At 39.4% G+C, this 129,341-nt stretch overlaps 3 protein-coding genes across 5 annotated transcripts; 2 read left to right on the top strand and 1 right to left on the bottom strand.

The window, feature by feature from the left end:
• Positions 1-12,328: 12,328 nt before the first annotated feature.
• NUDT9 (nudix hydrolase 9) lies at positions 12,329-36,778 on the bottom strand. 2 transcript variants are annotated; one of them, XM_080797660.1, is made up of 8 exons: positions 36,368-36,778; positions 30,852-31,091; positions 28,289-28,384; positions 25,576-25,662; positions 20,129-20,240; positions 16,127-16,273; positions 14,217-14,301; positions 12,329-13,385 (listed from the first exon to the last, which is right to left on the bottom strand). In XM_080797660.1, exons 1-8 carry the CDS (start codon positions 36,472-36,474, stop codon positions 13,201-13,203), a joined length of 1,059 nt encoding a protein of 352 aa, XP_080653786.1. In that variant the 5' UTR covers positions 36,475-36,778; the 3' UTR covers positions 12,329-13,200. The 2 variants fall into 2 exon arrangements, with proteins under 2 accessions (XP_080653786.1, XP_080653787.1); XM_080797661.1 differs by lacking the exon at positions 28,289-28,384.
• Positions 36,779-45,751: 8,973 nt separating this feature from the next.
• On the top strand, positions 45,752-86,695 carry HSD17B11 (hydroxysteroid 17-beta dehydrogenase 11). 2 transcript variants are annotated; one of them, XR_013966387.1, is made up of 9 exons: positions 45,752-46,138; positions 53,132-53,239; positions 55,775-55,906; positions 57,861-57,967; positions 66,196-66,333; positions 78,068-78,184; positions 83,200-83,250; positions 84,160-84,294; positions 85,411-86,695. XR_013966387.1 is itself a non-coding variant. In XM_080796166.1 (7 exons), exons 1-7 carry the CDS (start codon positions 45,914-45,916, stop codon positions 83,288-83,290), a joined length of 918 nt encoding a protein of 305 aa, XP_080652292.1. In that variant the 5' UTR covers positions 45,752-45,913; the 3' UTR covers positions 83,291-84,073. The 2 variants fall into 2 exon arrangements, 1 of the variants encoding a protein (XP_080652292.1); XM_080796166.1 differs by lacking the exons at positions 84,160-84,294; positions 85,411-86,695 and having other exon boundaries at positions 83,200-84,073.
• A 5,249-nt stretch (positions 86,696-91,944) lies between these two features.
• On the top strand, positions 91,945-111,011 carry HSD17B13 (hydroxysteroid 17-beta dehydrogenase 13). Its single transcript, XM_080796473.1, has 7 exons — positions 91,945-92,290; positions 95,985-96,092; positions 97,224-97,355; positions 99,580-99,686; positions 101,349-101,486; positions 104,281-104,397; positions 109,919-111,011. Exons 1-7 carry the CDS (start codon positions 92,081-92,083, stop codon positions 110,007-110,009), a joined length of 903 nt encoding a protein of 300 aa, XP_080652599.1. The 5' UTR covers positions 91,945-92,080; the 3' UTR covers positions 110,010-111,011.
• Positions 111,012-129,341: the final 18,330 nt, after the last annotated feature.

Raw genomic sequence — 129,341 nt, 5'->3', positions numbered from 1 at the left:
GAGTCTCCCTTGTATATTGCTGCCCTACATGATATATTGTAGACATACTTTAATATTCTTGGTGGTCACAATTTTTTTTAAAGATTTTATTTATTTATTTGACACAGAGAGAGATCACAAGCTGGCAGAGAGGCAGGCAGAGAGAGAGAGGAAAGCAGGCTCCCTGCCGAGCAGAGAGCCTGATACGGGGCTCGATCTCAGGACCCCGAGACCATGACCCGAGCCGAAGGCAGAGGCTCAACCCACTGAGCCACCCAGGTGCCCCACTGTGGTCACAATTTTTAATTGTGGTTTGTTTGTGATAAAGACATTGCTCTAATCCCAACCAAGGAGATGAAGTTATTTTCTCAGTCATCAGTCTTTAAGCCCTATCTCTGTGTGAGATACTTTAGAAGTTGGACTTCTAGTCTGAAACTAGTTATTCAGTTTAGCTTTAAATCTTGTGACTCACATTACCCGTGACCATAAAGGCATTAGTAATATGACTTAAATACTAGACGGGGATACAGATTCTAGAAGATCACACTGCTCCTTGACTTCGTTGCTCCGAGGGCCATTTGAAGCAAAGGTAATTACAAAGATACACGGTATATTCTGGGCTGTTGCTATTGCACTAGGTAAAAGAAGGTAAAATTTTCTCGTGTCGGGTAACTTATGATTTCTAACAAGCCCACTTATCAGAGAAGAAAATTCAAGGGTTTAGATCCCGAAGGAAGAAAGATCCGAAGGAGAAACCTGAAAAAGACGAGAAAGGTAAATAAGTTGCCTAATTCAGGCAAAGTAAATTAGCATGAAGATAAGTCATAGTTGAGTTTAAAATAAATATATATAAAATAGTTGAAGAGTGACTTTTATAAAGAGATATACTCGCTTCAGATGCTGGTGAAGTCTTAATAAGAGTGTGATGAATTTGATTTTTCTTTCAAAATTCAATTCCAGAGCAGTGTTTTTTGGTTTGAAACTCACATGGTAAGTCGATTTGAATTAAATGTGATTTAAGACAGTAAAAATGCTTGCTTTCTGAATCTGCTGGCCAGTAAAGACCACACTGATTTGCTTTTTTGAATTACTCATATTTACTCATATTGTACTATTGTCTATCAACCCACTATGCCTTATAAGATTTTCCTCCTATCGTTTTCTTCTTGAGAAATTATAATTGTCAGTAACAGCATCCAGCCTATGTAAAGGTCTAGTAAGTCTCATATGGGCAGAAGCTCAAAGTGGATTTATTTGTATATTATATAAGAAATCTCATTTGAGGAGTACTTCGGTTAAGTGTCTGCCTTCAGCTCGGGTCATGATCCCAGGGTCCTGGGATTGAAACCCACATCTGGCTTTCTGCTCAGCAGGGAATCTGCTTCTCTCTCTCTCTCCCTCCCATTCTTCTTCCTTCCTCACTGCTTGTTCTCTCTCTCTCTCTCTCTCTCTCTCTCAAATAAATAAATAAAATCTAAAAAAAAGGAAAAAAAAGAAAATCTCATTTGAGCCAGTGATATGTCCCCAATACTAAGCATGATGAAATGCTGGTGTTTAAAGATTGGTGGGTAGAGGTTACAAATTCAAAGAAGTTCAGGGAATAGGTTAAACTGTGAGATTATAGGGAAGAGTAGGAATTGTATGCAATGTTATCAGCCAGAGAATGCATGTCTTCTCTAAAGGCATTCGAAGTTTTTTAAAGCATTAGTCCAAGCTTGACAAAACCTCAATCTGGAGGCAGACTTTAGCTTGACCACTGTTTCAACCCCTTTAACTAAACAGCCTATTTACAACAGGAATAGGACTTAGAAAAAAACTAAAATGATTTTCTAACCCTTCAATTCCAGACTCTTCCTTCAGAATGCAATTTCTTCTCTTGGCTGGCCTTTTGAGCGCTGCCACTGCTCTGCCCATCCCCGTGAGTACACCTCCTCCATTGTCCACTCCATTTCCAGTCTAGAGAGAGTATTTCTGGGCTAGTATTTCTGGCTAGTATTTCTCAGCCTTTCCTGTATCTTTCATTTCATGAAAGAGAAAGGTAGAATCCAGGAAAACTGTAGAGTCAGGAATTTATCACTCATCTTCAGCCCAGTGGTCTTCTCAGGACAAATCTCAGTCCCATGTGCCATCTGCTAACTGGGTGACCTTGAGCAAGGGGCTGACCCATGGCTTCCCAGTCTGTAAAATGAGTCATAAGAATGACCTCAGAGTAGTGTGAAGATAACAAAAATGCATAGGAAGCCAGATTTCCTCTGGCTCATCCAGTTAGGACTGAAAAATAGGCAGCTCTCAAATAAACTTAGCAAGATAGAACTCCTATTCCACAGTGACCTAAGTCTTAATTACGCAGTTTGATTAGAGTTTCATTTACAGTATCTTTACCCCAAACCGTCTCATGTTGACTATAGCCATGCCTTCCACATCTATACAAATGACTTCTACAAGCGTCATCTGTGTCAGCTGTAGTCTGAACATGTAGGACACCAAGTAGACAAGAAATTCTCTTTCCTGCACTCTTTATAACCAAGGAGCTTTCAAAGTGAGGGAGCATTCAAAATTTGTGTTTGGGGATACAAAATTTAAATTTACAGTACTACACTCCCTTTGCTTTGAACTTCTGAATGTTAAGAAGGAGATTGAGAGCACTGTTGATTTGAAGATAAAGAGACATGCAACATGTAATGACTCTTAAGAAATGTAAATAAAAATATTTGGAAGTAAGTTTAAAGGCAAAAAGTACACCTTCTAAATCACTGGACAAAATTAATTCGACCTTTCTCCATTAGATAGGCAACTGCTTTTCATTTCGGAAGCGAAGGGGCACCACTGGTGGGCATACTGCCAAATAGTGGCCTGTTACTGATCTCATAAAATCTCTTTATAACGAACACTGTATTACCACATGTTGCTTCACCTTGTTGCTGTTGTTGTTTTACAAGCTTGAACAATTTGGAGGAAGTACCAGTGAACAGGTAAACTTCTCACTGTATTTTCAAATGCCGTGTTCATCATTTTTAAAGTTGACAGTTGTCTGAAATGACTGACATCATGTTTCTTTTTACAGAGATTTGGCTTTTACCCACTGCCAGGAACGCCATTTTTTCCTCCGATCCTGTTTCCCCCACCTCTACCTCCACAACTGCCCTTGGTAAACATGGGTTTGAAGAATCTCAAATTCCAAAAAAAAAATTATTACTTAGATGATGGTTGTTAAATTTCCCCAATTTTCATACACTAATATGAGGCTTAATTTCAGGTTGCCAGGCATCATCAGCTCTTTACACCCCTCCCCCCACCACCCCCCCCCCACACAGCATAGCCTGTGGCAGAATGTGACAGGAGCCGGCAGATTTCCCCCTCTGAATATTCAGTGACTTCTTCCAATGGCTCTCTCTACACTTGCCATCAAAAAGGTGTTCATACTGAATTCCTTTGACTATGGAGAGCCTAGTTGCTCTTCATGAAGAAAATACCTCTTTTAATATTTTTTTCTAAATCATCTTGCTTTTTTTCTCAAAAGTTTTTTTTTTTTTTTTGAGCTCTTTGTAACTTCCTCTCCACAGGTCAAACAATATAATTATTTTGCTCTTCCTGTTAATTCCTCTCCAATCTCTCCTAATATCTGGATTCTTGTAACATTTTTAAATAAAGGCCAGAGAGTGCTAAATACATACTAGAAATTCCTTCACTCTCTGTGGAATAGTTACACTGGTACAGATAGGTAACGTTCATTTGATTAATATTTACTGCGTGTCTACTGCATGATAGAGTCTCTAGAGGACAGGAAATACAAAAACTATGAGATAAGTTCACAGTACGATGAGAGAGATGCATCAGTGTAAAAATGTATGTTGATAAGTGCTTCTAGATGTAAATACAGAGTTGATTTGGGCTGTGGGTCAAAGACTTGATTCACAGAAGAGACGTGATCTGAGCCAGGTCGCAAGGGCTGAGGAGTGGCTGGGATGCTGCAGGCAGAGGGAACAGTAAGTGTGCCCGACGGACCTGAGAGCGACAGGACAATCTGGGCAAATGACCAGTACGATGAGGCTTTTGAAAAGTTAACACACATTTTAAAATAGCATCTTGCTCAACTTCTTGTCTACGAACTATTTTGAAAACAAACATGATTTTGTATAATTTTGGTTTTATATCTAAATGAAATAAACACCTTCCTTTTGCTTGTATTTAATTTCAAACTGTTTATTTTGCAACTTTAAGTAGGCTTTTGGAAATTTGTCACTGAAGTTACAGTCCTCAATGAAACAGTCTTTCCCTTTAATGTTTTCGCATATCCTAAATTTCTAAGTACTCGCATTTATCATTAGTTGCTAATTAATTGCTAATTTTGGTTCAGTCAAAGCTAGAGCATTGTTTCCCTTTTCGTTTTTTGGCTGAAATTCAATAAGATTTAAGTAATGCAAAATCCTGAGGTTTTGGGTTATAATCAGAATGTAGGAATCTCTGTTAACATGTAGAATCTCTGTTAACATCTTACGGAAATCTGTGCAGCAACAAATCACTAGTATTTGAAATGAAAACTTCCTTCCACCAGATGGCAGAGTGGTATTAAAAAGCAAAGGAAAAACTACTCCAGAAAAACTGGTAAATTTGCAAGCACTATCAAATGTGTAAGATTCCTTGGCTTTCGATTTAACTAAGCAAAAAACAAAACAAAACAAAACAAAACAAAAAACACATACCTCTTGAGAGAAAAAAATAATTTAAAATCCATTAGACTCTAAGCTCCACCAAGTTGAAAGTGGGCTCCTTGAGAGCGTAATTGCTCAGTAAGTACTGGATGGAGGATGGATGGATGGATGGATGGAGGATGGATGGATAAATGAGTTAATGAGAAAAAAAGCTAAAACAAAATTTTGTTTTATTCACAGTTCACTTTCTTCCCCCTCTTTTTTTGTAGATTCCAATTCCTCTTCCTTTTCCTCTTCCTTTTCCTTTTGATCCAAATCAGGTAAGTATACTTAAAATTTCCTTTAAGAAAGTATTTTAATGAATGAAACAAATGAAACAAAACAATAACTTGAAAATTCTTTAGATTTAATTGGAGAGAAATCTGATACCAAGGATTAATAGTCATCATTCTCTTTTGGACCTTCAGTTATTGGTATTTTATCAAGTTTGGGTTATTTTATATACAAATCTCATATACCCTTGTAGACTGAACTACCTAAGACCTGAAACTTTTCCTTGATCATGTGGAAGGAACCCAGGAAACTAGTAGAAAAAGCATTTGAAGTCAAATAATCTAGGGATGCAAACTCTGTCATTTCATACTTTGGAGTGATCTTGAATTCCTTTGAGTCTTACTTTCTTCTAGAGTATAAAATAATGAAAATGAATGACTTACAAAGTCCATTTCCCCTCTAAAATCTTATGCTTCTATCTACCATTAATGAGAGGAAAATGCATTCTTTTGAAATGAAATCCTTTAAACTGGATTTAAGATTTTGGCCATGTTATAAAAGGATTATTTAAATTTCACTTTTGACAGAATTTTGCTGGATGGGAGGACAATTACATATGATAAGATTGATTCAGTCACAAACCAAAAAATAAGTTATCTAAATTATAGCATATTAAAACTAAATGTGTTAATGATACTCCTATTACAATGATGGGAAATGACATTCAGTAAAGTTTTCTCTCATAAAAAAGTGATCCTAAAATATAGTCTTTTTCCCAACCTAGTAAGCATGAGTTTAATGACTTTTTCAAGAAGTCCCTGCTATGTTTGGAGACCACAAAAGAAAATGTGGACTATATGCTTCCAGAGACAGCAGGTTTGGGGGGAGAGAGTAGGGGGGGTACTTAAAATATTAATGAATATGATTCTTAATGACATAATTTTTAGAAATGTAAGAATTCTAAAAAGCATGTTTTCATTAATCAAATATAAAATGATTAACATAGACAAGATAGACAAAATGCTAAATTACAACTCCTTCATTATTTGATTGTTTCCTTTATTCTAGGTCCTGACACTTACTGATCTTATAACGGTAAATATATCTGCCCTATTAATGTATAAAGTTCCAAAAATGCTACATGCAACTCCTTATATAAGGTGAAAATTACTATCTTTATTAGTCTGATTCATTTGGAAACAAAATAAAGCCCAGCTGTTAAATTCAAAGTGAAAAAACAATCTCAATGCATATGGACAGTTCTACAGTCATTCATTCTTCAATTCATCCAGACTATAAACTGACAAAACCACTTCTTTGATCACTGATGAGGGTGAAATTGAAGAGTCAAAAGACTTAGACCTACAGGGTAAATTGCCTTAGAGAAATTAAATAGACTTGATTAATTTCTTCATTAACAATGCATTAGCATAAGCACATAATACATTAAAAATGATCAAATCTAAATCCAACAGATACTTTTTTTAACTGAAATGCACAAATTCAACTTTTTAATAATGCCCTTTATTGATACAATAAGTTATTCAGAATCTTAGTTTATGAAAACTCAGGAGAAATACTTGAGTGGATTTTATAAAAGAGAACACTAAAACGTTCCATTTCCTCTAAAAACATACTTTTCGTATTTAACCATTTTCTGAAATCAAGACAAACCTTGCAATAGATACATACATTTATTCTAAGATCTTTTTCTTTAAAATGCCATCATTAACTAAAGTGTACATTATACAATCGGTGGTATCTTAGAATCAAGGACATGCATGTTTTGTAAAAATGTCAAAAACTTGGGCCTAAATCATTTGTGTGCCTGAGAGAAAAATTTTCCAAGTTGAGACTATTTAAAGCCAGCCATCTTGAGGAATATTTAAGTGTCCCAGAAACTTGAGTTCAAACAGCTTCTGAGTCTAACCAATAAGAACTTTAGTCTCTTTAAAGTGCTAGTGCTCTCCCCACAATCCACTCTGTTTAAGCAACATTATAGTCCATTTCCAAATGGCAAACAATAAAAATTCTTGCATATTTCTAACTAAAAATGTTTTAGGAAACTATCTTCCATGATGTAACTGATGATTACAAAAATAGCAAGTACACCTCTACATCAAACGTGGCTGAAAGACCACTGGCCTGTGGTTAGAAAGCTTCTAAGCCCACCTTTGCAATTAAATTATGTGTGACCATGGGTAAAAGTATAGTTTACCTCCAAAGTCTCTCCCAGTGAAAACACTGACTCCTCAGACACATGACTCATTCAGATGACCGGATCTGAACACTTAGTACCTATTTATACTTTCCTTTACTGAACTTCTTGAAAGTATTATTGGCTGGGGCATCTGGCTGGCTTAGTCAGTAGGGTTTGTGATTCATGATCTCAGGGTCATGAGCTTGAATCCCATTTTGAGTGACTACTTGAAAATTAAATCTTTAAAAAAAAAAAGAAAAGTGCTGTTGGTCACTACTCATCCTGTGAAGAATTCTGACAGAATAACTTATAGAATTGCCTTATCTTCATAGCCATAAGAATTTTTTTTCTCCCAGTGTTCCTAGTTAAGTCAGAAAGCAGGAAGAGGCCCCCTAAGAGAGCAAACACTACCTCAGGTATTACTCTTGCCTAAGAGAAAATTGGGATGGTTTTTAGCTTACATGTGCTTGCGTATGTGCTGGGATGGACAGCTCTGCAAATAGAGGGATTAGCTTTCTTTCAGTGGCCAATTCCTTCAGCAAGCTGCCGGTCTATTAAAACAGAAGGACCTGTGGAAGCTACAAAGCAGTACTTTTCCAGTGAAACTGCTTGTCTAAGGAGACCCTCAAAGCAAAGTATTCATAGTTGTCCTAAAATTTTGGTTCAAGTATCATTCACATAGGGAGCTTGCATAATTTAAGAAAAGTAGCACTTGCCTGGATGTGTACACAGCGAGTTTTTTTTTTTTTAAGATTTTATTTATTTGAGAGAGAGAGAGAGAGTGTGTGTGTGAGAGAGAGAGAGGAGAGAGGTCCGTGGGAGAAGCAGACTCCCACTAAGCAGGTAGCCTGATGTGAGACTCGATGCCGGGACTCCAGGATCATGACCTGAGCTGAAGGCAGACGCTTAACCAACTGAGCCAACCAGGCACCCACACAGCAAGTTTCTTAACCATTCACATCAATTCTATCTTTTAGATATAGTGAATACAGTTACAAGAAAATAGTTTTTTTAATTAAGGAAATTTAAATACAGATTTTGTATATTTATTTTGAAATTTACATCATATAAATAAAGCACTAAAAATGGAATTTTTCAACAAAACAAAGATTTTTCATATGGAAAATATTTTAGCTTACATGTGGACCAAGTTAAAAATAAACCCACTGACAGCTCTAGCACTGATCATTGACTTTTCTTCTTTCAGTTAATCACTTCTATTTTGAACCAACTTGGGGTAAGTTCATATTAACTTTTAAGCTATTGTAAACTACAAACCTATTTAATGGACTGAGGAAGTCTTTTTTTTTTTTTTTTTTTAGGGTTTCATTGGGGTAAGACTTTATTTCTATGATTTCATTGATAAAAGTAAGTGACATTTAATCTCAGAAAAGGTAAGAATAATTCTCCTGAATTATAAAAACATATGGCATAGTCAAACCCAACTGACTTACCCAAATTAGAACTTCTGAATTATAAACTCTGGGCTCTTTAGATCACAATTTCTGTAGGTCTAAAAATGTATTATTTTCATAATGTCCATGGTACGTGACAAAATTTCAGCTTATGGAAATATATGCAATAATAGGTTAATAAATTTCAAACAGTAAATTTTACCTCAATCTCATTGTTTTATGGACAATTCATGGTAAGCAGTGAGAAAGGTCTGCTGTGAAACTACCACATCTAGAAATGGCCTGATTTCAAGGCAAGGCAACACATCTCTGTAACACAAAAGCATCACCTTGCTGGATGGCAAGGCTACAAACCTTGAAACTTCCCACTTTGATTCTCATCCAAGTTTGCTTTCATTTAAAATACATAGAAAAAGTAGGTATGTTCCTTTTTTAAATATCTGAATTAATGTCAATGAAGTCTATACAGTATTTATTTATTTTAATCTACTTTGAGTGAAGCTGAGTCAAAATAGTCCCAATCCCAATTTTGAGAAAGAAATTGGATTTCACCCAAGTTTTCCTTCTGACAAGTTTCACTGCCCTAAAACATTTATTTAGTATTTCTTACCATTTCAAATGCTCTTATCAGGGCATCGGAAGACCAGATGGGAGAAGTTAAGACCTTTGTTGCAGAAAACCCAGTTGAGGGTTCAATTTATCAGCACTTCCGGTGTAACAGACCACATTATTTTCTACCTCCCAGTACACGTGATTACACCAATACTAACCCAACAACAATAAAATAACTGTAGGATGGGAGACATGAGTGGAAGCAAAGAAAAAATTATGGCAAAAATACCTTCATATAATAACTATAGTCTTACTGTTTATTTTGGCAGAAATAATTCTCTATATCAGAATTTATATACGGTAAGTACAATCTCCAAATATGTTTCAAGCACTATTACACATTTAAAAAATATTTTTACCTTATGAGTTTAATAGTCTCAGGTCATGTCCATATTGATAAATTAATAGTTTGAGGAAAGGTGTACTGATGAAAGCAGGTAATTAACCTATTCAAATTCATTACAAATGCTTTCTTCAAAGGATGCATTTTTAAATCAGTTTATTAAAACTTCACAAATATGTTAGAGTGTAATACCACCCACCATTTCTTATAAGAAAATATAGCATTTAGCCTCTAAAGGTGGTTAGAATTTTCAAGTGCCCTCTTTAGCTACCAAATATTTAGATTTTAGGTAATTATGATCTTACTATGTAAGTCCAGCATATTGCTTCCATTTGAGTTTGAAATGCTTTCAAAAGCTTCAGAACATCTGCTAGCAAGACAAATATTGGTTGCTGCCACTAATCCTTAAGATACTAACAAATAAAATGTCTCTGAGCCAAAATTTCAATTTCAACAATGCTAGCTAAACCACACATGGCCCTAAAGTCAAGTCATAAACTCTAACTATATCAATATGGATAATGTGAGTAGTCCTTAAGTAATGTACAATCTTCCAAACTGCATGCTTAAAGTAACAAAGCTTCTTCTCCTTAGTAAGGAATACAATACAGAAGAGGTTTATGAACAAGGCAGACCTCGATTCAAATCCCAGCTCTGTCCCTTTCTGAATTAAGCTTGGGACAATTTTTCTAAATATCATTTTCATCTGTGAAATGGAAATAATACCACCTAACATCATGATTGTTGTGGAGGACTGAGTGATATAAGTGATATACTCAGTAAGTGGTATCTGTTAATACTATTTTGCTAAATATCTCTTTTAGACAAAAGTATTTCAACAGTATTCCTTATACCTAAAATATAAGAAAAGCAAATATGGAGGTAATATCACCTAGTAATATAGGAGCAGATATTCCTCCATAAATGTCTTAAACTAAAATTTTCATCTGGTTTTTCTTGTTATAGATGATGCTGGATATTTAAAACACTTATCAGAAGATTATCTGCTTCTATCCTATCTATAGTTTATAGGAGTTTTATAATTCTGCATACTTTGTATGTCCCAGAGAAAACTCCAAAATGCCATGAAGAATTTATCTACAGACCATGTGCTTTAGTATTTCTTCAAATAAAGTGTTGTATTATCTAGTATCTTTTCTAATGTCAATGTAAATGTTTCAACACTATTACACATAAGTAAATGTTGACCTTCAGAGAATTGCTCAAACTTTCTCAAGAGCCTTAGTAAGCAGCTTCAATTTAAAGAATTCCATTTAGTGCCAGGAAAAAGCAATCTCTTACTGCCAAAGAGTAAAAGTAGAATCCAAACTGTTCATTCTAGAAGAAGGTCATCCTACATATCACCTAATGAGCAGGTCATCCTAGTCAGCACAAGTCCCTTATTACATAACCAGGGACCAGGATTTTATGGATTTTAGAAAATTAATGTCATATTGAAACCTTATAATGCTTCCAGAACGGTCTGAAACAACACCCTGAAATCAAACATTCTAATGTTTCTCAGCAAAACTTACAGTCACAGGAATGGGGAGAAAGCTTCCTGTCAGTTCAGCTCAGGTTTACCACCAAAGTAGTTTTGACACTAAATTGGGGGGAAAAAAACCTTTTGTGTTTTTTTTGTTTGTTTGTTTTTTAAAGATTTTATTTATTTATTCGACAGACAGAGATCACAAGCAGGCAGAGAAGCAGGCAGAGAGAAAGGAGGAAGCACTCTCCCTGCGGAGCAGAGAGCCCGATGTGGGGCTCGATCCCAGGACCCTGGGATCATGACCCGAGCTGAAGGCAGAGGCTTTAACCCACTGAGCCACCCAGGCGCCCCGGAAAAAACCTTTTGATTTACCTTAGCCCAGTTTTGTCCTCAAGCTACTATAATACTTTTTCCAAATATGTGAAGAAAGGGAAATAACCATGTCTTTATCCCCTAAACCTCCTTTTCTTCAGATCCCCCAGCTGTAGTCCAGCTGGAATAAAGGAATTATGAGGGTCCCCACTTTAGGTTGAAAGGACTAAATACCACAGGACTTTCCCAATGGACATCGTATAGCCAGAATGTGACACACCTGCCCACTCAGACAAGTATTCTTTACCTTCCTCTTGCCTGCCTCCACGAGCACCCAGACCATCAACAACTCTTTCCTTTCCTCAAATCATGTTAACAGTAGGCCCCTCAAAAACCTATTCAAATCCTTATCATTCCCTTCCAAAAAAAAAAAAAATTTAACTCTTAAAAGACCTCCATCTGTCTCATTCCAATTCCTTTCTGAACATTTATTTATTAACATATAATGTACTTTTTCAGGGATACAGGTCTGTGATTCATCAGTGTTATACAATTCACAGCACTCACCACAACACATACCCTCCCCAGTGTCCATCGCCCAGCCACCCATTCCTCCCACTCCCCTCCAGAAACCCTCAGTTTGTTTCCTGAGATTAAGAGTCTCTTATGGTTTGTTTCCCTCTCTGGTTTTGTCTTGTTTCATTTTTCCCTCCCTTCCCCTATGATCCTCTGTCTTGTTTCTCAGATTCCTCGTATCAGTGAGATCATATGATAATTATCTTTCTGCGTGTCATCCTTGCACAGGGGCCATGCTAATCTTCTCTGTATCGTTCCAATTTTAGTATATGTGCTGCCGAAGCGAGCACGATAATTATCTTTCTGATTGACTTATTTTGCTCACCATAATACCCTCAAGTTCTAGCCACGTCATTGTAATGGCAAGATTGTCTTTTTGATGGCTGCATAATATTCCATTGGATGACCATCTATTCTTAATTCACTTATGATACATGCAGTTATAGTAGAGTGAAATAAACATATCATTTTACGATTCTCTGAACATATCTTTTAATTCAGAATTTTTGGGGTTTTTTTATTTATAAAGATTTTATTTATTTATTTGGCAGGGAAAGAAAAAGAGCACAAACAGAGGGAGCAGCAGGCAGAGGGAGAGGAAGATGCAGGATCCCCACTGAGCAGGGAGCCCAATTCGGGACTCGATCCCAGGAACATGGGATCATGACCCGAGCTGCAGGCAGGCGCTTAATCGACTCAGCCACTCAGGCATCCCTAATTGAGAATTTTTGAAAAGTGAGAATGTGAGCTCTTGTTCACTGACTTTGATCTTTATTGCCTGAAAGAGTGACTGAAATTTCCTCAAAACACTGATGATTCTAAAGTCAAGAAGAATATATAAGGTTTCCATTTTGAAAATTCCAAGATTACATAAAACAAAATATGAGGCAAATTTAAAGATAGATTAGACAATAGTGGTGCTCCTCCTAAAGGAGCCTGATGTGGCAGGAACATCCTTCAGACACCAGAAGATCAAAAGAAAAAAAAAAAAACTGATAAATAAGAACTAGATGGAAAACAGAAGTTATGGCTGACCATAAATTTATCTTTATTCAGATTATGATTCTTGAACGAGCATCAGTTGTTTAGACTTGGTTTAAGCCATGCTTAATTAGAACACATACAAAATGATTATTTCTTTTGATTAGAAAGCAGAAAATTCTGCATTGCATTTCACCATATTTACTAATTATATTCTGATACGAACTTCTAAATGCAAATAGCTTTGAAAGTGAATAAAATAAATTCCAAGTGACCAGCCCTGCCCTCTTGTAGGACAAGCTCTGTGATGCCGCCTTCTTTTCAGCACATGCCCCTTTGCTGGCTCATGGCTCCCACAGTGATGCGGGCTACAACCCGCGGCACTCAGTTTCAGTTTCAGAGTCCTCACTCCAGTGTGCATCTCGCTTCTCGGCCACCAGTTTGATGAATTGAGAGTGACTGGCATAAAGCTGGAGTTGATCACTAATGTCCACCCATTTCACTTTTCCAGCATCATCGCCAGCTTCTAGGGTAAGGTTATCCATTACCTCACCTGTTACCAAAGAAAAAAAATATCACCAAGAAAAAGTAATTCATTTATTTATTTATTTTCAACATAATTCTGTAGCTTCAAGCAAATGTGGCCTAGTCCATTAAAAACTAGAATGTTCCAAATCTTCGAAATGCCCCAATTTTAATCAAGTTTCTAAATTTTTTAAAGAAAGATTTTATTTACTATTTACGAGAGAGAGAGAGAGCACAAGCAGGGGGAAGGGCAGAGGGACAAGCAGACTCTGCACTGAGTGCGAAGCCCAAAGTCAGACTCGATCCCAGGACCCTGAAATCATGACCTGAGCTGAAGCCACTTAAATGAGCCACCCAGGCACCGCTCCCCAAGTTCCTAAATTTTAAGTAGAGGCACAAATAAGAAAGCTTTTCTCTTTAAAAAGTAAGAATATCAGCCTTTAAAAAAAGAGTTCTATTAAATAAGTATGAAAACTTATGTCAAAATAAATTCTAGAGGGATTAGAGATTTAAATGTATAAAAAATAAAACAATTATTGGCAATTCATTTTACACTATTAAGGTAAGTGGGCCTTTCTAAGCATGACCCCAAACCAGAAATCATAAATGAAAATATTTATAATTGTATTTACAAATAAATATAAATATATTAAAATAATATACTTATCAAAAAATTAAAAGTAATGCTGCTCTTTCACTATTGTACATTCATTACATATGAATGTAAATGGCATATTTCTGTAAGAAAATCTGCCAATGCTATCAAGAGCTTTGAAAAAGCAAATGTTCTTTGATGAGCATTTATTCCCCAAGTATCAGGGTGTCTCTTACCCAGTTTAATAAACATAAGTCAGTTTACCTGTTTCATCATGGTAGTTCACAGCTTCTGTCTCCATCCATGCATTATCAGTGTTTCGAGGATCATCAACATATCCCTTATATATCTATTTTTAAAAGGAGGCAGAAAAAAAGTATAGAATGAAACACAAATGGGGTGAGATGTGTGTTACCTTCATTAGAATCAGAAATGTAAATATCCTGTTGCAAAACAGTGTGCATAAATAGGAGGCAATAATTACGCATTTATTTAGGATCAAAGAACAGCAACTAAGGGTACACAGATTTGGGTAGCAACCCACTGTCGCACTAGGGAGCAAAGTCAGGGTTTTTTATTTTTTTACTTTTATTTTTTTTAAGATTTTATTTATTTTGACAGAGAGAGAGCACAAGCAGGAGGAGCGGCAGAGGGAGAAGAAACAGGATCCCCGCTGAGCAGGGAGCCCAACAGGGGGCTCGATCCCAGGACTCTGGGATCATGACCTAAGCCAAAGGCAGACGCTTAAATGACTAAGCCACCCAGGTGCCCCGATTCAGGCTTTTTTAAAGCTGGAAAGAAAATGCTTGAGAAGTTGTTTACAAGGAATTCTGACTGGCGTTGGTACAGAAAACCAATCGTGGCTGAATATAATCGGTTGTTGAGGCTATCACTAAGCAAGTCTGTTCTTTAGCAAGTTGCAGGTGTTTGTGTAGTCTTTGGAGTATTTGTGGTTTGGCCCAGTTTAAAAGTTCAGGGCTCCACCTGGTGAAGTGCATAAGGCCCACCTCCCTAAAGGCCTCTTAGCTCCATTTTAAAAGCCCTTGACATCACTGACTCCATTATTTCACCTTTCATAAAGAAATGTAAATATCACAGAACCTTTCATGTAGCATTCTATATGCTTGTTTTAAATTTCCCAGGAAACAATATTGTCTAGAACCATTTGAGTCAGCTTTAAAATTCACAAAACCCTCAGGGCATCTTAGGTGCCTCAGTTGGTTAAGGATTTCACTCTTGATTTCAGCTCAGGTCATGACCTCAGGGTTGTGGGACTAAGCCTGGCATTCTGTCTCCCTCTGTCCCTTCTCCCACATCCCACTCCCTCATGCGAAAATAAAAAATTCACAAAACCCTTAACTCCACAGACTTTAATTTCATAATTTGGGAATTATGAAATTCCCAGTCACATTTGGGCCATATGACTTTTTTAAAGGCTCTATAAGTATTTTTCTGTTTTAGTAATTTCTATAATTTTCAGTTTCAGACATACAAAGATTCTTTTAGTTATAAAGAGATCTATGAATAAATTTGGTAAAGACTAATATTTAAGCTCTTAATACATGAAAAGATTTGGATCTAGCCATCTAACACAAATGTGACCAAAAACCTGAACATAAATAAGAAATCCCAATTCTAGAAAGGAAACATAGCAAGTGGAACAAAAGCCAGCATAAAACAGAAGAAACTCTGTAGTACTTTTTCTTATCATTGGTACACATATATTGATGTGTACTTTTTTTTAAATTACAAAGCGTATGTAGCCAAAACAGAGATAAGACTTAAATGGTTATCCACCAAAGAAACTCTGAATAACATAACTTAGAATGTAAATGTCTTTGTAAACAGCCAAATTCATATAATTTTTTTTTAAAGGTTCTCTGATAGATGGGTGAGCTCAGGGTCACATTAGCTCACATGTAGTCCAAAGAAAAACTCAGAGGAGAAAAATGTATTCTAATGTAATTGACTAACATTGGGCTATAAAACTTTAAGCAGAACTGTATTTCGGTGAAGATCTACTGAATTTAAGTTGTGTTTAGGAATATGTATTTCAAATACACAGGTAATTCACTTTATTCAGAGAATAAACTACCGGATTTCCAGGTGAACTTTTAAATAATTTTCACTCATCCATGGGGCTAAGTCCCTTCAGAGGAACCACCTTTTCTTACCACTAGATGTTCCTGGCTGAAGAGCTTGTGCAACTGTTCCTCTAATTCTCTCTTTTCCGCTCCAGATTTCTGTAAGGAGTTGAGAGCTTCTTCGCCAAACTCTCTTTTAAGTGTAGCACTAATCTTCTCTCCAGGATCCACCATCCCCTAAGAGTCACATTTTAAGGGGAAAAAAAGTAATACACTTTAACTCATGCAACAAATATTTACTGGGTGATACAGTAAACATTGTTCTAGCTGCCCATAATCATGATCCCCATTCTCCTGTGCTATGTTCTTCTATAAACCATTTGATTCTAGGAGAAGCAGCCAGTCAGCGTATCCCATTTATTTGACCACAGTAATTGGTTCAAGGTTAGCCTATGGTAAACTGAGCCAAACAGACCTCTTTCCTGGTACCTTCCAAACTCAAGCTAAGGGGGAAGGCCTGGAGGCAAGGAAGAATACATCAAGCTAATATTTCCCCATTGTTCATTCCAATCCATTTTTGTCCTACAATGGAAAAAACCATTCTTGCAGATAGCAGTATATGTATAAAGAGTCGTCCTCTTACCAAACTATCTCCATTTCATAATATGGCATAAAATATAAAATCCTCTACTGCTAAAAAAAATTTTTTAATGTAAAAAAAAAAAAAAAAAACTGCTGGCAGCACCTGGGTGGCTCAGTTGGCTAAGCCACTGCCTTCAGCTCAGGTCATGATACTCGGGTCATGGGATGGAGCACTGTGTTGGGCTCCCTACTCAGCGGGGAGTCTGCTTCTCCCTCTGCCCCTGTCTAACTGTCTTTCTCTCTCTCTCTCAAATAAGTAAACCTTAAAAACAAAACAAAACAAGGGGCGCCTGGGTGGCTCAGTGGGTTAAAGCCTCTGCCTTCGGCTTCGGTCATGATCCCAGGATCCTGGGATCGAGCCCCACATTGGGCTCTCTGCTCAGCAGGGAGCCTGCTTCCTCCTCTCTCTCTCTGCCTGCTTCTCTGCCTACTTGTGATCTCTGTCAAATAAATAAAATCTTAAAAAAACAAAAAATTAAAATTAAAATTAAAAATTAAAAAAATACCTCTGTTGCACAAACACTCGTTTTACTTTTTTAATAATTTTTTTAATTAACATATAATGTAATATTAGCCCTAGGGGTAAGCTCTGTGAATCACCAGGTTTACACACTTCACAGCACTCACCATAGCACATACCTTCCCCAACGTCCATAACCCAACCGCCCTCTCCCTAACCCCCTCCCCCCCGCAACCTTCGGTTTGTTTTGTGAGATTAAGAGTCTCTTATGGTTTGTCTCCCTCCTGATCCCATCTTGTTTCATTTTTTCCTTCCTTACCCCCTAAGCCTCTAACTTTGCCTCTCAACTTCCTCATATCAGGGAGATCATATGACAATTGTCTTTCTCTGATTGACTTATTTCACTCAGCATAATACCCTCTAGTTCCATCCACGTTGTCACAAATGGCAAGATTTCATTTCTTTTGATGGCTGCACAGTATTCCATGTATATATATACCACACCTTCTTTATCCATTCATCTGTTGATGGACATCTAGGTTTTTTCCATAGTTTGGCTATTGTGGACATTGCTGCTATAAACATTCAGGTGCACGTGCCCCTTCAGATCACTGCATTTGTATCTTTAGGGTAAATACCCAGTACCATGATTGCCAGGTCGTAGGATAGCTCTATTTTTAACTTTTTGAGGAAACTCCATGCTGTTTTCCAGAGTGGTTGCAACAGCTTGCATTCCCACCAACAGTGTAGGAGGGTTCTCCTTTCTCCGCATCCTCACCAGCATCTGTAGTTTCCTGACTTGTTAATTTTAGTCATTCTGACTGGCTGAGGCGGTATCTCATTGTGGTTTTGATTTGTATTTCCCTGATGCCAAGTGATATGGAGCACTTTTTCATGTGTCGGTTGGCCATTTGGATGTCTTCTTTGCAGAAATGTCTGTTGATGTCTTCTGCCCATTTCTTGATTGGATTATCTGTTCTTTGGGTGTTGGATTTGGTAAGTTCTTTTATAGATTTCGGATACTAGTCCTTTATCTGATATGTCATTTGCAAATATCTTCTCCCATTCTGTTGGCTGTCTTTTGGTTTTGTTGACTGTTTCCTTTGCTGTGCAAAAGATTTTAATCTTGATGAAGTCCCAACAGTTCATTTTTGCCCTTGCTTCCCTTGCCTTTGGTGATGTTTCTATGAAGAAGTTGCTGCGGCTGAGGTTGAAGAGGTTGCTGCTGTGTTCTTCTCAAGGATTTTGATGGATTCCTTTCTCACACTGTGTGGTGTAAGGAAATGGTCCAGTTTCATTTTTCTGCATGTGGCTGTCCAATTTTCCCAACACCATTTGTGGAAAAGACTGTCTTTTTTCCATTGGACATTCTTTCCTGCTTTGTTGAAGATTAGTTGACCATAGAGTTGAGGGTCTATTTCTGGGCTCTCTATTCTGTTCCACTGATCTGTGTCTGTTTTTGTGCCAGTACCATACTGTCTTGGTGATGACAGCTTTGTAATAGAGCTTGAAGTCTGGAATTGTGATGCCACCAACTTCGGTTTTCTTTGTCAACATTCCTCTGGCTATTCGAGGTCTTTTCTGGTTCCATACAAATTTTAGGATTATTTGTTCCATTTCTTTGAAAAACATGGATGGGATTTTGATAGGGATTGCATTAAACATGTATATTGCTTTAGGTAGCATAGACATTTTCACAATATTTGTTCCTCCAATCCATGAGTATGGAACATTTTTCCATTTCATTGTGTCTTCCTCCATTTCTTTCATGAGTACTTTCTAGTTTTCTGAGTACAGAATTCTTTGCCTCTTTGGTTAGGTTTATTCCTAGGTATCTTATGGTTTTGGGTGCGATTGTAAATGGGACTGACTCCTTAATTTCTCCTTCTTCTGTCTTGCTGTTGGTGTATAGAAATGCAACTGATTTCTGTGCATTGATTCTATATCCTGACACTTTACTGAATTCCTATACAAGTTCTAGCAGATTCGGAGAGCAGTCTTTTGGGTTTTCCACATAAAGTATCATATCATCTGCAAAGAGCGAGAGTTTGACTTCTTCTCTGCCAATTTGGATGCCTTTAATTTCTTTTTGTTGTCTGATTGCTGAGGCTAGGACTTCTAGTACTATGCTGAATAGCAGTGGTGATAATGGACATCCCTGCCGTGTTCCTGACCTTAGCTGCAAAGCTCTCAGTTTTTCTCCATTGAGAATGATACTCGCTGTGGGTTTTTCATAGATGGCTTGAAGATATTAAGGTATGTACCCTCTATCCCTAGTTAAGAGTTTTGATCAGGAAAGGATGCTGTACTTTGTCAAATGCTTTTTCAGCATCTACTGAGAGTATCATATGGCTCTTGTACTTTCTTTTATTAATACAAACACCCATTTTAAAATACCACTTCAAATATACACTGACATGAACGTAAAAATATACACTATTCCTGATGATATTATAGAACTTCTTTAAAACTACAAGAAACAGTAAGTAATAAAAGTTATCTTTTTTTAATGTCTAAAGTTATCAGAATTCAACAAAAGAATGCTCTCAGTTTTACTCGGACTTGGAGTAGAGGTTAAATTCTGAAAAGGGATCCACCATTTATGAATACCTACTTTATGTCAGATGCTTTATCACTAGTAATCCCATGAAGTAGATGTAATTATCTTTATTTTAAAGAAAAGGGTTTGAACTCCAAATATTCAGCTCAGAGTGGAAAGACCAGGATACAAGCCTATGTCTAACTCCAAAGTCCATGTTCTTTTCCAAAGGTTTTATAATTAGACTCAAATTCTAACAACTTTGATGCATCATCTTACACTTGCTGTTGACAGTGAGACTTCACTGCAGTGAGGAATGACGAAAGAATTCCTGAAGTGGGGAGGGAGGGAAGATAAATGAAGGGTAAAGATCCACACACAATAACCTTGCAGCAAATGAAGCAACTAAGAAGGACTTAAAACATTAATTTGATTTAATTTTAATTCTTACCCCTGGGATTGCCCATTCTCCACAGTCTTTCCTTTTTATTGCCACAAACTGTAAGATGTTTTTCCCAGAAACGGGGTGGGTGATTTTATTTCCACTACTATCCCTTTTCCACCTATAAATAGTAATAGAAAATCATAACTGATTTAGAGCAAAGAAAAGGACCTGTCTCAAGCTTAAAACAAAGTTATAAAGATATATTTTTCTTTATAACAAGACATATATAAGTTTACCTCAAATCAGCTAGTTTTACCAAAAAATTATTTTGTAATAGAAACACTCTGTATTTATGAACCAAGCCGGGTATCTACTTTCCATAAAAGATACTGTATTGTCTGGAATAAAAATTCAGAATATAAATATTTTTTACTACTTAAGTACTGTCAAAAAAAGAAGTTTAAAAGCTGAACAGAATTTAGAGACGGGGCATAAACTTAAAAAATAGTCCAAGGACATTTTTTAAGAATCACAAGTAGTATATGGGCAACTAGGTGGCTCAGTCAGTTAAGTGTCCGACTCTTGATTTCAGGTCAGGTCATGATCTCAGGGTCATGGGATTGAGCCCCACATTGGGCCCTGCGCTCACTGCAGAGTCTCCTTATCCCTCACCCTTTGCCCCTCCCCCTGACTCTTGCTCACTCTCTCAAATGAATAAAATCTTTTTAAAAAAAATTTTAAATAGATAATTCCTTTCAGAATGCACTTCTTCTAACCATATCTTCTTTGCCAGAAATGCTGATACATCTCCCCTTTCCCTTCTCTACCCCCACCACAGCCACCCTTAACACCCAATTTTAAGAATTATTCTAATACGAACTTAGGCAAAGATAAAGACTTTGAACTTCCAGTACTAAACCAAAAAAGAAAGCCTAGTATCTAATCACTGCATGGCATTAGATTCGATGAAATAAATGAGGTGGGTTTTTTTTTTTTTAAGATTTACTTATTTATTTATTTTTTAAAGATTGTATTTATTTATTTGACAGAGAGATCGCAAGTAGGCGGAGAGGCAGGCAGAGAGAAGAGGAAGCAGGCTCCCCAATGAGCAGAGAGCCCAATGCAGGGCTGGATCCCAGGACCCCAGGATCATGACCTGGGCCGAAGGCAGAGGCTTTAACCCACTGAGCCACCCAGGCGCCCTACTTATTTATTTATTTAAGACAGAGAGACAGACAGGGACAGAGGCAGTGGGAGAGAGCACAGGCAGGGAGGAGAGGGAGAAGCAGCCTCCCACTGAGCAGGGAGCGCGACATGGGGCTGGATCCCAGGACCCTGAGATCATGACCTGAGCTGAAGGCAGACGCTTAACTGACTGAGCCGCCCAGGTGCCCCTAAAAAAATGAGTTCAAATACGAGTTTCCAAATTTTTTAATATAGTTGGCTGACTACCAATTCCATCCCATAATTCCTGCCTTGAATGAGCTCATAGTCTAGCAGCAGAGCTAGACATGTAGGTGAATAAATTATAAGACAGAATGACAGTTTGAGGAGTAAATAGAAATGAAAGAACAATTAGTACAAGACAGCATCAATTTTTAAGGATGCCAGACACAGGCATAACATGAGGAAGAAACAAAGGTGTAAAATAGTATGTAGGTAGAGTCTGGCTGTATGGCCATCAGTAGGGGCAAGAGGTGTGATGAGGCTGGAGGAGTAGGCAAAGAATTAAACAAGGTCAGCTGCTTAGAGAGCCAGAGAATATTTTTATGTAGAGTAAAGCCATAAGCAGCTGGTATTTTAGAAAGTTCACTCACTCTGACAAAAGTATGGAGGCTGGTTTGGAGGGAAGCAAGACTGGAGGCTAGAAAAGTGCTAACCATGATCCAGGTACATGATGATGAGGATAGGACTGAAGGCAGACATGGTAAGAACAGAGAGAGCATGGGTTTTACTTTTATCTCTTAAAACCCATTTATATACCACTTATTATATACCTGATATTGTTTTAAGTCTTTAATGTATTTATTCATTTAGACCTCAAAACAACCCTATAAAGTAGCTGATTACCTTTACTTTACAGACAGATGTGGAAAATGAGGTACAGAGAAGTAGATTAAACTTGTCCAAGATTGCAGGGCTCATAAGTGCTATAAACCAAGATTTGAACCCAAACAATCTGCTTCCAGAATCTGCTCTGTCAATCACTACACTATTTACTTCAATCAAACAAACACAATGTTTACACTAATTAGATAAGAGGAGGTGGTAAGAAGGTGAGTGATGAGCTCTCCACTCCTGAACATTTACTAGCACCTACCATACAGCACATTCAAGGAGCTGGGAAAACAAAGACCAACACAGTCCCCTGCTGCTAAGCCAACCAGCCAGTCCTGGCTGCAGCACAGGGAAGAGAAGCAGAACAGACGGAGAGATGCTGCCTCCCAGGCCAAGACAGGACCAGCCAGATGATGACCAGCATGCACGGCACACTTACATTCTGATTTTATCCTGAAGGCGCTCACTTAAGGATTTTAAGCAGAATAGATTCTTACTTTGTTCTTTTATTACCGAATACACTATTACCAAATTTAAAACAAAATTTCTTGATACAATGGAAATAATGTATCATTTTCCTTAATGAACCTCATTAACATTTCTTAAATACCAATGATATTTCTACATACTATTGATATTCCCTCCCCACTTCTGATAGCCTATACCTTCCTGTCTCACCAAAACTAGAAAGAAAATGTTAACACCATTAACTTTTGATCTGATTTTATTCACAATAATATATTAAAGCTTCCCATCACATTTTCATTTTAAAGGATCTAAAGGAATGTCGGATAGTTGTACACGCAGAATCCCAGGAGAGGCACCTGGGAAGAGAAAAATTTAACACTTGCACTGGAGAGTATGGACAAGAACATTTGTGAAATTCTATACTATACAATGCTGTTCTGAACCATGACGTACTTGAAAAAAAAGGGAATGGAATCTTTAAAAGTGACCAGGTGACTCTTAGGATTACTCATTAGTGAAAAACTGGTATAAAAGAGAACACGCACAATATCCGAAAACAAATATCCCTGATTCAAATTTCAGATCTACAAGATTTAGGTGAGTCACTTAACCTCAGTGAGTCTTCATTTTCAGATTTACCAAACAGATAGGTTAATACCTACTTTGAGGAGTTTTGTGAAAAACAAATGGACAAACTAACTTCCTACATTCTTCTCTTCCCTCCATTTCTACTGCCCCTCCTCAATTTAAAGGGACTCATTGGTTAACAGATCCATTACCGAGGCAGCAAAGAGCATCAACCTAACAGCACACCTGAAAGCTAGACTCTGCCACCTGTGGGCTCTTTCACAGCCGTGGACCATCTCAAAGCCTTCAGGCGTCTCATTTGTGTAAGGACAGAATTAAGCTCAAAATGTCTATTATTTTGAAACAGTGCAACACAATCATCACATACACTCCCGTATATTTGTTCCACCAAAGATAAAAATAAGCTAATGAGAAGCTAACTTTCAAGTCTCTAGATTCCCTCTTCTTCCGAGCCCCTTATTAGCATTCCTGCTTCAAATGTTTCACACCTTCCTCATTTTAGCTAGTCTCAGCAAAACTGGAAAGAAACTGATACTGTCATTAATATTTTTTACTTACATTCATTCATTAATAAAAATGTATTAACTCTTCCCATTTCATTTGAACCATAAAGCTTCTAAAGGAATTTGAAACTGATAGGTAGGTTGGCAGGTAGATACGTAGGTAAGCAGATAGGGAGGGAGGTGGACTGGCAGGTGGGTAGGTGGATAGATGGATGAAAGATAAGTATGGGGTGGGGTGGGGTGTGGGGTAAGTATCTCTTTTGACAGGAGAACTGAAAGGGCAAGCAGGCAAATAAGATGGGACAAATATCGGTGCCTCTTCCAGTAACTTGAAAATAAGGGAAATAAGCTACTTTCCTAGAGTTAAACTATGAAATCATATTCTTAGATCAGAGAAAAAGTCTCCTGAAAGAAAGAAAGGCCCTCAAAATATCAAAACTAAAGAAGTAAAAATATTGAGGGTATTTGCATTATTTAAAGGGAAGTAACAGGGGCACCTGGGTGGCTCAGTGGGTTAAGCCTCTGCCTTCGGCTCACGTCATGATTCCAGGATCCTGGGACTGAGCCCCATGTTGGGCTCTCTGCTCAGCAGGGAGCCTGCTTCCTCCTCTCTCTCTCTGCCTGCCTCTCTGCCTACTTGTGATCTCTGTCTGTCAAATAAATACATAAAATCTTGAAAAATATAAAATAAAGTAAAAAAAATAAGGGAAAGTAACAATTACATGTGAGAAGGGAATTGGTAAGTGAAGACATCCTAAAAATAAAGACATTAAAAGAATGACAGAGATGATACAATATTCCAGATGTGCTGGAAAGATGATCCCTACGGAGACAGTCAAGTACATATAAACACTGGATTCACCTACCTTCTTTATTCTGATTCATGCTCACCAAGGGGCCTTCTGAATATAATCTGGCTTACCAGACAGACCTCCCTCAGGAAGAGAATGCCTGTCCCCTGTTCTGAAATCTTCACTGGCTCCAGTTCACACTCCTTAACTCTGGCATTTAATATTCTCCACAGTAAAATTGCACAAAAATTAAAAAAGCTTAATTACCCACTATTCTACAAAAATCTGCTTCAACCAAGCTGGTCTTTTCACTGGCCCTCAGTACTCAGATACTACTACAAGCCTTCTTCTTGGCCCTCCTGCTGTCCCCCTATCCAAGCTTCAAGCTCAGCTCAAGTCCGCCTCCTTAACAATGCCTTTCTTGGGTGCTCCAGTTTACCATCGTCATGACCCACATCTAATCTAACGGGGGAGGGGGGCATAGGAGGAGAAGGAGAGAGAAGAATTTAAGCAGGCTCCATGCCCAACACAGAGCCCAATGCAGGGCTTGAGCTCAGGACCTGAGATCATGACCCGAGCCAAAATCAAGAGTCAGACACTTAACCTACTGAGCTACCCAGGCACCCCTCACCTAATTTTCTAAAGCATCCTGTTATCACCCACATTACCTGACATGTTTTCTTTTTTTTTTTAAACCTTGACATGTTTTATTTCATATTTTTCATCTTGCAAATGAAGCCACAGCTCTTCCGTGACAGGGAGTGAAACTTAAGATTCTTTTACTTTTTTATATCCTCCAAAACACCTACTCAATTCTATGAACAAAGAGATGTTCAGTAAATACCAGGTGAGTTAACTTTGTTCAGATAATGCCTAAAACTATAGCTTTACACTTCTATCAGTATGATTTCACATGAAGTTCTTTTAAAATACAGATTTCACAAGTATACCTATATACACAGATGTATATATACAATCACACATACTTATGCAAGTATACATTATATATACACAAGCATACATACATGCGTATATGTAAACACGTGGTTACAGTCCGTATTTCTCCAATCACTTGGCTCTGCTACTGAAATGTTTTCATTCTTACCTGGTTATGATGGGATCTGCAGCATGATTTGGGCCCCATCGCCCCAAAAGCCCCCGGCCAACCAGTCCTGTCCGTCCTGCAGGATTTCTGGGACAAAAAATGTAAAGTCAATTGAATGTGTCCATCTTTTTTAACGTAACTTGATATGGCCCAGAAGAAGGCAGTAAGTACAGTAAGAGGGAAATAATATCTCATCTCAAATCCACTAGCATTATCACATATCTGGCACTAAAATTACATATTTCCTTACACTGTTATTTAACTTTTTTGTGTGCATGTCTGAGCTCTAAGCTTGAACCAGGAGGAAGATCTCATTTTCAAAGTTGTTCTCAATATGAGAACTTTTTCAGTTTTCATCTATATTCCTAAATTTAAGCCAGCACTTTTCTGGACTCGTACAACAGGGCAAACGAATGGTCTGTACCTAGTCATCATCTATCTCTACAATAGTGATGATTTATCTTTCAAGATATCCACCCTCATCTTCACTTTCTCACCACTCCCTTTTCTTAACTCCCATCTCATACAATCCTTCTCACAAAATAGTTTTGTTACTTTTTTTAAATTCATTTTTTTAAGTAATCCCTATGCCCAATGTGAGGCTCAAACCCATAACCCCAAGATCAAGAGTCACACATTCTTCCACCCCTATTTTTGTTACTTTTAAAAGTCCATTTATTCTCAGTGGGTTCTGGATGTTTATTACCAATAATATATATTTTGTAGCATATAATGAGGTAGTAGTATTATTAAGGGTTTCAATATTTTTAAAGAAAACAATTTTATAAAAATGCCAACTTACTGTTTAACCAAATAACACAACCCAATGTTAAAAAATCTATCAGGTAGGGGCGCCTGGGTGGCTCAGTGGGTTAAGCCCCTGCCTTCGGCTCAGGTCACAATCTCAGGGTCCTGGGATCGAGCCCCACATCGGGGGGTCTCTGCTCAGCAGGGAGCCTGCTTCCTCCTCTCTCTCTACCTGCCTCTCTATCTACTTGTGATCTCTCTCTCTATATCAAATAAATAAAATCTTTAAAAAATAAAAATAAAAATGAAAAACCTATCAGGTAAACATGGCAACACTCATGCGTAATTTTATTCCAGTCATTATTCCTTAAATGTTCAACTTTCATTATGTACCAGTAAAACACTGTAACCTACAGTCTTACCTTATTATGATTTTATCTTTTGTTCTCCCAATACATGAAGGTAAATAAACAAAGGGGCCAAATTTTCCCTACCGTCCGTCTCTTTTTATTCTGGTCTTCCCTGTGACTATTATTCCAGCTGAATGAGTTTTGCTATTGTTTTTGTACTACGTTCTGAAATATTTCAGCAAGACTTACAAATAAAGACAAGACACCTGGCCAGGTGACAACAGTTTTACTTTTCAGGCTCACAGGGGGAGGGACAAGGCGGCCAACAACTATGTTTTATTCCATGTAACCAGACACCCCTGAATAAAAATGATCAAAACCACTATTAAGAGAGAGAATGTTAGATTTGTAGATGGCCAAGCCTCTAACTTGTACATCAGAAACTATGGAAAAGACACATAGACTATCCTGTGGCCTGAGAAGCAGAAAAAGTTGTTTGCAGTGAAAGAGAAATAAATGCAACATGTAAAGAAAGCAGAGATGGATTTTCAATTCCACCCTTTCCTAAAGTTAGCTGCATTTATGCTTCAGGCTCCTTGAGATGATCCTATCAACCTAAAGTTCTCAGGCAAGCTAAAATTGTTTCTATTAGTCAGACTCTTGGCTAAAACAATATGCTATCTTGCCTTTGCTGCCTTTCCTTTTACATGGGTATGTATCTTTTAACATATATCTTTTAATATATTTTACCCAGAAAAAGAACCCAAGGAATAAGTCAAATGCAATATTAAATTAAATATTATTAAATATTAAAATGCAATATTAAAAAGATCCAATAAGAGGCGCCTGGGTGGCTCAGTGGGTTAAAGCCTCTGCCTTCAGCTCAGGTCATGATCCTGGGATCGAGCCCAGCGTCGGGCTCTCTGCTCAGCAGGGAGCCTGCTTCTCTGCCTACTTGTGATCTCTGTCAAATGAATAAATAAAATCTTAATAAATAAATAAATAATCAAAAGATCCAATAACACAGAAAAGTGAAGCTATGACCAAAGACTGAATTTAGCAAAACGGAAGGACCAGGTTATGGTAAGAGGAGCACTATCACTGCCTTGTCCTTGAGGAACTAAGAATACAAATCACACTTTTTCAAAGTAAGAAGGGTGACTACAGATCTCTGCTCTTTTTTTGTTTTATTTGAGGCATGCTAATTTTCACAGTTCTTCCTAACTTTTTTAAAGTAATACCTACACCTAATGTGGGTCTCCAACTCACAACCCCCAAATCAAGAGTCACATGCTTTACTGACTGAGCCAGCCAGGCACCCCTCCATTCTCTGTTCATTAACTCAATTATTTCCACCTTCAAAGTGGAATTACAAAAAAGTGCATTCAAATCCTGCTTCTCCCACTTACTGTATGCAAACTACTTACATTCTCTCTCCTTATCTATAAATGGAACTAAAAATATCCACCCACAGGGTTATTGTAGTGTTTTAATTAGATCACACATATAAATTCTTCTGTACATTGTCTGGCACATACAAGCACTCAATAAATGTTAATTGGGTTTTCTACCCTTTGAAGACCCATTATTGTAAGATATCCATCCCCAGTACCTACCTGGGTCTTCCATTTTCAATTTCATACAAACCATTCTGGCTCTTTCTCTCAACATGCCCATCTTTTTCATTAAACTTGGGAGAGAAGTTACTTTCACTGGAATGAGAATACCAAAGCAAAATAAGAAATAATGGCCTAATACTACCAAGAGCTCACTAATGCCAGTCAATCTGTTATTTATAATAAAGTATGCCTGAAACTTAATTTTTTAAGAGCCAGTTTTCATTTACAAATCCATCCTTCAAAATAGGTTCTTAAAAAGTGTTTACCGAAACACCTTATAATACAAGGATGTGTATTATAACCCCTCTAGGAAGGACTATGCAGAAAATCTGCAGCTCCTCCCACATGCTACAAAAAAAAAAAAGTCTACGTTACTATTAGCAAAGAGGAATTGTCTGTGGGCACAATACAGCAACTGGTGGTTCCTATGTGGTCCCCAAAATAAGACCCTTTCTGATATCTTGATGTTTTTACTGTCTCAAAGTAATTTTAATTTCCTCAAATATATACTAGCTAATATTTTCATCAAAGTAAACCCACAAAACAGTGAATTTACCCTAAAACTTCATAACAACTATAATGTTGACTAAAATAGATATATGATGGAAATGTTCTAAATCCCGATCTCCATGGTAGAGCCGTATAAACATAAAATCATTCTGAGCTATAGAAGCATACATAAGAAATGTGCACTCTACTGTATCCATCATTCCTCAATAAAAATATATATATATATTTTTTAAAGATTTTATTTATTTATTTGACAGACAGAGATCACAAATAGGCAGAGCAGCAGGCAGAGAGAGAGGAGGAAGCAGGCCCCCTGCTGAGCAGAGAGCCCGATGTGGGGCTCGATCCCAGGACCCTGAGATCATGACCTGAGCTGAAGGCAGAGGCTTTAACCCACTGAGCCACCCAGGTGCCCCAATAAAAATATTTTTAATGTAAATGTAAATAAACTACTTCCCTCACCATTAGGAAACCAGTGACATAATTGCATTGATAGTGAATAGTTGTACAGCACTACATTGTTCATAGGCAGTTCTGACCTAAGTTTTGGGTTTTTTCTTGCTTTAATTTCAGTAAGTGAACAAAGAAGTATTTGTGCTCTATTATGGAAATAAGTTCCAATTTGAATGATCAGACATTTTTTCAAGACTTCTAACCAATCTTCCATCTAAGAGAAAAATAAAACGAATTAAATGGTAAAATCATGAAATTATAAAACCAGTGTTACAATGCTTTTGGGACTCCAGAAACTCACCATTGGGGGAAAAAAGCATGAAACTAATCATAATTGAAATATTAATGTTAGTAATAAAGCTTGGCTTAGATGGTGATATAAATTCAACTCTTAAAAAATAAACTGAATGAAAATGTAAGAAAATGTATTCAGTCTTCCTCTGTTTACACTATATAGCACCCTTGCTGACACCATTAATTTCAATTGTATATGATGTATATGTAAAATACTCTAAAATGGGGGAAGTAGAATTCCCTGAAGCTACTGATATCTCCACAAGTTGGCTTCATGATTAATAATCCAAGTACTATCACGAAGTTACAAGTACATCTTCAGATAAAATTAAAAAATTGTAGGTCAAAATCAAGTCACAGCAGTAAGACCATGGTAAAGTTCAACCTAATGAACTAACTAGCAACAATAATTTTTTACTTATCTGGTTAATAATCCCTTGAGAAGCATTTATAATAAATTGGCCCATTAAATCAAATTCATAAAACTGTTCTAAAACCAGGGTAGCAGTTTAGCAGAGTGGTTAAAAGCATGAATCCTAGGAGTCACGTAGAGTTCAAGTCCAAGCTTCACCATCTTCTGGCTCTGTGACCAGAGCCAGTAAAGGGCAACCTTTCTGTGCTTCCATTCTTTGTGTGTTTTTTCTACAAAGCAGAAATAACAACCCTGTCTTCCAGAATAATTATAAGAATAAAATAATGCTTATAAAACACTTAGTGCAATACTTAGTTCATAGTTAGTACATTAAAAAGCTCTATCATTATATTCATTAAAAGAACATAAACATAAAATGTGAATTGATGTACTTCCATGAATTTAGTCAAAGGATTTTTGCTTGAGTGTTTGTTTTCTTCTCTATCCTTTATCTATCCCTTTTTTATTTTTGTCCCACTGCTCTAATTTTATCATCCTCCTGTTCTTAGTAATCTGAAAAAATTCTGAAAAATATTTTCACTACTTCAAATACGAGTCTAGCTATGGTGGAAAATAACCACAAAAGATATTCTACTGATAACCTAAACAGAACAAATGAAAATAAGTACCACCACTTGCCATTCTATAAAACTCCACAGTAAAACAGATTTACTTTTTTGGAAGAATCATCATAAAACCCCCAAAAGAACAGCAAACATGGATTGTCTTGCTTTAGTAAGAATTCAAGTCAATGTGGAAACTGAGTTCTGCAAAGTCAAACACTAGGTAAAAATAATTTTTCAACTCTGTCAAAATGGTAACTTACAAATACAACCATTCTCTTCACCATCTTACACCCAGCTACCAGCTAATGCCAGCAAATCTGCTCACCTGATCTGAGGATCTGCCCACCTCGGTCCTGCCAAGACAGAAACTGCAGTGTACTCCACGGGATTATAGTCTTGCCACTCAACAAACCAGCCTACTTTCTCATTAGGAACCAGGCTGCGTTGGACTTTTGAACCTGGGTAAGGAGATGTCCGAGCCTTGTTGTGGAAATTCTCTTTGGCACCATTAGAAGTAGACATGATGTTTGAGCTAAGATGAAACCCACAGGATAAAAATGTGTTTCTGAAAAGAAAAAAAAATGTTTTACATAAATACCAAAAAAAAAATTACAAATAAAGAACCTAACTCAAAGACCCAAAAACATACTTTTCAATTTCAAAGTATACAAGTCTAACATCTATGAGAAAATTATTTTCAAATATGAAAATTTTTAAAATATTGCCGAATTTTATTAATTGGAACCAACTCACTGTATTTCTTTTAGCTGAGAAAAAGGGACAGAAGCTTACTTTTTTTAGCACAAAAGTTGGGGAAGTTTGTTATGAAAATTCAACCATAAAAACAAATGTGAAAGACTTTTTTTGAAAATAGTCTGTAGTCTAACACATGTGTAAAATGTATGGCAAAAATGGCACAAAAAAGAACAAGAAAATGGAAATACCTGTTTTAAGTTCTTACATCGTACAAGAAGTAACGTAATACTACGGAAAGTCAGACTATGATAAATATACGAATTCCAAACTGATGACAGCATCCCTGCCCTGTTCTCACAATATCAATGATCAGACAAACACCAGCTGGTTAGGGTGGTGAAATAAGTCAATATGCTGTGTCTTCTTGTATCATACACTGGTAAGTACACAGTCATCATTTCTGAGGTATTCCTTACCAGAATGTATGACCAGAATCGAAAGCATGCGGAAATAATAGAACAGAACCAGGTCAAGGGACAGCTTGCAAAATAAATATGTGTACTCTTTCAACCGGTGACAACATCATGAAAGACAGAGGAACTCTTCCAGATAGATGCAGACTAAAGAGACATGAAAACTAAATGCAATCAATGATCTGGGATTGTTTCTTGAACCAAAAAAGGAAAAAAAAATTTTTTTGCAAGACAGTCGTGAAATTTGAATGGGGTTATATAAATACTATTATTTTTTAAAGAATTTTATTTATTTGTCAGAGAGAGAGAGAGCACAAGCAGGGGGAGCAGCAGGCAGAGGGAGAAGCAGGCTCCATTGTGGGGCTCAATCCCAGGACCTAAGGATCATAACCTAGGCCAAAATAACAGATGCTTAACCGACTGAGCCACTCAGGCATCCCTATAAATAATTTTAAAAGGTGATGCAAAAACCGTATTTATTTACTCCTGACAAAAAAACACTTGGGAGACAATGGCTTTGTTGGTGAATTCTATGAAACATGTAAAGAATTAACACCAATCCTCCTCAGATTCTTCCAAAAAAACTGAATATATCCAAATTTTTTCTGTGATGCCACCATTATTATCCCGATATCAAAGCTAGACAGAGACACTACTAGAAAACTATAGACCAATATCCCTGATGCATATCGATGCAAAAATCCTCAACAAAATAAGAGCAAACAAAATTCAAGAGCACATTTAAAGGATAAGATATGATGACCAAGTGAGATTTATGGGAATGCAAGGATGTTGAAACATACAAAAATCAGGGACACCTGGGTGGCTCAGTCAGTTAGACCGCTGCCTTCAGCTCGAGTCATGATCCCAGGGTCCTGGGATGGAGTCCCGTATCAGGCTCCTTGCTCGGCAGGGAGCCTGCTTCTCTCTCTGCCTCTGCCTGCCACTCTGTTTTGCACTCGCACAACTCTGCTGCGCACTCTGACAAATAAATAAATAAATAAAATCTTTAAAAAAAAATACAAAAATCAATCAACACAATACACATTAACAGAACAAAGGAAAAAAACACATGATCATCCCAACTTATACAGTAAAAGTCTGCCATAATCCAACACCCTTTCACAATAAAAACATTCAAAAAACTAGGAATAGAAGAAAACTACCTCGAATAAAAAGCAAAAAAAAAAAAAAGAAGAAGAAGAAGAAAAAGAAGAAAACTACCTCAACATATTAAAGGCCATATACAAAAAGCCCATTTTTTGGTGTGATAGTGAAAGACTGAAAACTTCCCAAGATCACAAAGAAGGGACCCCAAACAGTTCCTTGAAAACAATCTTGAAAACAAAAAAGTTGACGTGTCATACTTCCTAATTCCAAAGCTTACTACAAAGCTATAGTAATCATAACAGTGTAATACTGGCATAAAGACTGACACACAGATCAATGGGATAGAATGGACAGCCCACATATAAACCCTCACATAAACAGTCAAATGATTTTTGACAAGGGTGCTAAGACTATTGAACAGGAAAGGACAGTCTTTTCAACAAATGGGACTGGGAAAATTAGATATCCACATGCAAATGAAGATGGTCCCTTACTTTATAGCATATGCAAACCCTAATGCAAAACGGATCAGAGACCCAAACATAGACCTAAAACTATAAAACTCTTAAAAGAAAACATAGAGGGAAAATTTCATGTCACTAAACTTGACAATGATTTCTTGGATATAACCAAAAGCACAGGCAACAAAGAAAAATAGATAAATTGGACTATAACAAAATTAAACACTTCTGGGCATCAATAAGCAGTCACTGGTTTTAGATATACCCTCACTTCACCTGGGGTTCCAAGTATTATAAAAATGAAGAGTAACTGGGGTGTATGGTCGGTTAAGTGTCAGACTCTTGATTTCAGCTCAGGTCATGATCTCAGGGTCCTGTGATGGAGCCCCTCCTTAGTGCTGTGCTCAGTGGGGAGTCTGTTTGAAGACTGTTCTTTCTCCTTCTCCCTCTGCCCTCTCCCCCCATTCACACACAATCTCTAAAATAAATCTAAAATAAAATAAGTAAATCTTTAAAAAAAAAAAAGAGAGAGAGAGTAACTGGTAAGCAATTTTACATTGTTCTAGTGACATCTATCAAAAATAGCACTTGTAACTTCCAAAGAATATAGTTTGGTTTTTTAACTTTGAATATTTATTAATTTTTTTTAATTTTTACTTTAATTGGAGTTTGGTTGACACATGATGTTATATTATAAAAAGCACAGATGTGAATCTTCCCTCCCAAATCCCACTAAAAAGAGATAAAGATGTACAAAAGGCAATAAAATCCACAGCAGGGGAGAGAATAGAACACCACCACTGAATAAGAGATTGTAACCAACTCTGAAACACTGAAAAGAAATTTAAAAATTAAATAAAAATTTAAAAAAAAAGAGATTGTAACCAATTTCAGGTAGAAAGTGGATGGGTTCATACTGACCTACAAACCAAAATACAACAAATTATATTTGAGAATATGCACAAAAAGCTGGGTGAGAGATGCCATTCCTAAAAGAGGTGGCCTGGGGCGCCTGGGTGGCTCAGTGGATTAAAGCCTCTGCCTTCGGCTCAGGTCGTGATCTCAGGGTCCTGGGATCGAGCCCCACATCGGGCTCTCTGCTCAGTGGGGAACCTGCTTCCCTTCCTTTCTTTCTGCCTGCCTCTCTGCCTACCTGTGATCTCTGTCTGTCAAATAAATAAATAAAATCTTTAATAAATAAATAAATAAATAAATAAAAGAGGTGGCCTGAGTGGTTTCAAGCTTGAACTAATGGGCCCAACTGTCCTAAGTGGGCAGTGGGGCAATAACTATGGAAATCAGTCACCTTCCTTCCCCAAATAAAAAGTTGGCATTAGTTATATCTGCCCCTGGAATAAAGCCATAAAGTTAAAATGGAAGACTAGAACCCCTATTGTCAAATATTGGTGTTATAGAATACAGCAGCAATTTAGGCTTAAAATCACCACAGTTCACATAAGGATATACAGTTAAGGCAGCTATGCTCAGCAGAGAATTCGCTCCACTAGTGTAAAGCCTGGAAGGGGAAGGTGAGCATTCCCAGCCTGTGCACTGGCCACCTGCTCACACACACTCACCTGAAACCTTCCAGTCTATGTGCCAATGTTCTATCCCATTTAGAGAAAAAAATGTCTATTACCTACATTAATCAAAATATAAACCAATAACTGGTGTCCACCAGATGTTTAAGAAAAACAGAAGGAAAAAGGACTGAAAAGTAACAGGACCATTGACACCTAACAGTTAATTCATGAAATAGAAGATAATTTATTTTAATTATCATTTTTACAGATTCAGAAGTTTTCATATCCATAAAATACGAAAAGGCCGCTATTAAGAAGAGCAATTAGACTGTGAAGTGTGTAAACCTGGCGATTCACAGACCTGTACCCCTGGGGATAAAAATACATTATATGATTATTAAAAAATTATAAAATTTAAGGGGCGCCTGGGTGGCTCAGTGGGTTAAAGCCTCTGCCCTCGGCTCAGGTCATGATCTCAGGGTCCTGGGATCAAGCCCTGCATCCAGCTCTCTGCTCGGCGGGAAGCCTGCTCCCTCCTCTCTCTCTCTGCCTGCCTTTCTGCCTACTTGTGATCTCTCTCTGTCAAGTAAATAAATAAAATCTTAAAAAAAAAAGTTTAAAAAAAATTAAAAAATTAAAAAAAAAAAGAAGAGCAATCAGAGAAAAAGAAGTTCTTGTCAAAATTGGCAACTCAATAGAACAGATGACACAATAGATGAAGTCTGAATTAGTAATCTGGAAGATAAATTTGAGTAAAATCTCTAAGAACACCATACAAAAAAGACAAACGAATAGAAAATGAGAGAAAAAAGAACCAAGAGGTTCAATCCAGAAGGTCCAACAGTTATCACAAGAGTCCCAGGGTGGGGGGAGGAGGGAGACAGGACAAAAATGGGGGGAGAGGGGGAACAGAAGAAAATTTCCTTTTGCTCAAAGTAAACATGACATGCCAAACGAGAAGAATTTCCTGAAAACCATTCCTAGAGACATAAAACTCGTTCGTTACTCTGTACCTAGCGTAGTATCTAGGACCTCGTGTTTACTGAACAATGAATTAAGAGGGGGGAAAAGAACAATATAAAAGTAGGAGGCAGTATGCGATACCATAAATCCCTAAATTTATCCACGGGTAAAGAGGTAGAAGGTAAATATATTTTTAAAACTAGACGTGGTAGGGAGGAATGACGACTTATACTTTTCATTTTACACCATTTATACTGTTCACATCTTTAAACTATATGCATGTATTAATTTTAATCACAATGTTTTAAGTACCAACCGGGGCGGGGCGGGTGGCACGGGACACCACCACAACCGAACAAGTGCTATTTAAACCCTCGGAAAACAGTAATACTTGTGACTTATGGAGGATGGCATATTTCAGCATCAGAGACGAAGAAAAATTATTACCACCATTTTTCCTCAAAAGGTAAATAAAACATTTTGGAGCCTTTGTGAAAACATGAATACCGCGATAAAAACTCAGGATGCAAGCGAAGCCTACAGAATCCGCAGGACTGGACGCTGGCTCCACCCACAACCCAAAGACTCAGAAGGCAGCACTACGAGAGAAAATACCTGCACACCGGAATGCTGCAACAGCCCGAGGACTTGACAGTCACAGAGGCCAAGGCCACAGAAAGAGACACTGTGGCTAAAGTCTTTCCCAGGATGCGTTCAGCCATCAGCTGCCCGCGGGCGGCTTCGCGGAGCGAGGTCACGCTTAGCTGGGGCCACAGCCTCGGTCCGCCCCACGGCCCCAGGTATCTAGCGGGCACTAGGACCGGGCCGCCCTTCGGGGAAGGAGTATCTACTCCTTTCACAAAAACACACAAGACCGGGAGCTCTCCCCAGATAATCTCCCGCTGGCACCGGTGAGACAAAAGGAACCAGATCCACCGGCGACGCGGACGGTACCAGCGCCGGCGGCCGCGGAACTGCGACGCGGGTCCCGTGACTTTCCGCGTCCGTAACAGCGCTTTACAGCCGCGCCGTAAAGCAAGAACAGCGCCGGCTTCGCGGTGCTCTGCTTTTTCGACCTCCCAGTGTGCGCAGGCGTACTTGGGGTGGAATGGGGGAACTGTACCGAAAAAGCGCCCGAAAAAGGAGAAAGTGAAAGAAGAAGGGGAGCTGGAACGGGAGAAATGGGGAAGGAAAGAAAAGTGATTGAGAGAAGGTTGTTTACCTATTTTTATTTCTGTTTATCGGCAGGAAGGAGTTACAGGCCCCTCACGTAGTGAACAACGGGTGTCCTAATCCTATCTGAAGAAGTTGGTGGCAAAAGAGGTACTTAAGAGGTTTGCAATCCACTTAAGGCTTTTCTCTTCCTCTTTTGCCAAGTCGCTAAATTTGATAGAGCTTTGCTGGATATGGCCCTGGCAAACCTTTGGAGGAGCAAACCAGCTGTGAGCCGGCTGCTCAGCTTGGAGCAGGAATACAGAGCAACACCCAAGACAAACAAGGGGCAAAAATTAACCAAACCTCCAGACTGAAGATTAATTCATATCTGTACAAAAACAGTTTGTAATCTGGCTTTTTATTTTTTATATTAATTATCTTCTTAAGTGGCAAATATTTAACTTTTAAGTACATAATCCACTTTTTCAAGCATGTGGTATAGACAGACATTATAAAACTTTGACTATCTCAAAAGCCAGATTAATCAAACTTTGGGAAGAATTGTTCTGAAGACTGAAGAATGCAGAACTTTTGGCATATAACAGCTCCATCACAACCTCTACACTAAGAGACTTGACAAAACTAATAGGACTTCAGCACTTTGAAGCCTTGTCCCTACGCTTGTCCCAGAATAACCCTTAAAATGCCTGCGTGGAAAAGCTAACTGCAGGAGAATTGACTGTTCCAGGAAAAACCTCCTGATAGGCAGACAGTACCTACACCTCTCTCTTAGAGCAGTTTCTTTCAAAAGCTTGCAATTTTAAATCCTTTCTCTGCCCTTTGTGTTAAAAATCTGCTATCCAGAACTATTTCCTCAAGGACCTGAGAGCCCCTCACTTTAAAATGCAATCACTCAGAGAGAGAACTCAGTTCTATCTCCCAGTCCCTGTGGGAGAATAAGGGCTTAACTTTAATGGACATCTTTCTTCATCCTGGACTGCTGCCTCTTGTCATAAAAATAGAGGTTTTTTCTCTGACAGGCACCAGCTAACAAACCAGATGGCCTCCTCATGTGAATCAGCAACTCGCCCCCTTAACACCCCTCAGTGCCTTTCCCTTAGCACACTCCAGGCTTTAAAAGTCTCCAGCCTTCTGTTTTAGGGAGGTTTTTATTCACACAATAGTTATTACTGAATAAAATGTGTCCTTAGCTAGTATCTAGGTTTGTTTATTTTTGACAGTTCTTTCAGATAGTAGAATACTATTATTAAAATGAGTTTGCTTTTTAAAAAATAAATTTCTGAATTTGGCTTCCTCTGGTCAGATACACTTTGCCCTCATTGTTGACAGCCATTAGCCTCTGCTTAAACTGGAAATTGAATTAGGCGGGCTCTGTTTAAAATGTTCAGCTCTGGGGCGCCTGGGTGGCTCAGAGGGTTAAGCCTCAGCCTTCAGCTCAGGTCATGGTCCCAGGGTCCTGGGATCGAGCCCCACATCAGGCTCCCTGCTTAGCAGGGAGCCTGCTTCCCCCTCTCTCTCTGCCTGCCTCTCTGCCTACTTGTGATCTCTGTCTGTCAAATAAATAAAATCTTTTAAAAAAATGTTTAGCTCCCCTGAAGTATGCTGACAAATGAGTCAATAGGAAGAAGAGAAATAAGGCAGTGAGCCACAAAACGTTTGACTAGAAACAGAAGAGAGACAGTTATTTCCACAGAACTTTCCTCAAGATCTAGTTTTCTAACCACATTCTGTAAGGAGAGATTGGAATGGACTTAGCTTAAAGAACTAATGCAACTGTGCAAACAAAACCAGCTCCTCGGTACTAGGATATACCACAATTAGCTCAGACAGCAGGTCTGGGGGGGTGTGTGGTTTCCACCCTTTGGGAACATCTACTAGAGTGTGCTAGAGTGTAGTGAGCATGGCTGTTGCCCACTCTTGGGCAGAACCGAAATGCCATCTCTAATATTTACTGTTTTATACTACCTTCCATTTATCTAAATCCCAAAGAAAGTGGGTATCATTAGAATATAAGTAGAGAGAAGTGAGGGCTTTTGTATTTTATTTAATTTTCTTATTTAGTAACCACAAACCATCTTTAAGGGCTTCTTGCAATAGTTGGTGAGATAGGCAAAAGATGCTGCCTAATGAATGTTTTTAAATAGGAAAGCAATGTATGTGATTACCGGAATTGATTTCAGGCATACTAAAATTAAAAGTGATTAATAATTTCAACTGTTTCTCCCTTGTCCTGTTCATTTCATTATATAACAATATTTATGGATTGCTATTTACCAAGCAGTGGTCTATGTTCCAGGAATAAAGTTGTGAAAAGACAGACAAGGTCCTGCTCTCATGAAACTTACTGTCTAGGGGAGGTAAATGAACTATAAATAACTAAACAAACTAGGAATTGCCTATTAGGAAAAGTGTTATGAAGGGAGTAGACACCTTGCTGCATAAAAGAATAATAGAAACTGGAGTAACTATATTATAGGAGAAGAGTGTCAGCAAAGACTTCTCTGAGGAGATCACTCCTTTTTTTAATTTTTTAATTTTTTAATTAACATATAATGTATTATTAGCCCCGGAGGTGCAGGTCTGTGAATTGCCAGGCTTACACACTTCACAGCACTCACCATAGCACATACCCTCCCCAATGTCCATAACCCAACCACCCTCTCCCTACCCCCTTCCCCCCAGCAACCCTCAGTTTGTTTTGTGAGATTAAGAGTCTGATATGGTTTCTCTCCCTCCCGATCCCATCTTGTTTCATTTATTCTTTTCCTACCCCCAAACTCCCACGTTGCTTCTCAACTTCCTCATATCAGGGAGATCATATGATAGTTGTCTTTCTGAGGAGATCACTCGAGAAATATTTAAGGATATGAAGCCGCCAGCCACTGGAAAACCTGGGGGAAAAGTATTCCAAGCACAGAGGACTGTAAGTGCAAAATCTCTAAGGTAGAAAAGAACTTGGCCATAATCAAGGAACAGACAGGTCAGTGTGCTAAAGCATAGTAGTAAACCAGAAAGTGTGATCTGCAATGAAGCCAGCGAGGTAGCCAGGATGATGGATGCAGCAGTCTGTTTCCCAATACCTATTTATTCATTCTTCTTTCTTCCATGTCATATGTAGAAATGTGTCCAGTTGGGGCACCTGCATGGTTCAGTCAGTTAAACATCTGCCTTTGGCTCACGTCATGATTCCAGGATCCTGGGATGGATGGAGCACCATGTCTGGTTCACTGTTCAGTGGGGAGCCTGCTTCACCCTCTCTCTCAACCTTCCCCCCCCCGACTTTCTCTCTCTGTGTTGAATAAATAAATAAAATCGGTGTTTGGGTTTTTTTTAAATCTTAAAAAAAAAAAAAAAAACCTTCCCCCTATGGCAGCTAAGGGGGCCACATGACCCTTTCCTGGCCAATGAGATGAATGTGGTAGCCTACCGTGTGGGTTTTCTGGGAAGGCCATTATTTTCCTGGCCAAAAGAGACTGGTGATATATTAACTTTGCAATTTCCCCTCCCTCCTTTATTCCACTTGAAGGGAGGGCACATTTCCTAGAGAAGGAGCAGCCGTCTTGAGATTCTAATGACAAAAGCCATACACATGGATGGCAGAATAGGGCTCAAGAAAGAACCTGAGGTTTTGGGGGGTTTTTTGGTTTTTTTTTTTTTCTTGTTGTTGTTGTTATTGTTGTTACTTCCTCAAGTAGTTGCACCAGTCCCACATTGGCTGCTTCTGGGCTGATAAGGAAAATAGACCCCTTTATGACTAAGCTACTATAGGTTTATTTTCTGTAAAAATCTTGACCCAAGAACCAAATCATATAAGGTCTTATAGGCTATGGTAAGGAATTAGCAGTATATCGCAAGTGCAATGGAAAGGCATTAACACTGCACAAAACTTTATTCCTCAAAACCTAGAGAAGAAGGCATTATAGAAGTTGGAACTGGATAAACAGAAACATAGCAATAAAGGTTGGAATGAGAAGTCTTGTTACTAGACTGTTAATACTTGCCTCTATTGCTGTCCTCTCTCCTTTTCCATAATCCCCTGGGTCAGAAGTAGCCTACTTTCCTCTTTCCCTTATGGTAAGGCTTTTCTTAGTATCTTTTGTGTTCTTTCAATCAGCCACCAGTCCTGTCTCTTAATAAGTTAATGCATGTTGAAGGAAATTTAAACAAAGAATTTAAATGACTTGTTGAAAATCACACAACTAGAGAGTGACAGCTGGAATTCCAACCTAACTTTAGAGTTTTTGCTTTGACATTATGCTGCCTCGGTCTTCATAAAGGCCAAGGATGAATAGTTTTGAGATGACTCTGATTTCTTCTAGTCCAGTCTGTCCCAGTTGGTCTAATAGCAGCCTCCTGCTGAGGAAGGCCACTATTTAGTCATAAGAATGTAAATGCTATTTGTTGACTTTTGCTTTCAGAATCAACATAGACCAAGCACTGAAAATGTTACAGTTACAAAATACAGATATGATCAGTCCTGAAAATATGAAAGTAAACCAGATATGACGAGATAGGAATGGACAGCTGAGGAAAACAATAGGGCTTACCCTACTTTAACAGAATGGGAAGCCAGAAGTTTCATCATACAGGGGCAGGAATAAGACATAAACAGTGTACAAGTTTTAAATATAAACAGGGAAGGCTGGTGGCTTAGTCAGTTAATCCTCTGCCTCTGGCTCAGTTCAGGATCCCAGGTGCTTTTCCCTCTCTGGCTCCCCCTGCATGTGCACTCTCTCTCTCTCTCTTTCTCTCTGCTAAATAAATAAATAAAATCTTTAAAAAAATAATTTAAAAAATTTTAAAATATGACCAAACAAAAGTAGTGAGAATAGTGACATAATTGTATTGGGAGTATATAGGGAAAAGGGTGTTAGGAGTGGAATAAGTGAACTACATCCTCAGCTGTCATGGAAGAAAATCAATTAGTCATGTCTAGTATTGATTAAGAAATGACACTGTAAGCCTTTCTTAGGAGCATAGATGTCAGTTGTACAAGAGACAACTAACTAAAAGGGTTGAAAGTGTTTAATCTGAAGAGTTAGACAAGGGTGGGACTGAGGACTATTGGTTTTTATTATCGACCCTGCTGAACCATTTTTTTTTTAGATTTTATTTATTTATTTGAATGAGAGAGCGAAAGTGGGATTGAGAGAACAAGTGGGGGGCGGAGGGAGAAGCAGACTCCCCTCTGAGCGGGGAACACAATGTGGGACTCGATCCCAGAACCATGGGATCACGACCTGAGCCAAAGACAGACGTTTAACAGACTGAGCCATCCAGGTGCCCCTTGTTGAAACATTTTTATTTTACATATTTATATATATATAATATATAATAAGTTATAAATATATAAAAATAGTTATATATTTATATAACTATATAACCTTTTTATTTTATATATTTTTATATGTTGAACCGATATATTATTTACTTTGAATTCATAGATTCATTGCTTTAAGAAAAAATGTGGTCGAACAAGCTAACATTTAAATCCCTCCAGCTCTAAAAAATCAGACTTCAGAGCCAAGTATGAAGGTCATTCTATCTTAGAATGACTGAAAAACTATTGGAAGACCTCCTTTAGCACAGTCTGGCAATCATTTCTGCATGTTCTTCCTCAGTGTTCTTTAAAGTAACAAGGAAAAGAAAAGTGACTGTTCTTAATTGGCCTATGTAATTGCAAAGTATGGCGGCCTTTCCTTCTGCATCCACTAGGACTCTACAGAGCCAGCCTGGCAAACATAAACCTCTTACTGATGAGTGGTTAAAATACAGTAGTAACTATCATTCATTAAGTATATTTGTATGTAAGATGTCAGCTCTGTGCTTTTGAAGTATCTCATTTACTCAACCAAGCTGCTAGTGTATCCATTTTACAGATGAATTAACTGAGAACTCAGGAAAGGGTAAGTAATTAAGCAGATATCGCATAGCCAATAAAAAGTTGGCAGGAATTCAAAATCCTAGTTTTAAGGGTGCCTGGTGGCTTAGTCAGCTGAGCATCTGACTCTATTTCACCTCAGTCGTGATTTCAGGGTCCTGAGATTGAGCCCCAAGTCAGGCTCGCACTTAGGATTCTCTTTCTCCCTCCCCTACTACAACATATACACACACACACACACACACACACACACACACACGTGTGCAGCACGTGCTTGCTCTCTCTCTAAAAAACAACAATAAAATCCTTGTTTTAATAGCTGCACTCTATTGCCTGTTAATTAGGAATTAAGTTACCTGATGGTATGAGGGGGAGGTGTTAAGAATGCTGTAGAAGTTATGAACAATAAGAGGTATTATGAGTAATAGTTTTTATCCTTTTGAATTTTTCAAAGTGATTTAGGGGTGACTTAGCTTTTCTTCTTTGCCCTAAGAAAAAAGGCAACATAGCATAGTGATAATGGCCTAGATCTAAATTCAGCTCAATCATTTATACTATGACCTCAGGTGATCTGCTTATTTCTCTTAATCCTTTGTTTGTTTATTCATGAAATAGACATTTCATTGAAGCTACTTCTTAGAATGTTGAGAGGGTAAAATGAACTGTAACTATGTGTGAAGCACTTGGCATAATGAGTAAGTGCTCAAATCATCATTGAAGGGGTCCTTACTATCTTTACCTACCCCCGCCCCTTTTAATGTCACTTCAATATCTGGGCGGGGGGGGGGCAGCATGTAATTAAGATGCTCCACACAGAAAACATTTTAAACTTTCCCAATGAGAGGTATTTTTAAAAACCACAAATATGTAAACTTCCACACTTGGCTCCGTGTCAGCTTAGTAGCTAATTATCATTTACAAAACCATCCACATTATAATTTTATTAGTGCTAATTATAACTTACATTATAATGGATGGATAGTTGATAGAGCACTGTACTTAATGCTAACTCACTTGAGCTTCACAAGAATCCTACAGGGTAAGTATTAATAACATCCCAATTTTACAAATTAAGAAATACCCTCAGGGAAGTGACGTCACATACCCATATTGAATTCAGGTGTGACTATTTTCAAACATTGCATTATTTTCCTAGACCAGGAGAACTCTGGCCAACTTAGTGGGTCAAAACTACATGGTTCTCTCATTTTTTTTTAAAAATTTTATTTATTTATTTGACACACAGAGAGAGATCACAAGTAGGCAGAGAAGCAGGCAGAGAGAGAGAAGGGAGGAGGCAGGCTCCCTGCTGAGCAGAGAGCCTGATGCGAGACTCCATTCCAGGACCCTGAGATCATGACCCTGAGCTGAAGGCAGAGGCTTAACCTACTGAGCCACCCAGGCGCCCTACATGGTTCTCTTTAAATACAGTTTTCTTTTTCTTTCCTTTTTTTTTTATTAGGATTTTATTTTTTTAAGTGATCGCCACACCCAAGGTCTCATGGTCTCCAAACCGAGCCAGTCAGGTGCCCCAAATACAATTTGCTTAATTGAAAATATTAGAGACAGTCTACATATATGAAAGTCAACACACATACACACATAAAGTTATGTTTTCTTCCCATAGGTATTGGGCAAAAAGGTCTGACAAATGCTGAACCTGTCCCTAGCCCCAGTTATGCATTTACTTGTTGAGAGACCTTTAAAAACTTAATCCAACTGATCTATTCATTTATAAGATAGGGAAATAAACAGTTTTCTTCTCTACTTCCTAAAAGGCTCTTTAAAAATATAATGAGAGGGGCGCCTGGATGGCTCAGTGGGTTAAAGCCTCTGCCTTCGGCTCGGGTCATGATCCCAGAACCCTGGGATCAATCCCCATGTCGGGCCCTCTGCCTGGGATCAATCCCCATGTTGGGCCCTCTGCTCAGCAGGGAGCCTGCTTCCTCCTCTCTCTCTGCCTGCCTTTCTGCCTACTTGTGATCTCGATCTGTCAAATAAATAAATAAATAAAATCTTAAAAAAAAAATCTAATGAGATAATACATGTGGGAAAAAAGCTCTGGAAACGGGAGACTTTCTACGCAAGTATTTGTACTATTATAAACTTGGATTTGAGACCCATAAGAAAAAGTTGAAGATGATAGATGTATGAATTCTTTGTGAACTTCATTTTCTTTGTGATTTTCCTGCCTCTTAAGTATAAAGCGACCGTCAGTCATCCACATGGCAGAAGTCTCTTTCCAAGCACTGTAGTGTCACACAATTTGAATTACTATCAAGATAATCTTTATGCAAGGTGATTTTCTATTTTATTATTCATTCTGGAAGCAGTGATTTATTAACCTGGATAAAGATACAATTACATAAGCGTAATATGTTTTGTTTTGTTTTGTTTTGTTTTCACAAATTGCAACAGGTTGAGTGAAAAAGGTTATCCAAATATACTGCTCTTCCTTGTCGAAACAAGGATCATAAGGATGATATACGATTTTTCCTGGCCCTTGATTATCGCTGCCCTTGAAAGGACAACATTTTCTCTGCCCTCCAGAAATCGCGTTTAGTTCCAACTAAAATGTGAGACATAGTATCTCGGGGTGGCGGTGGGGCGGGGGCTTGCGGAACAACTGACCTGCTCCCCATGTTCCTTTTGAGACAGGAAACTGCATTTGCGTCCCTTCACTAGCGGTGAGCATCAAGTTTCAAAGAAGCACCTGGACTGCGGACATCGTCAGCTATCTTTGGAACTTGGAGAGGAATTACCACATTTAGGAAAACAAGCGGGAGCTGTGCCCCGAAGGTCGGCTCGCAAGACCCCGAGGTAGGGGGTCAAAGACAAGCGGACCGGGAAGCCGAGCCCTCCTCTGGACTTTGTCCCTCCCAGATTTCTGAGCGGGCGAGCCGCCGCTCCGCACTGCAGCCCGAACCAATTGTGAAAGACCTAACCAAGCCCAGCCCAGCGGAAGGAACGGTTTCAGAGTTGTTTGTTTCTCTCCCATAAAAGGAACCCTTCTTGCCCTGGCTTGTATGCTCGCCGGTGTGTGACCGAACCACCCCCCAGAAGCAGTTTGGAGGGACTGGGGGAAGGAAGCGCGCGCACAGCTCATGGCAACCAAGAGGATGAAATTCCTTCTGCAGTGCCTCCAGCTTCTGCCTTTACTCATCATCTTCACCTTAGAGTCTCTCCTGAAGCGCTTTATTCCTAAGAAGAGAAAATCAGTTACTGGGGAAATCGTCCTGATTACTGGAGCTGGACACGGAATTGGGAGACTAACTGCCTATGAATTTGCCAAACGTAAAAGCAAACTGGTTCTGTGGGATATAAATAAGGTAATCATGCTTCCTGTGTTTTACCTTCTGGCACCTTTAATTGTAGTCATGGATGCGTTCTGTAGGCAACAAGCCCGTACAGCATCTCTATGAGTAGGAAGAGGAAAATGACTATTGGCATTTTATAGGTCCATTAATGTTTATCATTACAGGATAAATGGACCTAGAGGATATAAGATTCGAGGTTACTACCCATCACTAATTTTGCATTGTAAATGTATTCTTACTTTTGCCCAGAAAAGAATTTGTGATCTCCTCCAGAGCCTGATTTCACTGATCCCTCTATCTTAAACAAATGGAAAGAGTAATGGTTTTAAGTTAGTCTATTAAGAACTTTGAACCTATTAAGAGAAAAGTCCTACTTGCCATTACTGAGCTGAGTGGGTTTAAAAGATACCCAACAGAAAAGAATATTACTGTATCATAGCAATTGCCAAAAATAATTCTTAAAATCATGTTTTAAAAACAATATAAAAGAAAAAAACTCTTTGAGGTACCCGGCTGGCTCAGCTAGGAGTGCGTGGGACTCCTGATCTTGGGGTCATTGAGTTCCAGCCCCATGTCGGGCATCAAGTTTACTTAAAAAAGTAAAATTAAACAAAAAAATTTTTAAATAAAAATAAAAGGAAACACTCTCCAATATACATAATGTTTTACAAGAATAAAGGTGTAGGCTTAAGGAAAAGAGGAGGATTTAGAATCTAACCTTTCAAGCCAGTGTTGGATGGACAGAGGGATTTCTGCGAGGCACCTTGAAGGCCTGAAAAGCCATCTTTTACCCATTGGTCAACATCCAGCACTGTAGCTGTAAACAAAAATTCGGGGAATGTGCCATTAGTAAGAGTTTTCCCAGTGAGTGGATGATTGAGATAGCAATCAGCAAGTACTTATTATCTGTTGTGGGGATAGCAAGGACAGAGCAAATAGGCAAACAATCTTGTAGGGAAAATAGACTTTAAATAATTATACATGCAATGGATGATACAAACGAGGCCCAGTCTAGTCTGATGCGGTCATCGGTGGTGAATGTCAGGCATGGATAGGTCACAGTCGGCAGACACAGCTCTCCACCTCTTCATGAGCTGCCTTCTGACTTCTAGAGCTTTAGATTCCTTTTCTGCAAAATGGGTAAAATAACAGTACTTACCTTGAAGGAGTGGGAGGCTTATACCAAAGAGTACCCATAGTGTCTAGCAGTGTTTAGCAGTGTCTGGTATGTGGTCTGGATAATAACACGTTAGTTACTATCCATTCACAAAGTGAAGTTTAAGCTAACATTGCAGGACTTAGGGCTAAGAATTAGGCTACACATCTGTGTTATTGGCTCCCAATGCCCTCTGCTCGTTCGTACAAAATTTTCTCTGATTTGGAGTGGAGTGCATTTATTCAACAAGTATTTATTGAGTGCCTACTATGTGTCAGGCACTGTTCTAACGCAGAACTAAGGACACAGCAGTGAGAAAAACACAAACTTCATGAACAAGGGACAGTAAACAAGATATGCTGTATAATAAATTATGTAATTGCTAGAAGGTGGTAAGTATAAAGAAAAGTAAAATATGAAAGGGGGTAAGGACTCTGTATGGTGGTGGTTGGGGGTGGGACAGGGAGGAACATGTTGATCTTATACAGAAAGCCTCCTGAGATGGAGATGGTTGAGTCAAGATCAGAAGAGGCAGGCAGCCCCTCACATATCTCTGCAGGATCAGCAAATGCAGAGCATTGCACAGAGTGAGGGAAGGGAGAGAAGTAAAAGAAAAATCTAGATCTGTGCTTTTCAGTATAGTTGTGGCTACTAACCACTTAATGGTTGTTGAGCCTTTGAAATGTGGCTCCTGGGGCACCTGGGTGGCTCAGTGGGTTAAAGCCGCTGCCTTCGGCTCAGGTCATGATCCCAGCGTCCTGGGATCGAGCCCCGCATCGGGCTCTCTGCTCAGCAGGGAGCCTGCTTCCTCCCTTCTCTCTCTGCCTGCCTCTCTGCCTACTTGTGATCTGTCAAATAAATAAATAAAATCTTAAAAAAAAAAAAAAGTTCATTCAAAAAAAAAAAAAAAAAGAAATGTGGCTCCTCTGTCGATGTTACTACACCCAGGATTTCAAAGACAGTATGGAAAAAAGAAATGCTGAGTATCTTACGAACAACTTTTACATAGATTACATGTTGAAATACAGTATTTCATAATAATGACAAATATTCCAAAATAATCTTTTGGGTATATTAAGTTGAATAAAATACACTTCTTAATGCTATTTTTTCAAGTGTGGCTACTAGAAAAATTTAAATGAAGTATGTGGCTCACATTGTATTTTATGAGACAGCACTGGTCCAGAAACTTCAGCAGCAGCTCCTGATCATCAAGGTTCCTGGCAGCTATTGTTTGTGCTTCAGCTTTTCCTGGGGGGGCCCGTGGAAGGTTTTGAGCCAGATTCTAGGCTGTTGGGTTGCAGGGAGAAAGAGCAGTTAGGAGACTGGTGGTAATTCAGGCTAGAGATGATGCTGGTTTTGCAGACCAGGGAAGTAGTAGCTGAAGTGGTCAGAAAATTAAGGACAGTGTAGTGAGTATTTATTATGTTAAATTCATCTCATTTAAATAAGCCATTTATTATTTTAAGGTTATATCCTCCCCACTTGTTTTGTGGGTGAAATATACCTATGTATTTAGTGAAATTACAACGATATTAACTAGTAGTTTCTGTGTTGGTATTAATGTCCTTGCTTGGCTAAATAAAAAGATGGGCAGTCCTAGTTCAGTATATATACTGCAGTCCACTGTTATTGAAATTCTACGGGTTTTAAAATTATGAAAGTGTGAGAACCACTAAACCTGACTGGGGAGGGAGAGTAAGGGTGGAAATTTCAAGCAGTCCAGGCAGCAGAAGCTAGAGATGTCCAACTTTGGGGCTGGTGACTAGGGAGAATGAGTGAAAAAGAGGAAAGCTTCAGATTGTTTTCAGATCCCGCTGGAAGGGCAGGGAGGGGCCAGATCAAATTCTTCCCCTCCCCTGCCACTGCCCCAGGGTTCAAAGACAAATGATCTCCAGAGACAAATTTCTCAGGTTAAGTCAAGCTGCAAGGATAGCAATGCCCAAAGATACCCTTCTCAGGAGGTCGAGGGCAGACATCTTCCTACTCATCAGGAAGTCCACAGTAAAGGAACATGAATTTAGGGAGGGATTCATGGTAGCTTCAGCTTCGTTATTCGACTGAGACGGGTACCGTGAACTTTTTATTGTTTTATGTAGATAATCACATTTCTTGACTAGTCTCACCCCCATGCCTGGTTCGATAAATTTGTGAAGATAAATTTATAGCAAGTGGTGAGCACCTATGATATACTCAAAGACTGTTTATCAAATGGAAAAGTGAATTAATGAATGAAAAAAAGCACTGGAAACAATCAGAAAAACATGTAGACGTTTAGTAGTCTAAGTATTGGGCAGAGAGCTTTAGTTGTGGGGATAAGAGAGCAAAGAAGAGTAAGTAAAGGCTTAAGAGAGAGCCCAGGATTAAAAATTGAGAACTGAGTACAGCACATTAGGAAAAAGGTTAACAAGGCAAGTGTTGAAGAACGATGAGCAGGTCCTCTGTGCTGAGAAGAATTTTAAGGGTCCGCTTACTTTTTATTTCTCACCAAATGAATATGGAGACTGTCTAAAATTTTCATGGCAGGATTTCCAACTTTAATTTGCTGCATAGTTCAGGAGGTATGGAGTGCAGACCTTGGCCCTGAGTGAGGAAGACCAGGGGAATAGGCGAAAGCATGATTGCAGATGTAAAGGACGGGTGTGCTTGTTGCTACACATTCTGCCCATTGACAGAGAAACCAGCACTAAGCAAATCTCCACCAATGGAATAAAGGGCAAATGGAGCTTTATGTAGACTTTGTTTCAAGTAAGGACTGAATTTTGTGAATACCCAAAGAATCAGTACCATATACTTTTAAAACTTTCTTTATTGCAGTCAAATATGTATTACATAAACATTTCCATTTTAACCATTTCTAAGTTTCAGTTTAGTTGTGTTGACTACATTCACATTGTTGCGAAATGACTTCTGCTATCCATCTCCAGAACTTTCTCATCATCCCAAAATGGAACTTTGCACTCATTAAACAGTTACTCCCCAGCCCCTGGCAACCACCATTCTACTTTCTGTCTCTGTGTATTTGACTATGCTAGGTATCTCATATAGCTAGAATTATGCAATATTTGTCCTTTTGTATCTGGCTTGTTTCACTAAACTTAAGATCATCAAGGTTCATCCATGCTGTGGAATGTGGCAGCATTTTGGTCCTTTTGAAGGCTGAATAATATTCCATCATGTGTATATACTACATTAATGAAATTATACTTTCAAAGGAAGGGGCCAGAAGCTGCCTGTCAGGTACAGGAGGGCAACATAAGGTTTACTTGAGATGTTCCAATGTCCTTTGGGGAATAAGGGCTCCTCATCAGAGGACAAACAGCAGTTTGTGGGAGAGATTTCAGCAAAAGGGAAAACACTCTCTTTCCTTTTACTGTCACACAGTAAGTTCACTGAGCAAACTGAATTCTTTTTTTTTTTAGAACATTTATGCATTAGAACATTTTTTTTAAGATTTTATTTATTTATTTGTCAGAGAGAGAGAGAAAGAGCAAGCACAGGCAGACAGAGTGGCAGAGGGAGAAGCAGGCTCCCTGCGGAGCAAGGAGCCCGATGCAGGACTCGATCCCAGAACGCTGGGATCATGACCTGAGCCGAAGGCAGCCGCCTAACCAACTGAGCCACCCAGGCGTCCCAGCAAACTGAATTCTTTCCATAACTGTCCAGATTTGGGTTTTTCTGCAAGAGGGGTTAAAGTTTACCAGCAAATTCGCACACTAGTGTTCTGCTCTGCCGTTCTCCCTATGGGTAAATGTAGTAAGTCCCCACTTGTGCGTTAGTTGACAGTAATTTCTTGGCTTGCAGAGCTCAGGGACTAACCCTCAGTCCAAGGTATGGTTTGAGGCATTCTTTACAATGAAAAAGCTACAAAACTGCTAAAGGCAAACCAACAAACAAGCACAAATGGAAACAAAAAAAAGAAAAATGAAAACAGAACCCTTAAGGTCTAATCATGAACTTCAGGTGACAAAATCAACACTCCAGACTGGGCTTGTCATCATTCCTTTTCTCAGATCCGCTCTCCTCGTGACTTGCATCTGACTGTTGCAACACCGTGTTGCCATTTCCTCCAACTAAAAAGGAAGCACTTCAGCTTCGGTTCTTCCCACCTTCCTCATCTAGCGGCCGAGACCTGCTCAGTTTGCCTCCTGAAGATAGGTTGTAAGGCTCAGTCTCTTCTCCTCATTCTTTCCAGTCATACCACAGCTCAACCTTCTACCATCTGTTGGCTGAATCATTGTAAACTCCCTACTAATGTTTCTCTCTTCCTGCAGTGTTGACCCCTAAAATCTGTCCTCCATACGTTAGCAAGAATAATCAGGATAACATACAAATCTGATCCTGTAATTTAATCAGTGCCCACCCTCCCCACCTTTTTGGATAAAACCTAGTATGACACACAATGTCCTTTGATCTGGACTCCTGCTGGCCTTAAGCTTTATGACTCAGCAACACCAATCTGCTAATATTTTCCCACTTGACCTTTCTACTGTCCATCCCTTTGTTTACACTCTGCCTGCCTGCCCTTTCCCTTCTCGTTACCTTTGTGTTCTACTCACCCTGGTACCTTTTGTTCTAGAATTGTATTTCATGCCCCTCCTCTGTGTTCCCATAACTCTCTGTATATTGTTCTGTTATTATACTTATCATAGTGTATTAGTTTGAACCATATGAAACTGCCAGCATTCAGTCCTTTATTCCGACATAGTAACAATTTCATGTGTCCTACCTAAATCTTATGCTTCCTTTATGTTTCTGCTAGACTGTGAGCTTGCCGAGCTTAATACTCTGTCTCATTCATATTTCTGTCTGTAAGGTTGTTCTTTTTTTTTTAATATAATTTTTTATTTTTTTATTAACATATAATGTATTATTAGCCCCAGGGATACAGGTTTGTGAATCACCAGGTTTACACACTTGACAGCACTCACCATAGCACATACCTTCCCCAATGTCCATAACCCAACCACCCTCTCCCTACCACCCCGGCCCCCTGCAACCTTCAGGTTGTTTTGTGAGATTAAGAGTCTCTTATGGTTTGTCTCCTTCCCAATCCCATCCTGTTTCATTTATTCTTTTCCTACTCCCCAAACCCCCCAAACCTCTGTAAGGTTTTTCTAAGCACCATGACTGTGACCTACACATTAAAATGTTAAAAGAATAAGTGAATGAATGAATGAATGAATGAACCCCTTTTTATCTTGCAGCTAGAAAATTGATACTTGTGAATAGTTTTTAGTGACAGTTTTTAATGGAAAAAAAAGCTCAATATTTTTAAAAATCTTGATAGCATTTATTACACATTCACATTCATTCATATGAATGTGTCATATCACAATGTGTGTCATACCACACCTATTCACAAAGTATTAAAATTCGTGAATACAAAACCAGTATTTTATTTTTATGTTCTTTTTTTAATTATTTTTTAAAGATTTTATTTATTTATTTGACAGAGAGGTAGAGAGAGAGCACAAGTAGGCAGAGCCACAGGCAGAGGGAGAAGCAGGCTCTCCGCAGAGCAGGGAGCCTAACATGGGGCTCCATACCAGGACCCTGGGATTATGACCTGAGCCAAAGGCAGCTCCTTAATCAACTAAGCCACCCAGGCACCCCGGATTTTTCTGTTCTTTTAAAAAGCTTGCTTTAACTTTGGTTCCAAATAAAAAACTAGTCAGTACTAAGAGCAAAGTGTAACCTATATCCCTGCCAAAGATCTGTCCAGTTAAATTCTTGCCCAACGCTAGTTCAAACAATCTGACTGTCCTTAATTTATTTTCAGCTGTTGATATAATATGTTCATGTCATTTACATTGTTCTCCTTATCAAATTTTTGTTGTCTTTTCTAGCACGGAATTGAGGACACAGCTGCTGAATGCCAGAGACTGGGTGCAAAGGCTCATGCCTTTGTGGTAGACTGCAGTAACCGAGAAGATATTTACAGCTCTGCGAAGAAGGTGAAATTTTGCATTTGGTTAGGATCGGATCATGTCAGAGCCTGGAGGGATTCTGGAGATGACAGGGTCACGATGCAGACAAAGTAGCAGAAGTTTTGTGATTTGCCCATGATTGTGCAGTCAGCTAGTGGCGGACCCACAAATAGAACCTAGAACTGAGTTTCCCAGACTTCAGTGTGTTCTAGAATCTTCCAGAGAGCCTGTTAAAAAATGATGCCCCCAAGGTTTGCTTTCGTGGATCAAGGCTTGGGCCCAGGAATCTGCCTGTTTAGTACCCCACACCTCACCCATGTGATTCTGCTACAAGTAAATTCTTGGATGAGACGGCAAATCACTGACAGGGTCTTCAGACGCCCAAAGAACTGGGTTAAGGAGTTAGGATAAATTTAACTTTATCAGGCTCTGATCATAGATAGATTTATCTCTATAAAGCAGTATTTGCCTCTTTTATATACAACTGAGATGTGCTGTGTATATATAATGGTGCCTCACTCCGAATGCATTCATACATGTTCTTGTTAACTGAATGTCACAATAGTAAGAAAGCAGTAGGATTATCTGGGCAAATTCCTTAAAATACACATTCCTAGACCTTATCCCTGGATGATCTGATCCATTACAGTATAAAGATTCATCCTTGAGAACGTCCTTGTTTGGGGACTTTTAGATTTGCAGACATTTTTAACTTCTAATTTTGAATTGTAACCTTGTGTCTCAAGCTAATGCCTCTGTTACTGGTGAGGCCTGAGCTAAGTAGACAAGAAACATCTGCATTTAACTGTCAGTATTTTACTTAAATTAAGGATGATTTTCCTTTAGAGAAATGTACACTCTTCCAGTTACTACTGGCAATATGAGTGCAAGTTACTTAACCTTTCTGTGCCTAAGTTTCCCCAGTTATAAAATGGGGATCACAGCAGTACCCACCTCAGGGTCCTTAGGAAGATTAAGTGAATTAATGATGTAAAGTTTTTGGATCAGTACCTGGCACACAGTGATCGCTCCTCAACTTATCTGGGAATAGGCTGTTCTGGAAAAGGCGATTTCATTATTCGAACCTATTCCATGTGTTTTAACCCTAGAGATGTTTTTACTGAAATTGCTGAAGGAGAAACGTTATGCTTCAACAGAATATGCCCCATGCTGTGTGATGATCAGATATTTGAAAGTTATTTTGATGTGGCCACTTTAGTATCAGGACATTTTTATGTCACACTGTGGAGAGACAATAGGTGATGACGGGGAGCTCAAGGACGAAGGAAGGGACAAGTGTTTCTGGGCAGATTCTTCAGCAGGATGAAGGAGCGGTTTATATTTGCAGTCGTGCTAGCTTGGACGCATTACAGCAGCTCCATCGCTTCAGCCACACACCCTGTCCTGTTCTTCTCCATATCTGAGGGGCATGATTCGGAACAACGGTTTTCAGATCGTGCTAGAGATGCAGCTGTAGGTACAAATAGTGTTGATCAAGCGCCCAGTATCTTAGCTTGACTCTTCCGTACCTTCAGTACAACCTGATGAAGTTCATTTCTGGCTGACAGGCCTTCAGCATTTGGCACACTGGTGTCCTGATGGGTTTTCCACCTCCCGGCTTCCTTTTTGTTTGAGCTTTGAGGTTTGTCTTGGCCTCTGAGGTCAGAAGATCTGGGAGAGTCTCAGCTCCAGGGGACTTTGAATAGTCATGTGACCTTGGTCAAGGAGGAGCCATTCTGTGTTTCATGTTCCTCCTCTCTAAAGTGAACATACCCAGAGTTGCCAGCTCATGGAATTATTGTGAGAATTAAATGAGATAAATAATGAAATCATGCAAAATGCTTAACACAATGAAAGCCTTTAACAAGCGATTTGCTACCTCCCCCTCAGTCCCCCAGCACACCCCAGCACTATCTAAATATGATAACTCCTAACAGAAGTTAGCTTTTATTTGGAACACAATGTATAACAGAATGCATTGTAACTCTAGGGTCTATCCATCAAGAAGCTTAGTTACTCAAAGAACCGTAAAAATATCAGATAAGATACTCCAGCGTTGCCAACTGCCACCTGCGGAAGGAAGGCTGGCGAGGAACAGAATGGAGTGACTACAAAAATAAAGAAGTAGAAGGTGTGACCAGCTTGATGGTATAATGGGTTTTAAGTAGACCCCCAGATAGTCCATGCATTTACCAACTCATTAAAAAAAATGTTTTTGCTTACTTTTTAAGTAGTATTTAAAAAATAAATGCTGGGTTGTTGTTTTTTTCCCCACTGATTACATTTTTATTAGCCAAAGGCCTCTCAAGGTAAAATCAACAGAGCAAAGTCAAGAGACCAAACTGCAAAAGAAAACTTCTACCTAACCAGACTTACAAGTAGAGCTCTTTTGAAACTAAGTAGCTAAGATTAAAAGGTTCTTTTTTCCATATTGGCACATAGATTATAGAACTACTTTCCCCCCCACATCTAATAGAGGAACACATAGTTCTTTAATAATCCTTGCATGCAAACCGTCCTTCAGTATTCTTCATGATGCAGATAATTGTCTTAATTTTAAAGGTGAAGGAAGAAATTGGAGATGTTAGTATTTTAGTAAATAATGCTGGTGTCGTCTACACGTCGGATTTGTTTGCAACACAAGATCCTCAGATTGAAAAGACTTTTGAAGTGAATGTACTTGCACATTTCTGGGTAGGTATAACTTCTTTTATGAACACATTCCCTTTTGTAAAACCCGAAGACTATGTTTAAAGTGGAGAGTTCAGGACACCTGGGTGGCTCAGTCCGTTAAGTGTCTGCCCTGGGCTCAGGTCATAATCCCAGGGTCCTGGGATCAAGTCCTTCATCAGGCTCCTTGCTCAGCAGGGAGCCTGCTTCTCCCACTGCCTGGCCCTCCCCCTGCTTACGCTCTCTCTCCCTCTCTGACAAATAAATAAATAAAATCTTTAAAGTAGAGATTTCAGCAGACATAAAAATGTATCAGATTAATACTGAAGTTTTTTCCAGATACTAAGGAAAATATGCAAAGAGGTCATTTTTCAGGGTGCCTGGCTGGCTCCTTTGGAGGAAGAACATGAGACTCATGACCTTGGGGTTGTGAGTTCGAGGTCCACATTGGGTTGAGATTATTAAGAGAAAATAGACTTTAAAAAAACGAAGAGGTCATTTTTCATGCTCTGACCAAATCTCATCAACCATTCTTCTTCCCCCCTTAAAAATATTAATAATAGCAATTAATTAATAATAAACTTTAGGTGTTATATATGTTTTATAATTTTAAACTAGATTCTCACATCTATGTGAACTTGTTTATGAAGAAAAGGATTGGGGTCATCTGAGTCCTCTTGTGTGATTCTATTAAAGGTGAGCCCGGTTTACTTTCAGATTCTCGTGAGACTCGGGCCTTGAGTATTGTCTGGCCCCATAGTTGCAAACTTTATCATAAACCTCACCATTCAAGGTCTATAGCTACAGATACGTATATATATATATATAGAGAGAGAGAGAGAGTTTCTGAAGAGGCTAAAAATTGCCCAAATAGTTAGTTGCTGAAAGGGTCCCTTAAAGTTTTGTTGGATGTGAGCTTGGGATACATAATCTCTAAAGAATATTGGAGTTAGTGAAATGTGGTATTATTTATGTCAATATTCTCAAGTTATTAGTATCTGTTTTTATATCTTCTTTTTGAAGATTTTATTTATTTTTTTAAAGGTTTTATTTATTTATTTGACACAGAAAGAGAGATCACAAGTAGGCAGAGAGGCAGGCAGAGATAGAAGGGAAAGCAGGCTCCCTGCTGAGCAGAGAGCCTGATGTGGGGCTTGATCCCAGGACCCTGAGATCATGACCTGAGCCAAAGGCAGAGGCTTAACCCACTGAGCCACCCAGGTGCCCCTGAAGATTTTATTTTTTATTTGACAGAGAGAGAACACAAGTAGGCAGAGTGACAGGCAGAGGGAGAGGGACAACCAGCCCCCACCGCACCCCCCCTGCCAAGCAGGGAGCCTGATGCAGGGCTTGATCCCAGGATCCTGGGATCACGACCCGAGCCAAAGGCAGAGGCTTAAGGGACTGAGCCACCCAGGCTAAAGATACCCAGTGCATCTTTATAACTGATGAATCTGCCTGTCTTTCTGCCTTTATTAGGATGTAGGGCATTGCCTTAATGTTTTGAATCCCCGTCACATAGTAGGTGCTCAATAAATATTTATTGCATGAACCGTTCAGTGACTACTGAAAGATTGCTATTCATTTCAGTATTTTGATGACATATCCAAACTATTTTCTAACAATTTCACATTACACATAAATTCTTTGATAACTCTAGTTATATCTATTCAATATATGAAATGATAGAAAACATCAGTGACAAAAGACGTAGAGGCTCAGGGGATATTAGAAGTTCACAATTTTAGTGAAATGGATTCTCAAAGTTTTCAGTATCCACTGCTTTGCTTAGTCTTTCCAATCTAGGTATCATATCCAGGTGCCTTAATTTGCCACATTTGGCAATTAATTGGTTTTTTTCCCCTTTTATTCTAGGAAAAATGTTAACAAAATATAGTTTTGTTTGGGAATATTCCCAATAGGTCTGCAAATGAGAAATAACAGTATATCTTTTTCTCTTCGTAAACACTATTGCTAGACTGCAAAAGCATTTCTTCCAGCGATGATGAAGAATAATCATGGCCATATTGTCACTGTGGCTTCAGCAGCTGGGCATACTGGGGTCGCCTTCTTACTTGCTTATTGGTAAGTGAGCTTGTGTTCCCTTAACTTGTTTCTGTGTTTAACTTGTGTGTGATTTCTTATCCTGTCTAATGAAAACTACCATTAATGATGATAAACTTGAAGTTGCCCAAATAGAAAGTAGCACAAAGTCTCTTGTACAGCAGCATTATCCATTCAGGCTGACCATTCTAGAGGTGGCTGCAGGGAAGTTATCCAATTAGAAGCCAGCTCTTTTTTTTTTTTTAATGTTTTGTTTATTTACTTGAGAGAGAGTGCACTAGAGAGAGAGAGAGCAAGCACAAGAGGGAAAAGCAGGCTCCCTGCTGAGCAAGGAGCCCAGTTTGGGACTTGATCCCGGACTCTGGGATCATGACCTGAGCCAAAGGCAGACTCTTAACCAACTGAGCCACCTAGGCGCTCCTAGAAGCCAGCTCTTAAAGCATTTTTCATCCCTTTTAGCAGCAAGAAGTGATAAAAGAAGAGTAATATTTTTGTACCATGAATAAAAGTTAATAATAAATTTTAATAAAGTAATTTTATGGGAACAAAACAGTGTAAAGAGAAAGAGTATAATCTGGAATTCTAAGTAGTAAAAGCATCCAAACAGTGAAATTGTTATTAAAAAAGAGTCATAATAGTTACCCATTTAAAAACCCATGCCGGGGTGCCTAGGTGGCTCAGTTGGTTAAGCGACTGCCTTCGGCTCAGGTCATGATCCTGGAGTCCCAGGAGTCTTGCATCGGGCTCCCTGCTTGGCGGGGAGTCTGCTTCTCCCTCTGACCTCTCCCCTGTCACGCTTGCTCTCTTTCTCTCATTCTCTCTCTCTCAAATAAATAAATACAATCTTTAAAAAAACAAACAAACCCATGCCATTATAATACCTGGAGAACTTACTGTAACAAGAATGGTGTGCGCCACTGTATACTGTGGAGAATTGCTCAGTGAGGCCACCATAGCCCAGGGGATCCTACGGATTGCACACACCCCAACAGTGCCTGGCCATTTCTATATTTTAGCAAATAATGACTCTTAAAATGTTGAATTACTGTTCAAATAATATGTATTGTCAAATAAATGTACAGATATGCTCAAATTTTTTTTTGCCATTTTGGAATTAAGTAAGTATCTAAATTCTAGAAACAACAGGTATAGTTGTATGGATATAAATTTATAAACATTGGTGTGGGTGGGTATCTGTTTTTATCTAATATATACATATGTGTGTATATATGTGTGTGTGTGTGTGTGTGTGTGTATAAAAGATCTGTATCTTGCATTTCATAAGTTCCCAAGGACACATATATACCAAGCCATTTTCCTCCGACCGCACCTAGAGAGTGGTTATTCTTTGGTAATGATAAGCAATTTTATTTTGTTCCTTTTATTCATTTATATTTTCTTTCTTTCTTAGCATGTGTTTGTTTTCTAATAGTTTTTAAAATCAACGCAGACTTGGATTGAGGTTTTTTTCTAAAAGATGAAAGGACTGCTGAGGCAATCACAGGACAGACCTGTGGTCCAGGGCCAGCAGGTGATTGTTAGGTGATTGTCCCCTGGCCCTCTGAGGCTGATACGATTTGGCATTCCTGCACGTGATGAACAATAGCGGCAGGTGTTGCTTCTCAGCTACTACATGACACCCTGCTCCCCTGCCAGATTCTTAGTCCCCAGGCATCGGGAGAGGCCAAGAGAATCTGAGTCCAGCAGGGGCTGGGAAGGCAGTCATGCCTCCTCCTTCTCTTTGCCCTAGTAAATACTGTAGCTTATTTGATTCGGACTTGATTCTACTCCACTGAATGTTCAGCAGTGAAAATCAAGAGAGAATGTGTTTTGCATGAGAAACGAATGTATTTTGGTCACTAATGGTAGTGCTTTCAGCAGAAGTAAAAGATCTTGCCGAGTCTTGTCAAAGCAGGAACGACACACACGGTTGTGCGGATTGCAGACTACACAGTTCTAGGCTGCACCGTTCATGTTCGTGTCCCTTTAAACTCGAAAGATTCTCCAGGAGATGGCAGTAAAGTCACTTGAGAAGAGGAGTAGGTTTGTCTTTTTCACACAAAGGCACCCTTTGGGCTGAAAGGCAGGGTCGCAAGCACACGAGTGCGTTGCGCACTTCCGGCTTTGGGGGGAGGGGCGGCTTGCTTGCCCCTGCGGGACTCTTCTTCGGCTCCTTGGCTGCACGTGGCCCGAGCTGCTGCAGTCTGTGATCCTTCGTGATCGCAGCTGTCTTGGATTCACTTGACTCTGGTTTTTGCTCAGCCTCTGCTCAATGATAGAACTTTCACAGAGCCATACTGAAGACTCCTCCCAGCAGAAAGCAGTGTTTATCGGTGGTTGTTGTTAACAACTGGGCGATACAACTGAGACACTGATTTTTTAAAACATAAACTTTTTAATTGAAGTATAGCCTACATTGGTAAAAATGCAGAGGTCATAAATGTGCAGCTCAATGAGCTACTGTGATGTGGATACATCTGTGTAACCCCCATGCAGATCCAAAAATAGGACAAGACCTTAGAACTCTTCCCAACCGGCAGTCCCTCTCTCCTTCTCAAAGGACTTGTATTGACTTGTCACACCACAGATGAATTCTGCCTCTTTTTGATCTTTATACACGCGGACTCATGCTGTGTGTGTGAGGAATGTCCTGGCTGTTGCTGGTAGCCACAGATTCATCATTTTCTTGCCTGCCTAGTATGCACGAGGTGATTAGATAGTGGTGTATTTATCCATACTACTGTTTAGAAACGTCTGGGTTGTTTCCAGGATGGGACTGTTATGGATCATATGGTTCTGAATCTTGACCCAATCACTTACTAATGTATGACCTTGGCAAGTTATTCAGCTCCTTTGTGCTTCATTTTCTTCACCCATAGGAGAAGCTAATCACAGCAACTAACCAAATCCTCAGGATGCTGTAAAGTTTAAATCATATAATGTAATGCACTTAGAATAGAATCTGTAGTCCTATAAGTGTTCAATAACAGGAGGGTTCCTGTTGGTGTTACATTCCATTCTGCTTCCCTGTAGTTACACAAAACAGCAAAGTCCCACCTCTTATTTTAGCTTCCAGAATGGTTTGCCTCAGTGGAACTAATCCTGTATATTCTGGCTCCCCAGTGTTGAGTTGAAATGAGAGGGGATCTGGAATTACCCAGTTCTTTTCCCTGTAATTGAGCCTTTAGCTGTCACTGGCCTGAGTTGCTACAGCCACAGCAAAATAATTTATTACAGCTCCAATCACCTGTGTTGGAAAAAAAAAGTTGCAATTTATTTTGAAGTTACAGTTCAACAGTTTTAAATGATTAATGTGAAAAATCCAAGATCACAGAACTGGATTTGTGGTGAGAGACGTTCACCTTTTAATTCTATTCTAAAATGTTTTTGGCTCCTTGCTAAGTATTTTGTCCGAAAGTATCTGGATTTTTAAAAGAAAATATTTATTTCTTTATTAAAGATTTTATTTATTTATTTGACAGAGAGAGAGAGAGATCACAAATAGGCAGAGAGGCAGGCAGAGAGTGAGAGGGAAACAGGCTCCCCCGCTGAGCAGAGAGCCTGATGTGGGGCTCGATCCCAGGACCCTGAGAACATGACCTGAGTCAAAGGCAGAGGCTTAACCCACTGAGCCACCAAGGCACCCCTAAAAGAAAATAGTTAAAAGTACTATGAAACTTTGGCTAATATATCTTGTCAACTTAAAGAGCCAATTTACAATTATGAAAGTCACTGATGTGGGAAGATGTGGCTAAATCAAGTCCTGACCTTTACTAGCTTATAATGAAATGTTATTTAAAATAATGATTGGGATAAGAAATATTTATGTTATTAATAATAAGAAATTTGATGTAATATTACAAAGTGCACGGAAAAAAATCCACTCACTTTTGACTTTCATATATACATATATCTAAAAATAAATTCACCCTGAAGTTAAAAAATACAGAGTTCTTTTAATATGCTCAACATCATTAACTCTGAGCTTTTATGTACTTCTGCACTTTTGGTTCACTTAAGAAAAACCAGAAAATACAATTTAGTAAAAGAGAAAAAAATTACTGATAGTCTTACCGTGCAGAAATAATCATGGTTAGCATTTGTTATAATTTTTTAGGACATTTTAAATACAGGTATGTAGTCAAGCATTGAAAAAAATCTGCCTGCATAATCTTGGCTTTTTAAAACTTTTTTTTATTTTTATTTTTTAAATATTTTATTTATTTATTTATTTGTCAGAGAGAGAGAGAAAGCGCGCGAGTACAAGCAGGCAGAGTGGGAGGCAGAGGCAGAGAGAAGCAGGCTCCTCACTGAGCAAGAAGCCTGGTGCGGTACTCGATCCCAGGACCCCGGGACCATGACCCGAGCCAAAGGCAGCAGCTTCACCAACTGAGCTACCCAAGTGTCCCTTGACTTTTTTAAATTTAAAGATTTTATTTATTATTTATTTGACAGAGACACAGCGAGAGAGGGAACACAAGCAGGGGGAGTGGGAGAGGGAGAAACGGGCTTCCCGCTGAGCAGGGAGCCCAATGTGGGGCTCAATCCCAGGACCCTGGGATCATGACCTGAGCTGAAGGCAGACACTTAATGACTGAGCCATCCAGGGGCCCTAAATTTTACATGAACATTTGGATGTTAATACATACATGTGCAATGTCATTTTCATTTTTTGCATGCTATGCCACTGCACATATGTACCACTATTTGTGCAAATTATCCATTATTGTTGCGCAGTTCATCTGTCAGGACTCTTTGGGTTGCGAGGAACACGACACTTAAACTGCTTCGGACCAGAAGAGGGTTTTTTTCTATCTGTAGTTCCAGAGTGTCAGGCAGGCTCTCTGCCTCTGTCTGCTGGTGAGATAGCTACCAGCAGTTCCCAAGTGATATCCTCGCAATAGCCAGCAGGTGGGGGAAAAGCCGTGATTTCTCAGCAATGCCTTCCAACGCTCTAGTTGAAAAGATCACTCTAGGTGGATCCAGCCACTGGACAGGGACCACCTGTGGCAGGCTAGTGACAGAGTGAGGTCTCCAGAATAAGGAAATAAGAATACCAAAGGGCAAAAACAAACAGCTGTCCACTCCACACGTTTAAAATTGTCTCCACCTATTGGCCTACATGAACTATATATCCCAGAGACTAACCTTGAATATAAATCTTTAGGAACACGACCGATTATTTCTTTGGGATAAACACTTGTAAGAGGAAGGACTAGATCTAAGAGCATGGCGTATTTTTAATGAATTTGATACCGTTTGCCAAATTGCCTTCCAGAAAAAGTTGCCAATTAGCCTGTGCTTTGGAAAATAGAAAGCTGTGGAAAGTCCTCTCTCATCGTTTTTTTGTTGTTGTTTGTTTTTGTTTTTATTTTTAAGCTTAGACATATATTGAAGGCTTAAAGAGAAAAGATTCCTAGTTCAGTGATTTAAAATGAAAACATTCTGTACTTTGAAAAGCAACTCTAACAAATAAAAATTTCTTCATATCCTCACCATTACTGCTAGGCAAAAATCCCATCTTATTTTATTTATCTTTTCAATTTATTATTTTTTAAGATCTTATTTATTTATTTATTTGACAGAGAGGGAGAGAGGCAGGGAGAGAGGGAGCACAAGCAGGGGGAATGAGAGAGGGAGAAGCAGGCTTCCTGCCAAGCAGGGAGCCTGATGCAAGGCTCAATCCCAGTACCCTGGGATCATAACCTGAGCCAAAGGCAGATGCGTAACGACTGAGCCACCCAGGCGCCCCCCTAACTTGTTTTAGTTTGTGTTTATTTTATTCCTGAAATAACCCATTTTTATATGCATACATCCATTGGTATTTTTATATTGTGACTTTCCTGCTAATGTCCTTCAGCCGCTTAACAACTAGAGTACTGTCTTACTCATTTATAAAAGTTTCCCTGTATTAACCCTTACCCATGGCTTATGTGTTGCAACTGCTTTACCAGTTTGTCATTTTCCTCTTACCTAGGGCGGGAGCTAATAAAGTTTAGAGTACATCTTATAGAGGCCTGGTTTATTGGCCTAATTTAAAGCCCTATTCTATCACTTTGTTTTGTGTCTTTGGGCAAGTCCTGTAACCCTGTTGAGGGAGCTCGTCCAGAAGACGTGACCTGCGAGCTGGACCTAGGCAGTTGTAGGCTCCTCCCCACCTCCCTGTCCTTGGAACAGTATCCAACTGCCTTCCCCGTTCCCAAAAGCTGCCCCAAGGACACAGCCTTGAGATAGAAATGTGGTGTTGAGGGACGTCTGGGTGGCTCACTTGGTTAAGCATCTGCCTTCGGCTCAGAACATGATCCCAGGGTCCAGGGATCAAGTCCACCATCGGGCTCCGTGCTCAGCGGGGAGCCTACTTCTCCCTCTCTTGTCACTCTCCCTGCTTGTGCTCTCTCTCGCACTCTCTCTCGCAAATAAATAAATAAAAATCATTAAAGAGAAAAAAAGAAAAGAAAAGTGGTGTCAAGACTATCTGGATGGTATATATGCTGAACCCAGTTAAGGCCTCTATATAAACTTTAAATAGATTCTGGCAGGTGGGTGTGGAAGTCTACTCACCCTATGGCTGCCCAAGATGAGCGTCCCAAGTTCCCTTGCTTATTAAGCCTGCCACCCACCAATACGGAGTGGTCTGCCTCTTTCTTTGGCCTCTCTACCCTGTGTATGCAACCGGGGGCAGCTTCAGATTATACCCAACCAGCTCCCCCCACCCCAGTGCCTCAGCTTCCTTTCTGGTAAATGGGGATCATAGCCACAGCTATTGCAAAGAGTCGTTGTGGAGATTCAGTGCAGTAATACATCTGAATAACTGAGGACAGTGTCTGACAGGTAGTGATCAATTTTACATATGATTATTTTTGTGTCATTTTCAAGGTAAGATTTTTATCTTACGTAAATAAATCTAGCCATCTTTTAAGCTTTCAATATATGTGTGAGCTCTAAAAAAAAAAAAAAAGTTGAGGGAACGTTCCACAGGTTTGTATTTTCGAAAGCACAGATTAATTGGCAAGAATTTACAACTACCTTGCATAATGACAAATAAATACAGACTTATAGAAAAATAATCTGGTAATTAATGGCCCTGAACTGCACATTTAAAAGTGGTTAAAATGGCAAATTTTGTTATATATATTTTCACACAATTTTTTAAAATTAAAATAATGTAATATTCCAAAAAACATTGAATTGTACATTTCAAATGGGTGGATTATAATACATGAATTTATTTCTTAATAAAGGTATTTTTAAAAAACCTAATTAGAAAAATAATATCTGCTTAGAATATGATTAATTTTCCTTCTCTTCCCAAATGAAGTGCTTTGCATTTTGGTTCATTCATTTGACAAATATTTATTGAGCAGCTCTTATAACCCAAGCACTGTGCTAGGCCCTGGGAATTTATTGGAAACCAAAATAATCATGAAAAAAAGTAAAAAAAGTAAAAGTATGACGGACAAATGTTAAAAAAAAAAATTCACCTCAATGAATATTTAATCACAAATCCTAAACAGGCTATCATGAAAAACTGAAGATTACTATATAGTGTGCAAATAATTTAGTCTAGGGACCAGGGGAGGCCTCTTTAAGGAAGTGAAGTTGAGACTTAAAGGGAAAAATAAGAGTTGTCCAGGGGAATTTTCCCAGGAATTCCTGGATATATTAGATAATTAACAGGCTATGGTGACATTAACTCTTAGGAAAACAACAAAAGCAAACACTTTGCCAATTTTCCTAGCGATACCTTTGAACCTACTCAGTTCTCACTTCCATAAGTGATGTGGGGATGTAGTAAGTGTTCTTTGCCAATGCTTCTTAGACTTTAAGGATTGATTTATTGATTTATTTTTGAGAGAGAGAGAGAGAGACCCACGCACTTAGCACAAGCAAGAGGGACAGAGGAGAGGGAAAAAGAGAACCCCAAGCAAGCTCCGCTCTGAGTGCAGAGCCCAGCCTGGGTTCCATCTCACCACCCTGAGACCACGACCTGAGCCAAAACCAAGAGACAGACGCTTAACCAACCGAGCCACCGAGGCACCCTCCTTCTTAGACTTAAATGCCTATAAATTTACCTGAGGCTCTGTATGCCACGTTCTGATTCGGTAGGTCTGGGCTGGACCCTGAGATTCAGCTGATGGCCATGAGGCCAGGCACAGGACCACACTTAAGTAGGGAAAACGGACAGCGGAATAAAGGAGATGCAGCAGCTTCCTTGAAGTATTTTGTGACCTCTCTCTGTTTGTTTCCAGTTCAAGCAAGTTTGCCGCTGTTGGATTTCATAATGCTTTGACTGAAGAACTGGCCGCTTTAGAAAGAACTGGAGTCAAAACAACATGTCTCTGCCCTAATTTCATAAACACTGGCTTCATCAAAAACCCACGTACTGCGTAAGTTGAGACGAGGGTTGGTGATTACCACAAATATCAGCCATTCTGTGGGGTTTCTTAAATATTTTAATCCTTTAAACCTGATATCCGATGCCCTTGGCTCATCTCAATTTCGGCTCCTATACAGTGTGGGAAAACAGGTGGAGAGACAGAGGGAGGGAGAGAATGTATATAAACAAATATGGGTTAACTCAGGTGAACTTGCCAATCCTCCTTTTTTTTTTCTTTTCCTGGGCAGTGGTTCTCTGACTTAAGTATACATACATTTCCCCAGGAGTGCTTGGGAACCATGTAGGGGGGTCCCACCCCCAGAGCTGTTGATTGCCTGGATTTGGCTGAGAGGGGGTGGTGGTGGGGAGGGAGCCTTGCGGGGGGGGAGAGAGGGAGCCTTGGGGCTCTCTTAAACTAGCATCATCAGCAATTCTGATACAGATAACCCAGGACCAGGGTGAAAAACACCTTCCTTTGGTAATAGAGGTTATCCTCCAAAATGAGTACCAATCTTTACTTGGTTAAAAAATAAAATTACAGGGGCGCCTGGGTGGCTCAGTGGGTTAAAGCCTCTGCCTTTGGCTCAGGTCATGATCCCAGGGTCCTGGGATCGAGCCCCACATCAGGCTCTCTGCTCAGCGGGGAGCCTGCTTCCCTTCCTCTCTCTCTGCCTGCCTCTCTGCCTACTTGTGATCTGTTTGTCAAATAAATAAATAAATCTTTAAAAAAACTTAAAAAAAAAATAAAATTACAGGGCCGCCTGTGTGGCTTAGGTGGTTAAACCTCTGACTCTTGAATTCAGCTTGGGTCGTGATCTCAGGGTCGGGAGATCGAGCCCTGCATGTGGCTCTGAGCCGGACAGGGACCCTGCTTAGGATTCTCTCTCTCTCTCTCTCTCTCCCTCCGCCCCTTCCCCACCCCATCTCCCTCTCTAAAATAAACAAATGAATAAATAAAACCATAAAGGATCAGTTCTGAGGTTAACTTTTAATTTTTCTCCTCTTTGGGAATAGTTTTAATGTCTTTGTAAACATGATACGTACTTTCTGAAAATTCTGATACATAGAAAAATACAAATAAGTAGGAAAGTTTCTTTTTGAGTTTCCTTGAAACCCTCTATCCAGTGCAGACTACTCAACATTTTGATGAACATCCTTCTAGACATCTCTCTGTATACTGTTTAAATGTCTGAATTTTATGTAAATGGTGTATATTACAATGGGGTTCTGAAGGCTGTAAGTCAAGTACTTAACTTCCCTCCGCAGTATGTCGTGGACATCATTTCCTGTCAGTAAATACAGAGTTTTACCATAAATTGTATTGATTACTTAGTCTGAACTGTTGTGTCTACTAGTGACCTTTTCCCCTGGCACAGCTGTTTTTCGTTTTTGTTTTGTTTTGTTTTGTTTTTGACACAAAACTTAATTTAATAGAAATTTTGTTTGTAGTTCTTACATTCTCAATGTGAGCCAAGCTGGAACCCACTGCTCCACCCAGAAGTGGCCCAGTCCTGGGAGCAGGGGAAAAAGGGAGGTGGTGGGTGGGGGTCAGAGTTCAGGGGTTAGGAGTCCTCTTCTTCCTCAGTGCTGGAGGCTGGGGATGCCACCCTCTTTTCTTGTCCCCACTCTGGGATCAGGAAGGAAAGCAGATGGAATCTTGGACCTGGGGCTTCTCTTCCACACTCCCCTGCCCCCCCCCCAGATTGGAGGGGAACTAAGGGGTCTGGGGAGAGAAGGGGACAGAAGAGGGCAGAGATCTAGTGCCACATCCTAATGCCACACATTTTCACGTTTTGGTACCATCTCCTTCAGGTAGATTGGATTGGATTGAATTGAAATTTTTTTATTTTATTTTATTTATTTGTGAGAGAGAGAGAGAGAGAGAGAGAGAGAACGAATGGGGGGAGGGGCAGAGAGAGAAGGAGACTCTCCACTGGACAGGAAGCCTGGCATGGGGCTCCATCCCAGGACACTGAGATCATTCCTGAGCTGAAGACAGACGCTCAACCAACTGAGCCTCCCAGGCGCCCCTCCTTCGGGTAGATTTTAGAAGTGGGGTTACTGGGTCAGAGAGTAATACAAATTTTAAATATTCCTGTCTATTGCCCAGCTGCCTGGGGAGTGCTGCACCAGCCTGTACCATGGTGCGGGGAGAGCAGCACCTCCACTTCCCACTTCCTCACTGGTCTGCCTTCTGCGGATGTTCTGCCCTTTCCCTCTGTAAAGGATTGTCTTTGTTTCCTGATGACCTGGTAGCTAGATTCAGGTGTTTTCTTTGGTTTTTCGGTAGTTTGACTTCTTTTGTGAATTGCCTGTTTCATGGCCTCTGCTCATTTTTTCTACTGAGCTATCGAGTTTTGAAATTGGTATCTAGGAGTTTGTTGTACATTCAAGGTGCCCTTCTATATGTCATAGATGTTGCATATATTTTTCCCCAGCTGGCTATTTGCCGTTTAACTTATTTTTATTTAGTTTTACATTAAGTCTTCTCAGATTTTTTTTTTTTTTTGCCTTCATGGCCTTTAGGTTCTGCGAGGTATTTATAAGGTCTTCCCCTCCTCAAGCTTATGAAATTATCCACCTATATCTTTTTTTCTAGTACTTTTATGGTTGCATTGTCACATTTAGACATTTGCTCCACCCACATTTACTTTAAGAAATAAAGTCATGGTCCTGCTTAATTGTTTTTCCCAAATAGTTAATAAGTTATTTTGCACTATTTATTAAATACTACATCATTTATTTCAGAGCTTTGAAATGCCATCTTTATAATAAACCTGCATATTTACTTGGATCTACTTTTGGATTATCTATTGTGCTAAGATTCAATTTTTTTTTGAAGATTTTATTTATTTATTTGACAGAGAGACAGTGAGAGAGGGAACACAAGCAGGGGGAGTGGGAGAGGGAGAAGCAGGCTTCCCACTGAGCAGGGAGCTTGATGTGGGGCTTGATCCCAGGACCCCCAGGATCATGACCTGAGCTGAAGGCAGATACTTAACAACTGAGCCACCCAGGCACCCTAAGATTCCATTTTTAAATTTTATTCTGCCTTCTCAAATTTTTCCCCTCTTTCCCCCCATTCATCTACCTTTAATGGAAATATATTTTAAGTTAATGAAAAATATTCATTGTGGCACTTTGGGAAAATAGCAGGTTCTATTTAAAAACACCTGAACCTAAATATGTCTACCCACAGGTAGAGTAGAAAGTCAACACCAGGTGGAAATTTGGTAGCTGTACAAAGATCTCACGTCCCCTGAAGAATCTATCAAATTGTCCAAGAGCCCATTTTAAAAAATTTATTTATTTATTTATTTATTTTTTTTTTACAGAAATTGACCTTTATTTATTGTACTAAAGTCTGTTTAACTTTTGATACAAAGTAAGGTTTTAGTACAGAAAATCCCAGTCTGTCAGAACAGTACCTGTGCACACTGTACCGTCACAGTCCCGCTCGGGCAAATTTATTTATTTTAGAGAGAGAGCATACAGGGAGAGGGGCAGTGGGACGAGAGAGAAACCCAAGTAGACTCCAGGCTGAGAGTGGAGCCCAGTGCAAGGCTTGATCCCATCACCCTGAGATCACAACCTGAGCCAAAGCCAAGAGTTGGACACCCAACCAACTGTGCCACCCAGGTGTCCCAAGAGCCCATTTTTAAGATACAATTTTGTTAGAAAACAAAAGTGAGCATATTTACTTCAGAAGGCCAGTGTTTTAATTCATCTGTATTAATCAAGTAAACCCTAATGGGACCCTGAAGAGAGAACATAAAGGACAAATTAATTTGGGGGCCTGAGAAGTAGAGCTGACCAGGAGGAGTAGAAAGAAGATAAAACTTCACTAACCTGTCAGACAAGTACTATATGATCTCACTTATGTGTGGACTCTAAAAAAGCTGGACTCATAAAAACACAGAGTAGAACAGTAGTTACCAGGGTCTAGGATGGGAGCACTGGGGGGTGGGGGGGGAGCACTAGGGAGCTAATCATTTCGGAGCATAAACTTGCAACCCCTAGATGAATAACTTCTGGAGTTTCAGTGTGCAACATAGTGATTGTAGACAGCAATACTGTATTATAAACATCAAAGTTGCTAAGAGGCTAGATCTTAATTGTTCCCATGACCCCACACACAATCGATCATGTGGTAGGGGTGTTAGCTAATTCCATGGTAATCATATTGCAGTATATAAGAGTATCAAATCAACACATCATATACCTTAAAGTTACATGTGTTATATAATGTGTTGATTAGGTCTCAATAAAAATAAATAACTTTTTTTTTTTAAAGAGTCCATTATAATTAAAAGGAAGGGTGAAAGGAAGAGGTGAGTTCCATCCTCAAGGATAAGATTTGCCAGTTTCCTCCATTAGTTTCAGGAGGAAAACCCTCATGGGGCCCTGATGCAATATATTTGTGTCAGTTTTTTTCACCCAGGCTGTCTTTTGGCAGTTAAAAACAGACACCATATTTCTAAAAATTGTATTTGAGTTTTTTAACCTTGATCCCAGGACAGGGCTGCCCAAACTAACCTTCCTTGTGGGCAAGAGTGCCCTCTTCTGGCAAAGCTGTACTAGTGACAATTGAAAAATAATAGGGACCCCTGCTGTGTATATATGTAGATGTGCATATGTATCTTTGCTCACTGTTCTAACCATTTTGTTACTTTTTTTTTTTTTAATGAAATTGCAAAGAGTAGGAACTTACTTACTTTTGATAGATTTATTAGATTGCCCTCCAGGATTCTCCTGAGTACTTTATACCCCATTCCCCTTAACCTTTGCCAGCTTTGAATATTAGCACAAGTTTTTTTTTTTTTTTTTAAAGATTTTATTTATTTATTTGAGAGAGAGAGAAAGAGAGAGCAAAAGCAGGGGGAGGGACAGAGGGAGAGGGAGAAGCAGGCTCGTCACTGAGCAGGGAGCCCAATGTGGGGCTCCATCCCAGGACCCGGGGATCATGACCTGAGCTGAAGGCAGATGCCTAACCAGCTGAGCCACCCAGACCCCAACACACGTTTAATCTCTGTCAATATGATGAATAAAACAGTACTTCTGTGTTATATTAATATATATTTTAAAGATTTATTTATTTGACAGACAGAGATCACAAGTAGGCAGAGCAGCAGGCAGAGAGGCAGAGGGGGGAAGCAGGCTCCCCGCTGAGCAGAGAGCTTGATGCAGGGCTCGATCCCAGGACCCTGAGATCATGACCTGAGCCAAAGGCAGAGGCTTAACCCACTGAGCCACTCAGGCACCCTGTGTTATATTAACATTCTTTGATTATTAGAAAAGCTGATGGTCATCTTTTCATATTTAATAAGTCCTGTCATTTTCTTTACTCCACTCTGCTTATACAAATCAAGCTGCAGCATACAAGCACTTATGAAATCAGCTTAAGGAAGTTCCCCGTGTTCCTAGTTTGTTGAGTGCTTTTTTTTCCCCCCCATGAAAGCATGTTGGATTGTGTCACATGCTTTCTCTGTGCCTATTGAGATAATCATGTGGGACTTTTCATATGATATATTATAATGATTGATTTTTATATGGTGAACCACCTAGCATTCTTGGAGTTTTTTGTGTGTTCTTTTTATTTATTTATTTAATTTTAGAGAGAAAGACAGAGAGAGGAGCTGGGGGGAGGGCCAGAGGGAGAGGTAGAGAATCTCAAACAGACTCCTCACCAAGCCTGCTGCAGGACTCAATTTCACGACCCCGAGATCATGAGCTCAGTTGAAACCAAGAATTGGACGCTTAACTAACCAAGCCACCCAGATGCCCCCACCTTGCATTCTTGCAATAAATCTCATTTGGCTATGGTATATAATGCTCTTTTTTTTTTTTTAAAGATTTTATTCAGTTATTTGAGAGAGAGAGAGTGAGAGAGAACACAAGCGAAGAGGGTCAGAGGGAGGAGAAGCAGACTCCCTGCTGAGCAGAGAGCCTGACATGGGGCTTGATCAGGGTCTCCAGAATTATGACCTGAGCTGAAGGCAGATGCTTAACCAACTGAACCACCCAGCAACCTTTATAATCCTTTTACTATGATGCTGCATTTGGTTTGATGCTGGATTTTGTTGAGAATATTTGTATCTATACTCATAAGAGATATTGTTATTTAGTTTTCTAGTGATACCTTATAGTCTGGCTTTAGTTACAGGGTAATTCTGGCTTATAATAAGACTGAGCTAGAAAGTGTTGTATTTTTTTTTTAAGAACTTTAAGAAGGACTGGTGTTAATTCTTTAAACATTGAGTAAAGTTTCTCATGAAGCCATTTGGTCCTGGGCTTTTCTTTGCCGGTGGGGGTTTTTTTGTTTTTTTGTTTTTGTTTTTGTTTTTTTGGTTACTGATTCAATCTGTTATTAAAGGTTACTCAGATTTTATATTTTTTCCTGAAATTGTTTTAGTCCTTTATGTGTTTCTAGGAATTTGTACACTTCTTCTAGATCATCTGATTGTTGGTATGCAGTTGTTCATAGTATTCTCTTATAACCCCTTTTATGTCTGTAAGGTGGGCAATAATGTCCTCATTTTCATAATAATGTGTCTTCTCTCTTGGTCGGTCTAGCTAAAAGTCTGTTAATTTTGTTAATCTTTTCATAGAGCCAACTTTGGTGTCATTTATTTTTTTCTACTATAATCTATTCTCCATGTCATTTATCCCTGCTCTAATCATGATTTCTTTCATTTTGCTTGCTTTATATTTAGTTCTTTTTTTTAGTTTATTAAGGTGAGAAGTTAGGTTATGGATTTGAGACCTCGGGTTTTTTAAAATGTAGGAATTTATAGCTATAAATTTCCCTCTGAGCACTGGTTTTGCTGCATCCCGTAAATTTTGATATGTTGTATTCTTTCACTCATCTCAAACTATTTCCTAATTTCCTGTGATTTCCTCCTTGTCCCACTGGTTAATTTCCACATACTCGTGAATTTTCCAGTTTTCCTTCTGTTACTGATTCCTGATTTTATTCTGTTGTGGTTGGAGAACATATTTTGTATGATTTTGGTCTTTTTAAAAATTTCACAAGAGTTGTTTTGTGGTTTCACATACAGTCTGTCCTGGGTGATGTTCTGTGTGCCATTAAGAAGAATGTTTTTGGATGGAGCATTCTCTAGATGCTGTGAGGTCCAGTTGGCTTATACTATTGTTCAAGTTCTCTGTTTCTTTGCTAATATGTCTAGTTGTTCAAGTCATTGTTGAAAGTAAGATTAATGTCTCCAGTTCTTATTTTATTTTATCTATTTATTTTCAGTGTTCTAGAATTCATTGTTTGTCCACCACACCCAGTGCTCCATGCAATACATGCCCACCATATTAGCCACCACCAGGCTCACCCAACCCCCCCATCTCCCTCCCCTCCAAAACCCTTAATTTGTTTCTCAGAGTCCACAGTCTCTCCTGCTTCGTCTCCTCTTCCAGTTTCCCTCAACTCCCTTCTCCTCTCCATCTCCACATGGCCTCCGTGTTATTTCTTATGCTCCACAAGTAAGCAAAACCATATGATTCCAGTTCTTATTTTTAAACTGTGTTTTCCCTCAATTCTGTCAGTTTTTGCTTCATGTATTTTGGAGCTCTGTTTTGTATATGAACAATTTTTAATTAAATATTCTTTCCTCACATAAGTTCTCTCCCTCCATTCCCAACAGTGTAGCACAATCTGAACTTTTTAGATTTTTTGACAGCCAAGAATTTTTGTTCAACATCCTTTTAAAAACATCTACTCTCCTACGTGAAATGTACATAAAAATTTTTCTTTAAGAGTTTAATTTTCGTCTGTGCTACACAAAGATAATAGTTTTTGTTGCCTAGTACCATACAAAAGAAAATGTTACGTAAGAAGATGACAACATTTGTATAGTATGACTGTGTACAGTGCTTCCATGCACATGAGCAGTGGCCTGCTAAAGCCAGCTTATGTTCATTCAGCAACACCGCGTTGAGAGCTTGAAATCCACCCTGGTGAGAGTATTTACACCACAGAAAGGAAATGCTACAAAATGGGGAACTCTGTGCCCTAGAGAGCCAGCTGCAAAACGTTTACTAGCATATCACTGCATTAACCCCATTTTCAGATTAGATACAAAAACCAAAACCTCTAAACGTTGAAGAGTAGAAATATCTTCCCCAAACTTACTCAACCACTTAAGTGGTAGCTAGATAATCAAACATAGTCCTTCTACCTGAAAATACTCTTTGTCCCTAAGGATCCCTATGCCCCCACATGCATTCTCCTTCCCTACACCAACAGAGAGGCCTGGAGTATTTTGGGACAGTTTGTACAAAATCCATCATGGGCATTTATTTAATACGATTTGTAACTCTTATTAATATTAGACTGTCAGGAAAAAATAATTTTCCATGTACTGATATTTTAATGATTAAGATTTTATTCTGCCAAGATAGTATTTTCTGAAAGACTTTTCTTTTTGGCCTTTTAAAAATCATGGTATTGGCCAGCCATTAAATTCAATGAAAATTTCTTTGGCAGAGGCTGAGACTTTGAGTAAAGCGATCAAGTACACTAAGAAAAGTTTAGTCAGTGCAACACCATTTGACCGGTAGGTTCACAAGGCCACAGTGTGAGTGGGGAAGTATGCTGTACTGCGTACACAGGTGTCTGTGTGTTTTCATGGAGTGTGGGAATAGTGAAGTCTGGTAGCAGTATGCTAGGAAGTGAATTTCCTCCTGAACACTTGAAGGCACAAGCATCTTTCAGTTTCTGAGTTCATCCTTGTTGGAGCTCTGCTTACCACAGGCCAAAGGAGGGCTTAGTCTTCTTCAGGCTTTGATTGCCTTTCATTTTTACCTCCTCTGGACCAAAAGCTGTCATCTTTGTTATTACATTTCCTCTTCTGTTGCATCTCCTCATTTTTCCTATGTAATACTTCAGGATCCAGGAGGAGCACAGTATTTTCATAAATGACTGCCTTATGCTGAGAATGAAAGATCATACCATATATATTTTAAACTCTGCTCTCCTTCATATATTCAATCATCATGCTCACTTTTTAATTTAAATTCAATTAGCCAACATATAGCAGATCCTTTAGTTTTTGGTATAGTGTTCAGTGATTCATCAGTTGTGTGTAACACCCATTGCGTATTACATCACGTGCCCTCCTTAATGCCCATCACCCAGTTACCCCCATCCCCCCACCTACCTCCTCCACAGCAACCCTCAGTTTGTTCCTGGAGTCAAGAGTCAGTCTCTCATGGTTTGGCTCCCTCTCAGTTTTCTTCCCATTCAGTTTACCCTCCCTTCCTTTACTATCCTCTGCATTGTTTCCTATATTCCACTTAGGAATCATGCTCACTTTTAAGTACAATACTGTAGAATTATACACACACACACACACACGTATATATGTATATATATATACACATATATACACATATAATTACATATATACATATAATTATATATACATATATACATATAATTATATATACACATATATACATATACATTATATATACATATATACATATATATTCTACAGTATTGTACTTATATATATACACACACATACACATACACACACATACATGCATATATATATATATGCATGTGTATATATATATATCACACACTAATACTATATAATACTTCTCAACTGTCCTAATCTTATTTCACTGCATATTTTTTCTTTCCAAATGAACTATTCTATATTTGTTCCTAACAAATCTCATCCAATTCTTTTTGTCTCACTTCTCTTAACTAGTCACACACATTTAAAAATCTGTCTCCCCAGAATGTTACTCAAATAGTTTGATGATGTTGGCAGATTTCTAATTAATTATGTATCTTTTTTTCTAAGTTATCAATAAAATTTTAAAAACTGAGGGCCAATTCTTGCATAACACCATCCTAAGTGCACATGATCTAACATGCAGATGGCAAAGGCCACCTTTTGGAGACCTCCTGCTACTCCACAGTTGGTATGCCAGCATGATTATACAGTGAGGATGCAATGCGGAACTAAGTTATAAGGCTGAAAAGTAAATCAAGACTTAGTAAATATAAGGGCTCCCTATGGAGATGAAGGACTTAGAGCTGGGCACATTTTTCGTTTTGTTTTGTTTTTAAAAATATTTTTATTTTATTTTTAATTTAAATCAATTAATTAACATGTATTATTTGTTTCAGGGGTACAGGTCTTTGATTTATCAGTCTTATATAATACCTAGTGCTCATTACAATACATGCCTTCCCCAGTGTCTGTCACCCACTTACCCCATCCCTCCACCCCTCTCCCCTCCAGCAACCCTCAGTTTGTTTCCTAAGATTAAGAGTCCCTTATGGTTTGTCTCCCTCTCTGGTTTTGTCTTGTTTCATTTTTCCCTCTCTTCCCCTATGATCCTCTGCCTTGTTTCCTAAATTCCACATGTCAGTGAGGTCATATAATTGTCTTTCTATGATTGACTTGTTTTGCTAAGCATAATACCCTCTACTTCCATCCATGTTGTTACAAATGGCAAGACTTCATTTTTTATGGCTGCATAATATTCCAATGTGTATATATACCACATCTTCTTTATCCATTCATCTGTTGATGGACATCAAACTATAGACATCCATAGTTTGGCTATTGTGGACATTGCTGCTATGAACATTGGGGTGCAGGTGTCTCTTTGGATCACTACATTTGTATCTTTGGGGTAAATACCCAGTAGTGCAATTGCTGGGTTGTAGGGTAGCTCTCTTTTCAACTTTTTGAGGAACCTCCATGCTGTTTTCCAGAGTGGTTGCACCAGCTTGCATTCCCACCAACAGTGTAGGAGGGTTCTCCTTTCTCCACATCCTCGCCAACATCTGTCGTTTCCTGACTTGTTAATTTTAGCCATTCTGACTGGTGTGAGGTGGTATCTCATTGTGGTTTTGATTTGTATTTCCCTGAGGATGAGTGATGTGGAGCACTTCTTCATGTGTCTATTGGCCATCTGGACGTCATCTTTGCAAAATGTCTGTTCCTATCTTCTGCCCACTTCTTGATTGGATAATTTATTCTTTGGGTTTTCAGTTTGATAATTCTTTATAGATTTTGGATACTAGGAGCTGGGCATATTTTTATATTTTAATTTTCTCTGACACTTTAGAAATTGTTCACTGATGAGTCTTGGTATATAATAAAACTTGTATAATGATATTTCACTTTTTCCGCAAGATTTCTAAAGATTCATTTTAAGATTTCATATATATAAGAGAGAGGGAGAGAGAAAGAGAGCACAAGCAAGAGGAGAGGGAGAGGAAGAGGGAGAAGCAGACTTCCCGCTGAGCAGGGAGCCCCACATTGGGGGGGTTCTGGGACCATGACTGGAGCTGAAGCCACAGACACCTGATTAACTGAGCTACCCAGGTGCTCCAAAACTTCTAAAGATTTAGAAGTGAATTTGTCAGCCCTAATCCTTCAGTTATTTTTGACTCCTGGTTACTTATATAATTCTCACTTGCAAAATAGGGACTGTGGTCTCTCTGTCACAAGTTGTTGCAAACTTCAGTGAGAGGACCTATGGAGCGTGTTTGGCACAGTGCGTAGTACATGATAAGCACCAAATAAGTGGATGTTGTTAATATTCATGCTAAAGCAGCTACTATTTTTGAGCACTTCTAATGGGTCAAATGCTACAAGGCTGTTGTGTTATGATTCCTGTGGTAATTTAACTTCTTTGTTTAGCACCTAACTAAAGTAAATGCTTCCGTGAAATGTTTTGTTGCTGACAATTGCTTCTGATTTCAGTTTGGGACCCACCCTGGAACCTGAGGAAGTGGTAGACAGGCTGATGAATGGGATCCTGACTGAGCAGAAAATGATTTTTATTCCATCTTCTATAAGCTTTTTAACGGTGGCGGAAAAGTAAGTGACATTTACATTTATCAGCATTAGAAGATTTATGTATTACATGTTTTTATTTAGATTTAAACCAGACATTTGATAAAGTACAATTAAATGGAATTAAGTTTTAAAAAAAAGGTAAGTTTCAAAGTCTATCAGTTGTCTTTTCTTAAAGATTTTTATTTGTCAAAGAGAGAAAGAGAGAGAGAGAGAGCACAAGCAGGGGGAGCAGCAGGCAGAAGGAGAAATAGACTCCCCTCTGACCAGAGAACCTGGTGTGGGACTCAATACCAGGACCCTGGGATCATGACCTGAGCCAAAGGCAGATGCTTAACCAACTGGGCCACCCGGGCATCCCAATCCATCAGTTTCTAAAACCACGCTTGTTAATCCTTGAAGCAACATTTGTATAGCAGTTGAGTAAATGAACTAAATAATTTCCACAAGTTTTTAAGTTTTCTTTCTAGAGAACGAAAGGTGTATATTTCTGAAAGTCTCGTCTCTTGGATGAATGACTATAGAGTAGTATAGTTTTGAAGCATTATTATATAACGGAATCCTAGGACGGGCAAGAGACCATAGTTAGGTTTTAGATATTCATCTAAATACACAAAGATGATCATCAAGCTCTTATTTTGTGCAAAGTCACACTGAGGGATAGGAATCGTTAAATACGCTTTTATAATTTTAGAGATCCTTGAGCCTTACTACTTGCACGGACCAGTGGCATCAGCATCACCTGGGAGCTTGTTAGAAAAACAGAATCTCTGGATATCCTGAGTCAAGAGTTTGCATTCTTGTAGGATCCACAGCTGAATAGAATGCATATTCAAATTTGAGAAGAATTTCTTTAGGGCAGTAGCGCTCAGCTTTGGTCATGTTGGAATTCGCTTTGGAGTTTTCAAAATACTAAGCCCTGGGACCTGCTCCCCATGACTGATGTAACTGGCCTGCAGTGTGGGCTAGTCTCTGAGAGATACAACTTTCCAAGTGATTCTGATGTACAGCCAAGATTGGAAACCACTGCCTCAACTACCTTCCTGATAACACATTGCCTCATTACTCATATGGGAACACTGTGTGGCAGTGAGGTTGGTTCAGGTCGTGAGGGGAATGTGAAGAGGTGACTTAGGTTAGAAAAGGGAAGGAAGGAAAGAAGGAAGCCAGCCAGCCAGCCAGCCAGCCAACCAGCTTCTTGTTCTCTGTTCCTACAGTTGGGCTTCTGCAACATGGTGGGATATCAGGATCGCTTGGGAAGATAATTTTTTTTTAAGATTTTATTTATTTATTTGAGAGAAAGTGAGAGAGATAGCGAGAGAGAGCACAGGCAGGGAGGTGAGGGAGAAGCAGGTTCCACGTGAGCAGGGAGCCCGACATGGGGCTCGATCCCAGGACCCTGAGATCATGACCTGAGCTGAAGGTAGACACTTAACCAACTGAGCCCCCCGGCACCCTGGGAAGATAATTTTAAAAAATAGATGCTTTGGATCTCACCTCTAAAGGATTTAATATAGGATATTTTGGTTGGGACCCAGACATCTGCATTTTAACAGGCAACTGTCACAGGCAGTTGGTTCAAGATTGTGCTTTGAGAATAACTTGACCTAGGAACTGAAAAAATTTCAAGAGATCAAAAGCATACATGACACATGTCAGGCTTTTTAGCCCCTTCTGCAAGGAGCTATAGTTGTACATCCCTTAGAATTTTAGGTGGTAAAACTCAAGGATCTCCTAGGAATAACCAGGTTAAAACCTGTGATGTATTTAACATTATTTTTGTTACATTTCATAAGTAAGCATTCAGTGACTATAGTCCCTTAGAATGTAAGTCTATGAGGGAAGGAAGTTCACCTGTTTTCATCACTGTGTGTAACCCCTATACTTTGAAGAGTTGATGGACATATGGGGGGGCACCAAAATGTTTGTTGATTTGATAAATTAATTCTGTTTTCTAGACCATTAGTGTAGAGACTCAGATTTTGTGCTTTGGAGTTAGAGGAAGCTGTTTGTGACTTGCTTACACATGAACACAAAATGAGTTGTGTAACTTCCTTTTTTTTTAAGGTCTTATTTATTTGTCAGAGAGAGTGTGTGTGCACATGCGTGAGTGGGGAAGGGGCAGAGGAAGAAGCAGGCTCCATGCTGAGCAAAGAGCCCCATGTGGGAGACTCAATCCCAGGATTATGACCTCAGCCAAAGGCAGACTCTTAACCAAGCGAGCCACCAGGGCATCCTAAGTTGTTTAACTTCTTTGAAGCTCATTGTCTTCATCTACCACATGGAGATAGTAAGACATTATAGGATCGTGAGAAATAAATAAAATGATGCATTTATTTAGTATATTATAAATACTCAGTAAATGTTATATAAAGCTATTATTATTATAATTAACACTGTTATTAGCATTGCCCTGATTTTTCTCTGACTGAATCAAACTTTGGTGCTCAGTTGCCAGGCCTTTTTTTCATGCCATCTGGTCAGATGTCTGTATATTCAGCTGACCCTGAACAGCATGGCTTTGAAATGCAGGGGTCCAGAGATGGATTTTTTTTTTGATACAGCACAGTACTGTAAATGTATTTTCTCTTCCTTATGGTTTTCTTAGTAACATTTTCTTTAGTTTACTTTATTGTAAGAATATAGTATGGGGAAGGGGGAAGATAATATAGTGTATAATACATATAACATGTAAACGTGTTATTAACTGTTTAGCTTCTCAGTAAGGCTTCCTTCTGGTCAACAGTAGGCTTTTAGTAGTTAAGTTTTTGGAGCGTCCAAAGACACATGTGTATTGTGCAAGGTGAGCTATAGTTATGGCGACTCACATATTCTGTTTAGATTCTCTCAGTCTTACTGGAATGTGATGAATTCCTCAATATTCTTAAGTACCGGCATATCTCATTCTATTGCCCTCCATCTCACTGTACTCTCAGATACTGTGTTTTTTACAAACCGAAGGTTCGTGGTAACCCTGTATCAAGCAACTCTACCAGTGTCATTTTTCCAACACCATTTGCTGACTTCCTGTCTCTGTTATCTTTTGATAACTCCTGAACTATTTCACACTTTTTCACGACTATATTTACAGTGATCTGTAATCGGTGATTACAGGTCACTGAAAGCTCAGATGATGGTTAGCATGCTTTAGCAATAAAGTATTTTTAAATTAAGGTCTATAGACTTTTTTAGACATAATGCTATTGCACACTTAATAGACTATACTATAGTGTAAACATAATTTTTATATGTACTGGGAAACCAAAAAATTCATTTGACCTGTTTTATTGTGATATTTGCTTTATTGCAGTAGTTTGGCCCCAAACCTGCAGTGTAGGGTGGGAGGGAAAAAAAATTAGACCTACTATGTGTCCGTCATGTACAAAATAAAATGTTTAAAGCATTTTATATTAACACATTGATTCTTCACAAGAGCACTGTAGAGCAGGCGTTAATTTTTCCATTTTCCCATGGGGAATTTAAACTCATAAGTTAAATAACTTGTTCAGCATTATGCTCAAAACCAAGTGCTTTATCTGCATTTTCATTTAGTAGTTCTCCCTCAGTCTCTCAGTGGAGCATTTTAATAATATTTTGAATTATAAAGTATAAAATTAGTTCTGTTCTCACTTCCTTTACAACATCATGTTTCTTATTTTAAAAGACTTTAGCCTCTCAACTCCTCAGTTCTAGACACCTCCTCTCTCAGATCTTTTTGAGAAACACAGGCCTGTATCTCTTTCAAAAATTAAATATTTCAAGTCACTCCTACCCTAAAGGAGTTGAAGCCTCCTTCCTTTTCAAAAAAGAAATGGATTTAGGGATGCCTGGGTGGTTCAGTCAGTTAAGCCACTGCCTTTGGCTCAGGTCATGATCCCAGGGTCATAGGATCAAGTCCCACATCAGGCACCTTGCTCAGTGGGGAGCCTGCTTCTCTCTCTGCCTCTGCCTGCCACTCTGCCTGCTCCTCTGCCTGCTTGTGCTCTCTATCTTTCTGACAAACAGATAAATAAATAAAATCTTAAAAAAAAGAGAGAGAAATGGATTTAATTGGAAAGATCATAGAGGAGTGACTCAGAGTGAAAGCTCCTAATCTTAAAACTAATCTTGTTTAATATAATACATGGTAAAGGATACACCCAAACTATAGATTACAGATATGTATTATCTCTATGGGTTGAGAAACTACTGATAACAGACCCTGCTATGAATGTGGTAATGTCTTCCTTCTTAGTCTTATGTTAGCTATCACACAGCACTTAAATCTGTGAGAAAGTAGTAGTGAAGAGGAGTAAGAGACAAATCATGCCTTCAGTGTTTAGACAAGACTTATAGGAGTCCTGTCTGAGGCTCTCCAGAGACCATAGGATGGAAAGGTCCATCCTACAGGCATTTCCATAGTGGATAGATGAGAAAACAGCACTATAATGGGGAGACTTTATAAATACCTATTGTTAAGTGGGGACTAGGGCAATAAGACTGAAGTCTGGTTTTTTTAAAGAAATATCCAAAAAACTTCCTTATTCTTAAAGAGAGAAAGAAAGAAAAAAGAAAGAGAAAGGAAGAAAGAAAGTCCATCTTTTTTTTTTTTTTTTTTTTTTTTTTTTTTTGACAGAGAGGAAGATCACTAGTAGGCAGAGAGGCAGGCAGTGGGGGCCGGGGGAAGCAGACAGGTGGCGGGGAGCAGGCTTCCCGCTGAGCAGAGAGCCCGATGTGGGGCTTGATCCTAGGACCCTGAGATATGACCTGAGCTGAAGGCAGAGGCTTAACCCACTGAGCCACCGAGGCGCCCCAAAATAGTTTCCATCTTGTACGTGCCTATTCCTCCTTCCTCTGTTTGTATGTGATTATATTCCAGTATCTGATTTATACATTACATGTAGCTGCCTCATACATAGAATGTAACTAAAGTTCTTTTACTCATACAAAAAAATGATGATACATGATAAATGTAAGTATTTTAAAAGAAGAGATATTTTACAAATGCACTTAATGTTAATTTCCTAATTATTTTCATGTACCCTTTTTTTTTTTTTTAGGATCCTTCCGGAGCGTTTCCTGGTATTTTTAAAACGAAAGATCAATATTAGGTTTGATGCAGTTATTGGATATAAAACTAAAGGACAATAAGTCCTACACTGACTACATTCCACATTTAGTTGATGTAAATACGTATCTTCAAAAATACCAGCTTTCCAAAACATCATTATATTTAAGTAGCATAACTTAAATTCTTCTTCATACATTAGCTATAATAAATAGAACTGATTTACTAGGGTTAAATTGATTTCATCTAATACTAATCAGAACTCGAATGTTTAGACTTCTGCTTTTCCTAATTAACTTTTCTTCTTCAGTATCATCTTTTGAGGCCCTGTAGGTCCTCATTTATTATCACTTGTCCTTAAGGTGAAAGCTAATTTCATATAATACAAAGAGGGGAGTATCTTAGAAATTGACCTTATAGAAAATGGAGAAAAGGAACAAAAATGATTTTATAATTTCCAAGATTTCGTGCCTTGTGAAGTCTTTGCAAAATTTGTACTATAAATGTATAAGATATATTTTTATTTCTAATTGCACTTAAATTTTATATAATTCACATGTTTCCTTTTCTAGTCTCCATAAAAACAAAAACTTCAGGCTCTCTAAATACAATGAAGGACTGTATCTACTGGCATTTCACAATGAGTTTCATGTGATGTAAGAAATGTCACTGAAACATTTCATCTTACACATTACCACTCTGTTTCCTGAAAGATGCCTCACATTCGAAAGCCAGACATTTCAGCTCAAGGAAACTAGAGAGCCACACGTGTTGCAGGTATAAAAGCATCAGTGGGATTTGAGGCAGAGAATTAGGAGAATGTACCCACGGTGGCAACAATAAACAGATTTAAACTTTTGTCTCCATCTTTTCATCTTGAACAGAACTTTTTCTAACCTTCAAATGAAAGGAAAATGGATTATGTAATCAAAGGTCTTTTTTTTATACCCAGAAATTCCTTGGAATGAGTGATACTCAGTGTGATGAGAATTTAAGATCTGACCTATAAATGGAAAAACTAAGCAGGCTTGTTGGATTTCTATTGAAGAAAAGTATTTCCAAGATGGTATTAGACACATACACACAGGTGAGAACTTTGGTCCTTGTGTCAAAAAGTCCGTACGCAGAAAACATCTAAATCAGAATACTGACCCTTGTGAAATGGAGTAAATGAGTCACTTTAGGTACATGAACTTCAGGGTAAAAGATTTTAATTCTGTTTCTACACAGAAACATATTTATTTAATATTTAATATTTATTGATTTACCTCCGGCAATTCTGTGTAGCAGGTGAAGTTGAAGGCATTGTTGAAATTCCTGTAGGGAGCAGGAGCCCAGAAGAACCTTAGAGGTTTAGAGCCCCAGCTCTGCCGAAAGCTTAATGAATACTATACAGGGTTCCGGGATTTTGTTCTCTGCTGTCAGCATGAAGGTCTCTTCATGAGACTCAGCATGAGACTCTAGGTCTCAAAACTTGTAATATATATTTTAAGTCTCAACACTTGACTTAGTCAACAAATTAAGTCATCTCATCAGTGCTGCTTCAGATTAGAAGGATCATAGGGTAATCTGCTTAAGGAGGTTATACTGGAGATTCTATAATGAGAGAATTTCACAGCAGTATTCCTACAATAAATTTCTCCCTACCTATCAGCTTCCTTCTTCTGATACAGAGAATCCAAATACAATTGCTGTCAGTCTACATTCTACATTCAGTGGATATCTGAGTCAGGAATACCTGCCTTCGAAAATGTTGTTACATTTATTTATTTATTTGTTTATTTATTTATTTTTAAGATTTTATTTATTTGACAAAGAGAGACGCAAGGATAGAGGGAACACAAGCAGGGGGAGTGGGAGAGGGAGAGGGAGAAGCAGGCTTCCCACGGAGCAGAGAGCCTGATGCGGGGTTTGATCCCAGGACCCTGGGATCATGACCCGAACCGAAGGCAGATGCTTAATGACTGAGCCACCCAGGTGCCCCAACACTGTTACGTTTAAATAACATAATTTGAGATTCTTCTCCACCCATGAGTTGTACTGTGGAAGCACTCTATTACAGAATTTGTGAATAACCCCAGAATTTGTAGATTTGCCTCAACCCTGTCCTGTTAGCAGAGACTCACAGTAGAGGGTGGAGAGTCTCTTATAGTCCGCTTAGAAGTCATCTGAAATACATGCCATGTTTGTTCTTTTTATGAAGTGATTCCTGTTCCAGCTTGCCAAGCAGAACAATGAAGTAAGTGAGGAGAACATCTTCAGCAAACACTTCAAGAAGATAACTAAGGCCCCAAATATACAGATAACTTTCCTCTTCTCACAGTAAACATGTTTGGCTCTTAACACACTTGCCTGGAATTAACACTTTGGTGGGGTCTGGCATTAACCATGACTAGAAGTAAGTATGTTGGATAGTATGTTGACAGAGTGGTACTTGGTCCCTTTTAGGAACGCTAACCACACGCTAGCACGGTTTGCCATTTAATTCTCCAGCAATTCTCTGTAGCAGGCGATGTTGAAGGCACTGTTGAAGTTCCTGCGGGGAGATTCTTCCCCAGAAAATCTTAGAGGCTGGAGCCCCAGCTCTGCAGAGAGGTTAATGAATGCTGTAGAGGTTCAGGGTTTTTATTCTCTGCCCTGTTTAAAAAAAAAAAAAAAAAAAGTTTGCTCTGATTCACTAACATCAGGCAATTACTGCTGTGACTCTAGGTCTGAAAACTTTTAACTGTTATTTGAGTGAATGAATTCTAACTCTGAACCCACTTCTCCACAATTTAGTGGGAAAATTCTTCTCAGCCATCAATAGGGCTACCTCTGAGAGTCACACCAAAATCAAAGATGTCTTGGGGTAAAAAGGAAAGACTTCTCTAATTGTCAACTCACGGTATTCTGTGGTACTAAACTAAGACCTTGATGTCAGATGGCTTTCTCTTTTGTGGGGTAGGGAAATTCTGACTGTTGGCAAGGAACCAGCCCTCGCTGGACACACCATAAAGCCTTCCTGAGCCCTCGCTACCACCCTGGGAGCCTCGCCGTGGGATGACTAGGACTCACTGGCCTTCCCTAGCCCCTTAGAGAATACTCCCAGGCTTGCCTTCAAAAACACTCTTCCCCATCCCTGTCCCCTGCCACCGATCCTCCCTTGCCAGATCCCTGCTTTTTAATGGAAATGAGGATTAGAAAGAGTGAGGAATCGGGTCAAGGCAAAGGGTTAAAATTGACTCTTAGTAGGTCCTCAACACCAGCTTGGCTAGTGCGTGAATAACTAATAAGGATTTTGCTGTGGGGATGGGGGCAATTACGAAGAGCTTCCTCTCCCAGGCTGGGTGATAGATTGACTCCCTTGAAGAATTCTGTGTGGTAGACATCGTTCTTCCCATTTTATAGCCCAAAGAGATTCAACAAATTTAACCTAAAATCACACAGCTACTCAGAGGTCAAGATGAGGCACTGGGTGTGGTGCATAAATGATAAATTTTGGAACACTGAAAAGAAATAAAATTATATGAATGAGGGGCGCCTGGGTGGCTCAGTGGGTTAAGCCTCTGCCTTCGGCTCAGGTCATGATCCCAGGGTCCTGGGATCGAGCCCCACATCGGGCTCTCTGCTCAGCAGGGAGCCTGCTTCCCCCTCTCTCTCTGCCTGCCTCTCTGCCTACTTGTGATCTCTGTCTGTCAAATAAATAAATAAAATCTTTTTTTTTAAATTATATAAATGAAAGGAAAATGAATGCAAGTTTGCTGACCTCACTATTCCAGCATCAGGGTAATTCTTGGAGAGTTGAACTATCACCCTGAACACTCTCTACTTCCTTTTACCCAAGCTTTTCTTGGTATTCAAATAATATTCCACTATTAGCCAATGATAATCTCTGATTGAAGCTCTTTCATGTAGGAATTATTTTAAAGTGGAACAAAATGTTACATGCAGATACCCAAGTATTCTACCTGAAAAAAGTCTAGCCTGAACTGGCCCAATATCACAACAGTCTAAAGTTTCCTGAAATTAAAATGCTGAGCCTGAAAATACTGGGGTAGTCTTGATCTGCCCTGGACATCACACCCTTCCCCAAAATACATATGAATTACCACTTGACCATAGATCCAAACTGACCACTCAAGTTTTTTTATTTTTTCTCTTTCATTTTTTTTTAAATTTTTTATTTATTTTCAGCGTAACAGTATTCATTGTTTTTGCACCACACCCAGTGCTCCATGCAATCTGTGCCCTCCCTAATACCCACCACCTGGTTCCCCCACCCTCCCACCCCGCCCCTTCAAAACCCTCAGGTTGTTTTTCAGAGTCCATAGTCTCTCATGGTTCACCTCCCCTTCCAATTTCCCTCAACTCCCTTCTCCTCTCCATCTACCCTTGTCCTCTATATTATTTGTTATGCTCCACCAATAAGTGAAACCATATGATACTTGACTTTCTCTGTTTGACTTATTTCACTCAGCATAATCTCTTCCAGTCCTGTCCTCATTTTTTTTTTAACTTGGTATAGGGATGACTAGACAATCTAGGGATAGAGAGAGATGTGCCTTTTACTTTCATAGTCTTCCCTATAATTACAAGTGGCCTGGTATGGCCAAAAGAGCACTGGGCACTCTAATTCAAGCTAGCCATGCTGGCACCTCCATTTCCTCATCTGTAAAAGGACTGAATTAGACTGTATGATCTCCTCCACTATCTCCAGTTCCAGTTACATAAATGTCTTATAAACAATACACACAAAACCTAGCACCTACTCTATACCCTCCGTGTTCCCTGACAGAGACTACCAAGTGTCCAAGCTAAAAACCTAGAATTACACCTGCCTCCTTCCCCCGGCTCACCTTCATCTCTCACCTCACCCAAATCCTCTAACCTCTGGCACATAACATTCAATATTGGTCATCATTCCCACATTTCCAGCCTGAATCCTCTGAATGCCACACACATAAGCAATCACCTTCTTGATGTCTCTGCAGGTGCGACCAGCAGACCTTTCTCCATGATTTCGGAAACTGAGCGGGTGTCCCAAACCTATTCCAAACCCCATTATTCCAGTTGCTCAGGCCAAAAAACTTAGTATCACCCTTGACTCCTCCCCCATTCATTACAAAAGCAGTTCTGTTTGCTCTACCTTGAGAATATGCCCAGAATTCCATCACCTCTTATTACCTACCCACCCCCTGCCGCCAACACCTCCTGTTCCCCCCAGCACAGCAGCCCAAATAATTCTTCCTTAAAAAACACAAAAATTGTGAAAATAGGCTCTATGCCCAGTGTGGAGCCCAATGTGGAGCTTGAACTCAGGACCCTGAGATTAAGACCTGAGCTGAGATCAGGAGTTGGACACTTAACTGACTGAGCCACCTAGGCATCCCAAAAATGAGTCTTTAAAATACAAGATCATGGGGATGCCTGGGTGGCTCAGAGGGTTAAAGCCTCTGCCGTCAGCTCAGGTCATGATCTCAGGGTCCTGGGATCAAGCCCCGCATCAGGCGCTCTGCTCAGCGGAGAGCCTGCTTCCTCCTCCCTCTCTACCTGCCTCTGCCTGCTTGTGATCTCTGTCAAATAAATAAAATACAAGATCATGTCATGCTTCCGCTCAAAATCCCCCATTAGCTTCTCACCTAAAACTTAAAGCTAAAGTCCTTACCATGAATTAGAAGGCCGTATGGAATCCAGTCTTCTCACCCACTACCTTATTACCTGCCTTAGTCAGAGTTCTTCAGAGAAACAGAACCAGTAGATTTCATATACATACATACATACATAAAAGGAGGGATGATATTTCAAGGAATTGAAGAATTGGCTCACATTATTGAGGGAGGCTAGCAACTTGGAAACCTGTGGGAGGCTGGCGGGCTAGAAACTCTTGGGCAAAAGTTGATGCTACAGTCTTAAGGCAGAATTTCTTCCGACTCAGGGTGTCTTAGTCAGTTCAGGCTGTTACAGCACAATACCAAAGACCAGGTGGATTTTAAGCAACTCAAATTTTCCTCCCAGTTCTAAAGGCTGGGAGTTCCAAAAGTCAAGCCACCAGGACTTGGCGTCTGGGGAAAGCCTGCCTCCTGATTCACAGCCAACCAGCCCGTCTTCTTGCTGTGTCCTCACATGGCAGAAGTGATACGGGAGCTGTCTGGGATCTCGCTTACAAGAATCCTAACCCCATTCATGAGGGCTCCATCCTTTTGAACTAATCATCTCCGCATACCATTACTTTGAGAATTAAGTTTCAATATACAAACATTCAGTCTACAGCAAACACTCCTCCTAGTCCTTGGATGTTCCATGATCTCTCACCTCCCAGTGACTCTACACGTGGTTTCCTGTATCTGGAACATCCTTCCCCATGGGGCCAACCCCTACTCCCCCGTTAGGTCCCATTTATGGCTCACCTCCCACCCTCCTCCCATCCTCAGGTCTGGTGATGCTCACAGAGCACCTTACATTTAGGACCTTCATAGCCCTTTGCACCAGGTGGAGAGTAAAGAGGCAAGAGATTTCTCTCCTCCTAAGGAAATGGGGAGCCAGAAAACAGAGGTGATCGCTGTGTAATGCTTTGACAGTATGATATGAAAGATGGGATAGCAAACAGGAGTGGGGAGGAAAAAGCTTTTGCAGGATATTTTTACAATGGTAGAGAACAGAAAGTAGTTGAAAGCCAAAGAGACAAGTTCTGTAGGCAAGAAGAAGTTGGAATTGATAGGGAAAGAATAATCAGAGGAACAAGGAAAGAAATATTGAGACATACACTCTAGAGATCACGACCCTCTCTTTGCTACTATAAGGAAAGAAGTTGGATTGATATGCAGAGGTGAAGCAAGGGGTTTCATAAATTTAAAATATGCTGAGGCTGTACATGGAGCTTGTTTGGATAGAAACTAGGCTCTGGGGCACCTGGGGGGCTCAGTCGGTCAAGCATCTGCCTTCAGCTCAGGTCATGAACCCAGGATCCTGGGATAGAGCCCAGTCAGGCGCCCTGCTCAGTGGGGAGTCTGCTTTTCTCTGTCCCTCTGCCCCTCCCCACTGCTTGTGCACTCACTCTCTCTCAAATAAATAAATAAAATCTTAAAAAAACAAAAAAAGACAAACTAGGTTTAGGAGCCTCATGAAATTTATAAGACATTTAAGACTACCTAATACTGCTTTATCAGTTTGGCAGTACACAGAACCTTTGACAATGTACTAATGAGCTCTCCAGAAAGGAAGGAAGAAGTATTTATTTGAAGAGATTTTTTAAAAATTATTTTAATTAACATGTATTATTTGCCCCAGGGGTACAGGTCTGTGGATCATCAGTCTTACACATTTCATAGCACTCACCATAGCACACACCCTCCCCAATGTCCATAACCCGGCCACTCTATCCATCTCCCCCACCCCCTAGCAGCCCTCAGTTTGTTTTGTGAAATTAAGAGTCTCCTATGGTTTGTCTCCCTCCCGATCCCATCTTGTTTCATTTTTTTCCCTCCCTACCTCCCATGGCCCCCCGCCCACCTCTCGAATTCCTCATATCAGAGAGATCATTTGATAATTGTCTTTCTCTGATTGACTTATTTCGCTCAGCATAATACCCTTTAGTTCCATCCACGTCGTTGCAAATGGCAAGATTTTGGGGGTTTGATGACTGCATAGTATTCCATGACATATATATACTACATTATTTGAAGAGATCATATTCCTCAACTTGAAAATGGCAGATTACTCTAGTTAGACTAAGCAAACAGTGGGTTATAGTAATGTACATAAATCCTCTAACTTTCTCATTTCATGGTCTCCAAAGAAAGAGTGGTATTTCCTAATAACCAATGTTCCAAACTCTGTCCCTGTTTATTTGACTAATTTAGGTCATTTAAGTGAAGTCATGCAATATTTGTCCTTTTGTGGCCCTCATTTCACCTAGCATGTTTGGAAGGCTCATGAATGTTGTAGCATATATCAGTAATGCATTTTTAGAAAGGAATAATATGCCCATGTATGTTTCTAATACATTTTGTTTATCCATTCATCTGTTCATGGACACCTCAGTTGTTTCTACTCTGGGGGGGTTGGAAGTCACTCCACTTTTATTGCTTCTCGGCCTTTTGGCTAAGATCAAGTGCAAGTCGTACCACTTTTTTTTTTTAATATTTTATTTATTTGAGAGAGAGAGACAGTGAGAGAGAGCATGAGCGAGGAGAAGGTCAGAGGGAGAAGCAGACTCCCCGTGGAGCTGGGAGCCTGATGCGGAACTCGATCCTGGGACTCCGGGATCATGACCTGAGCTGAAGGCAGTCGCTTAACCAACTGAGCTACCCAGGCACCCACAAGTCGTACCACTCTTAAGTGGAGACTTACAGCACCTCCTGTAAAATAAGTAGTTCACAGAAATATTGATGCTTAGCTTTCCTGAATAAATGAATCACACTAGGGTTGGTTGGCCCGTATTTAAGTCTCCTAAAGATAATATCTCTCCTTTCTCCTTTTCCTTCAATTAAACACACACACACACACACACACACACACACTGGTTTACAGAGGGATACCAAGAGACGACCAGAACACCATTAGCTGACACGCTCCCTCTGGAATTATTTCTAGAGGAGAAACTTCACTGTGCAACACAGAACACAACTGCTTCTCAGTAAGCCAGTCCGGAGAGCACTTCTTCCAGGATTCCGTGTCCCTGTGCCAAGCTTTCAGTAGCAATTGCATCACTTCCAAACTCAGGTGTTTCCAATCTACTAGAACACGTGGACAAAGCCTGCAGCAAATCTGGCTTACTTCTGCCAGTCCCATCCACACTTGGAGCACAGCTCTTCCCGGGAACCCTGTGGAGAGGGTGGCTCTCTGCGGGTGTTAGACGAGGACAGAGCCAGAGGAGAAGAATACAGAGCAGAGCCATGAATATTATCCTGGATCTCCTCCTGCTTCTGTTCACCATCATCTACTCCTACCTGGAGGCACTGGTGAAGGTTTTCTTTCCCCGAAGGAGAAAATCGGTGGCTGGGGAGATCGTTCTCATTACAGGAGCCGGGCATGGAATTGGGAGGTGGACTGCATATGAATTTGCAAAACGGAAGAGCCGACTGGTTCTGTGGGATATTAATAAGGTAACGCATTCACGTGCTCATCTTTTGAAGTCACAAGTAAGACATATGTTGTAAAAATTATTTGACTTAGCAACTGCTTACCTTTGTATTTTTCTTTTTCAACGTTTAATAAACTCTCCAGTGCCATATTCTACATATGCATTGGGATGGTTTGACAAAGGGAACATAATTGAGAACTAAGCAGTGATTTTTTTTTTTAGTGCCATGATATGCAGGTTGATAACACGGACTCGGAGCCAGGCTACTTACAAGCCTCCCTGTTTCCTTATCTTTTTTTTTTTCTCTTTAATATTTTATTTATTTATTTGAGAGAGAGAGAGAGCAAGCATGAGCAGGGGGGAAGGGTGGGGAGAGGGAGAAGCAGGCTCCCCACTGAGCAAGGAGCCCAGTGCGGAGCTCGATCCCAGGACACTGGGACCATGACTTGAGCTGAAGGCAGATGCTTAACCAACTGAGCCTCCCAGGTGCCCCACTGTTTCCTTCTCTTTGAGATTTTTTTTTAAGGGTTTTTTTTTTTGTTTTTTTGGTTTTTTTTTTTTTTGACACGGAGAGAGAGAGATCACAAGTAGGCAGAGAGGCAGGCAAAGAAAGAGGGGGAAGCAGGCTCCCTGCTGAGCAGAGAGCCCGATGCGGGGCTCGATCCCAGGACCCTGGGATCATGACCTGAGCCGAAGGCAGAGGCTTAACCCACTGAGCCACCCAGGCGCCCCTAGGAATGTTTTTTACATTGTTAAAAGCATGTCAAACAAGGCAAAAACCAAATAAAGAAACAAAGAAGAACATATAATAGAACCTCTTAGTGCCTTCCCTCACATGCACACCGTCCTAAAATATTTACTCTGGCAATTTACACAATAGTTTGTGGACTCCTGGGCAAGAGGATTAAATAAGTGAATACTAAACAAGTGAATGCTCGGCCATAGTAAACATTAGTCGTGTTAAATAAAACCCACAACCAGTGGGTCGGGCTTTCTCTTGAGCATTCATATTTTTCTTGTACTGTTATTTGTAAACACTATATTAGCTTCTCAAAACTGAAATAACTGAAATTTTGTATCATTTCCCCTAAACTTGTGAATTCTGGTAAGGCCATGAAAATATACACAGAAAAATGTTGCAGGATTTTAAGACTGGAAAAACCGTGAAGTTTTTTTTTAAGAATCAGGTTTTCCACAAATCACAGTGAGATCTTAACTGCCATCGTATTGCTACTCTCTGATGTTCTTTGCTATCATGTCCAGTTAGCCCCTGCTTCTTAAAGCCTTCAGAAACATCACTTGGGGGCACCTGGCTGACTCAGTCGATGGAGCATGTGACTCTTGATCTTGGGGTTCTAAGTCCAAGCCCCACACTGAGGGTAGAGATTACTTAAAAGTAAAATCTTTAAAAAGAAATGTCACTTGAACTTAGAAAAGTAGTTCTTCTCTGGTTCTTTCCAGGCACTAAGGATACTATACAAGGAAAAGTTGACACATTTCTGTGTAACAGACCCAGGCATTTAATAGATGAGTTGATGTACATGAAGGTGATTTGGCTTCGGTTTGGTCCTTAAAGAGATTCCAGTGCAGTCTTTAGAAGAGGACGAGAATTTAAATTGAGAAAACTTGTCTGCTGTTCTCAAGCACTCATCAAAAAAAGAGAACTAAGTATAAATCCATGAAAAAGACTTGATAAAATCTAACCTTTGGGTCTTTCCAGATGTGTGTTTTGGGGGAGAGAATTCACACTTATTACATTTTTTTTTTAAGATTTTATTTATTTATTTGACAGACGGGAGATCACAAGTAGGCAGAGAAGCAGGCAGAGAGAGAGGAGGAAGCAGGCTCCCTGCAGAGCAGAGAGCCCAATGCGGGGCTCAATCCCAGGACTCTGGGATCATGACCTGAGCCAAAGGCAGAGGCTTTAACCCACTGAGCCACCCAGGCGCCCCACACACTTATTACATTTTTAAAGTTCCAGTGACAAAGAAAAAAAAATGACTTATTTAAGATTCTGCCTGAAGGACGAGTTGCCTCACCTCACAGGATTTCTTTGAATCCTTGAATTTTATGGTTAAACATTAAAGGTATTAAACGATTCACTCTAGGGCTACAAATGTAACTCAGATCTTCTTTGTTGTGGCGGCTTCTTTTGCCTGACCTAATGAATCATCTTAGCAGTTTCCCTCACTCAATCTGAACTGTTGTTTTAGGAAAACTCTGGAAAGTGGAGTAAACAATGCAAGCTGGAGTTGAAGCTAAAACAACTATTTTGCTTACAAAAAGACAAGGCATTACATTTCGTAGTTCTATAGCTCGGTTGTAAGACTGACCAATTTTTAATTCTTCAATCAAAGCCTCTGAGGAGAGCTCTGGTGACCAGTGCTCTCTACTGACCGTGAATCTAGGGATAAGAGAATGCATGGTGGTTCCTGTAATTGGGCAACGAGCAAGCGACCAACTGAAGCCAAAATTGGGGAAAGAGCGCCTGTCCTCCTTTACTCCTCTGCAACTCCCAAAAGACTATGAGGGGACATTGACTCTGTGACTACATGTCCTAATTTCTGTTCAGGTCTCTTCTTTGGGATTTCAGGCTACTGCTCCGGGGCTTAGCCTGAAGTAGTGGAATATGAAGGACCCCAGGGAGACAGGGCTGGCTAAGGGAACCCACCTGCCACTCATTCAGGGACTGCCCCCCCCCACCCCGAACAGCTACACAACTAACAACCCATTGTGAGAAAAGGGCTTTCAGGTGTCCTTGCCTCTTAATCACAAAGAGTCTATAAGTTGTGAGAGGACAAAGTGCAATTTTTAAAACCGTATACTCTTAATAAAATCAACAGAAGTCAAAACTTGAAAAGAATTCTAATTTTCCAGAAATGCAGGTCCAGAAACCACAGGACAATTTTATCTTAGGAAGAAGGTCTTTGAATTCAGGCTGAAAATAAGTTTCTCCTTCTCCATGTCCTGGAATAGTTACAAAGTTACCACAAAGTTACTACATTTGCAAACTTGAGGAGACTATCCCGCAGCCCTCCCCCATTTTCACTCCAGAACACTCGCACACAAGATTATATCCCCAAGAGTAGTTTGTCTCCCTATAAAAGTCTTCCTCAAATAAGGATCCCTCTTTCTCCTTCCCTCCTAGAGGGTTCAATTAGAATCCTCAAGAAAACTATGGCAGGCAGAGGCATAGACTTTAAAATTACCATCGTTTAGAATTGCTTTACTACCTATTATATGGTTGGTGCTCAATAAATATATGTAAAATGAAAAGCTGAGTTTTCTTTTCTCGTGTCCTCAAACATCTCCATTCATGACCCCACCAAGAGCAACATCTTTCAAGCATGTTCTAGCTGTGAGAGTAGCCTGCTTCAGAAAAACTGCCTCCTGGAGAACCCTCTAACCCAAGATAAAAAGCTAGAAAAACATGAAGGATTTTTTTCCCTCCACTTTGACACAGAACGGCTGTTGAGAATAAAGCCAAACAAGGTGAAAACACGCGACGGATGGGAGCACTGGCTGGCAGGAACGCCAGGTAAAATCTCTTTGCTCATTAGGCAAGCAGCGTCTCTCCTGAAACCTTCTTACAAACGAGGAGGGCATTTTGGACATGAATTTTAATCTTTAAAGACCTTTCTTCTCCAGTTCTTTCTCTCCCACTCTTGTCCCCTAACTGACCTACATCTTTCTGCGTTTGTCTTTTCCAATTACAGCGAGGTGTTGAGGAAACAGCAGCCGAATGCAGAAAACTGGGGGCCACTGCCCACGCCTACGTGGTGGACTGCGGTAGCCGAGACGACATTTATAACTCTGTGAAGCAGGTGAGCCTTCAGATGACACATTTCTTCAAATGATTTTGTATCCATTGACATGGAAAATGTAAAGTTTCTTTCTGGAGGCCTGATTTCGGTTACAACTGAGGAGGCTGTGGGAAGACGGAAGGGCATACGTTATCACCTTGCATAGAATCCACTCAACTCCGGCTATTCTTATTGTTAAATATTGGGGTCAATTTCTTTGTGCCCAGAAGTTTGAGCAGTGGTGCGGAGTGACAGAGAAGAGGTGTATCCCCGGGAGAAAGGATCACTTTCTAGTTTCGTTTTAGTCTTACTTTGGCACTAATTCCTTTTTTATCTGCAGTTTTTTTCTCTGAGGGATTTTATTTATGTTGCTGGTAACCTAGCCTTCTATAGAAAACGTAATGTTAATAATATGACAATGTTTAAAAGAGTAGATATCAAATACATGGAACCGAGCACACTGATAAATATGACTGCAGGCTTTAATCTCCCCAATAACCCTATTGACCTCATTTGACAGATAAGCAAACCGAGGTTCAGAGGGGTTAGGCTGTCCGTGGTGACGTGGCTAGTAGGTGGTAGGACCAAGATTACTCAGCACTATGTACGTATTTGGTCAGGACTGATGTATCGATGAATCAGCACAAATATTGATTTCACCTTATAGACAAGTTTTAAAAATCTATGATTTACAGGGTCTGAAAATTTAGATGTTGAAAAAACAGTTTCTCTTAGCTTTATGACAGTGTTCCCTTGACATCCACTTTTTTTTTTTTAAGATTTATTTATTTATTTGACAGAGAGCGATCACAAGTAGGCAGAGAGGCAGCTTGGGGTGGGGGGGGGAGGAACAGGCTCCCTGCTGAGCAGAGAGCCCGATGCGGGGCTCGATTCCAGGACCCTGAGATCACGACCTGAGCCGAAGGCAGAGGCTTAACTCACTGAGCCACCCAGGCACCCGACATCCACTTTTTGACTCAAGTTTTTGTCCTGCCTGAACTCAGAGATCTGATCAAGTGCAATAAAAAATCTAATCCCTGAATGACCTCAGCCCTGAAACTTTGTTTCTTTTCTTTTTTCAAAACTTTGAGTTTCTATAACACATCCAGTGAATGTGTTTTGTTTTTTTTTTGGTTTTTTTCCATTTCAAAGGTAAAGAAAGAAGTGGGAGATGTGACCATCCTGGTGAATAACGCCGGGACAATATATCCAGCTGACCTTCTTAGTACCAAGGATGAAGAGATCACCAAAACTTTTGAGGTCAACATCCTGGGACATTTTTGGGTGAGTGTGAGAAACCTTTCTGGTGTGTGGATATCTCACACTCCTCTTTAGGTGTAGTTAAGTTCACACCTTTATATATATCTTTAGGTGTAGTTAAGTTCACACCTTTATATTTGCCTTAAGTCAAGAATCACCAAATTAATTTGAGTGGGAGAGTCTCTGACAGAAGAGCATGGAGTTTGAAGGGATGCAACTCACCAGAATGTAGGCTAGTGGGTCTGTCTTATCCACCAGAACCTAACACAAAACATGACCTGGATGGACCGAGTGCTCAATATATTTGTGGAGCTTTGCTAAGGGTTGTCAATGTACATCTTTTCAGTGCTTTAGAGGAAATATATACAATATACGTTCACTTGTGACCTCAGAAAATGGAATTTTAGAACTGAAAGGACAACATAAATCACTACTTGAATGTATATAAGGGTTAGGAACTTTTCTGCAGGGACTCAGACAAGCTCTAGATCCGTGACAAACCTAGATCTATGGCTCAACAGACCTCTTATAATTGGTTATCAGAAGACCGAAGGGGCGCCTGGGTGGCTCAGTCGTTAAGCAGCTGCCTTTGGCTCAGGTCATGATCCCAGGGTGCTGGGATCGAGCCCCGCACTGGGCTCCCTGCTCAGCGGGAAGCCTGCTTCCCCCTCCCCCTGCTTGTGTACCCTCTCTCGCTGTGTCTATCAAATAAATAAAATCTTAGGGAAAAAAGACTGAAGTATGAGTTTGTAGAAAGCATTTACATGGATTTATCTTCCAGTGCCCCAATATTAAATCTAGAGCCTAGAGCAAATCTGGGTTCTGGAAGAGAAGGAAGAGATGTATTCCCCTCTGCATCTGCCCAGCCCCCCACACATGCTTGTGAGGATTATTATGCCCACCAAACTGCATAGGGACCTCAAGTGTTAGTTATCTGTAGCTGCATAGCACATTATATCAAAATTTAACGGCTTAAAGCAACAATAAATGTTTTCCTTTCAGAGTTTGTGGGTCAGAAATTTGGGAGTGGCTTGGTTTGGCAGTTCTGGCTGTGAGAATTTGCTAAAGGGTCCGTAGGGTGTGTTTATTTCATAAAATACTGATACTTCTCACAAGACAGCAAAAGCTTTTTGGAGACAAAGAATGGCTTTCTGTTTCCTGTAACATCAATATATAATACACAATGTCACAAATAGGGAGATACTAAATCTAATCATGATAGACCATGATTGTGGATAGGACAAAACTCAGCTTTTTCTACTTAACTTGATATAGTAACACAAGGTTTCAATTCTTCTAATTAGAATCCTTCTAATTAGAATGCTCCAAACCAAAAAGAAGAAGAAGAAAAAAAAAGGAAAAGAAAAAAAAAAACTACATGATACCAGATTACCACAGGGGATATTTTCAGTTCTGAAAACACTAAATTTTTCCCTTGATATTATTCAGTTGACATATCCATTAAAGAGACATTTGATTTCTTCTGAAGGGACAATAGAGCAATTTTATTTTTAAGATTTTTGTTTATTGGGGCACCTGGGTGGCTCAGTCGGTTAAGTGTCTCCCTTCGGCTCAGGTCATGATCCCAAGGTCCAGGGATCAAACCCCCAACTGGGCTCCCTGCTCAGCAAGGAACCTGCTTCTCCTTCTGCCTCTCACCCAACTCATTCTCTCTCCCTCTCTCTCTCTCCCTCTCCCCCTCTCTCTCTCTCTCCCTCTCCCTCCCCCTCCCCCTCCCCTCTCTCAAATAAATAAAACCTTTTAAAAAAGATTTTTTAAATGTATTTATTTGAGAGAGAGGGAGAGAGAGTGCACAGGAGCCCATGAGCACAGGGAGAGGCAGTGGGAGAGGGAGAGAAAGAATCGTGAGCACACTCTGCACTGAGCCTAGAACCCAACAAGGGCTCCATCTCGTGACCCTGAGATCGTAACCTGAGCCAAAATCAGGAGTCAGACACTTAACTGACCAAGCCGCCCAGGTCCCCCAGGGAAGAAGGGGACATACTAAAATGAGTTCTTAGCATGTGATACTTAGTACACAGCCCTCAATGCCAGCTTAAACAAATACATTTAAATCTTTTTCATTTCTGTCATTTACATGGAAGTGATCATAGAATATTGACACGTATTTCATTTCATCTTTAAAGTTGTCTCAAATGTTTTTTCTTAAAAAGAAAACTACCTAATTTAGAAACCTAACACCTGTGCCATGTTTGTTTGTTTGTTTCTTTCTACAATGATCTCTAAGATCACAAAAGCACTTCTTCCATCCATGATGAAGAGAAATCATGGCCACATTGTCACAGTGGCTTCAGTGTGTGGCCACGGAGTGATTCCTTATCTTATTCCATATTGGTAAGTAATATTTTCCAGCAATGACATACATGTGTATCATGTCTTTTAGGGGTTTATTAGACCTTAGATTCCAATCCTCGTCGCAGGGTTATTTACAGAATTTACATAGTAATCTAGAATAAACTTTTAAAATGACTCCTCCTAAAACAGTGAAATTGGTTGTAATTCTTAAGATAGATTTCTGAAAGCTCCTCTGTAAAGCAATGAAATGTAATGGCTAGTATGTTTCCGTTGTATCCTGGAACAAGTACATGTTAATAAAAGAAACAGGGACCCACAGACTAAGAAATAAAACCTACAGTAGTCCAAATGAACATAAATTAGTGCCGTCACCTGCATGCCCAAGATCAGCTCACCAGAGCGAGCCCTGGACCAAAACATTTTCCAGTGTGCTTGTGCCACGAAAGACGGTGTGTGTATGAGAGAGAGAGAGAGGGACTGAGCCTCTAGCTGATTAAAAGATGCAGATAGTACATTCCATGATCTACCCCTTAGTTGACCAAAAAGAAAAGGTTGGGGAGCCCTGAGGATACACTCTTCGCAAAATCTCGCTTTCTTGTAAATTCCTTCAATGGTATCTCATTTCCTTACTTCGGTTTCATATCAACCTCATCGAAAAACTTGCTAACAGTTGGTCCAGTTCTTTTTATAACAGGCAACACACGAGTCTCAGTGGGAGGGTGTGGGTAATTAATAGATTTATTAGGTATTTAGACATCATGGTCAAGGTTAAACTGAGTCATGGACAAAACTACTTCTGACATGGAAAGTAACACTATAGTAAAATTTCAATGTCAGGGGTCATTGCACACACATAAGGGTTGTTTCAAGCTGTCTTTGCTGTCTTAAAATATAAGAATTTCACAGCTGAAACATTTGCTATTGCTTTAATGTTTAGAAACATGGAAACCCAATGTCGTAATACTTTTCCTTTTTCTCTTCCACCTTAAGAAAGCAGATGGCCTTTAATTTTACTGTTCTTATTGTCACCTGATTCGAAAATACAATGAACATTTATATAGATTCTTACAGGTAATGAAGTTATAAGGCATATGCCAAACAATTTAATCCTCAAGTCAGCCCTACATTTTATTACTTTCATTTAAAAATCAGAACATCAAAGAAGATAAAGTGATATGCTGAAGGCTGCACACACAGGCTCCCCCACGCCACCTGAAGTCTTTTCATTTACTCCAGATTTTCACAATGAAATTAAGAAGCCAAAATGACCTCTAAGGTCAAGAGAGAAACTAGGAAGTCACTTAGCAAGAAAGGAGAAATGTGTAGAGTCCCACAGAAGTTGCAGTGTAAATATTAGTTATGTAGTTTTTCTAAGTGTGTTTTTTTTCTGTTTCATACCTTTTCAAAATAAAAACAACAGTTAAAACTGATCAGAAAACAGCCTGACCAGAAAACCTTACACTAGGGTAGAAATGTGAGCAGTCAGTCAGTTAATACATTACTAAGATCCGTCCTATTGCTATCGTTGCTAAGTAAGAAATTGGTGCATTCAGAATTCGGTAAAATCACGTTAAGAAAATGTAAACGAAAACTGATGACCAAGTGGAAGATTTAGGACATTGGCTTCTACTTGTTCTCAAGCCAAATCAGCGTTGCCTTCTTAGAGGAAGCTAGTAATGATGGTGGGTAATTCTCTTGCAGTGCCAGCAAATTTGCTGCCGTTGGCTTCCACAAAGCTCTGACATCAGAACTTGAAACCTTGGGGAAAACTGGAATCAAAACCTCATGTCTCTGCCCAGTTTTTGTGAATACTGGGTTCACCAAAAACCCAAGCACAAGGTGAGGTCGAAGTCAAGTTAGGATGAGAATATGGCATGAGAAATTGATATGAAATCTGTACAAGAAATCTTTAGGGGGATCAACTGAGAAAAATGGAAAAACTGAAAAAGGAAAAATGTTTCTTAATATTGTACTGCCTTTAAGTTTTCACTTTGAAATTAGACGAATAAAGGGGGAAAATGCATTGATGACTGACTAGCAGGAGTGACCGGCTGCCAACGGGTTAGGCAATTGGGTGTTTATTTGTGTCCAGGTGAAAGGTTCAACACACTCAGGTGCCAAGAGGGAATGAGAGGGGGGTGGGACAGGCTGGAGAGGTGTGCTCAGGGATGTCAAGAATGTCCTCTCCTAGAAGCCCCACCCCCAAAATGAATATTATGTAACATCCCCCTTGCCCATTTATGGTTCGTCCCCCTCAGACTATGGAAAGATACAAGTATACGCCCCCTTTCCATCTTCCATGGTGCTAGCATGAAGTACTCCAACATTTTTCAAACTGCTCTGATCCTAAGAATCCTCACCTGGGCTTCCATAGGAAATAAATGTTCTATGGGTCTTCCTTAGAGATTCTGATTGAGTAGGCCGAGATGAGCTCCAAGGATGAGATGTTTTGCTTTGCTTTGCTTTACAAGCATACCTATACCTACCAGCTCAGTCTGGAGACAGGTTTGGAGAACACTGATGTATTAAATATAACCCCAGCATTTGATCACCATTACCTCCTTGTCCTCCATAAAAATGCAAATGCTCCTAGGAGCAGCAATAAATTGAGCCCCTAACCCTTTTATCAAGATGAATTTCTACGAGAACTTTATCTCTGGTAAGGGAGGATTTGAAACCATAAGAGAGGGGAAAATGGTCCTGAAAGGAGGTGGGGGGGGGGAGGCAGAAAGGTAAAGAGATAGTCCCTAAAATTCAGATACCTTCACAGATTTGCCTCGATTCTGGTATATATTCTGCTGCAGGTTAACAAAAGACACTAAGCTTGCTCACCTGAAGCCAGTTTGGTACTAAAGGGGAACTAGTCCTTGATATATTCCTTCACAAGGGCTAACAAATTCTCCTTAAAACTTAGCCTCCTTTGAAGCCACTGACTCGAGCTCCGGATTAGCCGTGTGGCCCCTGGAGCTGTGGTCCCCTGCGGGCAGTGCAGTTTTTAATAGTGCTAGACCACAGGCACTTATCAAGTACACAGTATTTAACTAAATACCGTGGTATGACTGGGACTGTGGACTCCGTTTGCTTAAACAGCAAATTGGGCCAAATAAAACCCTCTTGGTAAGCATTCAGGACTAGTGGGTGCCAAGAGTACCAGGTCCACTGGTGGGGAAGACACAGTAGATGAGAAGAATAAGGCTAATGCGACCCCAGAGAGTGCGGAGGCCTGAGGGTGACCCTTAGGGGCTGATAGGCAAATGCTGAAGATTGACCCAGAAAGCTGGATTCCGAATCCCCTTGGCAAAGGCTAAAATATTTATATACTAATGTCAGGCTTGGCTCAGACACTGGGTTGAAGAAACCAGGTAGGAAAACTCAGGGAGGGAAGAGGCAGAACCCAATAATTTAGAAAGGTATTGATTTATATTACTCTGTGCTGACTTGCTACTCAATGCCATGGAAACCTCCATCCCATAATAATCTGTAGTAAATCACAGAACCTGTCAGGAAAGGAAGTTACAATTTAGCTCTTCTACCTTTTTCCATTCAGCCTGTGCCCAGACTTCTTAGTTTTGATGTAACACTTTCAGTCCATTTATATTTTAATTTCTTGTCATCATCATGCACTAGTGGGTCTTCCACTCTGGGCCTGTGGTGATAAATGCTTCTCAGGAACTCGCGTACACTGTCTTCAGTATGTACAAGGTCACGCCTCCAGAATGCAGTATACTCCCTGCGTGCATCTTGAACTCTCATTAAATCGTAACACAGGCAGTTCAGAGGTGGACCGCAAGAATTAGATGCCTTCAAAATAATCCAGTTTTGGGACGCCTGGGTGGCTCAGTCAGTGGAGCAGCAGCCTTCGGCTCAGGTCATGATCCCAGGGTCCTGGGTTCGAGTCCCACATCCAGCTCTCTGATCGGGAGAGAGCCTGCTTCTCCCTCTGCTTGCTCAGCCTGCTGCTTGTGCATGTCAATGCTCTCTCTCTCTCTCTCTCACAAATAAAATCTCAAAACAACAACAATCCAGCTTTATGGGATAACTCCAGTAGAAACAAATTATGCTTAGCCTTGTATCCCAGAAGCCCTGAAGAAAGATGTCAGATGTTTCCTTTCTGTCCCAAAAATAATCCTACCCACTACTCTTCCTTGTCTGGAACCTCTTCACCTCTATCATCTAATTCCTCTCCACCACTTGATACATTTTTTAAAGATTTGTTTATTAGAGAGCATGAACAGAAGGGGCAGAGGGAGAAGGAGAGAGAAAATCCTCCAGCAGACTCCCTGCTGAGAGTAGAGCCCATTACGAGGCTTGATCCCAAGACCATGAGATCATTACCTGAGCAGAAACCGAGAGTTGGATGCTTAACTAACTGAGCCACCCGGCGCCCCTCCACCCTTTTGATATTTTGAGGGAGTGAGCCAGTAAACATGCCCAGTGGATGGGGAAGTTTAAGATTGTGATAACAAAACATCCCCATGTCATGTGTGGGGTGGGTGGGAGCAGGTGGCATTTCTTCAGTGAATCCTAGAACCTTTTAAATCCTAATTTGGTGTCATGATAAGTTAAATTTCCTGCCTTTGATAATTAAAGCAACAACAACAAAAATAACCAACCTTTTTTCTTCTTATCACAGACTGTGGCCTCTCTTGGAGACAGATACAGTTGCAAGAAGCTTGATAGACGGAATACTTACCAATAAGAAGATGATTTTTGTTCCCTCGTATTTCAATATCTATATAATACTAGACAAGTAAGTACAGCACAAAACATCTAAAATGCTAAAAACACCAATACAGCTGTCATTATGATGAAGAAAGAGTATTTCAGCTGTGAAAGTTGCTGTGGAAACCCCCTCCCAGGCCTGGGGAGAACAGTTAAGTTTTCTCTGTTACTGCCTTATTCAGTCCCCCCCAAAAAAGAATGATTTATTTTTTTTTTAATTTTTTATTTATTTTCAGCGTAACAGTATTCATTGTTTTTGCACCACACCCAGTGCTCCATGCAATCTGTGCCTTCCTTAATACCCACCACCTGGCTCCCCCAACCTCCCACCCCCGCCCCTTCAAAACCCTCAGGTTGTTTTTCAGAGTCCATAGTCTCTCATGGTTCACCTCCCCTTCCAATTTCCCTCAACTCCCTTCTCCTCTCCATCTACCCTTGTCCTCTATATTATTTGTTATGCTCCACCAATAAGTGAAACCATATGATACTTGACTCTCTCTGCTTGACTTATTGATTAGAATGATTTATTTTCTCTACCACATCTACCATCTCACTTTAATCTTTGCTAGAAACCATTCCAACTGATGGAAAAACAGTTTAAAGAAAATGCAATATAGCTGAAAATAAAGGGTCTATTTAAAAGCCTACTGGAGTTTTGATGGAAGTTGCATTGAATCTATTGATCAACCAGGGGAGAATTGACATTAACAATAGTGAGTCTTCCAATCCAAGAAAACAAAGAACATAAAATATCTTTCCTATTTTTTCTCTTACCTTCTTTAATATCCCTACACAACATTTTATCATTTTCAGCATACGGTCTTATACACCTTTTATCAGATGCATTGCAAAATTTTAATATTTTTGATGTTATTGCAAATGGCATTTAAAAATTTTTCTATTTCCCATTGTTTGTTACTAATGTGTTTGATTTTTGCATTTTGATCTTGTATTTAGCACTCTTGCAAAATTCATTTCTAGTAGTTTTTTAGATTCTAACAAATTTTTTTTTACAGATTATTTCAGATGATCATATTGTCTGCAAATAAAGCCACTTTTACTTTTTTTCTAATCTGCATGGATTTTGTTTCTTATTGCACTGGCTAGAACTTTACATACAATTTCAGATAGAATTGGTGAAAGCATACATCCAAGTATTCCTCTTAAGCTTAAGAGACGAGTATTAAATATTTCACAATTAAGTATAACATTAGCTGTAGATGTTTTTTCATAGATGCTTTTTATCATGTTTAGGAAGTTCCCTTCTGTTACAATTTTGATGAGAGTTTTTATCAAATGCTTTTACTAACTGTATTAAGATCATATTTTCTTTCATTTTCATTTCCATTTGTTGATATGGTACATTTTGCTGATTAATTTTAAAGAATAAATTACCCCTCCATTGTAATGTGTTTGTCTGATTTTTGTGTCAGTATAATATTGACCTCATAGAATGAGTTAAAAAAAAAATACATACCCTCCTCTTCCTTTTTCCAAAAGAGCTTTTGTGGGTTGGCATTATTTTTTCTTTAAACATTTGGTAGAATTCACTAGTGAAGCCATCTGGGCCTATTTTCTTTGTAGAAAAGTTTTAACTACAACCTAATTTCTTTAAAACCTATAGGGCTATTCAGGGTACTTATTTGTTCTTGGTAATGTGTGTCCTTCAGGGAATTTGTCCATTTCACCTAAGTTGTCAGATTTATTAGAATAAATTTATTCATAATCTCCCCTTATTATATTTTTAATATATTTAGAACATCTCATTCCTGATATTGATAATTTGTATTTTCTATTTTTTATTCTCTTCAGTCTATCTAGAGGTTTATCAATTTATTGATCTTTTTCCAATGAACTAGCATTTGGTTTATTTTTTTTAAAGGTTTTATTTATTTGACAGATCACATGTAGGCAGAGAGGCAGGCAGAGAGAGAGGGAGGGAAGCAGGGTCCCTGCTGAGCAGAGAGCCCGACACGGGGCTCGATCCCAGGACCCTGAGATCATAACCTGAGCTGAAGGCAGAGGCTTAACCCACTGAGCCACCCAGGCACCCCAATTTTTGTATGTATTTTTTAATTTTTCATATGTTCTATTTCACTAACTTCTGATCTTTATTATTTCTTTTATGCTATTTTCCATTTAATTTTCCCTTCTTTTTCTAGTTAGTGTGTAAACTGAGTTCATCAATTTTTTTTTCTAGTATAGGCACTTAATGCTATAAAGTTCCCCTGTGTACCATTTTCAGGTCTGTCCCTCAATTTCTAACATATTATGTTTTCATTTATATTCTGTTCAGAATACTTTTCTGATTTCCCTTTTGTATCATGGGTTGCTTAGAAATGCACTTTTTAGTTTCTAACTTTTTTGAGATTTCCCTGGTTTCTAATTTAATTACTTTTTAATGATATATTTTAAATTTATTGAGACAAGGTTAAGCTTGGAAAATGGTTTATTTTGGTAAGTGTTCCATGTGCACCCAAAAAGAATGAATAGAGTATTCCTTATTGTTGAGTGTTCTACAAATGTCAGCTTAGATCAAATTGATAGTGTTATTCAAATCTTCTGTGTTTTTACTGATTTTCTGACTATTTTATCAATTATTGAAAGGAATCTCAATCTTTAACTATAATTATGAATTTGTCTATTTTCTTTTCATTTTGCTTCATGTATTTTGAAGTTCTGTTATTATGTGCATAGCAATTAGGATTATTGTGTCTTCTGGATGAATTAACTCCTCTGTCGTGTTGGAAATAACCTTATTTATCCCTGGAAATATACTTTGCTGTGAAATCTACTGATATTAATACAGCCACGTCAAGTTCTTTAGATTAATGTTCTCAGTATATCTTGTTCTTTTCTTTTACTCTTAACCTATTTATCTCCTTATATTTGAAATGTGTTTTTGTAGGCAGTATATAGTTCTTTTTTTTTTTAATCTAATTTGGCAATCTATGCCTTTTAATTGGGTATTTAGACTCTTTACATTTAATATGAATATTGGCATAGTTAGATTTAAATCTAGGTATAAAGCTTGCTATTTGTTTTCTATTTATCCCATTTATTCTTGGTTCCTTTTTCTCTTTTTCTGCCTCCTTTTGCTTTAATTGAATATTTTCATGTTTCCATTTTATTTCATCTTTTGGCTTACTAACTATAATTCTTTGTTTTGTTACTTTAGTTATTGCTTTAGAAATCATGGTATGTGTCTTTAACTTATCACAGTCGATCTTCAAATGATATTATACCACTTCCTGTATAGTCTAAGAACCTTACAATGGCATACTTCTATCTCTCCCCTCTGACTTATGCTATGATTATCATATATTTTAATTCTACATATGTTAAAAAACATACATTATGTAGTTTTTGTGTGTTTAAACAGTCAATATCTTTTTAAAGAGATTTGAATAACCAGGTAAATTCTTAAATGTTTATCCATGTGGTTAACATTTCTGGTGCTCTTCATTCATTTGTGTAGACCCAGACTTCTATTGGGTTTCATTTTCCCTCTGCCTGAAGAGTATCCTTTAACACTTTCTCTGCTGGTTGTGAATTCTTTTGCTTTGTGTATGTTTAACAAATTATTTTGTCCTAAGTTTTGAAAGATATGTTTATTGAGTATAGAATTCTAGGTTGGCAGTTTTGTTTTTCAGTACTTAAATGACATTCTCTGTCACCTCTATGATTTCCATATCATCTTTGCTGGAGGCTGTTCTAACTAAAGCAAAGATTATTTTTAAAGGAATACAATATGGTAAAGTGGTTAAGAATGAAGGCTCCACCTAAGGTTAAAAACCGCTTTACCACTTACGGAGTGTTTTGACCATGGATGAGTTATTTAACTTATGTGGCCTCAGGTTTTCCATGTATAAAATGCAGATGGTGTTAATACCTCCTTTCTAAGCATATCATTAAAATACCAGAAGACAAGTGAAGCCCCTGCCATTAAAAACAACAACAACAACAATGCAGAAGTCAGATATTAAAGGCTTAGGAAACAGAACTTGCATAACATTCTAGGAAAAAGGGCATCTGGATGGCTCAGTCTGTAGAGCATGCAACTCTTGATCTTGGGATTGTGAGTTCAAACCCAACAGTGGGTGGAGAGATTGCTTAAAAATTAAAGAAAATCTTTTAAAATATGCTAAGAAGAGATAGGAATATTTACCCAGAGGAGATAATCTCAGCTTTCTTTTGAAGGACAGTTTATGATCGACTAAAATTGTATCAATGAGAAGATAACAATGCTAACTTCACGAGGTCTTGGGTCATTTTGAAAGCAATCCACATAAACGGTGCTACCTTGGAATGGAACAATTCGAGAACGGGGACAAACTTCATTGCTACATCAATTTCAATCTTCCATTTTAGCTTAAATAGACTAACTTAAGTTAGCATAACCTCAGCCTCATGGTAACATCATCTCAAGGGTTGACTAAAGGTCTTGTTGCCAAGCAAATGTAAGAAAGGAGTTTCATGGGATTCCTCCTCTCTTGGGGCTCAAAACGGGTCATGTTGAAAAATGTTGAAAAAAATCAAAATCAGCGTATTTTCTTTTGAACAAGATACTAAGCATAGTCATCCTGTCAGGTTTGGAGAATAGGTATCCTTGTACAAGAAACAAGAGTCTCAAAGTCTTTGGTATTATCGTGGAATTGTCATGATGGTATGCAGCAACAGGGACTTACCGTTTATCTTCTTCACATATAATTCCTTTTACAGAGATAGACGATGTTGTGAGCAGATGCAGTTACTAGCATGGAGGTTTCTTTGTGAGAATAGTTAAATAGTTATACTTCTCTTTCTCCCAGGCAGAGCTCCCCTGCCCCTTTGCTTATTCTATCCATCCAACCCCAGGCAAGGATGTAAATCTTGCATTCGTCAATACCAAAGTGATTTTCTATATGACTTTCTTTGCAGAATGTGTTACACCTTCCTTCTTAAATTCACACATACTCTCTTCCTTTCATCTGCCTACTCAAATCTTCCCCATCCTTGAACACTTTTGAAGTTTTCTTTCGGTATTCTAGCCCACATGAAGTCTCCTCACAGTTATAGCCCTTAATTAGAGAAGGCTGGTATTTCTCATTCATTGCCTCCTCTTAGCCTCTCAGCTCAACAATAAGCTGCTCAGGCCATAGCTGAGTACCTTGGTCTACCTTCTTACAAGGTGTGTAACAGATAGTAAATATTTAAGGAGAAGTGAAGGGATGTAGGTTCAGCAGTGTCTTTCTGTGAATGCTTCCTATTAGGATTCATTGACAGTTTCAGCAATAAGTCCAGCCCTTTAATATTTCATTAATATGAGAAGGTTTGAAGAGTAGTATATATCAGTGCTTTCTTTATATGTCCACAGTATTTGAACTACGAGTATTAAAAGACACACACACACACAAAAGAGAGAGGGGTAGATGTGAAGGGAAAAAGGAGGAACACAGGAAGACTAAATGCAAACCAGGTAACTCTCCATAATTTTAATGGACAACAAAAAAGAACTCTTGTGTCAAAAATTTTTAATTGAGAATTTTTCATCTTTTTTTTTCATACAGATTTCTTCCTGAACGAGCCTTGGCGGCTATAAAGCATTTACAGAACATTCAATTTGAAGCAGTGATTGGCCACAAAACCAAAATGAAATGAATAATTGAGCTCCAGCCAGAGATGTACACACCTTAATGATGTAAATCTAAGTTTAGAATCAAGGCATCAGAGCTTAATTTCACATTTTTCAATACTGTTAATATTAAAAACATTGGTTTGACATTAGCAGCACTCAAATGAATGAGACTAATTACCTGTCTTTCTCAAGAATATTAATGTAGCTCTAACAGATCCATTTTTCATCCCATGCCTCTTAAAAACTTCTGTGCTTACATACATATATTCAAAAAGCCACTTTTCTTAAGATATTTTATTTCTTTTCTTTCTGCTTCGAGGAGAACAAGGCTACCTCCCTGCGAGTAAATACAAAGCGAACTTATATACACAGGGAAGGTCTAAGACCTTGTCGACATGTACGCCATGTGAGCTAGCAGTTAGAGATGAAGTTTAAGCAGACAGTAGTCCTCCAAAGGACAAAAAGGTTAGTTCTATGAAATTCAACATTTGGAAGCTTTCTCTAGCTTCTCCCATTTCATCAGCCCAAAACAGTGTAACAGTATTCTGTAGTTTCTTGCCTGATTCTGTCCTTTGTATAGCTCTTATGTCCACCAGGAGTAGACACTCTGTACTTTCTGCCCTTTTCATAACCTGTTAAAATACTGTACCATTACAAATGGTTACCCTCTCTTGAATCTCAGGATATCTAAAAATTTAACCCCATAATAACTTCCTTTTTTGTAGCTTGTGCTTTCACATATCATTGGTACCAGAGATGTTTAGATAGTTTTGAGCTTCAAAATAAAAACTAACAGAGAAAGGAGTTAGGCTGACTACCTAATACTAGACAGTGGATCTAAGAGATGAAAGAGTGGTCTCCTTTTTAAACAGAAAAAAAAAAATCTGATTCCCACTACAAGAGTAATCTTATTTCAGGGTTTTTCTCATATATAATAGACTGCTTTTATATCAACTATCTGCCTGTTTTTATTAAAAATGATAGATTAAAAACTAATCATTAATAAAAATTTCTTAAAAAACAAATGACAAGTATGTTGTGCTTTTAAAAAAAAAAAAACCTCTTGGGTGCCTGGGTGGCTCAGTTGGCTAAGCAACTGCTTTTGGCTCAGGTCATGATCCTGGAGTCCCGGGATCGAGTTCCACATCGGGCTCCCTGCTCACCAGGGAGTCTCCTTCTCCCACTGACCTCTCTCCTCTCATGCTTTCTCTCTCTCATTCTCTCTCTCTCAAGTAAAATCTTTTAAAAATTAAATAAATAATAACCTCTTGTGGTTGTTAAAAAGAGATTTGATCTTTAATCTCTCAGTCTCAATGAATCTCCTTCAGAAAGCAAGGATCTGGATGGTGACAGCTAGAACCTGCAGATACTAAAGGGTCCTGGGGTTCTCTCAGCTTTGGCTTCTTTGACAGCAGGAGTGTTGGTTTATCAAATGACTTGCTGAATCCTTTCTGTGTGTGGCACTGAGTGAAGTATTATTGTTTGAGATTTTTTTTTCCTAGCTACTTTGGCAATAATTTTTATTCATGATGATGTTTTATTTTTTTAATTATTTTTTAAAGATTTTATTTGTCAGAGAGAGCACAAGCAGGGGGAGAGGCAGGCAGAGGGAGAAGCAAACTCCTTATCTAGCAAGGAGCCCAATGCGGGACTCGGTCCCAGGACTCTGGGATCATGACCTGAGCTGAAGGCACACGGTTAGCTGACTGAGCCATCCACGTGCCCCCGTGATGACATTTTAATTCCTTGTTTTAAAACTAAGAACTGTAGGGACGCTCAGGTGGCTCTGTTGGTTGAGTGTCTGCCTTTAGCTCGGGTCATGATTCCACAGTCCTGGGATCGAGTCCCACATCAGCTCCCTGCTCAGCAGGGAGTCTGCTTCTCCCTCTGCCTGCCTCTCTCCCTACTTGTGCTCTCTCTCTCTCACTCTCTGACAAATGAATAAATAAATATTAAAAAAAATAAAACTAAGAACTGTATAAGTGAAGCTTAAAATGTGTTATTTTAAAAGTATGATTACAAAATTTCAAAAGGGAAATATGTAAAGTAGAAAATATAAGCCTACCCCCCCACAATCCCATTCCTCAGAGGTCAGGCTATTAATGCACAACCTTCTGGTCATTTTTTAAAGCATATACAGGCATATATATGATAAATACATTACATTCTTTTATTATATGTGCTATTGTATGTGTTACATAACAAGTTAATAACATGCATTATATTCTGTAACGTGTTTTTTTAACTTACTACTATATCACAAACAGCCTTTTCTTTCAGTAGAGTTTAACCTCATCCTTTTTCTTGGGCTTGTATTACTAAATGATATTATAATAAACAATCCCTTTGTAACAGACATTTTTAATGTTTCCAATTCCTTATTGCTCAACAAATCCAAAAAGATTGAAATAATATGCATATTTTCCAACCACAACAATATGAAACTAGAAATCAGTCACAGGAAAAATCTGGAAAGAATACATATATATGGAAGCTAAGTAACATGGTACTAAACAATGAATGGATCACCCAAGAAATCAAAGAGTAAATAAAAAAATACATAGAGACAGGGACTCTGGGTGACTGTGGGTGACTCACTCAGTTGAGCATCCAGTTCTTGATTTTGGCTCAGGTCATGATCTTGGGATTGTGAGATGGAGCCCCGTGTCAGGCTCTGCACTCAGCATGGAATCTGCTCAAGATTCTCTTTCCTTCTGTCCCTCCCCACCAACTCTCATATTCTCTCTCTCAAATAAATAAATAAAATCTTTAAAAAAAAATACATGGAGGGGCGCCTGGGTGGCTCAGTGGTTTAAAGCCTCTGCCTTCAGCTCGGGTCATGATCTCAGGGTCCTGGGATCGAGCCCTGCATCGGGCTCTCTGCTCGGCGGGGAGCCTGCTTCTCTGCCTACTTGTGATCTCTGTCAATAAATAAATAAAATCTTTTAAAAAAGATACATGGAGACAAATGAAAAGGAAATTGCAATGGTCCAAAATCTTTGGATGCAGCAAAAGATGTTTGAAGAGGGAAGATTACAGGGGTACAGACCTACCTCAAGAAGCAAGAAAAACCTCAAACAACCTAACCTTACACCCAAAGGAACTAGAAAAAAAAAGAAAAAACCAAAAGCCAGTAGAAGAAAGGAAATAACAAAGATTAGAGCAGAAATAAATGAAATAGAGACCAAAAAAAAAAAAATCAAAAAACAAAACAAAAACCCGAATAGGGCAAGGAAACCAAGAGCTAGTTCTTTGAAAAGATCAAGAAAACTGATAAACAGTTAGCCAGACTCATGAAGGGGGGGGGGGGCATCAAATAAAATCAGAAACGAAAGAGGAGAAATAGCAACCAACACCACAGAAATACACAGGATTATAAGAGAGTATTCTGAAAAGTATATACCAACAAATTGGACATCCTTAAAGCAATGGATAAATTCCTAAAAATATATGACCTTCCAAAACTGAATCAGGCAGTAGTAGAAAATGTAAACAAACTGGTTACAGTTTGTTCAAATGAAACTGAATCAGTGATCAAAGACTCCCAACAACAACAAACTCCCAACAACAAAAGTCCAGGACCAGAAAGCCAGGATTGCCCTGATACCAAAACCAGATAAAGACACTACAAAAAAAAAAAAAGGAGAAGAAGAGGAAGAAAGAAAGAAAGAAAACTACAGCCCAATGTCTCTGATGAACATAGATGCAAAAATCCTCAACAAAATATTAGCAAACTAAAAATAACAATACATTTTTAAAAATCAGCATGATCAAGTAGGATATATTCTCAGGATTCAGACAGTGATTCGATATTCACCAGTCAATCAATGTGATACATCTCATTAACAAGAGAAAGGATAAAAAACCTATGATCATTTCAATAGATGCAGAAAAAGCATTTGACTAGATTCAACATGTATTCAAGATTAAAAAAAAAAACCCTCAATAAAATGGGGCTAGAGGGAATATACCTCAACATAATAATTGTTGTACATTTAAAAAAAACCTATAGCTAACATTATAATCAATGGTGAAAAACTGAGAGCCTTACTTCTAAGATCAGGAACAAGACAAGGATGTCCACTTTTATTCAAAATAGTACTGGAAGTCCTAGGTGCAGCAGTCAAGCAAGAAAAAGGAAAAAAGTGTATCCCAATTAGTAAGGAAGAAGTTAAACTGTCACTATTTGCAGATGGCATACTATTTATAGAAAAATTTAAAGATTCCATCAAGAAACCACTAGAACTGAAAAAAATTTCAGTAAAAGTCACAGGATATAAAATTAATATACAGAAGTCTTGGCATTTCTATGCACTAAAAATGAAATAGCAGAAAGAGAAATTAAGAAAGCAATCTTATTTACAATGGCACCAAAAAGAATAAAACACCTAGAAAGAAATTTAACCAAGAGGTGAAAGACCTACGCTTTGAAAACTATAAAGCTTTGATGAAAGAAATTGGAGATGACCCAAACAAATGAAGGATAGTCCATGCTCATGAATTGGAAGAACCAATATTGTTTAAATGTCCATACTACCCAAAGCAATCTTCAGATTTAATCTTCAGACCTTCAAATTTTATCAAAATACCAACAGCATTTTTCATAAAACTCGAACAAATAATCCTAAAATGTGTACGGAACCACAGAAGACCTAAATAGCCAAAGCAATCTTGAAGAAGAAGAACAAAGCTGGAGGCAACATAATTCCAGGTTTCAAGATTACTACAAAGCTGTAGTAATCAAAAACAGTATGGTATTGGCACAAAAATAGATGCACAGGTCAATAGAAGACAATAAAGAGCCCAGAAATAAACCCACACTTATGTGGTCAATTAATCTACAACAAAGGAGGCAAGAATATGCAATGGGAAAAGACAGTCTCTTCAGCAAAAGGTGTTTGGAAAACTGGATAAGCTTCATGCAAAAGAATGAAATTGGACCATTTTCATAGGCTATACAAAAAATAAATTCAAAATGGATTAAAGATCTGAAACCATAAAACTCCTAGAAGGAAACATAGGCAATAATCTCTTTGACATTGGTCATAGAAATATTTTTCTATGCATATCTCCTGAGGCAAGGGAAGCAAAGGCAAAATTAAACTACACTAAAATAAAAACTTTTGTACAGTGAAGGAAATCATCAACAAAACAAAAAGGCAACTTACCAAATGAGAGCAGATATTTGCAAATGATACATCCAATAAGGGGTTAATACCCGAAACATATAAAGAACTGATATAACTTAGCACAAAAAACCACAAATAATCCAATGAAAAAATGAGCAAAAAACATAAGAAGACATTTTTCCAAAGAAGACAAGCAGATCACCAACAGATGCGTGAAAAGATGCTCAACCTCACTTATCATGAGGGGAATGCAAATCAAAGCCACAGTGAGCTCTCACCTCATACCTGTCAGAATGGCTAAAATAAAAAAGACAAGAAACAACAGGTATTGGTGAGGATGTGGAGAAAGGAACCCTTGTGTACTGTTGGTGGGAATGTAAACTGGTGCAGCCACTGTGAAAAGTAGCATGGAGGTTCCTCAGAAAGTTAAAAGTAGAGATACCATATGACACAGTAATCCCACTACTCTGTATTTACCCAAAGAAAATACTATTTCAATACTAAAAATGCTAATTAAAAAAGACATAGGCACCCCTATGTTTCCTGCAACATTCTTTTTTTTTTTTTTTTAAGATTTTATTTATTTATTTGACAGACAGAGATCACAAGTAGGCAGAGAGGCAGGCCAAGAGAGAGAGAGAGGAGGAAGCAGGCTCCCTGCTGAGCAGAGAGCCCGATGCGGGACTCGATCCCAGGACCCTGGGATCATGACTTGAGCCGAAAGCAGAGGCTTTAACCCACTGAGCCACCCAGGTTCCCGAACATTCTTTATAATAGCCAAGTTATGGAGGCAGCCCAAGTGTCCATTGATAGAGGAATGGTTAAAGAAGCCATGGTGTGATTGATATATATATACACACACACACACACACACACACACACATACATATACATACATACATATATATAATTATTATATTTATTTAAAACATATGTATATTATATATAATATTCCATATATATGGATATATATGGAATATATATTTATTTATGGATTTATAAATCCACATGGATTTATGGAATACTACTCAGCCAGAAAAAAATGAAATCATGCTATTTGCAACAATATGGATGGATCTGATGGCATTATGCTGGGTGAAATAATAAATCAGTCAGAGAGAGACAAATACCATATGATTTCAGTTATATGTGGAATTTAAGAACCAAAACGAATGAATAAAAAGAAAAAGAGACAAACCAAAAAACCCGAAACTCTTAAATATAGAGTTCGTGAGATATATATGTTGAATTTGTGATCCTTAAATATAGAGATCACAAGTAGGCAGAGATGCGGGGCTTGATCCCAGGACCCTGAGACCATGACCTGAGCTGAAGGCAGAGGCTTAACCCACTGAGCCACCCAGGTGCCCCAACAAATGATTTTTTAAAATTTTTTTAATTTAAAAATTCTGGAAAGATATACACTGAAATACTTCCAGTGGATGGTAGGATTTGAGATGATTTTTTATTTTTTTCTATTGTCATCTCCATTTTCAAGGTCTTTCCAGACTTTTATTTGTCTGTCTGTCTGGGTTAGGACTTTTTTTCCTCTTTCATTTTGACAATTAACATTTAAAATACAAAATTTTCACAAGAAAAGCTTTTTCATTTTGGATCAGGAGTGCTCTGTGATTAGAAGTTGTGCCAGAAGGGGCACCTGGGTGGCTCAGTCAGTTAACCATCCAACTCTTGATTTCAGCTCAGGTCATGATTTCGGGGTCGCAAGACTAAGTGCCACGATGAGTACCACAGGGCTCCTCATGAGAGTGGAGCCTGTCTAAGATTGTCTCTTTCCCTCACCCTCTGCCCTCACCCTGCCTCTAAATACATATATACACACATACGTACATACGTAGGGGGAGTTAGAAAAAGAAATTATATTAAGAAAATATTATCCAGGAGTTAAAGACCTTTGAATTTTTTTCTTGGCTTTTGATTATATAGATTTATAAAATATACATAAAAATAGTATAATGAATTTCTTTTCCCATCAGGCAGCCTCTCCAAATTCTCAGCTCTTGGCCAATTTGTTTGATCTATATTTCCACCTACTTTCACCTCTTCTATTATTTTTTTTTGAAGATTTTATTTTATTTATTTGACAGAGAGAGAGTGAGAGCAGGAACATAAGAAGGGGCAGTGGGAAAGGGAGAAGCAAGCTTCCCACCAAGCAGGGCAATGTGGGGCTCGATCCCAGGATCCCGGGATCATGACCTGAGCCAAAGGCAGACACTGGACAACTGAGCCACCCAGGTGTCCTACTATTTTTTGAATATATGATTTTAAAAACCACCTAACACTGGGGCATCTTGGTGGCTTAGTCGGTTAAGCATCCACCTTCAGCTCAGGTCATGATCCCAGCAGCCTGGGATCGAGTTGAGCATGGGGCTCCTAGCCCAGCGGGGAGTCTGCTTCTCCCTCTGCCTGCTGCTCTCCCTGCTTGTGCTCCCTCTCTCTGACAAATAAGTAAATAAGTCTTTAAAAAAAAAAAAGTGGGGATCCAAGGGGAGCCTGGCTACTCAATCGAAAGAGCATGTAACTCTTGATCTCAGGGTTGTGACTTTGAGCCCCACGTTGAGTGTAGAGATTACTTAAAATCAAATTGATATTGAAGCTCACCAATTTATGTTTCCAGAGTTAGGACCAAACAAATATCCCATTCAAGCACTAAAACTGGATAATATATAGAGAGATTGCCTCAACATGATAACTTTAGATTTTCACCAGTATCAATGTTTCTCCAAGACTACAAAAGACTACAAACAACCCAGATGATAAACACATTTTAGAGAAAAATTCTTAAATCAAAAAACTGTATGTTATCAGCTGTATCTTATTAAAACTCAATTCTGACATTTTAAATTTTTTATTCAAGTATAATTAATGTACAGTGTTAAATAGTTTCAGGTGTACAATGTAATGACTCAACAATTCTATATATTATTCAGTGCTCATCATGGTAAGTGTGCTCTTAAACCACTTCTATTCCATCCACCCCGCCTTCTCCCCTCTAGCAACCATCAGGTTGTTTTCTATGTAGTTTGAATGTTTTATTTTATTTTTTAAGATTATATTTTTAAGTAATCTCTACACCCAACGTGGGACCAGAACTCACAACCCCGAGAACAAGAGTCACACACTCCACTGACTGAGCCCATATAGTTTGAACATTTTAGTATCAGTGAGATAACTGGCAAAATTTGAATAAGTTTCCCAGTTTTAATCATTGTACTATGGTTTATGTAAGATATTAACATTTGGAGAAACTGGTTGAGGGTTATACTTGTACTATGTTTACCACAATTATGTAAATCTGAAACTATTTCAAAATGAGTGCTAGTTTCTCTATAAGTAATTGACATCTGAGTAAAACTTTGATTTTCCCTTTTAAAATTCCAAGCTTGATGGGTTAGAGATCGAGAAATGCACCCTGTGAGAAGGTCAGGCTAAAAGAATGATGGTCTTGGTCATTCTACATTTGAGTAAGCATCAGGGAGCTTGCTGAGACCTTCCTGCCCAGAGACCCAGCCACCTTTCTGATATGTAAAGGAGGGCCAAGTGCCAACAACCAAACAGAGACACCCACCAAGTCCTTAATCTTTGACTTTTTATATAAAATGGAATTTTTTCAGGGTGCCTAGCATCTGCCTTCAGCTCAGGTCATGATTTCCGGGTCCTGGGATTGAGCTCCAGTGTGGAGCTCCGTGCTCAGTGGACAGTCTGCTTCTCCCTCTCCCTCTGCCCAGGCTTCCTCATACCCACTCCCCTCAAATAAAGAAATAAAATCCTTTAAACAAACAAACAAAAATGGAATTTGCATCTGCAAAAAGACAAACTAGGGTGCCTGGGTGGCTCAGTCATTAAGCATCTGCCTTTGTCTCAGCATGATTCCAGGATCCCAGGGACTGAGTTCCGCATCGGGCTCTCTGCTCCACAAGGAGTCTGCTTCTCCCTCTGCCCCTCCTCCTACTTGTTCTCTCTCTTCTCTCTCTCTTTCTCTCTCTCTCAATCTCTCTCAAATAATAAATAAAATCTTAAAAAAAAAAAAGATGAACTAAATATGAAACTTAGAGCCACCCAGAACACAGGACAAAGGGGATTTAGAGTCACTTATCATTAGCATAAAGGAAAATACACAAGTTAAATAAACTTTACTTGTTTTCTTAATAATTGCACATTATTACTTTTTAATGAATTTCTTCTCCATGCTTTCTTCCTCTGTGTCTGCATGAGCTTATCACAAGGTCTCCTTATGTTTGATAAATTTAAGCTAATGCCTGACCCTTTCTTATGCAATTAATACCATCTTTGAGCCTGATATTTAAAACTATGAGTAGCTATTAATTTCATAGTAGTTATTGTCCTAACTAAGCAAGCACAAGTCTTATCTTAAAGATAAAGCCCTAGGCAGTGGAGCCAGGTACAAAAGAAAACTGAGCTAAGCTGATATGTCCTAAGGCAAATAGAGGGTCCAAGAAAAATTCAAAGCGACCATTTCACTTAAATGGTGCCAAAGATGCCATTTCGCTCAACCAGATGGTTTTCTATCATATAGACACTACTTGAATGTTAGGTCCTTTTCTAGCTTTCTAGTCTTGCCAGTATGTTGAGGACGAGATGAGCTTTATGGCAGTGAAATCTGTAGAGCTGCAGAAGGCCCCGTGCTCGGGAGGACCCACGCTCTGCTGTCACCATCTTGAAATTCACAGTCATTTTAAAACAGGAGATCCCCTGTTTTCATTCCGTGCGGGGCCCTGCAGTTCGCGGGTCTGCTCCTGGCTGAAGGCGCCTCCAACTCCCAATCAGCTGTCATCCAGGACAAGATTTTGTGGACGTCATGGCTCTCAGTGGCTAAAGCCCAGCCCCAGCCCCTGTCCCAACGCATTGAAAAGTAAGATCCCAACCTTCAGACCGTTATCCTTTATCTACAAGGTACTCGGTGAGCGTTGATTTCCGTCCCTCTCCCTCTCCCTTGCTTTATTCTCCTTTTCTCCTTCCCTGTCTTCCCCTTCCCGTTCACCCACCACCTTACCAATTCTTCCTCCTTCATTCTGCCTCCTGTCTGCCATGGCTGACGCCTCACATTCCCACCCCTCTCTCCCCCTTCCCTTTCTCCCGAATCCCCTCCCACCCCCACACCCCGTTCAGGGTGAGATCGTCAAGAGCTGGTACCCTGGAAGCCAGCTTGGCCAGAGACAATCAGGCTTAGCATTTCCGCTGATGCCAGCTCTGCACTCCTCACGGGAGCGTGCTCTCAGGTCCTTTTGACCCTGCAGAGATGGAGTCAACTCCCGTCCCTTGACTTTTCCAACACACATTTAAAATTTGTATCTCTGGCTTTCTAATTTTTCCAGACCGAATGCCGGGAAAATCCACCTTTCAGTTAAAAGATGTGTTGGAAAACAAGTTGCTCTTCGGAATGACCGAAAGAGGAATCTGAGGGAGACGAGGTAGACCAGACACCTGGAGGCTCCTGGAATCTTGGAACTCTGGGTAAGCCAGTCTGACTCTAGTCACTCTTGTCAGCATGGAAACGGTTAATGTGTTTTATTCACTCTTACGTAACCTGTCACCAGATGGGGTTAAGATCAGTCTGTACGTGCTTCACAGAAGGAGCTGCCCTCTTTTTTCAAAACCTTGCTAAATATGAGAAAGGTAAGCATTATACATTTTGGCTGGCAGAGCTTAAACAAACACATCTGAGGGTGGTGCCAACACAAATGGCCGAAGTTGCTCTTGATTTGCCAGGACCTCTGCCAAGTGAAGGCCTGATGATTTTGGTCTGAAGGACTTTGTGCAGTTTCATTAAAGAAAATGCATTATTTGAACTGAAACATGACCCAAGATTGCACAGAGGAATATCTTAGTTCAGTCAAGGTAAGAGATGCACTAATCTTCGGTAGGTTCTGGAAAAGAAGTCACAATTCTTACTCTTACTGATGGGGGCAAAGTACAAAGAGCCCCTTCAATATTGCTTGCTTTTTTATTAAGGGACTGTGCTTTTCTATTTTTTTTTAAGTATTTATTTATTTGAGAGAGAGAGAGAAAAAGTGGGGAGAGGGGCAGAGCGAGAAAGACAAGCAGACTCCCTGCTGAGCAGGGAGCTCAACATGGAACTTGATCCCAGAACCCTGAGATCATGACCTGAGCCAAAGTCAGACACTTAACCAACTGAGCCCCCCAGAAGCCCCAGGACTGCAGTTTTCTATAGGCAGAGGCATTGTGATAGTAGAGAGAGGGGGAAAATATTATTTTTGTGGTTCAGTGACCAAAAGTATTTTGTCAAGTCAATAAAGGTGTATGAGTACCCTGCAGTAACACAAGATGTTGTAACAAATAAATTCCACATTCCCAGTGGTTAATTAATACCATGAAAATGTGTTTCTTGCTCTTATAAAGGACCCAGGCAGGTATGCCTGGTCGGAGGGCAGTTTTCGGTTCTTTCAGGATACACTTCCCTTCCTTCTTGAAGTTTGTCTGTTTTCCAAGATCTCAGGGCTTTCTAAATCAGATGGTATAAGAGAGAACTGGAGAAGCCTCATCCACTTCTAAAAACCCTGTAGCCCATCCGAATATCTATCAACAGATGAGTGGACAAACCAAATGTGATAGATGCACACAATGGAATATTCCACCTTTAAAAGGAAGGAAATTCTGACACATACCACAACATGGGTGAAATTTGAAGACATCATATTAAGTGAAGTAAGCCAGAGGAAAAATGACGAATATTATAATTCCAGTTATATGAGGTGCCTAGACTAGTCAAATATGTGTAGACAGGGGCACCTGGATGGCTCGGTCAGTTGAGCATCCAACTCTTGGTTTCACCTCAGGTCATGATCTCAGGGTCCTGGGACTGAGGCCTACGATAAGCTCTTCACTCAGTGGAATCTGCTTCGGAGTCTCTCTCCCTGTCTTTCTCTGCAATAAATCAAATCTTTAAAAAACAAAACAAAACAAAAAGACCAAATGTGTGTAGACAGAGAGTAGAACAGTGGTGGCCAGGAACTGGTGGGAGGAAGGAATGAGGAGTTATTGCTTAAAACATACAGAGTTTCAACATCATTCATCATCAGGGAAATACAAATCAAAACCACAATGAGATATCACCTTATACCTGTCAGAATGGTTAAAATTTAAAAAAACACGGGGGGCGCCTGAGTGGCTCAGTGGGTTAAAGCCTCTGCTTTCGGCTTAGGTCATGATCCCAGGGTCCTGGGATCGAGCCCCACATTGGTTCTCTGCTCAGCGGGGAGCCTGCTTCCTCCTCTCTCTCTCTGCCTGCCTCTTCTGACTACTTGTGATCTCTGTCTATCAAATAAATAAATTTAAAAAAAATTAAAAAAACACGGGGCACCTGGGTGGCTCAGTGGGTTAAGCCTCTGCCTTCAGCTCAGGTCATGATCCCAGGGTCCTGGGATCGAGCCCCACATCGGGCTCTCTGCTCAGCAGGGGGCCTGCTTCCCCCCCCCACCCCCGCCAACCTTCTCCACCTACTTGTGATCTCTCTTTCTTTCAAATAAATAAAATCTTAAAAATTTTTTAAATTTAATTTAATAACACAAGAAACAATAACTTTTGGCAAGGATGTTGAGAAAAAGGGACACTCACGCACTGTTGGTGGGAATGCAAAGTGGTACAGCCACTCTGGAGGACAGTATGGAGGTTCCTCAAAAAGTTAAAAATAGAACTACCCTAAAATTCAGTTATCACACTCCCAGGTGTTTACCCCAAAAATACAAAAACACTAATTCAAAGGGGTATATGCCCCCTATGTGTATTGCAGCATTATTTATAATAGCCAAATTATGAAAGCAACCCATGTGTCCATCAATAGCTGAATGGTTAAAGGTGTGGTATAGGGGCCCTAGATGGCTCATTAGTTGGGCATTGGACTCTTGGTTTTGGCTTAGGGTTGTGGGATTGAGCACCCCTTTGCTTCCATTCTGAGCACCAAGTCTGCGTGAGATTCTCTCTCTCTCTCACCCTTTCCCACTGCCCCTCCCACCCTCTGCCCTCCAACCCACATGCATGCTGTCTCTTTCTCTCTCTAAAATAAAAATAAATAAATCTCTTTTTAAAAGGGAGGAGTGCCTGGGTGGCTCAGTTGGTTAAGTGTCAGACTCTTGATTTCGGCTTAGCTCATGATTTCAGGGTCATGAGATCTGGCCCCATTTGGGGATCTGCACTGGGTGTGGAGCTTGCTTAAGAGTCTCTTTCCCTCTCACTCTGCCCCTCTCCCCCAACTCATGCTCTCTCTCTCTCTCTCTTAAAGAAGAAGAAGAAGAAGAAGAAGAAGAAGAAGAAGAAGGAGAAGGAGAAGGAGAAGGAGAAGGAGAAGGAGAAGGAGAAGGAGAAGGAGGAGAAGAAGAAATGATATATAGATATACAATGGAATATTCCTCATCCATAAGAAAGAGTGAAATCTTGCCGCTTGCAAATACGCGGATGGAGCTAGAGAGTATAATGCTAAGTGAAATAAGTCCGAGAAAGACAAATACCATATGATCTCATTCATACGTGGAAGTTAAGAAACAAAACAAATGAACGAAGGGGGGAAAAAGAGAGAGAGAGAGAGAGAGACAAACCAAGAAACTGACTACAGACAACAAACTGATGGTTACCAGAGAGGAGGTGTGGGGGGGGCTGGGTAAAATAGGTAATGGGGATTAAAGAACACATTTATTATCATGAGCACTGATCATGTAAAGAATTGTTGAATCAGTATATTGTACACCTGAAATTAATATAACCCTGTGTGTTAGGTGTACTAGAATTAAAATTAAATTTTTTTAAAAGCTTAAAAATAATAAATATATATTATATATATATATATATATATATATATATATATACTGAATAGAGCTTTAGTATGGGATGATGAAAAAGGTCTAGAGATGGTGGTGATAATTGTACAACAATGTGAATGTACTAACCAACACTGGGCTGTAGCTGAACCATTTAGAAATGGTTAAAACAGTAAATTTTATGTTATGTATATTTTATCACAATAATACTAATACTAAAGCCTCCAACCAGGAACTAGTTTAGAAAGCCTGGGGACAAAGAGCCCCTGGCTGGATAATGGGTGAGACAGCACACTGTTGGAGGAAGCACAACGTTTGGGTGGACAGCTGGCCTTTTCTGCCGTCACCAGGAAGGGAAAGGGCAAAGCACTCAAGTACTCTTTTTCAAAAATGATCCCTGCCTGATCCTCATTCATCCTGATTCAAATACGATGTTTTCTGTGTCATGATTTGCTCTCAATGTGAAAAGTTTATTCTCACCTTTTAAAATATTGCCTCTGTAGCTAATATTTATCCAGCCCTTACCATGCTCCGGCCAGTGCTCTAAATGACCTGCACATATTAAATTATTTAACCAGGGGTGCCTGGGTGGCTCAGTGAGTTAAGCCTCTGCCTTCGGCTCAGGTCATGATCTCAGGTTCCTGGGATCGAGTCCCGCATTGGGCTCTCTGCTCTGCAGGGAGCCTGCTTCCCCCTCTTTCTCTGTCTGCCTCTCTGCCTACTTGTGATCTCTCTCTCTCTCTGTCAAATAAATAAAGTCTTTTTTGAAAATAAATAAATAAATAAAATTATTTAACCATAGTAAAACCTTTATGAGGTAGATACTCTTGTTATCCTTACTTTAAAGTACAGGAGCTGAGAGGCGCCTGGGTGGCTCAGTCAGTTCAGCGTTCGACTCTCGATTTCAGCTCAGTTCGTGATCTCAGGGTCATGAGATGGAGCCCCACATCGGGATCAACACTCTGCGCAGAGTCTGCTGGAGATTCTCTCACTCCTCCTTCCTCTGCTTCTCCCCCAACTTGGGCTCTAAATAAATAAGTTAAATAAATGAAATCTGCAAAAAGTAAAATAAAATACAGGACCTGAGGCACAGAGAGATTATGTAGGCAGGCCAGGATGCACAGCTACTGAATAGCATAGACAGGACTGGACCCACTGTCTGGTAGGTCCTGTATTCTTGACCACTATACGGTACTACCTTCTGGAAGCTGTGGTATATTAACTGATCGGTGCTATATATGGCTAAGCCAGTAGTTCAGCTGCTCCTAATGCTGGCTTACACAATAGAGAAGGTTTAATTTCTCTTGTTTTAAAAGTAGTCTAAGGTGTTGGATGGTCCAGGAGAAGAAGCCAACTCTACTCTACAATGTCATTTAGGGACTCAGACTCTTTCTTTTGCCCCACCTTCCCTGAAGGTGTATCCCTTGTGCTCCAGCATGTCCTGGTTCTAGACCAAAGGAAGTGGGAAAGAGGAAGAGAAAGGAAAGCAGCTTCCTTCTAAGTATATGGCCTGGAAGTCACAAGTGCCGCTTCGTTCCTATGGCTCAGCCATAACTTAGTTGTATCGTTACACGTAGCTATAAGGGGAGCTGAGAATTTAGTGTCTAGCTAGGCAGTCATGGACACATTTGGAACTCAGGGGAGATTGGATTATTAGCAATCTCTGCCGTGCATGGTCATCACGTAAAAATCCTATGCTTAGTCGTCAGACCATAGGTAGTAACCAGGTACCAGAGACAGAGACTTACTAAGAACAGTTTGTATTGAAAGCATGGTGGAGAAATTCTAGGTCATAGAGAGTAAGGTGAAAAACGGTCTGTAGAAGTAGGTAGGACAGATTGGTGCTGGGATGAACCCTGATTTTGGATTCCAAAAGACTCAGGTTCTGATCTGCCTCTTCCATTTACTAGTGTGTGAGGATGGGCAACTTATTAACTTCCCTCAACTTTGGTTTTTCTCATCTGTAAGATGAAACTGACAATAATACCTACTTTCAGAATTATTTTGGCAATTAATAAGATGAGGCGTATAATGTCTAATAAACATGTCAAGTTTAACATCTCCCAAACCAAGCTCTCAATATTCATTCTTAAACCAGCTCTTCATGGGGGTCTTTTCTATCACAGTAGACGGCAACCTCTCCTTCTGAGTCTCAGGCTAAAATCCTTGGAGTTGGCATTGATTGTCATTTTCTTTCTTCATATCTAAACCATCAGCAAATCCTGCCCACTCTTCACTCAAACCACATCTGTAATTCAGCCCCTCCTCACCATGTGTCCTCTGCTGCCACCCTGGTCCAAGTCATTGTCTCACTTTGCCTGGATTATTGCAACAGCCTCCTAAGTTTTTCCTGGCTTCTACCTGGGCATCCTACAATATTCCCCAGCAGCCAAAGTCATCTCTTAAAATACAAGACTGGGGGCGCCTGGGTGGCTTGGTGGGTTAAAGCCTCTGCCTTTGGCTCAGGTCATGGTCCCAGGGTCCTGGGATCGAGCCCCACATCGGGCTCTCTGCCTAGCAGGGAGCCTGCTTCCTCCTCTCTCTCTGCCTGCCTCTCTGTCTACTTGTGATCTCTATCTGTCAAATAAATAAATAAAATCTTAAAAAAAAAATACAAGACTGATTCTGTTCAAGGTTGTTGACCCCGGTTAGAACAGCCAGCTCTTTCCCAGCAAAATAGTTTTTTTCAGAAATAGCAAAGTAATTGCCAGTCAAAATATTCAAGCTATGGCAAACCATAAGCAAGTCTGGAGATGAAGGGACAGAAACCTTTATAGAGAAAAGGAGGAAACCAGGAGGAAATGCTTTGAATTAAAGTCGTTTGGAGGAAAGCAAGAGATCAGGGTATTGATGGTTTCTCATTGGCTGGGCTGTGGTATTTTTTTTATTGGTTGAGCTTGCTGCTGGGCAAGGAGGCAAGGTATGTGTCTCTTTCTGTTGGGTCTACAATTGATGACAAGTGGTAGGGTGTACGAGGTTCCCCTCTGGCCTCCTTACTCCATTTTAAATGAGGTTTCTTTTATTCAGTTTCACATTTCCCCTTTTGATCCAGATTTTCTCCAAAGTAGCACTGGTCAAGAGTTTGGTTTTCTGCATTTAGTGGTTTTTGTCCTTTGGTGCCAGGAAGGACCTTTTCCGGTTGTTATGTCCCACATCAGAGGGCAAGTGCATAGCAGTTGGAAACCATTGAAGGCCATAATTGGTCTCAAGGGAGGTTAGGATACTAACCTGGCAGGGGAGATACCATGATCACCTAAGGCTCTTTTCCGAGGGTGAGGCTCATCCTTTGTATTCCTGATGTGCTGACCCCTGAGATGTCCCCAAATGCGGGAAACTCAACTGCATAATTTGTGATAGCGCAGGACTTGTTTGCACTCACCCTTGGGCAAACACACACACACACACCCCAAAACAAAAAAAACAAGGTTGGTTAGGAGAGAGAACTCTCAGGCAGTTCTTATCCAAACTCTATATCTTGTCAAGATCATAAATGTCAGAGAGCATATCAAAGCACTGAACTGGTGTCACCCTACAGAATTTATTTCTACAAAGATTTGCCAAGCAGCAGGCACAAGACTTAAAAATAATTATGCAAAGCGGAATCAAAAGTAACATGACAAATCTAGTTTTTATGATGGTTCTAAACCAGGAGCCCAAACCTGAAGGTAACGTGCTAAGTAGGTCGAAAGATGGGGGGGCGGTCAATAGGTGAAATTTGTTATAACCCACAGGCTTGTTCCCTGATCTCGTGTAATTGAATTTCTACGCCTTCAGAGGCATTTATCCATGTGCAGCAGGTGGATTTGTGATCATACAAATGCCCCCTTGTTCAGCAGTTAGGTAATCAAGGGCTCTGGGATTGTCAAAAAGTACTTTGGTCAAGTCAGGTGATCGTGGTTCTGCTGCTACTGCTTTAGCTGTGGAATCAGTTAGCTATCTTATGTTAGGGAGAGATTGCTGATGATTCATTGGCATGTACTCTGATTCAGAGCAGAAAGGCTTATTTTGAAAGGATATGAGAAAGGAAGTTTTCATTTTGGAAAATGCTTCTTTTCCAAAGAAATGTAGCTGAGGCATCGTTTAAGCCTCCGCCCAAATGTCATATCCTCACGGTGTCCTTTCATGAGCACCCCATTTACACCAGCCTCTTCATCCTGCCGGTCTTCACTCTGTCTTATTTCTTTCCTAGTACCTCCTCCTATCTGACCCTGGTTGCTATTTATTTGCTTACTCATTTAATGGCTGTCTCCCTTCCATGAGACTATAAGCTCCAAGAGAGCTAGCACCTTACCAGTCTTACTTACTACTGCATCCCAGTGGCTTGATACAGTGGCTGCTCTTTACTTGGTGTTAAATATTTCTTAAATTAATGAACATGCGAGGGGCGTCGGGCTGGCTCGGTCGGTGGTGGAGCTTGTGACTCTTGATCTTTGGGTTATGAGTTCAGGCCCCACATAGCGTGTAAAGATTACTTAAAATAAATAAAGGAATGAATAAGCCTGAAAAAAAAAATAAAACAAATGAAGGTGCAGGATAGTTTCGTGAAGAGATGTATCCATTAAGGTAATAGTAACCGCTGTAACAGATAAATCCACATATCCCAGTGGCTTGTAGAATAGTTTATTCACCATATAAATGAAATCTATTCAGGAGAGCAAGCTATTTTGTGTGTGTGTTTCTCTTCTCCTACTGGGCTTTCCTGTCCTCCGCATTTGGTCAGCAGAGGGAATAAGAGGCTGGTGAATCACCAGTGAAAGCTTTTGTAGGCTAGAGGTGACATACATTACCTCCTCTTGTTTTATTTTGGCTGGCTCTCAATTATATGGCTGCTTCATTCAAAACCTGTAAGTTTGAAGTCTGTTCAAAATGTCTGAGTTGAGCGGCAACTGGCTGGCTCTGTTGGTGAGCATGTAATTCTTGCTCTCGAGGCCATGAGTTCAAGTTACACCATGAGTTGGGCGTAAAGCTTACTTTTAAAAAAAATTTTTTCCATCATCACTTGCTTTTTTAATTTTTTTAAAGATTTTATTTATTTATTTGACAGAGAGGGAGAGAGACAGTACAAGCAGGGGGAGCAGCAGGCAGAGCCCCCTGCTCAGCAGGGAGTCTAATGCAGGGCTAGATCCCAAGGTCCTGAGATCACAGTCTGAGCCCAAGATCAAGGCTGAACCAACTGAGCCGCCCAGGCACCCCCAGACACTTTCTTAATAATGAAGCAAACTTTTATATTTCAGTTGTGAATTGTATTCTGACTCTGAAAAATCATTGGTTGGTAATAATAAGATGAATTAATGTTTTTAAAAAATGTGAAGCTGTCATTAATTAAAGAATGAATCAAGTCAGTCACAGAAACACTAAAATGTCTGTTCTTGTCCTGATGTTCCCGAAGACAGTAACAAGGTCAAACACAAAAAAC

Source organism: Martes martes (assembly GCF_963455335.1).
Source record: "Martes martes genome assembly, chromosome: 2".
In the NCBI taxonomy this organism is placed as follows: domain Eukaryota; kingdom Metazoa; phylum Chordata; class Mammalia; order Carnivora; family Mustelidae; genus Martes; species Martes martes.
Note: the sequence above shows the minus strand (reverse complement) of the source record. Positions and strands in the feature narration are given on the sequence as shown.

Coding starts and splice junctions, on each gene's coding strand:
- NUDT9 (XM_080797660.1), bottom strand. CDS start 36,474: ATGGCTGAACGCATCCTGGGAAAGACTTTAGCCACAGTGTCTCTTTCT. Junction 31,092..36,367: donor TGCAGCATTCCGGTGTGCAG/GTATTTTCTCTC, acceptor TTTTCTTTTCAG/AAACACATTTTTATCCTGTG. Junction 14,302..16,126: donor TCAGCCAGGAACATCTAGTG/GTAAGAAAAGGT, acceptor TTTTAAAAATAG/ATATATAAGGGATATGTTGA.
- HSD17B11 (XM_080796166.1), top strand. CDS start 45,914: ATGGCAACCAAGAGGATGAAATTCCTTCTGCAGTGCCTCCAGCTTCTG. Junction 55,907..57,860: donor ATGTACTTGCACATTTCTGG/GTAGGTATAACT, acceptor CACTATTGCTAG/ACTGCAAAAGCATTTCTTCC. Junction 57,968..66,195: donor GCCTTCTTACTTGCTTATTG/GTAAGTGAGCTT, acceptor GTTTGTTTCCAG/TTCAAGCAAGTTTGCCGCTG.
- HSD17B13 (XM_080796473.1), top strand. CDS start 92,081: ATGAATATTATCCTGGATCTCCTCCTGCTTCTGTTCACCATCATCTAC. Junction 96,093..97,223: donor TTTATAACTCTGTGAAGCAG/GTGAGCCTTCAG, acceptor TCCATTTCAAAG/GTAAAGAAAGAAGTGGGAGA. Junction 104,398..109,918: donor ATCTATATAATACTAGACAA/GTAAGTACAGCA, acceptor TTTTTCATACAG/ATTTCTTCCTGAACGAGCCT.